Source organism: Lygodium microphyllum, chromosome 23 (assembly GCF_053477565.2).
Source record: "Lygodium microphyllum isolate KBCC chromosome 23, Lygodium_microphyllum_v1.1.10, whole genome shotgun sequence".
NCBI classification, from domain to species: Eukaryota; Viridiplantae; Streptophyta; class Polypodiopsida; order Schizaeales; family Lygodiaceae; genus Lygodium; species Lygodium microphyllum.
The window spans coordinates 95564844-95685589 of NC_141157.1; the positions used below are offsets into that span (position 1 = coordinate 95564844).

The window sequence follows — 120746 nt, forward strand, 5'->3', positions numbered from 1 at the left end:
GAACTACATTCGCTAGCCTGTCACATCAATATTTCCAGGACGGATCTGGCTTGGAAGTGGACCTCTAGCAGGAGGAGAAAGGGCTTGATGTGCCATTGGGACTTCTGTAAAGAGTTTCGCAAGGGCGTCAAAGGCGGCTTCTGCTGCGAGCTCGTTCTCAGCTTTGATTTTTGCTTTCTCTCTTCTCACGTACCTCTGGACTCGTTCTAACGCTTGCCTCTTTATTGCGTCATTCATCAGGGGGTTGGCTCCACTATGTTGTTAGTGCTCCACAGAGGAATAACAGAAGGCTTTAGTCTTTGGAGGACTCTCTTGCCAACATTTCTTCTACTTCTTCCTTTTCAACATCTCTGAATTCTGCTTTCATACCACTGCACAGAGGAAGGTATTCGGTTCTGAAGGTGTCAAAATGCATACGTCTAAGCATTGTGGTGGTGCCATCATCATAGTAATGCCAGCTTCTGATGGTTTCAACAGTGTATATTGTAAAGAACACTCTATCTACCAACTTCCAGTGGGTTGCTAATTGAACAAACAGAAGATTATCAGTACACCAAGCATCCCATGTATCTTGCTGTTGAGCATCCACGAACAAATTCCAACTCTTTTCCTTCTTGTCTTTGTGAACCTCCACAGACCAAGACTCCTGAAGCTTCTTCACAATCTCCCACTTGATTATATCTGGAAACTTCTCAATGAATGCTAAATCTTCCATGTATGGTCATTCTCTCTGTTTCTACTCTTCAGTTTGTTCCCAAACAGTTTGCCACCAAGATACAAGTTTCTGCTACTTCAACAGGAAGAGGAAACTGTCCACCACATAGAGCATGCATCATGATGGTGATGTGTTTCCACCATTGTGGGATGAAATTCTTGTGGAAAGTGGCTTTAATTATGAGAAATTCCAACTCTTCAGTGGAAGAAGGAACTTTACAAACATCCATTGAATTCTCCTCTTCTTGGCAATGCCATTTCCTTCATTTTTAGCCTCTTATAGTGCTTGTTGATGGCAAGGTTCCCCAGCTGCGCACCAAAAACATGGAGCCCCAAGAGGAACACCAAGGAAAAGGGAATTCTCTTCCAAGAAAATCTATCTTGTAACACCAACAAGCTTGTTTATTAGGTTTCATATGATCATAATGAAGAAAAGAACACCAAGCACAACAAATCTTCATGCAGCATCATATAGATCTCCCACGGATTTGATAGAATCAACCATATTCTTCAATATCTTCACAAAATCCATCAATATAACAAAGAAAGCAAAGGAATACACCATCTTTGAATTGAAATACATCACATAGTATTCATCTTCAATATCTTCATAGTCTTCTCTCTCAATCTCTCACATACAATCACTCTGTTTCAATAGAATTGACTATCTCTGACTCTCTCTCTCTCTCTCTCTCTCTCTCTCTCTCTCTCTCTCTCTCTCTCTCTCTCTCTCTCTCTCTCTCTCCATCAATAATACATCATATCCTCACTACAATCTCTCATAATCACTCTTAATAATCCTTCTTAGATCGTGGATATCCCTCCTAAGAGGTATGTCTGATATGAAGAGTCACCAGAGCCACTACAGTGTCCTTTCATAGCTCACTACTGTCACTTCACTTCAGTCTTTACTTGAGTCTTTAGCAGCTACTTCTTTCACTTCTTTCAGCTCTTTTGCACTTGTATTCACCTCTTTCCAAGGCTAGAAAAATTTCCCAAGCTACACTTTCATCCAACAGAACACATACAGAAGCATACAGAACAGTCACAGTACAGTACCAGAACAGCTACAGTACAGAACAAAACAGAGGCAGAAGCTCTACAGAAGACCTACAGAAGGTTACAGAAGGTCATCAAAACCTCATAACTCATACTCAAACCATTCCAAACTCTCAAAAACTATTCAATAAGCTTTCACAATATCTCAATCTTCATCAATCATCAATCCATCCCTCCTTACAGAAGACAATCAGAACAAAACAGAAGCTATACAGAAGGTATACATAACTAATCAGAACATCTCAGAACCTCACATCTCTACTAATAAACATCATGAACTTCCAAAACACAATCAATATCATCCAAAACACTCTCAAACCACTTCCAAACCAACCAATCATCTCATAAAATCAACCATTCAGCTCTCAAAAACAACAAAAATCAGTCAAAAAACAAGTCATTTTAACACTCAACAGACTTCCAACTCTTTGTGAAGCATGTCTTTAAATATGGCGCACATGAGGCGTTGGAAGGTGGCAGGGACATTAGTCAACCCGAATGGCATGACTATGTAAGCAAAGACACCCCACTCAGTGGCGAAGGCAGTCTTATGCCTGTCAGCAGGATGCACTTGCACCTGATTGTATCCCAAGAAGCCGTCCAGAAAACTGTAGGCTTCCTTGCCAACCACTCTTTCAAGCATGTGCTCGGTGTACGACAATGGATAGTTGTCCCTCTTAGTAGCAGTGTTCACATTCTTGTAATTGACGCACACTCTGATTTTTCTGTTCTTCTTCATGACAATGACTATGGGCGATACCCAGTCCGTGTGCTCAATTTCGTAAATGAATCCTGCTCTCATCAACTTGTCAATCTCTTCCTTGACCACATGAGCGTGTTTTGGATTCATAGGGTACGGTCGCTGCTTGACAAGCGTAGCATCTGGCATCATGGGTATGTTATGAGTCACTACACTCGGATCTACCCCTTAAGCTCTTCTAAGGACCAAGTGAATACATCTATGTACTCTCGCAGGAGAGCAACAAGACTCGTTTCCTCTTCCTCAGTCAAGTCATCGGCAATGAAGACTAGTCGGGGTGTCTCCCCTTCCTGGGCTAGGTTCACCTCCTTGACCTTGGCTACTCCCTCGATCGGTTCACTTGTTTGCCCTTGACGTTTTGCACCCAACAGGATCACTACCCTATCCCCTTTCTTGAATTTCGTAAATCTTTTAGGAAGGTCCTACGGTTTTATTTGTTCTTCCATTCGTGTGTCCTTGGGTTGTTTTATCCTTTCCTCTTTCAACTGTCTCTGCCTCAAGTGGACAGGTAGGTCCCCCTTGGTGCGTCTGGTCTTGGCCGGCCTAGGTATCTCTGGGTCGCAATCTGAACTTACCTCCGAGTCAGGGTCAAACTCCCCGTATTCACTAGAAGAGGTGGTCTCCCCTAGTAGTCACAACTCAAACGGTGACTCTGTCTTAAGCACTAGTGTCATACCGGATTGGGCTAGGCCTGCTTGATCGAAATCTATGGCTCCTACGTGTTCCAACCAGGTGTGATCACAATCGATGCGCATGAAGGCACTCTTTTTCTGCAGCTTGGAGTCTGTCTATATTTGTTCTATTTCCCGTCCCTCGATGTCGTATTCTACGGTATCCATCTCACCCTCGCTTTCGTCACTAAAAGATCGACATTCTTTGTATTCATCGTCGGAGTCCTCTTCGTCAAACTGCTCGTCATCTCCTAGGTCTTGGTATATCTCTTGTCTTTGATTGGGGATTAGGGCCCAGTTGTACATGAGATTCAAGTCAGGCACCCTGGTCCATTGCCACTTGGATTCATCTAAGAGATCCTAGAGTGGTTTGAAGTTTGCTACTGGATTGCCAGCTAGCTTGCCTGTTAAATATTCCAGAATCTCCTAGGGTTTCCTCTTGTTATTTGGCACTTGGAAGGTGACAGGTTTAGGTCTCCCCTGAAGGGTTCCTGCCATCATGCAAATTGGTACGGAGGGTGTGTCTTTAGACTTACCAATTGTCTTGATGGCTTGCTCGTATGCCTCATGATCCGAGAATGGCAAGTTGATTGTAGTAAGGACATGCATCCAATCTCGCTCATCCTTTGGGCATGGAATATACTTGGTCAAGGGTTCATAGGACTTCTTGACTTGAGCTGAGCGTTCCCTTTAAGCATTGCGAAGATGGCATCCAAGTCGACTGGTGAGGTCTTCGAGGTGTCCATCTCTACCCTCATGGCATTCGTTCTATTGCCAAGGAAGATTAATCCATTACCCCAATCTTTGATAACTCTGGCATTGCACATCCAAGGTTGGCCTAATAGGACATCGTAGTCCACACCCTTCATGACTATAAAGTCAATCGAGAACTGGACACCTGCGATTTTCATTAGCCAGTTTTTTAGCATCCCGAATGGTTTCACTCTCATACCATTTGCTAGTGTGACATTGAACTTAGCAATCTCAATAGGTGGGTTTCCCCAAGTTTGAAGCACTGCATGGCTAAGCACACTAACCCCAGCTCCTGTGTCTACAATCCCCTTTCTTGTTGTGTCACCTAGGGCTAGGATCGGTAAGACTGCATGCATCTCGGTGCCCTCCTAGAAGGCATTAATGTGCAAGGACTTTGGCATAGAGTGCAGCATCAGAGTCGGTATTTGTGTCTCTACATCATGGTCGTGCAGATTAGCATCTTGCTCTCGTGATCCTTCAACCCACTGTTTTAGGTCTTGCCATAGGGTGGGATGCTGCTTAAGCAGGTCTCCCAGACTTAGCATCACAAGGGTAGTCACCACCGTGGTAAGGAGGTCGTTGGTGGTGGCTGCTCGTCTCTCTCCTAATCCAAATTGTCCTGGCCAATGGCCATGATTGATTTGCGAGCCTGCAGCATCAAGACTTGGCCTAAGCGGTACTGCTTGTGGTGCGGTCGCATCCCACGACTTTGGTCAAGGGGGTGAGACTAACATACTTATGCTAGAGAGATCATTGATCTCGTCCTCTAGGATGGGCTCAGCATCCTTTAGGTGCTCTTAGGCCTCTTTCACCCATTCCTTCACTTTCTCTATGGCCTCTAGTTGGCGCTTCGGATGTGGGTATTCCCCTACCTTAGCACTTCCCTTTTTGGCCGTCTTAGGGGCTGAAGTTTCTGCCTCTACATCAATGACCTTCTTTCCAACAGGCAGAGTAGTAGCACTCTCAGTTTTCAGTGCAACCTTGGCTTCATGCCTCTTCTTTCTCCACCTACGGCTCTTCTTCCCTATCGATGCTCCATCGAGGTTGCTAGGCCCTAGCAGTGATATGCCAATCTACTTTGTCTGGGCACGAGTCATGACCCGCAATGGGATAGGTGTGGCCTCCCCATCGAGGTTCTGGACACCAAACAACCCCAATGGGATAGATGGCACGTTGGCTGAACTCAAAGATGGTTTTCGCTTTGGGCAGTCGATGAAGAGATGAGTGATTCTGCACTCAACACACCTTAGGTCAGCTTTGTCTCTGTTCTGCTGCTTCCTCTCAGGGTAGCATGATGAGACATGCCCTAGGTGACCACAAGTCCAACTGATGATTGGATCCTGTGTTTGCCCTCCTAGGCCTCTACCTCGTCCTCTTCTTAATGCCATCACCGGTACTAGTCGATAGTCCATAAGGACTGTGTTTCCCTCGTCGTCATGCGAGATGTAAGGGTATATGTAAGTCTCTTCCTCATTCGGCTCTTCCACATAGTGGACTGGAGCGTCACTCAATGGATGGGTCACGTAGGGACCAGGTGGTCTAGGTATGCATGTAGGGTTTATGTCCATCCTAAGAACAGCCAGCTTAATGTCATTAGGCACAAGAAGGGCCAATGGGGCTCCCTTCCAAAGAATGGCTACGGCCTGTTTGCTAGGTAGGGTTGGCCGTATGGTTGCGAGTACAGAAGTCTTCTTGGTAATCTACAATGCACGATGTCATGACCGAACCTACTACAGTTAGCGCAAGGTATTGACACTCGTCTGGCAAGTGGTTTCCGCCACAGTACACTCATTGGATGTGTGGGTGCGTTGGCCATTTCAGCATGTCTTGCAGCTTGGCTATCTCCATCTTTACATCAATCAAGTCCTAGTTTGTATCGGTGGCTTTCCCCTTATCTTGGGCGGTTGGGCCTATTCGTTAGCTAGAGGTTGAAACTCTCTCTGAGCTCCGCGAGTTGGTTTCTTCTGAGTTTAAGCTCCTGGAGCTTCTCTCTTTCATATGGTCATCAACTCTGATGGCTTTCTCAAAAACCCTAGCCAACGCGTCTCACTGCAAGCTTGAGTTGCCTATCAAAGCCTTATACAGTTCCTCATTTCGAATTCCACTAATGAATACAATTGACACTACTCTTTCAGTTGGTTGTTCGCTCGTAGGGATTCTCTTGAAGAGACTCCTCACATGGGTCAAGTAATCGCGAATGTCCTCCTTCTCCTTTTTCTTGACATTCATTAGTCGCACTAGCAGATTGTCGGAGTATCCAGGCTCGGAAAATCTCTTGATGAAGAGATTCTTGAGGCCATTGAAGTTGGTTCGCTTTGCGGCATCTAAACTCATATACCAAGTCCTACCCTTGCCACCTAAGCAGAACGCTTGAGAGCACTAAGTCAGGTCGGTGAGGCCATTGGCTTCGCAAACTTGCTCGAATTGCTCTAGAAACTGTATGGATCGTCGTGGCGATAGTACTTGTCGAGCTAGTTTGCAATGATTAGAATTTTGGAGTGGCTCTTGGAGCCTTAGTTTGCTTCTAATCCTGCTAGCAGTGATGTCGCTAGTGTTGCGGCACTTTGCTCTGTTGTTGTGTTGTCTAGCTGTCGCTTCATGGGAAGCTCTCTCAGCATTAAGTCTCCTTCTAGGGCTCTCTCGTGATCAGTTTGGTTTCTACTAGCTAGGTTCAGCACCCGCTGTACCTCACACAATTCTATGCTTTGCCTTTGGCTCCTAGCCTGCTGGTCTCTGTTGTACTCTACTATGCTTTGCAGTGCCTTGTGAGTTAGCTTCCTCTCCTCTTCTAAGTCTGCGATGATGGCATTTATTGTCATGCTACAGTGCTCATACCAGGTGTGTGCATCATAGCTACTAACCAGCTGAATCGCCTCTGGGAAGACTCTTAAGTCGAGTTCCTCATTCGGCGTGCGGTCTAGTTTTCTTCTGCCATCGTCCTGTTCTCATGCTCCACCAAGCTATGGATCAGGTTGAGTAAGTTTTCAAATCCACCTCTTTGGTGTCACTTGCTTGGTCCTACTCCATGTGTCGATAGTCTGTCTATGTCTTTGGGTCTTCTCCTATTGGTGGGTTCCTTGAGTTGTTTATCTAAGTGAGTTTCTTGACTTATTAAATACAATCCTCAATTTTTCTCCTCTGTGTGTGTGTGTGTTCCTTCCCGTGCACTTGTGCTCAATCAGGCTCTCAGTTTTCCTTAAGTATACTTCAAGTGCGGAAATTCAAGGTGAGTGCGGCAAACAATATCTAAGTGTCTTATGCACTCTCGCTTCGTTTTGGGCCTTCTAGGCTTGTCGATCAATTCTCTAGCCATCTTAACAAGGTTTCAGGTTTTCTTGCTACGTTGCCTTGCTCACATTCTTGGTCCGATCAGGGTTTATGGCTCAGCAGGTTGTCTCTAGGACTCTGGGTCTCGCGACAACCTACACAAGTTACTAAGCGGCTGCGCCTTACGATTTTGCCTATTCCTTGCGCCAAAATTGAGTTCTGAGTGTCAGGAGGACTCGTAACAGGTTGTGCAGCTGAGCTCTAGCTGGGTCTGGTCAAATTTTTAGAAAATTTGGAAAAGTCCACACTCGACCCAACTTATCCGAATTGCAGGGGCGACCGAGTGGGTGACTCAGACGGGTCGAGGCGCACGGGCCAAGGGCCAAATGGACAACTCGAACAGGGTGGACTCAGACGGGCCGAAAAGGTCCGCTCGAACGGGGTCACTCAAACGAGCCGAGGGAGTCTACTCAAATGGACCAAGACACATGGACCGAGGGCCGAGTTTTGCACGGGTCGAGGGCCAAATTGGGTCGCTCAGACGGGCTGAGGGCTGAGCGAGATGGTTGACCGAGGGCCGAGTTTGTAAGTAGGGCCGAGTGATGTCACTTGAACGGGCCAAGTAGGGTTTTGGGCCGAGTCAGCCGAAAGACAAAGGGCCGAGGGCCGATTATGGGACTCTACCTAGAAACCGGCCACTCTGACGGGCCAAGTTGCGCATGACGAGGCAGCGCAGAGGCGATTTTGATCGAAAATGACGATTTAGCTAATCATTTCACACACAACCTTCCAGATCACAACTAGGGTGCAAGGGGAAGTGATTGATATACTTGAAGCCATCGATAGGCTCTCCGTTGACAAGATCGAATCGATTCTCCGAGTGCTCTCTCTCTCTCTCTCTCTCTCTCTCTCTCTCTCTCTCTCTCTCTCTCTCTCTCTCTCTCTCTCTCTCTCTCTCTCTCTCTCTCTCTCTCTCTCTCTCTCTCTCTTTGTGTGCAAGGGTTGCAAATGAGCTCTCCCTTGGCCTCTTGGCTCTTAAACCCCTTCTTGGGTAAGGTTTGGACACTCCCAATCACTCACTTGCCTACATTAAGCATCCCAAGCAATCTTTTTGCCATTTTTTGCGTGATTTGTGCCATGTTTTGCAATAGTAAACCCTACCCTTTTTCGATTCGATTTCCTAATCCTAACCTACGCTAAATGCAATAAGAATCGAAAGCAAAAAACTGAAATGATTTCTCCATGTTTTCAAATTATCAAACAAACAAAATAACCCAAAATACTTACTTGCTTCGAAGATCAGAAAGCCCAACTTCCTACCTATCTCAAGCTCCAGTTCAGGGATGAATCCCTTACTTCGATGCTCGATGTGAGGTGCGCAAGTACTCAAGCTTGAATCCATTGGTCCCGACAACAAAACCAAAATGTAGAGGGAGCTCACGCTCAACTGCCAAGACCCACGAACGGCTTATTCTTTCAAGTGTTTCAAGCGAGCTCTAATGGCTATCTCTCACCTAGCCGACGCGCTATCGATCCTACGAGTGTAGTGAGCTTACCTTGATGTTGAAATGAGTTGCCTCCTCTCTTGCACACGCCAGTAGCTCCACGATCCTAGATGCTAGCTCAAGCATCCTCAAGCCTCTTCCATCTCCAAGCTCCATCCACCATAGCTGCACGCATGAGAAAAGAGAAGAGAAGAAGAGAAGAGAAGATGGTGAAGAGCTTCACCCTCTTTATCCCTCACTCCCACATACTCACTCCCTCACACTCTCACACTCCCTCTCTCAAGAGCACACACAAGCAAGGAGAAGAGAAGAAGAGAAGAAGAAGAGAACTCTTGTTAGCCACACACCAAAAGAATGAGCTCTCATTCACTTTTTGAACTTTATATACAAAACCCTAAATTCCCATGGGCACCCATCCCTCTTTACATGACCAGCCATTGTGGCAAGGTCCCTTTTTCTAATTCCCTCTTCTTGCTTCATGGCCTCAACCTATACCCGTCTATTCTTTTACAAATGGTACAGGAGGGAGCCTGGTGCTCTTTTACAAGAGTTTTTCGAGCTTTTTGAGACGCCTTTCATTTAAATTTATGCTTTTTGCCCCAGCTTAGCTTTAGAGGCCGCCTACATGTCTTTGCTCTTTTTCCATCTTTTTTTCTCTTTTTCCTTCATTTCTCTGCCATCTTTCTCTGCCATCTCGACTTGGGGTTAACAATATTGGTTGCAAAAGGATTGTAATATGTTGTATAGAAAATTTTTATGTATGTCCTATTGTGGCTATGAAACCTACAAGTGTAGCCAAAATGGGTATTGTTATGGATATTGTAGTTCTAATTTCACTACAGTAATACTAGAGCACTAGCACCTACTATTGAGTACATTTGTTGAGATGGCAGATATGTAGAGACTCATGTCTTCGTTGTGTTATCGATTGAACATAACATAATCCCACACGTTCACTCATGCAAGATAGCTAGAGAGGCATGGGATACACTTGCATGTTTGTATCAAGGAAGAAATGAGACTCATGTTGCTTATTTTTACAAGCAATTAGAGACTGAGCACATGGATACAAGTGACTCTATGGATATTTTTTTGACAAAGATCAAAGATCTTAAGGATTGACTAATTTTTACATGTGAGATTTTACCAAAGAGCTCACTTGTGTAGTTTGTTATCACTGGTCCTCTTGATTCTTATAAGATTTATGCATCCACACTTCATTTAATGGTGAAGAAAAATCCCAACACCTTGTTATTTGGGGAGTTGGTGTCTATCTTACTACAAGAGTAATAATTTTAGTAAAACATGTTCAGTGTGTGTGTTACAAATCAAGCTCCTGTGGCTAGTCAAAAAGCTAAATAAAAGTTTTTTTTAATAGGTAGAAATTTGCAAATTATATTTAGATTTCAAAAGGCTAACAACAATGAAAAGCTAGAGACCATGTTAACAAGGATTGTCCTAAACTAGCTTGTGAAAGAGAATAAGAAGAAAGAAGCTAGTATGGATGTCGTTCCTCTCCTAATTCAAGGGGAAGGGCAAGAAGCGGAGCTTTTCGAGCGAGCATTTGAGCAAGCTTTTCTGGGCAACCTCCATTTCTTATTCCACCTATTCCACTTATTTCTTTTATTCACTTGTGCACATATCAAGCACCAGTATCACCCCTACTGCAACCACCATCTCCACCACCATCGTTGCCACTACCACCACCACCACCTCTACCGCCACCTCCATTGTCGCTATCACTACCACCTCCACTGCTTACACCACTACCATCCCCTCCCATGTTTCTCCCCCCATGTTAATTAATCTCTCTCTCTCTCTCTCTCTCTCTCTCTCTCTCTCTCTCTCTCTCTCTCTCTCTCTCTCTCTCTCTCTCTCTCTCTCTCTCTCTCTCTCTCTCTCTCTCTCTCTCTCTCTCTCTCTCTCTCTCTCTCTCTCTCTCTCTCTCTCAAATAGCAACCTCTCTTACACACACTCTCTAAATTAGCAACTTCTCTCTCTCCCCCCCCTCTTAATTTTGCAAGGGCCATCCATCCGTTTTTCACAACCCTCTTATTATTACAAGGGTCAAGGGTTTGTATGAGGTAAATTTTCTTAAACACTTTTAGCTATTAATATCATGACGAAAAGAATATCACATTGTTATCCCACATGCATATATATATTCATGTACCTCTCACTTTTATGTACATAATTTGATATTATATCCTGATATATCACTTCCATTGTACACACATAAGCAAAATTACATTACACATGTCTTCACTACTTTCAATCGAGCATTATTGTGTGGACTTACTACAAGAGGATAGGGTATCAAATAGTTTGTTACATTCACTGCAATAACATGTGATATCTATTATTTTTCACTTTATTCGAATAGTTAATATCGAGACAACAATATTACCTCATTGTTACTTAATCCAATATGCACATATAGATTCACATGCATGCATTTTCTACACTCCACCCTTCCCTGGATTTTTTGCATGTGCTCTGTTTACACATCTTGTAGTATTGCAATTGAGCAAATACCTATATACAATCTCCTTCACTTGCACATTCCTCTCTCTTTCTCCTCTTCCCTCTCATCTTCATTTTATTGTGCTTGTAAATAAAAAGAATTTAATAATTCTAAAAGTACATATTCATCATGCACATCAAATATCAATTGAGTTCCATTACTAGGGATGGAATTGGTGATCCCTAACAAAGTCTAGGACTGAACCACAAAAGCACACTAGCTCGGTCAAGTAGGGAAGCATGTGCTCCAGAAGGATAGTGTCCATGGGGTTTCCCTCAAATGGAGGTGAGCATATAAAGGTGTTGGTGGGTTCATCTGCATCTTCTCCATGTTATCATCCACAAATAGTGTTGTTATTAGGCTGAAGTGCGGCCAATCAATGTCATCAAAACATTTAAGGGGCTTTGTGTAACTCCTTCCGGCAGAAGTTGTTGTGGAAGTTGCTCTACACTTTCCTTGTCCATATTGGAATACAAAGGTTGGTGCTTGCTTTGACAACTTCACACATACACTTCTAAACAATTGGAGTAGCTCACTTAAGTTGTCTTCCTTCATGGAGCTCCAAATGGCAATGTCAAACAATGTAGATATTTCCTTCAAAAACTTGGCGAGCTCTGGCTGTAAAATAACCGAATACCTACCCACTTCTAGGGGCTTCACTCTGGTAATGATCCCTTTTGCTTTGGATGCCTATGTAGAAGCACCCCATTCATATCGAACACGATTAATTTTCAGGTTGTGGGAGGTAGCTGTACATGCACACGTGGAAGGGTAAGCACCCATGTATTGGTATGACGAAAAAGAACACTAGATTACAATCAGATATTGTACAAGTTTATGTAAACATGTTACCTTTGCTCTTAGGTATCCTCCATCTTCGGCGAAGTGATACAGACATGCAATCAGTCTATTGGAATTTAGCGCTACCGATGCGAAGTCACCACATCCCACATTGCAATCTAAAATGGTATCCCCTTCTTTTTGTGTACGTTTGCAAGAATGAGCTCCAAAAAGCCCTACCACGTTGCATGCCACCTACAGTATTAGGTAGTCATATAACGGATTAGAAATCTACCAACTATTTACAAAACATCTCTATAGTAGTTTAACAACATTGGATCTCATATTGACCTCTCATTGGGGATCCAAATGTATCTCGCACCCACTCATTTGTAGTAATGTCATCTTTTGTGAACTCCACAGATATTATTCCATTGTAAGCGATATCTGAATGCATGTACGCTAGAATATATAGCACATGTACTTGCATTTAAAGCTTGAAATACTAATTTTAGTAATTGTACACACTAAACAGAGCCAACAAGTGTGATACATAAATAGTATTTAGCGTGAGCATATCATGACTTTAAAACTCTCACCTCACTACCTCCAATGACACATACAAGTGTCTCGCAATAATGAACAACTTGTGCCATGTGTAAGGCCCAACACTTTTGCCCTGACTCCATCCGTCGGTGTCCATCCTCCACAACCTACTCGACAAGCTCTACCATGGCATGTGTTATAGCAAGGAAAAGTAACATCCCTGCGTCCTTGAGAACACAATCAGCCAAATACATGACATCGACTAACTTTGCCTCAATATGGGAGTTCCATGATGGAATTCCATCCCTCAATCCATACACGGCACTATCTTTAGGGAGATGAACCACCGTGATATCGCATGTTGTGTTTGTGGTTTCTTCGTCAACCTTGACCATCTTGTTTTGGTTAACCTCCTCCAATGCCTCTACCAATCGAGAGAATGCCTCACTTGGCTGATCATTTCACAATGCATGTCCATCGAATGGATCACACAGAATAGTATGCCACTCCACCTTCGCTACCATCATAGCGGCATGGGAGATAGCAACTTGCAAGGGGTCTTCCATGGGGCTTTCAATGTTGTGGACCTCTGCATATTGACTCCTCAACTAGTAACATATTCTTCTTATTGAATGTTAACGATAGATAATATTCTCCTTACATGTTTGTTTACATGCATATGTGGTTGGAACATCTTGCTCCATTGTAACTTCATGGGAGATGATGTCTTGCAAGTGGACTTCCGCGTGACTTTTAGTATGGCCGTTTGCATGATAAATTCATAATTAGCAACATATTTTTAATTCAAAATGTTATTGTAGATAGTATTATTGAGACACATTAGTTCACCAATGTCTGTGTGGCTGGCACATCCTCTAGCGTTATAGGTTGAAAATCAAAAATTGTATCCCCCTCTACAAAAATATAGGCCATTCTTATTAACATTGTATTGTGCGGAAAAAAACCACAAGTCATGCTTGTTTATCGGTGGGGCTGCCACGTCTCCTAGCACAGCTAGTATGTGTTCTTGCATTCTTTCCTTCCCTACACAGGGACACACACATCACTATTAAGATCATATGATGATAGAATATTTTAAAGCTCTGACATCATCCAATCATGACGTATGGAATTTACGAGCATTGTTTCGTTACCTCTCTGTGCACGCACCACGTCCAATGTAACCTCAAATCTAAGACACTCAGTTCTTCCACCCTCCTCTGCATGTTAAAAAATATTGTTGATGTTATTTTGGTGATAAACAAGAATTATGTGCCTTCACATCATGAGTTTTGTACAAAAGCAAGCTTGCCATCTTGGTGCTCTATAATACGTGTGTCAATTCAATGTGATGCCTCACTACTTCTCATCATTGTCGTGCATCTCTCTATAGCGGTGTGTAAGCTAACACTCTCCACTACAAGATATGGATGAACTTGTTGCATCCTTCTATCCATGCCAATGTCGCGAACCTCCTCAGTGATGCTTTCCATTGCGATCTGCTATTCAGTGGTATCAACAAAGAGGCCTACATAGTTTGGTGGTTACAATTCATATTCAAGGAAATATTTTCACTGGAGGGACACAAGAGATGTCTTGGCTATAGTACTTCAAAAAAAATTAACCTTTTAGGTGTGGAGAAACCAAATTAATTGGTGATGAGGGCCAATCGCCTCTCTTCAATGATATTGGATGTGCGCTTGCTCTTCTATTTTCTTTTTACAGTAACCGCACTACTAGTATCAGTTTCCTATGAACCCATCATAGCCTCTTCATTAGGAGACAACAAAGTACAATATACTCCTAAGAATGCAACTCATTTCACTTACCATGCCTCTGGATCCTTATGTCTCTTGTGTTTGTTTTTTCCTTGTGTATTTTTTGTACAAACTTTTCTCATTTGAGGGGTATTCACCTTCTGGATAGTCGAGGAAAATAGAGCATTTTCGATATACCTCCTCGTTCCACTCTTGCTCTATTTGGTAATCCTCATACATGCATTGATCCTCCTACACGTTTGCCCAATCCCCTCACACTCTCCTAGCAAAGTTTGTATAGCCCTCCTCACTATCTGCACGTACATGAACCTGACTTGCAACGTCATCATTACAATTTTGGAATGGATTGGTAAGATAGCACCACAAATATACTATTAAAGAAGGATATTATGAACTACCCATACAAAAGCCTCCATGCTACCAACTTCGTTGACTTTTGTGACTCTATATCTTCATCTGGCTTGAAATCATGGAAAACAGTGCGAAACATTTGCTCTCTATGTTTTCTCTTTATCTCCCAACTCAAAAGCAATCTCTTTCTGCGGTCTTGCAACATGGCCCAAAAGGTCTCTTGTCTTACCCAACTTCGAAACGGTGCATTTCCATCTGCTCGAATCAAAGTTATGTCATTTAATACCAATTCGTCAAACTTATGATGCACATAATTTAGATGAACAAGAATAAGATGCGTTCAGGCATGCCCATCAACGTTCGAATTTCCCTGTCACAACTCTCCATGGCCTTTAGTATCCTTACATGATCTGACTCGTATAGTTTGAGGATGCCAATGCGTATACTCTCTCCTTATTCAATACACCCCCATCTTGGAGTCCCACTCCAAGCATGAGATAGTTCTACATTGACAAAAACATTGTTACTTTGGACCAATGTAGTTTGAGTACATATAGATGGCAGGTACAAAGAGGTAGCAACTTACTAATACCATGTCTCTTCCAGGGTAGGGTCTGCAACTCTTAGCAAATGCCGAGTTTTCTTGATGAGCTTTTCATGGACACTATAGTGCGCCTCACCCCACTTGGTTCTAAATTCAAAGTTGGAGAGCTATGTCCATTTCTGTTCGATTAGTCGCACTGCCATATCATACTCGTCCTACACTTGGTAATTAGGGACAACATTATTGCATTAGGAAAAAATGTGTCAAGAAAAACATTGTTAAGATAGCTTGAAGAACTATCTAACTTCCGCATAATGTGGGCAAGTGCAATCAATGGTGCCTTGTACCATGCGGGAATGGGCATAGGCTTTGTGTGCGCTTGCACCCATGCCTTTGCCTCATCAGTTAGCTTGTTAAAAATAGTTGCGTGGTCAGCCTTCCCTAACATCCTTGCTTCACAAACAAGGTCTGGATATGATGTATGGACAATCCCCTTTTGTGCCAGCCTGTGTACATTCTATATAAGAATCTCATGAATATGGTCCATTGCATACCTGTTTGTATGAGAAATAGCTGACAAAATCTCCCCCTCTGCCACACTTGTCACTTTCACAAGGCGACAATCAACGTGCATATGTTGTCTCACATTATCTAGAAAGGCTATTGCAAACAATCAATTATGTTAACAATGACGTAAGAAACAAACACTTTGTAGAATGTTAAGGTCGTTCTATGGTTTAGGGCCACTCACATGTGTGTATCTCATTCATCCATGCTGTGAGCCGATGGTTACCATCCCAAACATAAAACATGCAATTTGACAAAAAAGCCCAATCAGTGCCACTAATTTCTGCCTTGAAGTCCTCATGCTTCTTTAGCCAATGGGGGTCCCACTCATTTCTAATCATATCATCAACCTCTTTGCACTGGTGTCTTGAAGTCTCTAATTATACTATGAATATACCCATCTCTCTAACGTACCCGTTAATAAAAAAAGGTTTCCAAGAGTTGCTTATACCTCGATATTATGACTTGTCTAATTGTAGGCATGGAAACCAAACGACATAATGGGATGGGTGGCAAAGGGGTGGATGTCCGCATTTGAATGAGATGATGAAGTAATTGATGTCCAATCAACGTAAAGAAATAAAAACCGTAATCTAAATCATGATGCCATCTCTTACAAGCACTCACCGTCAACATTTCCAACTGGTCTTCTATGCATGCTTACACAATATGTTTATCGCCAAGTGACTGTGAGAGCGGTCTTGCCAGCAGTCATTTCGCTAGCTTCTATCATGCGCTTCTTTTCAGATCTTTGTGTTGATTCATCTTGGTTTGTGTACAACCACGCCCTTGTTGTGCACTAAAGGACTCAATGCTTTAATGGTCATCTCTTTCCTTGTCAATATTACTCTCCGATAGTACGAGCTTTCTCTTGCCGTTCCTTGCCTTCGTCATCAAAGCATGCCCACCTTCTCCTGATATCACTCCTTTCCCACATGCAATTGCAATGGTTGCATGTAACTCAACGGAAGTCAATGATCGCATGTGTGTTTCTCTTCCTCTTGCTCTTGGAGGGTGACTCCCCCCTTGTGAGTATATGTTGCCGGTGACAATAGCCTGTCGTCCTGCTACTGTAGATCATGGAGGCAAGTTTAGAGTCCTCGTGAGACTCGTCCAGTCATCACTCTCTTTCTTGCAAATAATGATCCGAAATAGGGTAAGAGGGGGAGATAGAGCAGTTAACAAAAATCAAGAGAGGAGCTGCTTACCATCTGTTCAATTGGCCATTGCACAATTGTGTTTTCCTCAACGTCAATCTCAGTATAGTCTTTGCCACCACGGGCCTTCACACCCCTTTGATGCACGATGGTGATAAGAACTCCCACTCATCCAAGAACAAAGCTCGGTGAGGGGAACATTTGTCGTATTAAACCTTTTCCAATCCTTTTATCGCCCTTGTAAAGGGTGACATGATCTTGTCTTTTGGAATCAGATTTGGCCATGATAGAGGGGCTTAGGGTTACTTCTTACAAATATATTACTTCCTCAATTTCCTACCAATGAAATACCAAATGTGTGTGTGAGGGAGGGAGGGAGGGAGAGGAAGAGATGACATTGGGATAAGAGAGTGAGAGATAAAGAGAGAAAGAGTGAAAGGGAGATACAAGGGGAGAAAGTGAGAGCGAGAGCGAGAGGGAGGGAGAGGGAGAGGGAGAGAGACAAAGAGAGGGGGGAGGAAGGAGGAGATAGAGGGAGGGAGGAAGGTGGGGATAGATTAAGAGAGTGAGTGAGTGAGTGAGTGAGGGGAAAAGCCTAGGAGAGAATGGTGAGATAGAGTATGTGTGACTGTGCTAGAGAGAGAGGGGGGGAGAGAGAGATGGAACCATGATAAGTGTAGGGGACATAAAATAAGAACTTGAATTGCAAGGGGAGGGGGATCCTTTTAAAGACAAAGGAGAGAGAGTGAGGGAGGGATAGAGAGAGAGAGAGAGTCACATACCGAGAGTGGAATGATTTACAATGTGAAAAGGGGGGAGGGATGGGTCCTTTTATAGATGAAGGAGAGAGAAAATAGGGGGAGAGAGAAAGAGTGATGAAAGAGAGGGGGAAGAGAGAGAGCATGCGATATGCGTAATTTTTCTCACGAGAAAGGGGTCACCGGCAACCCCTTATCGGGCGAATTTTTTTTCAATGACCCATTCTTGGAGAGTAAATTTTGGCCCAACTAGATTTGTGGTTTTGTTTTGCCTATTAAGGGGTTGTTGGGGTGACCCCCTTTTAGCGAAAAAACAAACCACAAATCCGAGAATATACAGCATGGGGAGAATAGGGACCAATAGGGTACATGTTTTTATCTGCTCTTGGGTGGAAAAAAAAACTATGTTACTCTCTCTTCTTCCCATGTTATCTATTCTCAAAACTGTGGTTTGTTTTTTCGCCAAAAAGAGGTTGCCGGCAGCCCCTTATTAGGCGAAGAAAACCCACAAATCCAGTTGAGCGAAAAGTTACTCTCGCAAGGAATGGATCACCATAAAAAATTTTCATTCGATAAGGGGCTGCCAGCGACCCCTTTCTGGTGAGAAAAAATTACACATATCACATGCCCTCTCTCTCATCTCTCTCTCTCTCTCTCTCTCCCTCTATTTTCTCAACTAATTAACAAATATTTACTTAATTAACTTTACGAGCGAAAGAGAGAGATAATTTTCTAAATAGTAGATCTTTACACTCCTATAAGCATAATATGAGATAGTCATACAAAGTAGAATTTTATACACACTCGTTCAAACATTGCTTTATTGCTTAAAAACACACTCATTCAAACATTGCTTTATTCATGTTGTCTCTCTCTCTCTCTCTCATCCCTCTCCCATCACTCTGTTACTCTTTCTTCCCATGTTGTATATTCTTAGAACTATGGTTTGTTTTTTCGCCAATAAGGGGTTGCCAACAACCCTTTATTGAGCGAAGAAAACCCAAAAATCTAGTTGGGCGAAAAGTTACCCTTACCACGAATTCTTGGCCATCTGAATGGCACTCATAGAATCCAAGTGCACTGTAGGCATAGCATATGTCATACCAAGGTCATAAAAAAAAATCGTCCAATAAGAGGCTATTGGCGACCCCTTTTTTGCTAGAAAAATTCACACATACCACATGTCCTCTGTCTTATCACCCTTTCTCTCTCTCCCCCCATCTTGGGCATCATTCAAAGGGAAAATTGTAATAGCTCTTTAGAAATAGAGTCACCCAGTCTTTTTATTCATGCTAGAAGGTTTGGACAATCTATTTGGCTACAATTTTTTCTAATATAATGACAGTAGGATAAGTAACTGTTAATATAATAGGTAAGATTTCACCTAAGTACCCAAATACTAAGCTATCGTGAGCCTCTTATGAAAAATATTTGCATATCTTGGTCCTTAGGAATCACTAATCTATGATTGAAATCTACAAAAGCTTCTCTTTCTAGGAAGGATATGACCATTGAAGAATAAATAATATTTATTGGTGTAGTTCATCATGCAAGGTAGCCTACCTTACTATGTCTAACATAGGATAATTGGGCATGGAGATTGCATTAACAAAAGCCTTCTAATTCAAGTATCAACCACCACATTATCATTTCTTGGTGGTACTTAATGTTGTCATATTCCTAAAGAATGTCTTCTATCTTTTTTCCTTCATAGTGAGGTTTGGCTAGGTTAAGATCGAATTGATCCTTTTGTGGTCTACCTCACCAATGGAAACTTGTAATCAAGAAGATAATGCTACCATAAGTTAAGGATGTGTGTGGTCTAATATCTCTAACTCATGAATAGCATAATTATCGTTACATCACATGTAAGCTATAGGCCCTTCCTCCTTGGACCTCCTACCACAATTAAGTTCATCAACATAAAAAACAAACCTTTGAACCATCAATAGGTTTTTGTTTTTCTTTTTTGGGGCGAGGGATTCTTAGAAGGCGGCACCGGCGTCCCCTTCCTGGCACCTACTTGACTCTCTCTCTCTCTCTCTCTCTCTCTCTCTCTCTCTCTCTCTCTCTCTCTCTCTCTCTCTCTCTCTCTCTCTCTCCACAACACAAATATATAAACACAAAAATTTAAAAAATATTTATTAATTTCTCCTAAATTGAGAAATTAATTACCTAATTAATAGTAATTAATTAATCACTAATTAATACTAATTATTGTATAATTAATCACTAATCAAGCAATTAATTAATTAATCTAACTAATTAACTTAATTAAAAAATTAACTCACTAATTAATTTATTACTTATACTAAATAACTAATTAGTTTAATAACTATTGAGTCAAATAATAAGCGAATAAAATTAACCATGAACTAATTAATTAATTATTAACAAAATAACTCTTAAGTATTTAATTAATTAGTAATTAGTATTTCACTAATAGTAATTACAAATTACTTAATTACTAATTTTACTAAATTAGCTAATTACTAATTAATATATTTAATTAACTTAATTAGTAAATTAACCTACTAATTAATTATATTAAATAACTAATTAGTTTCACAACTATCGAGTCAAATAATAAGATAATAAAATTAACTATTAACTAAATCAACAAATTAACTATCAAGTAGTTAATTAATTATTAATCAATCTATTGATTAATTAAGTAACTAATAAAAATTAAGTAATAGCTTTTTTTAAATAACTAATTAATTAATAACTTTTTTAATTTAATTATATAATAATTAATTAATTAATTAAGCAACTAATTAACCAATGAATAATTATTTATCTAATTAAAAACCAAGTAACTAATTAAGTAACCATTTAACCAATTAAGAAATTATATTTTTTGAATAACTAATTAATTATTAATTACCAAATAAAATTATATTTTATATTAGTTACTTAGTTAAGTAATTAATTAGTTAAATTTAATAATTAATAGATAACTAATTTGTTTAATAATTATTAAGTTAATTACTTAGCCAAAAAATTATATATTGATTGATTAGTTGAAATTAATAAAACTGAATGCTTAAAATTAAAAATTAATAACTAAATAATAATTAGTAATAGCTAATAACTAGTTACTTAAAATTAATAATTAATTAATAATATTAATTAGCTATAATTTATTTAAATATATTTAATTAGTTATAAATTAGTTTTTAACAACTAATAAATATCTTTTATTCAAGTAGTAATTGCTAATGGTAATATTATGTATTTATTTTATTTGAAAATATTAAATAATTTTATCACATAGTTATTTAGTAATTAAAACTTTTTATTACTCAATTAATTAATATTAATTTATTAATTTAATTATTAATGATTTAATATAAATAAAATAATATTTACTAAGATGGTATCGGTTAGTTCATTGATTAGTTAATTAATGTATTGATCAAATTATATCAATTAAATTATTAATTAATTTTTTACTTGATAATAGTTAACTTGTTTTTTAGTTCATGTATATCAACTAGTTTATTGATTAATTAGTTATTACAGTAATCAATTAGTATGAAGTGAACCATTGGTATATATTAATATTACTTAACTTGTTTATTAATTTATATATTAGTATTAATCATTTCATATAAATTAATGTGTTAGTATAGTAATATTAATTAATCAGTGAATATGATTGTACACTAATTCATTAGTTGTATGGGATTTTTTTTAAGGGAATGAAGAGATAGTGCAAGTGCATATGGATTAGAATCATTCTGTCTACCATGACAAAGGGGTCGCAGGTGCTCGCATCTATCTTAGTTATTTGGGTTTAGGATCCAAGGTATGAGAGAGTGTGCATGTGGGCTAGGATGGCTAATGAGAGAGAGTGCATGTGGGTTGGGATCATTTTGTCGCCAAAGAAGGAGTCACCGGGGGCCCAATATTTGGTGTAGAAAAATATGACTAGCATCGCCCCTCTCACATCTCTCTCTTCGTATGGCACATGTCTCCTAATCTCTCTCTCTCTCTCTCTCTCTCTCTCTCTCTCTCTCTCTCTCTCTCTCTCTCTCTCTCTCTCTCTCTCTCTCTCTCTCTCTCTCTCTATGTGTCTCATGCATTTAATGCCCCACTATCTCAAAGTGGTTATAAAGGCCACACATCCCTTATGACACAACACCTCCCCCTCCCTCAAGTTGTGGAATATTTTCTTAATCTCGCAAGTATATACACATATCTCTCTCTCTCTCTCTCTCTCTCTCTCTCTCTCTCTCTCTCTCTCTCTCTCTCTCTCTCTCTCTCTCTCTCTCTCTCTCTCTCTCTCTCTCTCTCTCTCTCTCGTATATGACATACACCCCGCACTAAGTCTTTCAATGACACCTATATCTGACATGAGTATTCGTACATGTGTAGATAGCTTTGGAAATGGATCCAGCATCCAGTGCTACACCAAATACCAAGGTCCGTATATATGTATCGTCCCTCTTTGCCAAACCTATTATGCATTACACAAGTAGCCAGTTCCTGATGTTGAAGAAGGAATACATTTGCAATGGCAATGGCTACCATGTTCTTGCTATCACCCATGCAAATGGCTAAATACAAAGCACGCTGGTCCATTGTAACAATGACCATGAGGTTGTCCCAGGTATATGTTCTGGACACCTTCGTCTCGCAAGACTATCTTGTCGAACAAGGAAATGGGCCTACATTGCAGCCTTCCCCCACCATAGACCTCACCCAGAGCCCTTGTAGTGTTGAGAAAACAGCAATCACTATGGAAGCCTCACCACCCCCCTTGGACATTGAGAAAAACAAAACCATCCCTATCACGCTTGATATGGAAGAGGAGGGGATGCCATAATCCTCTTATGTTGTAAGTGTGGTTGAGTACATAATGTCTTCGGGGGGTTGACACCTAGTCTTACATCATTTGCTTTAGAATACGAGCACTATAGAGAGAGTGGAGGAGATTCCAATTTTCTATGATGGCAATGTGGCGTACGAGCTTCCACTAATAGCAAACAATATGCGTCCAATGGAGGGTGTGGAGCAAAAGTACGATGGCCATTGCTGGACAAAGACCATGTCAACATCGATGGCATTTCTCGATACTGTTCGCTGAAGCAAATGTATCGGAGAGCTAGAGTGTCCCAATAGAGATTGTACTGACAGGTCGATTTTTGGCTCCCCAAACAAGGTGGCATGGACAGGTGCAAGATTCTTTATTCACTCCACTATCTTTAAAGTGATTGCAGAGTCGCATGACATGGTTCTAGTACCCTATTGCAAGTAAATCGTACTAATCAAGTCCAAATACATGCCATGCAGGTAAACTCAGTACCACCATACCGGTTGTTGGAATGTCAGTTGTTGGTCTTAGAAGCCTTGGATGCTTCTATTGTAAGAACCCGCCCATCCTGCTCTCCAAGTGCGTGTGTAGTGTATTATGTGATGTCAACAAGGCCAATGTCAAGACTATCTATTCATCAAGGCACACATAACCATGAGGTGCAAAGAGGCACATGTAGACCTAATGTCAAAGAGGTGCGAAAGACCGTAGAGGGCATGGTAAGAGACTTTTAGTGCAATTGGACCTCGACACCTGCAAATCACTGTGGCTAGAAGGCTAGTGATGGGTGCCTCCGTTCGTGAGCAAGGTGTCCTCATGTCGGACACTGAACTCTTGACGATGCTCGAGGAACTCCAACCACTCATTCAGAGGAACATGTAACATATTATTCCATTCACAACACATTCCAAAATATCATTAAAAAGCCATGCATATGAAGATCAATATTCTGTGCATGTAGGATCAAACACATGGTCTATGCAGCATGCGCTGAGAGTGATCAAGGAATGGAATCTCATCTTCTAAAGTTAAAGCAACATTGTGCATACTGATTTTTCCATGGTAGCCTATTTCCTAGGCAAGCCATTGACAATGATAATAGGTGCTTTATATTCAAAATGTCAACGACTGGGCCAACCTCAGGGGTTGACTTAGTGAATCGTATGCAAAGGAATGGCACCTGGGACCTATGCAATAGCTGGGTATGCTTCGACCACGTGCATCGCATTAATGATTGGACCACCATGGCAACACATGTGTATGACCCAAGGTAGTTTCTCTTATATGATTCTACCATCACAACACAAACATAAGTAACACAATTCTCCTTACTCTCCCATTCCTTTCTTGTGTTTCTATAATGTAAGAAAGTTGATGACATTGGCAATATGTGAGATGAAGGAAGAGGATACAGATGCACAAGCTCTTTTTTGGACAAAGATGAATGAGGTGATGGAGAAGTGTGGACACCCAAGTGTTGATTTTTGAGGATTCATGGCAAACAAGGCAGCTGCCAATTGGAGGGCCATCTGCACAGTGTTCAATGGTGGTCCAACAACATAATGTAAGGAAGGGAGAGATCTTGCTTATTTCATTGGGAACAAAGTCTCCAAATACACACATCATAGTATGTGCACAAGAGTTTTCAAGATGAGCACAAGTGCTTGTGCCGCATGTGGAGGTGTGCAGTCATGGAAGATGATGCAACAATGCAATATTAATTCATTTGACTCTGGTGGGCCTTAGGGAAAGTTGCGGATTGCAATATACTAGCAATGGATTGTTGGCTTAGTTGGTGGCATATCAAATATCCATGTTGGAGGTGGCACTTTGTTGGGGTAAGACTAGTTTATAATAGTAGGATGTGATGTGTGGTGCATTTGTTTTCTCACGTTCCATGCCTTCTTGTGTTGTATTTTTGTCTAGGTGGTGGAGGACATTGCTCATATCCCAACCACGAACTTGGCAAAGCCAATGCATGCAAGTTGGTCGGTAGGGGAGGGATTCAAGGGATCTATCAACTTGTATGATGCATGTGACAGTGATTTGGCCAATGCTCTACTACAGAGCACAAAATGACATGCATTCATTAGTGGAAAGTTCCATGGTGCAGGACCCAATGCAGAGAAGCTATTAAGTCGACTACAACAAGGAATTAGCCCCACACCTCGAGCAACTGTAGGATGGTTGAGGAGGTGGCAAGAGGAACTGAGTTGAATAAACATCCCGATTTTCGAGGGGACAATGTGATTGTAGTAAGAAAACACAATGTTGATAGGAAAGTGGGGTCGGAGGAAGCCAACACCTCTCACAGGCTTGAGTATGTGACTAAAAACATACCTAGAAGAAAGGGTACAAGAAAACTAAACTTTGAGGACCCTTTGCCTTTCAATCAATCAAGGGAAATATCACCAAATTGTTTGGAGAAAATGGTGGTGGAGACAGTCCTTCATGACACCATTTGGGCTATAAGAAGAATTCCAGCTCGCAGTCGTGTACAATGTCATGGATGGTTGGGAGCTAGAGAGGGAAAATGCAAAAAACCTATTAAAAATACGTCACATGGGATGCTTGAACCTTCATTTTGGGGCATCATGGAGTGGTCTAGCTCAAGAGGAAAAGCTAGCAATCAACATGTAATGCGGCACTAGTCATGTGATTTTATAATGATAGTGTGGACCATACATGGAACATTTGTTCTTCCATTCATCATGCACCGCCAAAGGTTTCACGTATGGCTACAAGGCACTAATTTGATCGTAGAAGAAATCCACATATTGGAGAGTGGTGGGTTTGTTTTACAAAAGGTTGCACAAGAGGTAGATGTTAACGAGGGCTTGTGTAAATATCGAAGAGGTATTTCACAGGCTGCAAGGAAAAGGATAGACTCAACGGTGGCTCTAGATGCAACTGTGAAGGGACACACAGTGGTGAAGCCCTTGAAGCATGAGATTTTTAAACTAGAGACAGCTAACTCAAGTGCCATGCATGAGTGTTATGATGTGCAAATTGCAAAGAATCCAACACATAATTGCCGGGATTTCATGGACTGCGCAGCAGAAGGAAAAGAGTATTTGGCATGCAAGCACCTATACTATGTGTATCTCCCAAGTGTTTGGGATGGATGCAAATGCCAACATGTTTATACACCAACCCACACTCACTGAAGAAAACTTGCACATTGTATTTGGAAGTAGAATAACTTTTCCAACACACCTATATAGTGACCAACAATGCAATGCCAACACTACCTCTTAGCACAACCACATTTTATTTTGCTAAGAAAGTCACCGTTATACAATCTAGTTGGATGGCAAGCCTTTGATGACCTTGTCTCTATTTATTTAACAAGAAAAAACACTTTTTCTAGAGTTAACACAATAGAAATGTACATTTGGATTGCTTGTATGAATTGTCTTGTATCATATTTGTTGGGGAGAGGGGGGGGGAGGGAGAGAGAGGGAGGAGAGGGAGCTATCATGTAAAATATTACACGGCGCAGCGAACAGAATCTGAGAAAGAGATAGAGAGTACACAACAGATAAGAGGAGAATCAGTAAATTATTTAACTCCAAACAACTGATACAAAGATGGCTCTGTCCACCCGTGCGCTTCCACTATGTGAAGCTTAGATGGCGATCTAGACAGAAGATAGGTGAAGAGCTTAAGGCTAGCTAGAACAACAACTCTGACTGGGTGAAAGATGAGTGATCGATGGCTGTGAAGGGGTTTACCTTTTATAGCCCGCGAAAGTCATTAGGTCGGCCTGCTGGCCTGCTGACCAACCTACCATATGAGCCTCCACTAGTTGGCCAGGGAATACGGGCATTATGATACAATGTGGACTGATCACATGCATGAGAGAGAGAAAGTGAGAGAGAGAGGGAGATAAATACGGAGAGTGAGTGAATGACTAAGATTTGTGTGTGTGTGTGTGTGTGTGTGTGTGTGAGAGAGAGAGAGAGAGAGAGAGAGAGAGAGAGAGAGAGAGAGAGAGAGAGAAAATGTAGAGTGAGAGGGAGAAATCACATGTACAACCCTAAACTAAGAGCGAGTAAAGACACAGAGTAATTCGTGAGAGAGAGAGAGAGAGAGAGAGAGAGAGAGAGAGAGGTGTGTGGGTCGTGGTGCTCCATTCTTCCGGGGTGATCGCATGAATGAATCCATGTTACGTGCTAGAGAGAGAGAAATCGTTTACATGAGATGGAGTGCTATTTGATCGAGCGTGCTAGAAAGAGAAAAAGAGAATATACACGTAGAGGGAGAAATTGAGAGAGAGAGAGAGAGAGAGAGAGAGAGAGAGAGAGAGAGAGAGAGTGTGTGTGTGTGTGTGTGTGTGTGTGTGTGTGTGTGAAGGTAGTGGTAGCAATTGTGGAGGTGGTGGGGATAATGATAGTGATGGTGGAGATGGAGGTGGAGGTGGAGGTGGTGATAGTGGTGGTGATGGCAGAGATGGTGGTAATGGTGGTGGAGGTAGCCATTGTGGTGGTGCCGGCAATGGTGGTGGTGGTGGAGGAAGTTGTTGTGGAAGCTGTTGTGGTGGTGGTGGTGGAGGTCAAAAAAATCAAGGGATGGAATAAGTGGACTATGTGGAACAAGAAATGGAGGTTGCCTAGAAAAGCTTGCTCAAAAAGCTCACTTCTCACACGCACTCCTAATTTAAAATCTATAAATATTGTGTAGAATAAAGAGCTTGAATTTAGTGTGTCATGCAATGATGATCCCCTCCTCCCTCCCCTTTCTATACGATGCTTGCATGTCTATTGTGGATTCTGATATGTGGTACTTTGACAATGGTGCCACTAAGCATTTTATTTTGCCATGCAATTTGTTCACCCTCTTGAATTTGCCCTTAAGGGTAATACTATCACATGCACCAATAAAGTCCTCTTATCTTGTTAAAGGAGTTGGTAAATTTTTATTGAACTCAATCTCTTGTTATTCAACTTGCCAAGTTTGCCTTGATTATTAAAATTGTGGATGATTGTTATATAGTTTATGATCTCTCATGTGGTGATACCATTATTGCATCTAGCTTGGCATGTCATGGGTTATACAAGCTTGCTAACTCTAGAAGACTTATAGATTCATGAATGCAATAATATGGACTATTGCAATGCAAAAGTTTGGCATGCATGTTTTAGTCATTTATTTTTTGCGTGTTCGCTATGCCTACAAACACCTACATGGTGTCTTCATTACCTCCTCTTGAGGCATGTGTAAAACACATTTGTGAGTTCTCTAAATAAGCAAGTTAGAGTTCCTTTGCTCAATTTTCAATATTTAGGTTCAATCTTCCAAGAGGAAGAACTACAATAAAAGGCATGGCAACAATTGTAGGGAGAGGATGTTGCTTTCTCTACAAATACAAAGAAATGCAAAAGTAAGGACTCTAGTAATCCCTCCCCATGTTCTTGAAAAGGCAAGAAGAATAAAATTTTGAGGTGCTTCTGCTGTAAGAAGACGTGACAGGTTTTGGATGTAGGAATAAAGTAGCAAACGAGAAGAATAACATTATCAACTTCACAGGACCGGTAAGAAGGAGTCCTACAATAATGCTCATGCAAAGCTTGAATTATGGGTTGTTATTGATATTCCTCACCATGTCTAGTAGGAGATGATATCTTGGTTACTACGAGTAAGGATGCAAAACACCCAACAAAAGGCTCAAGTGTTATTTCTTTTTTGTTACATGATGGAGTTGCTAAAAGGTTGTCAAATGTGTTTTATATTACATGTATAAAGATAAACTTGTTTTTTATTGCAGTACCCACTAATTGTGACACAAAGATCTACTTTGATAAGAATGACACAAAAATCACAAATGTTAACAATGCAGTTGTTGATATTGGAACTCAAAGTAACAACTCGTATTAGTACACAATGTACACTACTAAAGCTAGAATAAATACAAGCAAGACTTGGCATGAGAGTTTTTGTCATCTAAGTATTCCTATTTCAAAAGAAATGTTTAGGTTTGGATTGGTTGTAGATTTGTCCCCAATAATGAAATTGCCAAATGCATATGAGGCTTGTATGATGTGTAAGTAGCATTGACAGCCCTTCCCACATGACCTTCTTAAAGAATGAGACATTATCTTCGTCTCTCAAAGAAAATATATCAATGAGTTTCTTAAAGCTTTTGGTATGGTCAATTGTAAGACAATGGTTTCTCCATTTGACATTAACTTGAAGCTTTTGAATGATGCAAGAGGGTTAGGGGTAGCAACAAGTAGAGCCCTAGGACAATAGCCCATTTGTGGTTTCTCACTTCTTGGATATCCATGGTTTCTTACAACACACTATTTGGTGGGCCTTTATGATTACATCAACTTGTTCTTCCTTTTGATATATCTTCAACTTCTTCTTGATGTTTTATTTAACATTTTTCTTCGCCTTCACTTCTCCTTATCAAAACACTTGTCTAGGATATAATGATATTTTTATAGTAGGGTGTGTTGGAGATTAAAGGTCACCTATATTTACCTTGTACTCAGTGCCCACACACTTGTACACTACAAAAGGTCTTCACCTATCATTGTCATCTTTATTCCTTATTCTTTACTATGATAGAATAATAAAGGAAACATAGGTCACACATTGTGACTGTTGGGGTTCCCACATATTGATCTTGCTCTCTTGAGTTCAAACCTTCATAGCCACTGCTCTTGCTTCCACTTGTACTCTTCTCTCTCACACTTCTGCTCACCCTTTCAACATGTGTCAAAGTGGGCATTTGAGGAGCTTCAACTATTCCACTTCAGCCTAGGAAAGAGAGCTTCAAATTGAGCTTCCATGGCAGCCATATCTTCAACCAACTGAGGTTAACATCTGCTCTCCACCTTCCTGACTTCTTTCCCTACTCTTAGATGACCTCCAACCATTGGCAAGTGACCTAAGAGGGTTAGGGGTAGCAACAAGTAGAGCCCCAGGACAATAGCCCATTTGTGGTGCATTTTTAGGGGGGGACTTGTTCTGCATCGTTTGCACCAACCATTTGCTTCAAACACTCCTCCCACTTCTTGCATAGACATTGGGCATTATTTTCAGTACTTTGGTCTTTGTCTTGGGCACTATCCAAGGAAGAGATGATTAACCATTGACTATCATTTGTGGATAGACTTGCTATTCATAGTTTGGGCTCAGTTTGGGACAGTAAGCATTTGAATGTTATGCTTTATTAATGCTTATTCACATTGAGGTTTTAATGTTGGGATGATATATTGATAGCAAGCATATATTTTGAATATTAGTGTAATCTATGCTTTCATGCTATTCAAGAATGCTCTTGGATCATATGTACAGTTGTCATAGCTAGTCATGTTGAGTATGCTCTTCTTTGAGCTTTGAGCTTTGACCTTTGAGTTTAAGCTCTTTCACATTCATATTTGGCAGAGCTTGCATGGTCAATGATCTACTATTTATGGGCTTGGATGCTTTGTCATTTATATACTCCCAAATATATTACTTGGTATCTTTGAGCTTTCAGATGTTATGACATACATGTATTGAGCTTGCTTTGCTCTTGGATACTTCAGTTTGCTTCTAGTGGGATGTTATGCCTTCTCATCTAGTTGTGCTCATATGTACATATTGTACTTTTTTCTCCTCACTCCAGGCACATTCACCTTTAAGTGGGAGGTTGTTGGAGGTTAAAGGCCGCATGTGCCTACTAGTTGCCTATATTTGCATTGTACTTAGTACCTCCACACACTTGTACACTATAGGTGGTGGCCACTCATCATTACCATCTTTGTTCCTTGTTCTTTACTATGATAGAATAATAAAGGGAAGGTAGGTCACACATTGTGACGATTAGAGTTCCCACACGCCGGTCTTGCTCTATTTTGTTCAAACCTCCAAAGCCATTGCTCTTGCTTTTGCTTGTGCCCTTCTCTCACTCACTCTTGCTCACCCTTTCAAGGTGAGATCTCCTACTTTGTGTTATTCTTATGTAAGCTTCTTGTGCCTAAAGCTCTGTAATGGATGGAGTTGTTTTCTAAAACCATGAAAGAGAGCACAAAACAACACTATCTAACTCTCACTCCAAGATCACAATAAATAAGCAAAGGAACCATTAAGGACATAAGAGATGCAGTAAATGTGCAAGAGGTCCTATAAAAAGACCAAACACAGATGCCCCTCGAGATGGTCAAATGTGCACAAAAGTAGAGTTTGAAATAGAATACACGAGCACTAGTAAAGTAGGGATGCCTAAAATGTGGGTGGACAAACCTTCTCAATTGATGTAGATCTTTTATGCAATTTGACACCTCTTTCTTTGATTGTTGGTTAGATGCTCTCCTAGTTTTCAAGTTTGCACAAGTGATGACACAATCCATCCTACTATTCATGGCATGTTCAACTTTAACTTCAACATCGCATGACTCAAATTGCCTCTTCAAGTGTCCCTTGACCCCTATGCTTTCACACAATCCAAACATAACTGCATAACCCTTATGTATCCTATTGTCTTTTGATTGAACCGTCACTTTTGCCTTTAACAACTAGTTTCTCTATTCTACTAGATTGCACCTCACTTTTAGTGTCTATTTATGAATTACTTCATCATTATAGATTTCATGTACTTGAGAATTCATGTGTTATTTAATAAGTTCATGTTTGATATACTTAATTAGCTCACTTGTTCTCACATTATGGTTTAGCATATTTATTGCATTGGAATTCATAAGATAGATAATGCCTTCTTAATGTTCAAGGAAGCTCTAACTTGTAGGCACATTTTTTAGAGGTTGCTTAACACTTTGAACCACATGATATTAATAAACAAGCTAAAACCACATTTCTAGGAAGTTGTCTTTTATCACTTGTGCATTGATGAAGCAAGGCCTTTAAATCCTCAATTGAGCATGAGTAAATTTACACCTTCATAAGCATATTCCTAATAGGTAAGAACATTAGCCTTCATGTGGTCTTTAGCTATCTTGTATTAGCTTTCCATTAATAAAGCACATACACTATCTTAATTACTTCTTCATTGGCATGTGGATTTGCATATTTTATGAAAAAGAGATCATGGCACATGGCATATAGGGATCAAAGTGGCACATGGCATATAGGGATCTTACTTTGTCTTCTTATGCATCTCTTTTTTAGCAAGTGTTTTTAACTACCTTTACTCCTTTTACTTCTTATACTTATTAAGTATTACTTTTTACTTCCAAATTGAAACGAGCATAGTACTCATTTACATTATTATATTTTGCTTGGACAAGGATAATGCCATGCCCAAAGTCTTGAGTAGACCTTCAAAGTAAAGATAACCATTATTTTTAGTGAGTAAGGAGACTTAAGGCCGGTTACACACCAAATGGCAGATGCCCACTTTGCAAGTATTAACCAATCAAAATACTTCTTTAGGGGTCGGGCATCCGTAGTCCTTTACACATTGGAGAGGACACGACCTGTTGTTTACTCATTAAACAGGTGAACTCCTCACCCACTTTTGGATGGGGAGTCTCCCTCACCCATTTTGTAAAGTGATGGACAAGGGTGCACTTTTTGTATTTGCAACCAATCAAAAAATTTATGAATATAATAATTTTTTAATTTTTTGTAAAATGTGTCCTTTCGGTGTGAAAGGCTTTGTGCCCATGTCTGCGTTTAGTTTCAAAAATTGCACGCCTACACTCTGGGCAGGGGTTGGGCGTTTGCCATTTGGTGTGTAACCAGCCTAAATAACATACCACACCATGTCCAAATTTCCTTGCAAGGCTCCAATTTTCCTTGTGTACAAGCCTGCAATGAAGGACGTGATCTTGAGTTAGGCATGGGGCCAACCTAAAGTTTCCATTTTAGTGGGCTAATAATCTAGCCCTTTGACGTGAGCATATTTTCCTTTGTTATGTGTGGAGTTAAAGTACTATAGCTAGTTTTTTAATTAATGAAATTTAGTGCTAACATGATATGCCAATGTATTGTGCGGTCATGTTTTTTGCTAAGTTGTGGTGGTTTATTTAGTGACACTTGATTTTCACACATTAACTTGATACTGGCTAGTAGGTATTTGTTGTTCAATTGATTTGTTGCACAAGAAGTTTTGGACAAATTCCCACTATAATTCTCACATTGTGAATTATGACAATATCACACTAGGGGTCGACAATCCTCTGGCCCCAACTACACCTAGTTAGGTTGTCCCTTTCTTGCAAGAGCTCGTGATGTCAAACACTATAGGTAAAAACAAGAGAAAAGATCATTTTTGAGGAAACATACGATTTGAATTCATTGTTTTTTTTTTGGAGCCATAAAATCTCAAAAACTTATTGCGATGGTTTTTTTTTTTGGATGGAAATTTGAAAGATGCCTCGAGGGTGTACCCAAGGTTTGAACTCACATGACACACACCTATGTATACACGCGCGCAGGATGGGAAGTTAGATCTTGTGTGAATGAGTTCCTGAGTGTGCTAAGTCAAAGTGAGCTTGCAAAGGGGAGGGCCCACAGGGGCCTGGAGGGGTCAAAGCCATGGGCCATGGTTGACGTCTCTGTGTCAATTCACTTCGAAGGTGAGGGTAACATATACAGGTATCCTGCTGCATATGCATATTACATAAATATACAATTATAATTATAATATAAATTATAAATACACGTATATGAAACTAAATTAAATACATGCGTGTATTTTTGTGTGTGTGTATATAAAGAGAGAGAGAGAGAGAGGGACACATGCACCTGGGGTGTGGGGTTCCTTTTCCGCATATCTTTCTCATCGAGACCGGCAACAACAAAAAGACTCTTCATGGCAGGAGAAAGTGCAACATCCCCCTCTTCCTCTTCTCAACAACACAACCAAGCAGCGGCATCAGCAGCAGGGGGAGGAGGATCTGCATCTCCCCAGCAGCAGCAGCTGCAGCCGCCTCCTTCCATGGCAAACAATCCCTCACAGCCTGCATCAGGCTTCCCTCCACCCCAATCCGTCCAGCAGGCTTCCCCCCAGACCTTGGGAACTGTCTCCATCAGCAGCGGTGCTTCCGCTGGCACCGGCCCCACCATCATGCCGACCCTTTCACAGCAGCCGCCGCAGCCTTCACAGCAGCAGCAGCAGCAGCAGCAACAGCAGGGGCATCAACCCTTAACCAGCCCCTCCGCCTCTGCCCCCCAGCTCCACTCCACCCAATCGCAGGCCTTCGCATCCCCAACCCTCGCGGCGGCCTCCTCACAGATGAATTATCAGCAACCTCAGACTCAGAAGCAAACTCTAGGTGTTCGTGGTCAATTCCCCCCCGGGCAGCTTAATCCTGCCAGTACGCCCCAGCAGGTCCCCTCTCCCCTGGTACAGTCCCCTCCAGGAAATCCGTCAATCCCTCGCGGGGCATCTGCATTGCGACTTCCTGGAATGTCACAGGGCACATCAGGCGGCCGGGCAACACCTGTAGGTGCTCAATATGGATCCACGATGGGTAGCCCTGCTGCATCGTCTGCACATCTAATAGCTGCTCAGAGAGCAGGTCAGGTACAAGGGGCAGCAAGACCCACACAAATGTCTCCAACCATGCAGCAAACTCAACATATGTCGATTCAGCAGCAGCAATTGGCATCAGGCACCCGAGGAGCTTATGCGCAATATCCAGGCCAATTGCCAACACGGCCACCAATGGGTGGGCAAGTAGTCCATCCTCCTCCCTTACAAATACAACAGCACCTGTCTGGTCATCAAACTCAGTATACATCTCAGCAGCAGGTGAGAAATTTATTTAGTGTTTCTTTTGTAAGGTATATGATATGTCTTCTATAAATTAGTAGTTTTTGCACCTCTGATCTGAGAAGGCACAAGCAAGGCAAAAGCAAGGACAATATCCAACAGCCACAAGTGCACCCCAAATGCAAATGGGTATGATGTCGGCGGGAAGTCAGATGATCAGGACACCTACGCCGCAACAGCAGCAGCGTCTGCAGACTGGGCAGGTTAGGCCATCTCAGCAGCAGCAGCAGCAACAGCAACAATCACAACAAATTTCTCAACAGCAACAGCCTTTATCCTCTCCGCAGGTTCTTCCTTTCTATCTATATTCTTTGTCTACTTTGGACGTCTGTTCCCTATATAACTGAAAGAGCTGCTTTTGGCAGAAGTTGCAAGCACAGCAACTTCAGGGGATGCCATCTTCAAGTGCAGGTCTACAGGCATCTGTCCAGTCACCTGGGACAATGTCAAGTCAAGTGCAGCAGCAGTGGATGCAGAAATCCATTCAACAGCAAGCAGCAACAGCAGTATCTTATCAGGGGATGGCACAGCAAAAGCAAACTCATACTCAATACTCCCAGCAGCTACTGCAGCAGCAGCAACAAGCAGGACACCTGTCCCAATCAACTCAGCAGCAACAACTTGCAAGAGTCCAACCTTCGCCTCTCCAGAGGCCACCTACTCCCACTGGCATGCAATCAAGTACATTAGTATCGGGGAGACCTTCAACTTCCGGAGGATCCATAAGTCAGCCACCTGAACACGGGAATCGTATTTTGGGAAAAAGGAGCATTCAGGAGCTTGTTGCACAGGTTTCCTTAACTGCCTTCAAAAATGTTTCTGGTCTTAGATGTATCTATGATTAAGTGTAAGGTTGTTGGAAACAATGTGCGGAGTTTCTCATTTTTGGAAGACAGATTGTATGTGCAGTTTTGGATGATGCCATTTTTATATTTCAGGTGGATCCTAATGAACGTCTTGATCCTGAAGTTGAGGATATCTTGCTGGAGATTGCAGATGATTTCATAGAATCGGTGAGTGAGTCATTTAGAAGAATTTTACTTGGTAGGGATCATTGTGACTCTGTAAATTTCAAACGATATGTGCTTTACTTGGTAATAGTCCTTGTGGTTCCACATGTCTGAAAGATGCGTGTTTTGGATGTGTACGTGTATTGCGTGGAACTTGCTTCTTTCCCTGCAAAACGTAGTAACTCCTGTTTGCACCATCAATATTGATCCCTGAGTTATGCATTTTCTATACCAAGTTTTTAACTTAAGGGTAGTTCTTGATATTAACACATAATGTAAGGTATCTGACCAGATGATGATGATGAACTCAATGAGGAATCCAGTTTTCCATTTGTTAAGACATTGCCTTCAACATCATACTCTAGCCTTGCATAGCTGCATGTGGAAGGCCTATGATATCCTCAACTACCTCATCCTTAGACACCCTTTGTAGATTGTGCATGGATGAGAGGAATTGATACATTTGCACGTTTCCATGAGCTGCGAATAGGTAGTTTTCCTCTCCTGATACCCTTTCACTGTTAGTTGTTTGCACGTTTCCATGAGCTGCGAATAGGTAGTTGTTTCCTCTCCTAATACTATGGATGGAATTCTGATCTCTTTATCTACCTGCTAAGGCGTTCCCAAAGAATGGAAACTCCACATGAGCTTCAAGTTTGCTCTGTAGTACACCTACTTCTCCAACTGAGCAGTACTAAGGTGATGCTGAATCTTGGTGTGTATGAGCCAATATGAGCTCCAATTGTGCTCTCATGGACCAACTGAGCAATCCTGTATGCATCATTATGTAGGGTGTACCCCGGTAAAAACTTAACATTTATGATCAATCGGAAATATTTAGTCATAATGCATATGCCATAGAAAGAAAGTCCTAAGCGAGAATAGACATACTTGACAGAGGATACAAAGAGCCAAGTGGCATAATTTTGGAAGACCTTGCCTTCCATGGTTTTGCCATCAAGACAAAGGGAGCTTGCAAGCCTCAATTCTCAAAGCTACTAGCCTGACTAAGCAGGGAGCCAAATAATTCATACAGTTGCTCATCTTTTGGCCAATCTCCAGCTGCTCGCCCTCGGAGACTTCTTGTTGATGTATGCATTTTTTTTGTCAATCTCCAGCTGCTCAGCCTTGGAGACTTCTTGTAAACTCATACGTAGTCTGATGAAAGAGCTCTACCATCTCCATTTTTTGGTCAATCTCCAGCTGCTCAGCCTTGGCGACTTCTTGTAAACTCAGATGTAGTCTGATGAAAGAGCACTGTAACCATCCTATTGTTACATGAAACAACTATTTTTGGGTCCACTGTGCTCGTTCCCTGTCCCCATTTCTTGTCCTTGTGTTTCCTATCCCATATGAACACGAGCGATCCCATGGAAGTAGGGGGGGGGGGGGGGTTTCCTAAGCTTTATTCAGCATTCATTCACTGCAGATTTGTGTGCCCCCCCCCCCCCCCCCCCCCCCCCCACCACTAAGAGAGTTCGCGTCAATGTAACAATACCCTCCGCTTAATATCCATTGCCTTTCGTAATACAAGGGTGAAGGGTTGTATATTTGATCAATATCCGCATCATCTAGTTTCTCCAGCTAAAGCTAGAGGAGTGCATTGCTAACATAAACATAACTTGGAAATCAAGAATCGTTCCCAAGGTTCGTCTTTCTGCCAGAAATCAAGAACATATATCAACAAGCGAAGACTTCACTGCTTAAGGGAAAATATATTTTATATTGTAAATATAACTAGTTTTATTTACTTGCGTCGTGTTCTGCATCAACGTGTGCTCTAATACCAACTGTAACGTGCCACCGCCTCTCTCTCTTCGGGAGGGTGTGTTCCCTTCTTTCTTTCAATCCGGGCATACACATTCACATTCGTAGCACTTTGACATAGTATCAAGGCAATGTTGAAGGGCTGATTGATCGTAGGTAGACTTGAAGAGGAGATTTCAGCACGATACCAAGGCTGCGTTTTCAATGTTTGAGGCTGAGTGGGAGGGCGATGCATTGACACAAGGCTGAAATGAGCAGAGAAGTGCGGGAAAGAAGCAAAGAAGTTGTTTTTTTGCAGGCTTTTGCTGTTCTGAAGGAGAAAAGACACTTTTTGAGCCTTTTGGTGCAGATTTTGTTTTTTCATTGCCTTTGGTGGTTGAAGAAGGTTCGCGACAAGTAGAGGAAGCGTTAGTAGGTTGTATTTTGGAGTCAAAGGGGGTTGCCCTTGTTTTTGCGTAGGTTATTTGAGTGACAATGTCTTCTAAGGTTGACATGGAGTTCTAGGCTATTATGGACTATAAAATCCCTGTGGTAGTACCAGCTCTTCCACAAGATGAGAAACTCAATGGAGAGAAGTATTGCATTTGGTGGGTAATGATGCTTGCCATCTTGGAGCCCTGTGATATTGGTGGAGCTTGTGATCGAGGCCATAGGCCATCCTTTGGTCCGTGATTTGTCTAAACTTTTTGCAAACGAGAAAGGCGAGTTGGTAAAGGTTGAGGTACATTGGGACAAGCTGAATGCCCATGGAACTGTCAGAAGTGGAGCAGCGGTGGAAGCATAAACATGTGCTGAAATAAACTGCTGAAACACAAGACAAAAAGAGAAAAGAAAGAACACGATACAGATGAGAACTCAGATGTATGCACGGGAAATGGAATCCATATATCTGAACACATGACAGTCGCATACAACAGTGAGTCACTGGCTGCGTGGGCACTTGCACTGGCTCCTCTCTCCACAGAGTCTGCAGATGGTGAAGATGAAGTGACTGACTGAGGAGGAGCCACTGAGTATAAATAGGCTGAAAAAGTGGGGAGCAATAATGCTGGTCGGACAGCATTATAAGCTGGCCGACTGGTGCATAAAATGTCCCACTGGCATAAAATGGCACACCAGAAAAATACCTAAAATACCTAATAAAAATGCCCAGCCTAGATCAAGCTCAGACTCACACATGAGCTGACAAATACTTTGCTAACAGGAACTAGCCTTTCTCCTCGGATAGGGTGGTAAATAACCTGATTAAGCACTATTTATAGCAATTAACAAATTCACAAAATTGAAATGCACACTTTACCATATAATCTTGGACATTGGACACCCTGTTGGCTTCAAAATTGGCGCTTCTTTCGGTATTTATTTAACTTAATCGAAGAAGAAGTTGATGTACAATGGGATTCTCCCAATTCCTTTCGGTATTCCAACTTTCCTTGCTGTCCAAAATGACCAGCAAGTCTTCAATCTGATTTGCCCCTTGATTTAGGCAGTCAATTGGCCTTCATCCGCTTTGATTGGATGAAAAATGCCCCTTTTGCTGCAAATTAAGGTCTACAGTAGAGAAATCTGAAATTTCTCAGCCTTTGGTGATCTCAATGTTGTAATCTTCGGAGCAAGGCTATAGAAAGACCGGGAGATGAGAGAGAATGATAAGGAGAGAAAAAATTCAGATTTTCTTGGCAAAAAACTGAAGAGAATCTATTATTTACTGTTGTTGCCCTATCTCAACAGTTAATAGATACAAAGAATTGAAGAAAATCAGTCATTTACTGTTGCTGCTCTGTCTTAACAGCTTGTAGATGCTATCATTTGCTGCTGTTTGGTCTTCTTTTGCCCCTGATTACCTTAGAAGGTCCTCCAATGGCTGCAAATCAAACCAGCAACATCTGCTCCCTCTCTCTTGCAGATTGAATATATAAAAAATGCCTCTCTCTGGCCTTTAAAGACATTTTTTAGTCTTGCATGGGTATTTTTGACAAGTGGCAGCCTTTCCAAATGGTTTTCCAGCATTATCCATAATTAAATATTAATATTAGTATTTAAATACTGAAAATTAATCTAATAATTATCTTGGTGTCCTGAAAAATAATTTGATTGGCCAATAATTAAATTGGCTAGGCAACTTTCATTCTCGAGTGTCTTTGCACCATCTTTGACCATTAGATTGGCGTTAGGTACCATTAAACGCCACTTCTATATTGTCACATAACTGTCACTTATGGCGAAATGGATGACCTAGGTCAACAATTGGCACCAAATACCACCAAGTACCTGTGCGGCATAACTTATAACAACTTTTGCCTTTGACATCCTGTGATTTCCTTGGGTCTCCGGCTGGTAAATTTACTCTAATCCTAGTTACACCTCACATGTGCAATATTTACTTAACCACGTGATTAAAAATTAATCCACATGTTAAGTGAAGTTCCAAAAATACATGTCCTCATGATAACCCTCCCTGTTAAAATCCTTGCAATCGTCCTCAATTGCACTGCCAGATGCATCAAAAGCAAAATAGTGGATTGGAATTTCCACAAGGCATCATAGTTAACGCAATATTGCATACTATTGCTCAACCATTCCATATGCCCAGCACATGCTGAAAATTACCAACCAATCATAGCATAACATAAGACTCTCTAAGAATCTAAGAAACATTGCCAATTTATCATGTAACATGTCTATTTCTCATGAGCTCAACTCATCTAGCAAAAGCAAACTATAGCATAGCTTAACCAAGCATAAACCATGGCTAAAACATCAATGGCATCATAACATATGCTGTTGTCCATGGAACTAGATGTAAACCATTGAAAACTTAGCATAATCTGATTATAAATTGATCACTTGTTGATCTGAGAACTGATCACAAACTCATTGCAAAAAAACTGACCAGCAATCAACGCAAAAATTGACGCAAAACTAATCCCAAAAGTGACTATAAACGGTTCTCAAGCTGATAAAAAACTGAGCTGAAACTAATCAGAATTTTTGTCTCAAAATTGAGGCAAAATTCATGCCAAATTGATCATAAGCTAATGCAAAAGTATAGTTCCAGTGCTCGGGTAAAACTCATACTCATCTGCATACGTCACTGTGTTCTCCAATACTTGGAAGGGCCCATAGTATCTCATACTCAACTTCAGATACAATCTTTCTTTTCCTTTCATCTTTTTTAGCCTTGCCTTTTCAAAATGCAGCAATACATAATTACTCTTTGCAAACTGCAAAGCACGTTTGTGGTGTCAAAAGATGATGTACCAGCAAGACAGTAGGGTTTGCGGGGAGGAACACTGAGTGAACTCGGGAAACATGGAGAAGAGAAGATAAGAGAAGAGAGAAGAAACTCTGATGAATGGAATGATGAAGTTCTGAATCATGGAGTGAATGTGATACAAGGGAATAAGGGTGCCGTAGCACAAGGAAGATGATGAAGACAGCCACGAACCACGAACCACGAACCGCAATGTCCTCCTGAAGGGGTGTGAGGGCAGTGGAGAGGTTGGAGAGAGGAGGTGACAGATTGAATGAATCAGTCGTGAGAAATGAATGAGAGAGTGGCCTATAAATAGGCATAGCCAGTCTAGGATGGTGCTCCTTTTTGGGGCTGCAAACCCTAAACGCAAAACGCAGAAACACAAAAACGCAAATTGCGGGTGAAGGGTTTCTCAACACCCTCTCTCAAGCCCAAAAAGGGTAACAAGAGAAGAGTGAGATGGAGATGCAATGCGACATGCTGAAGAATGCTCATGCAGTAGGTGCCACTTGGACAGTGTCTCTCATAGGGAAATTGTTCACTTGCCCAAGCGCCCTAGTACAAAGAAGATGAAAATATGCAATGCATAGGAGGAATGTTGGACTTTGTGTGGTGCCGAGAACCATAAGGATACGCCTATACTTTATCTTGGGAGGTGGCTCCATGCTAACCAAGTGACCAAGGCAAGAAGAAAAGAGGAAGAAGATGTAGAGGATTCCTAAGATCCAAGATTTCCACCGGAAAGGGAACCTGTAGTAAAGAACAATAAACAAAGTGAATTGGAGAACCCGAAACTCAAGCGTGGGAGAGAAGCCACTAGCTCCGTGTATCCATGTTGGAAGGAATACCTCTGAGGTCCTGATCTAGGTGGTACCTGAAGATCCTGGGTATCAGTAGAAGAGATGACTTGTCACCAAGTGGTGATACTTTTTACAGTTACTTTTCTTATTTACTTATATAAATATTTTATTTTTCTTTTCTTTTGTTGTTGTTGCTTTTTACCCCTATAGTTCTCTTGGAATAGGCGGGATCTTTGCATGGCCAGAAGAGGCAACTATTGGAACAAATTGGACTAATGGTTTGTCTGAGCCTTAGGACCAGTTCCATATTGAATGGGCACTGAAGAATAGAATGCTAGTGGTTTGGGATTGTGTGCTTAGCCACTAGAGATGGTGCAGGACAATGAGCCTGGCCAAGATAGAAGATGCACATGTGAGAATGCTCACGGAATAAGAGTCACTATGACCGAGCCACATTACACTTTTGATGTGGTCTCAATGATAAAAGTTGCACAGAATAACTTGAGGAATGCAGGGGTCACCATCCCTAAAATTTAGGGAGTTACTATTTTTGGACCCCAAAATCTGTTCGCGTCATTGTCTTCTCTTTTACACGAGGATTAATTCTCTGGTTTGTGCCGAGGTCAAATTTTGCACCGATCATGGAGAATTTTAGACCGGAAGGTTTAAACGGGAAAATTGTTACATGTATGCCATGTGGCACAAATTCCCGAGAGAGAGAGAGAGAGAGAGAGAGAGAGAGAGAGAGAGAGAGAGAGAGAGAGAGAGAGCATTAAAAGAAAGACGTAATAGACATAAGGGGAAGATGGGAGAATGAAGTTTTGAGGAGCTGAGGGCAGATTACTGCAAGAAAACCAGCCATGGAGAGTACTTCTACGTCTCTGACTCAAGCATGGAGGTAGAGCTTGCTCCCTCTGATCATCTCTCTTTCTATTCTTAGAAGAAATGCTTTGCATGATGGATTGATTCCATCGAAGATACAATTCTGTGTTTTTTTCTGCACATGCTGAATTGTAAGAACAGTGAACTCTGCACATGCTGAATCGTAATAACAGTGAACTCTGCTCATACTGAATAAGAACAGTGAACTCTGCACATGCTGAACAGTAAGAACAGTGTACTTGACAGTAAGAACAATAAATTCTGCACATGCTGGACAGTAAGGGATGTTGATCTGGACATGCTGTACTGTTACTATGCAGCTGGGATTTACTTAGAAGAGATGAAAACCAACTGTTCACAGGTTATGTATTTTGGAACATTACCATTTTTTTGTAATTTTCGATCTTTTAATTGATAAATAAATATTGAGAGGGGCGCGGGTCTTCGGGGCCAAATTGGTGGAGCGAGGGAGAGAGGTCTCTGTTTATGTGTGTGTATGTAAAGTCCAGGTGTTAATTGAAGGAACTACTGCTTTAGTGAGTCATAGACCGGTTGCATGGTTCCATCCCCGAGATTTGAATTCTTTTCTTTAAGAATTTAAGCTTGGACAGTTTTGGGTGAAAAGGCCATACACATAGGTTTTACAGAGATTACAGGACTAGAGAGATTGCAGACATGGATAAAGGCAAATGAAAACTCTCCCATGAAGAAGAGAGTTCTTCTTCTGCTCATAGACACCAAAGAGAGAGTATTGGTGCATAGGTGTCAGCGCCTTCTAGAACCGAGATTGAACCACATGATGAGGAGCAAGAATAGGAGGACTTGTTTATGGCACAACTCCTCAGTATGGTTGGCTCTTTCCAACAGCTGGTAAAGAATCCTCGGATGCAAAAATTTTTGAAGTCACATAATGAGGATTCTCAGGTTGAGTCATCAAATCATACCATGGAGCGCTCAAAAAGGCAAACCTCTAATGTGCGTGAGCACGTGGAAAAGACACCAAACATGGAGATAGGTCCAGCGCAACAAGAAGCACAAGCACAGGATTAGGGAGTGAATGGTCAAGGCAGTTATGCACAAGTGGCATAGCAGACTATTCCTCCTCAGTTTGCTACTTATCCTGGTTACTTTGGTGGTGGGTCAATTTTTCAAGCAATGGCTGGATTACCCACGGGTTATCAGGGATACTTGCCTAGAGGGCCACCATGATTAATGCCTATTGAGGCAGTGAACCCACTTTATGCTAATATTGGTCTACGGCCCGATTATCAGACTCTGCAGAGTCCTTATTTGATGCCTGGAGTACAAAATGCAGCTGCTGGTTTTTCTCAGCCTATTGGGCATATGGCAGCTAAGACAGGTGAAATGAATGTTGATAATGCACCTAAGGGACTCCCCTTTTTACAGCCACCTGTCTATGACAACCTGACACCAAAAAGTGCAAAGCCTAAAGACTATAAAGAGGGTGGTCAGGCAATAAAGTTTGAAACCTTCAGTGGTATGCAAGATAAGCTGAAAGCTTTGACATTTATATAGCAGTTTGATGCAGCTTACTCAGGAGGGAATTTTACTGAGACTTCTAAGGTACAGAAGGTTGCAACTTTTTTGAAAGGTAATGCTTTTCAGTGGTGGAATATATTGTTGATGCAAGGATATGCACCTGCCACTTGGGTTCATTTCAAACAATTGTTTGCAGCCTCATGGTTAACTAACACGTTTCAAGTAGATGTCATGACTGCATGGCATAAATTGGACGCGGCAATGTACGGATTTAGAAGAGTACAATAAGAAATTTTGGGAAGCACTTTTGCTCGTGAGTTCTTATTGGACAGTGCCCTTGTCAGAACAAATTGAAAAGTATTGTTGCGGTTTGCCCAAAGCCATTAGGGATTATTGTACCAAGACTAGGGTTACAAATATGGTACAGTTAATTGAAAATGATGGTGTGGCAAATGCATTGTTGAAAGGAAAAGCTGACAGCTTTAAAGGCATTGAAAAGAAGGATTCTCAGTTTAAGCAGGATCCTGGCAAGAAGAAGAAGCAATTTCTAGAAAGGATCAGTTTTACAAAGAAGTATTTTTGGAAGAAAAGATTTCAGCAGCAACCTTAGACTTCTTTTAAATAGGGTAAAGGACAAAAGAGGCCACTTTTTGGCAAAACATTTGAAGAAAGAAAGGCTTTAATGATGGCTGGAAAATGCAATCAATTCAATTGACTTCAAAGAAGTGATGATTCTATCATTTGAACTCTTTTTCTTTTGTTCAACATAGATCAACTATATGTACTCTCAAATCTTCACTAAGTGAATATAGGATAACCCAAAACACTAAGTTGGTAGACATTCCAAGCCACCTAGGACCACCGTTCCTCTTGGAGAACCACTAAGTGCAATACCAAGCGATGAAGGCCTATGTAGTGGAATACCTCACTAGAATGAGACTTCAAAGACTTTCTGAGTAGAAAGGCCATATTGCTTCTAAGTTCCCACAGCAATTTTCTAAAGATGCGGAGGATAAAGATACTCCAAGTAAAAAGAAGCCCAGCATTGGCTTAGTGCCTGATATGGTGGGAGATCAATCAGTTGATGATGCTACAGAATTGTGCAAAGCTTGGGGAAAAATCGGAGATTCCACAGTGCTTATTTTCTTTGATCCTGGAGCTCATGCAAACTTTATCTCACCAGCATTGGCAGCTAAATTGGGTATACGCTCCGAGGAAATGGGACCAGTTGGACAGGCTGATTTGGCATGCCCAAGACATATTGAACTTGTCACCCCCATTCTTGGCAAACTTCGTATGCATATTGAGAGCTATGTGGACGCAGAGGAGTTCCATATTATGCCTCTAGAGGGCTCTGATGTTCTGTTGGGTATCCCATGGTGCCACAGGAAGCATACTATCTTGGATACTTACAATAGAACGATTACTCTTGTACATAGGAGCAAGACTCATGTGTTAGATGTGAAGCTTAAAGGAGAGTCTATCCAAGTTGTTTTTGCTTTTGCAATTACTTCTGTAATGAAAGATCATATTTCTGCGTACTTGGTTTTTGCAAAGCAAGTTAATGAAGTTGACAGTAATGTGTCTGTACTAGATGAAAGTAGAAGGGCTTTCTTGGATAAATTTAGTGACCGTTTCTCATATTCGTTACCAGGAGAGTTACCCCCTGAGAGGCCTAAAGATCATACCATAGATCTTATTCCAGGGACTAGTCTGCCCAATAGACCACCGTACAGGGTCAGTGTGGTGCAGCAGAAAGAGATTGACACAGGTTAATGAGCTTTTAGAGAAAGGACTAATTCAGCCCAGTAGTTCTCCGTTTTGCTCACCTGTGTTGCTAGCTCAGAAAAATGACGGCTCTTGGCGAATGTGTATTGACTACAAAGCCTTGAATAAGAACACGATCAAGAATAGATTTTCGATTCCGAGGATAGATGACATTCTTGATCGATTACAGGGAGCAGGAAAGTTTAGAAAGATAGATTTAAAAAGTGGATACCATCAGATCAGAATCAGGCTAGAGGATATCCATAAGACTGCTTGTAGAATGACATTTGGTCTCTATGAATTTTTAGTCATGCCGTTTGGATTGACTAATGCTCCTGCTACGTTTAACAGGATGATGGATAGAATTTTCCGCCCTTATCGAAGTTTCGTTGGTATATTCTTTGATGATATGATTATCTTTTCAAAGAATGAAGAGGAGCATAGAAGACACCTAGTTGCAGTCTTTAATGAGTTTAAGCGTAACAGATTACTCATTAATGGTAAGAAGAGTGAATTCTTTTTGGAAGACATTCACTTCCTTGGGCACATAGTTTCTAAAGATGGTGTGAAGATGGATCCTGCAAAGATAGAAGCAATTGTCTCTTGGCCAAACTTGAAAACTGTTCATGATGTCCGCAGTTTTCTTGGCCTATGCTCTTACTACAAAAGATTTGTAAGACACTTTGTAGAGATTGCTTCTCCTTTACATACGCTTGAAAAGAAGGATGTCAAATGGCAATGAACTGAGAAAGAGAAATTAGCATTTAGATGTTTGAAGGGGAAAATGACTACAGATCCAGTACTTATTTTGGCAGATGTGTCTAAGCCATTTGTAGTGCAGTGTGATGCATGTGGAAACAACATTGGTGCTGTATTAATGCAAAATGGCCGAGTTGTGGCATACGAGAGTAGAGTACTTTCTATCGCTGAAAGGACTTACCAAATTTATGAGAAAGAATCATTGGTTGTGATCCATGCACTCTCTAGTTGGAAGCACTATTTGCTTGGTGCTGATTTTGTAGTGCAAAGAGATCATCAAACACTTAGATACTTTCTTACACAGGCTAAATTGTCAGAGAAACACATGCGTTGGGCAAATTTCCTATCTATGTTTCATTTTCAGATAGTGCATGTGGAAGGCAAGAAGAATGTAGTTGCAGATGCTTTATCTCGCAAACCACAGGTGCCAGTTGTTTCAATTCCTTATCACCATGAATTGGATGATATGAAAGAGCAGTATGCTGATGATGAAGATTTCTCTGAAATGTATGAACAGTTGATCAATGGCCAATATCATGGCCATTATGTGTTCAAAGAAGGCTTTATCATGATGGATGGAAGACTATGCATTACAAAACAGCTAAGGCCAAAAGTTTTATTAGAAAGTCATGCTCCACCGTATGCAAGACATCGTGGTATTGATGCTACAGTCAAAGCGGTAGAAACTTTCTTCTATTGGCCAGCCTTGAGATTGTCGCGAAGAATTTATGGCATCTTGTCAATGGCACCAAGCGAAGGTCGGCTTCTCCAATACCGGCACCACATCCTGCCTCCACATCTCGAGGTGGCTTTCGTGATACCGAATCATCTTCTTTCACAATGCCTTCCACTTGAGATCAGATTTGATGGGATGTCGGTGACACTCAATTGCATGCCTAATTGCTTTATCCGTGAAGAGAGGCATGATTCCACACATCTGATCATACAAGATAGCTAAGGATTCATGGCATAAGCTTGCATGATTATATCAAATGCGCAATGAAGTGTGCATCACTTACCTACATGAGCAACTAGAAGACATTCTCATGGAAGAGGGAGGTAATATGGATGCCTATCTCTTGAAGAAATACTCTAAACACAAAAAGCACAAAACCAATCGTATGGCAAAGCACAGATTGATAAACTTAGAACACAATCAGGGTTAGGGTAACTTAGAGACAGTGAACACAATGGATAATAAAGTGAATGAATAATGAATATATAGTGCTCATGTAGCAAACACACTATGCAATGAATACTGAACCTCGAACTCGTGTATCTTTGGGATTGAGGCAGAGGTCGTGAGTTGTAGAGTGTGTCGTACTCTGAACGGATCCCGAATCGCAGCAAAGGCAATCCTCGAGTGTTGAATACCAGCAAATGCAGCCAAGGAAGGATGGATCTAATGCAGATGGTAGTGCAGGAGAGAGAAATATTAAAAATGCAGGTACATAAGAAGAGAATTTGAATGATAGTTGTTAGGTGCAAACACAACAAATAAAGGTGAGAGAATGTCAGGGCAGCAGCTAGAATCTGAAAACGCAGCAATCAAATGAAAGAGAAGATCAGGGCAACAATTCTAGGTTGATCGCGATAGTACCAGATGTTGATGTTAACATCAAACACAATAGCAAATTGTAGGCGTAGGCTGCAGAAAGGTGGTGAGGGCTAGAATTAGGTGCTAGATGGTAGCAATTGGTTGGGGGAAGCTCTGATTGTGATGTCCTTCGTGAACGGGGTGTGGGCAGTAGAGATACAACTCTTGAAACGTGCGAAAACGAGATTTTAAGGAGAGTAGTGGGTTGCATACCTGTTTATAGAAAGTTTGGGATAGTCAAATTAGGGTTTTGCATGTGGGACACAATAACTCTCTAGGATCGCGTTTCTTTATGAAAAAGAGGTTTTCTTAATTAATTAAGCGTGTTTTGGGGTTGTTTCAGTTAGGCTAATGCATTTTTAGCTCAATACCCCCTTTCAATCCAAAACCGAGCCATGAGAAATAAGCCCTTAATATATATTTTCTTTTACCCCAAGGTGTCCCACCCCAAAGCAACTAGTGCATTGGGCAAAGGGTATGTCGGTTGCCCAGTGACCTACCAAGACTACAGAGCTGATGGTTGTCTTACCAAGGGAGCCCAAGTGATCACCCTAGAGAGGCTAGTGCATTGGACCAAGGGTGATCGTCGGCTGCCCAATAGTCCACCAAGTCTTGCAAAGGCGGATGGAATTAGCAATGGACTTTTTCATGGTTTTTTTTGGTTTGTTTTTGAGGGCTTTTGGTGTGATTTGGTCAAAAGATTTAGCATTAAGTGATGGTTTTAAATCATTTTTTGTCCCATTGAGTCACTATGCCCCAAAGTACGAGAAAATTATGAAGGGTGTGGGAGGAAGCACTCAAGTAGTGTGCACATCAATCGAGTGTGTTCAATTGTGCAATACAGTGAGAGAGTGGAGAGTCGAGAGATGGATGTGTTCTAGTATGGTACACACAAAGAATAAAATAATGTATTTATACTTAGGGTATGAAACACTTACACCCGCAAGGGTGTGTTCACATGTGTAAATAAATATACACACAGGAGTAGTGTAAGGGCCTTTACACCCAACAACCTCCCACTTAAAGGTCCTAAGCAAACCTTTAACCAACTCCCACTAGCCAAATGCAATGCTCATGTTGAGCCTTTGCAAGACTTAGTGAGAGCATTTGCAGGGTTATCTAGTGTTTTGATCTTAGTCAGTGTGATTAGACCATGATCCAGAACCTGCTTGATAAAGTGATACCACACATCAATATGTTTGGTACATACATGAAACATACATTCTTAGCTAGGCATACAACACTTTGGCTATCACATCCAAGTACAAGTGTTTTGGTGGGCAGCCCAAAATCCTTGATCAAACGAGCAAGCCAAACTTATTCTTTTGAAGCTTCAGTGGCTGAAATATATTCAGCCTTAGTGGTAGAAAGTGCTACTATCTTTTGCAATCTAGAGCACCAAGAAATGGCCCCACTAGTCAAAGTAAATATATACCTACTAGTAGACTTGTGAGTATCCAAGTTACCGGCCATGTCTGCATCACAATATCCGTGTAGATCTAATGTACCCTTTCCTTAGCAAATACATTTTCTTTATGTGCCCTTAAGGTACCGGAAGATGCATTTCACTGCTTCCCAATGTGCTTTGCTAGGATTTGGCGTAAACCTGCTCACAACTCCCACTACATGAGCAATGTCAGGTCTAGTGGCAACCATAGCATGTATGAGTGGCCCACAAGATGAAGCATAAGGAACACCCTTTATAGAGTTAGCTGCCTTATTATCTTTTGGGCAATTTGCTTTGCTAAGCTTGAGGTATAGTGGTAAAGGAACACCAAGTGGCTTAGCATTGGCCATAGAGAAACGATCAAGTACTTTGCTGATGTACTTTTCTTGTGAGAGAAATAAGAGCTTTTGCTCTCTGTCTCTTGTCACATGCATGCCCAAAACGTGTTCAGCTGGACCCAAGTCCTTCATGGAAAAGGCTGAATTCAACTGTCTTTTGAGTGCATTAACTTGGCTTTTATGCTTACTAGTAATAAGCATATCATCCACATAAAGCACAAGTATAATAAGGCTTTCATCATCAGCCTTCTTTACATACAAGCAACGATCTGCATTGCTTCTTTTAAACCCATGTGAGAGCATGAAGGCATCAAACTTTTTATACCACTGTCTTGTAGCCTGTTTTAAACCATACAAGCTTCTCTTAAGCCTACATACCAAGTGCTCCTTTCTTGACATAACAAAGCCTTCTAGTTGTCTCATGTACAATTCTTCTTCTAAATCACCATGCAAAAATGCAGTTCTAGCATCCATTTGATCAAGTTCAAGATCCATAGATGCTACGATAGCTAACAATACCCGAAGTGAAACCAACCTTTCTTCTCGGATAGGGTGGTTTAACCTGATTAAGCACCTAATTACAGCAATTAGCAAATGAACATAAATTGAAATGCTCACTTACCTTCATAAACTTGGATAGTGGACACCTTGTTGGCCCCAAAACTGGTGCCCCTTTCGGTATTTCTTTAATTTCAATTGCTAATGGATAAATTACAAGCCGAGATTTCATGATCTCCTTGGCTGATTCAAAAAGCCCCTTGCTGTTCCAATAATCAGCAAAGCATTCGGGCAAATTGCCCCTTGATTTTTACCCAGGACTTGCTCTAATGGAACCCCAACTGGTCAAATGCTGCCCTAAATTCACAATAGATGGGCTGGCATCTGAAATTCTCACAATTCCACAAATTTCCAATGCTGATTTCAGTGTACAATGCCTTTGACTGATGGCATGGGTCCCAAGGTGGCTACTAAACCCTAATTACTGCTGTAATTTAGGGTTTACAGCAGGAAAGTCTCTGCTGTCCACCAAATTTGGCTGTACTCTACTACCAATGGCTGAGAATTACTAAGAATACTTGAGCATAGACTGGAGGAGATGAGAGAATGTTGTAGAGAGAGAGAAAATCAGCTGAAATGTATCTTTTGATTCGTAGCTCTGATGACAAATCTGATGGCACCAATAGCTTCAAAAGGGGGGTAAAACATTAGCTCGGCTGGCGAGCCCTCCTCTTCTACCGCCGCTCTTTTGAGGCGGAAGAGAAATCCTGCTGCCCCCTGTCCTGTTGCGGCGCGCGATCAGTCGTCGTCGCCTCTCAGAGTCCAATCTGATCACCTCCTCTTCTCTCTACCAAGCTTCGAACGGTTGCAATTCCACTTCCACCACCCTTCAACAGCCTTCTCCCTAGTTGCATGGGAAAGTTTTGCCAAGTGGCAGCCTTCCTAATGCATTTTCAGCCATTAAATTAAATTTTCAGAATTAATTAATTCTGAAAATTAATTTCAGCCGTTTTGACCCTGCCCAAAATTAAACATGCCCATCTGTAATGAAATTGGCTGGGCCATTTGCAACTTGGAGTGGTTCCCAACCTTTGTTGACCCTTAGACTAGCATTAATTAATTAATTAATGCTAGTCCCTAGTGTCACCACTGACACTTAATGGCCAAACAATTGTCCTAGGGTCCAACCTGGCACCAACTGACCACCAAAACCCGGTTGGCATAACTTAATACAACTTTTGCCTTTAACACCCACTGCATCCTCAGGGTCCTTGGCCCGTTATCACAAGACTGTGACAACTATTACCTTTTTGTTGATTTCTTTATTACATATTTTATTTGGGTTTTCTTTTTGGAAGGATCTCTCTTGAAATCTAAATGCCTGAGTTGCATGGCCAGTATGTGAAACAGACAGGAATTTCTAGTGAGTCAAGACTGGACAGTTAAGGTCCAGTATAAGTCTGGAAGAGACTTGTGAAAGTGTATATGGACAAGTGTGTTGAAGAACTAGCCTGGAAGAGACTAGTTCAAAGTGAAGATGGACAAATCTTCAAGAGATTAGTCCATGTGGGGTCATCAGTGGAAATTCACTTTCAGTTGAGCTACATTACAAATTTGGATGTAGCCATAGTTTGCAAAGATGGTCAGAAGACTAGTGGGGATGCAATGGAAGCAACTCCTAAAATTTAGGGAGTTACTATTTTTGGGCCTCAGAATCTGTTCGCGTCATTATCTTCGTTTTTGTACGAGGATTAATCCTCTGGTCTGTGCCGGGGTCAAATTTTGAACAGAGGATGGAGAATTTTAGACCAGAAGGCTAGAACGGGAAACACCTTCCAGTGTTGCCATGTGGCACAAAGTTGTGCACTTACCTCTTTAAAGAGGGGCTGGCGTGCAGTTTTTGGGCTGAAAGGGTCTCATTTGTGATGAACAGCTGCAGATGGAGAGCTCTTGAGAGCTGGCCTACCTTGTCTATGATACGCTGAGGGCTGGGCTTGTTTCCTACTCTCTCTCTCTCTCTCTCTCTCTCTCTCTCTCTCTCTCTCTAACAGTATGGTTATGCTTCAGAATCAAGGGCCTTTCTTCTGATGCATGTACAGTTGTGTGGGAATATGCCGTTTTTGCATGAGGCAAGAGTCTCCTTTCTTCAGGAACAGGAGCAGTTGTTTGCTGTTCCCAAGCGGGAATAGGTGAGGGTGGTAATCTCACCAAGCAGGTGTCTGAAACAGCACTAAATCAATACAGAATTTGGACTGTTCAGAGGTTATTTCAGAGCCCAATTGATGTCAGAGTCAAGGGGCACTTGGCACAGATGATGTAGAACAGTACAGGGAACAATATGAGCTGAAAACATGTTTCAGAATAGGTCTGAATCAGTAATTACAGTGGGCTGAACAGTATAGGGAACAATATGAGTTGAAAACAGGTCTCACAATAGGTCTGAATTAGTAATTACAGCAGACTGAAATGGTCAACTCTGCACTCCAACTAGAAGTTTCAGACTTGGGTAGAGTTTCCCCTCCTGGTCAACTTGATTTGGGTCAGTAATTGTACTGTTATGCTGCCAAATTTCACCCAGAATAGGTGAAAGACAGCCCATTGTACTTTCTCTTTAAAAAAATAAAGAAATACCGCAAGGGACGCCTGACTTAGGGGCCAATAGGGTGTCTGTGTGGCAACAGGAGCATTCTAGCTTCTTGTATTTCTTCTTGATTTTGTGTCTTTAAGTTCAGGTAAAGTGGGCGACTGTAAATTGGGTGAAAGCATTTATATAATTTGGTTGTACACTACCGCCCTTCCCAGCGAACAGGCCGGTCACACCCGTTCCCATGAAATAACTGCCATGTGCATCACATGTGATAAACAACCTTGCACATTTGATTAGTAACTTAATCGAATGTTACTAGCAAGATTAAAGCACCTCAAAATTTCACGTCCCTGTGACACGAAGAGTGGTCATTTTGACAATAGGTGAAAAGACTTCCTGAAAGTCAATCCCCTCTTTCTTTGTACAGCCCTTAGCCACAAGCCTGGCTTTGTATTTGGGTTTGCTGTCCACACACTTGATTTCATAGACCCATTTGTTTGGAATAGCTTTCCTATCTTTGGGCAATGGAACCAAATCCCGAGTATCATTCTGATACAATGACTTCATTTCTTCCTGCACAGCTAGCTCCCACTTTTTCTTTAACTCACATGATAAGGCTTCTTTATATGTGAGAGGCTCACCCTCATCTGTGAGTAAAATGCAGTCCAAAGAGGGATCAAACCTTTGTATAGGTCTCTTGACATGTGTAGACCTTCTCACCGAATGATCTTGCTATCAGGCAATAGATCCACATCCAAAGGAATGTCAATGACCTCATTATTTGGCTGCTGAACTGTATTTTCAGGCTGCTGTAATACATGTTCAGGTTGCTGTAATTCATTTTCAGCATGCAGATTTTGTTGCCCAAGCTGATTTTCAGCATTCCTTTGCTATCCATTTTCATCTGGCTCAATGATGATACTCTGATTATCATAACCAGCATCAAATGGAGCTGAATTTTCAGTGGCTAATGGCTATTCAAGTGGCTGATCATGCTGAAATTTCACTTTCTTTTTGTCCAAATCACTAGGTGTGGTATTTTTCAACAGTTTTGACTCATTAAATACCACATTTGGGTTGTGTAACACATTTTTCATGCTTGGAACCCAAACCTATAGCCCGTTTCACCTTCATCTCCATAACCCATGAAGATGCCTCTGTGGGATTTTATGTCAAAGTTTGGGTTTACTATCAACAGGTACATGTACATAGCATTTGCAGTCAAAGACCCTTAATTGGTCATATGAAGTAGGTTTGCCAGACCAAACCTCTTTAGGGATGTCACTTTCAAGTGTATGATGTGGAGATCGGTTGCAAATATGCACTAAGGTTTTAAGTGCCTCTCCCCAAAACAACTACGGGAGATTAGCTATGGATAACATGCACCAAAGATTAGCTATGGATAGCATGCATCGAATCTTCTCACATAAAGTGCGATTCATTCGCTTGGCCACACCATTAGATGATGGATTATAAGGAGCTATTAGCTCCCGTTTAATCCCATTAGTATCACAAAACTTTTTGAAATCTTTAGATACATATTCTCCCCCATTGTTTGTTTTATGCATTTAATTTTAAGCCCTTTTGAGTACTAACAAATGCATAAAAACTTTTAGAGGCGTCCAATGCCTCGCTTTTGTACTTAAGCAAATAAACCCATAGCTTTCTAGAATGGTCATCAATAAAAGATACAAAATAACGGAAACCACTATGAGTTTTTATTGGCATGGTACATATATCAAAAGGGACTAAATCCAAGATACATGCCTTTCTAGAGGCTCCATGAGAGTATGAATTCATTATATGTTTTCCCAAAACACAGTCATCACAAAAGTCTAGCTTTGAGTTTTTCACATCAACTCTTCCAAGTGAAGAAAGTGCGTGTAAACCCTTTTGGCTCATGTGTCCAAGACGCTTGTACCATAACTCCATGTGTGACTACACTTCAACAACTGTAACTAGCTTTCCAGGAAGTGCCTTGTAGTGAAGATAATATAGAGTACCCTTTTTATCACCTCTAATGACTAGCATAGACCTTTTCTGTATCTCCCACATTCCACCACCGAAGATAGTGAAGTAACCCCTACTATCTAGTTGCCCAATAGAAAGCAAGTTCTTCTTAATGCCAGGTATATACCTAACATCATGAAGAATCAAATTTTGACCATTTTCAAGAGCCAGGTATATGATGCCCATTCCTTCAATATCACATGCATGGTTATTGCCTAGGTAGACTTTTCCAAGGCTACCTTCTGTATAAGAAGAAAAACACTCCACAGATGAAGTTACATGAAATGAACCACCATTGTCAACAATCCACGATTGTAACAAACCATCATGAGCAGACAACAAGACATCTATCACATCCCTTTTAGTGATATACATGTCTTCCACTGTCATAGCATGTGGATTTGAAGATGCAACTAGGAAATCAACATCTTTATCTTCTTCTATCTCCTCAATAACAACATTAGATACCATATTTGCCCTTTTTGTTTCTTTAGGGGTAGAGCTGTCATCCTCATTCTTTTTGCCTTTTGCATTAGCCTGCTTCTTGTGTTCTTGCTTCTTTTTATAGTACTTACAATCGGGCTTTTTAATGCCCTTTGCGTCCACACTGATAGTAAGTGACATCTTGTTGTTTTTCCTTGCTTTTGTTGCAATGTTTGTTTTTATTTATAATGTTTGTCCTCTTTTCAGTTCATCCTCTTACATTGTAGGATGATCCACTGTTTCCCCCACTTACCTTGCATCTAATCTCCTCATTGAGAATAGGACCACACACACCATCAAATGTCAAGTTGGGATTGTTGCTCAATGACACAACCAATGCTTCCCATGAATTTGGCAAAATCATGAGCAAGAAAATAGCCTTAAGCTTAGGATCAAAAACCGGCAAGCTTGCATCCTGTAATTGACTTAAGATACTAGAAGCATTTAAATGCTTTGAGGTGGGCTTAGACTCATCAAGCTTCAAGTTGACCAACTTTCGCATGAGATATACTTGATTGACAGGAGTGGTATTCTCATACGTAGCCTTGAGTTCCTCCCAAATTGCATAAGCAGTGGTGAGTCCCTTGATATCAACCAATATATCATCTGTGGCTGTCATTTTGATGTAAATAATGGCTTTCTTATTCATTTTAGTCTAGTCCTCATGTGACAAAGCAACAGGCTTATGTTCTGCCAAAGCATCATCACAATCCTTTAGAAAAAGTATACCCTGCATATGATCTTTCTAAAGATCAAAGCCATTGCTATCAAATTTATGAATCTCAAAAAGATTCTTTCTGTGAGATGTAGATGCATTACCAACATATTTAAATATGAGATGTAGATGCATTACCAACATTAAATATGAGATGTAGATGCATTAAATGCTGCATACTTTCAGCCAGTAGTAAGGTTGCTGAATATAACAGCAAATACATACACTTGTACTTCCAAAGATGTCCAAGAATAAGATATTTTTGTTGCAAATGTCAGTCCCAAGTGCTGATTATAGCATGTACATGAGTCAAATCTGATACATTTGCAGAAATGACAGCTCCCACTTCAATAATACATCACCATAATGCCCAAATGCAATAACCCAAGTGTTGTATGTACCACTGTTTCACTGCATAATGAGCATTCAGCAATATGTGTACCAAGAGAAGCTGCAATTTACAACATTTAATGCATCCCAAGTCCAAATTTCTCCCACTCAGCAGTAAATCTGTTGTAATATTACTGTCAAAGTACAAATGGGCTCAAAATGCATCACTGATGCAAAATGCCTCAAAATGTTTGCAATAAATCTGCCCCAATTGCATTAATTCTAATTATTGTTGAAAGATAGGGCATGACATCACTGAATGTCGTAAGCACATTGCATTTGAGGAGGGGGAGTCCTGTCTTGCTCTCACACATGAGATCGTGAAGTATTCTCAGTTTAGGAATTACACAGTATAGCCCTTGTATTCATAATGCTTGTTTTTCTATCATTGATGAGGCTTCTACTTGGTATTTCAATAGTGGTGCATCTAAGTATATCACCTCTTGTCGAGCATTATTTTTCTCTCTCTTTGCTGTACTTAAAGGGGGTATAGTCATGTGCTAACAATGCCTCTTATGCAGTTAAAGGCATTGGACATGTGCAAGTTATCTCTGTTTTGGGTACTCCTTTGACATTGCATGATGTTCTCTACGTGCCTGGCATCAAGAAGAATCTTATTTCCATCTCAGCCATTGCAACTTCAGGGTTTTGCTTCATTTTTGATGGTTTTTGATGTGCATTATACGATGATCAAATTTCTTCTACCATTGTCTTGACAAACGCTCTTACTAAAGATCTCTATTGTCTTGATACTTATGATCAACAACTTGCTGAAAATCCTATTGATAGTGCTAGGAATCTTTTCATGATATGCATTTATGGCATTATAGTCTTGGCCACATTAACTATTGAGCATTGATGAAGCTTTAGTTAGAGGATATGGTCAAAGATCCTCCAAAAATTCACTTGCCATCGAATCACATTTGTGAAGGTTGTTTACTTAGTAAGATGCATTGATTCTCTTTTTTGAAGGATTCTTATGTGGATTTGCTATCTATCGTGCATCTCCTTCATAGGGATGTTTGTGGTGCTATGTGGACCGGATCCATTGGTTGATTCCTATATTTTGTCACATTCAACGATGACAAATCCTAATTCACTTGGGTATATGGGTTGAAGTCTAAGTCTTCTCTTGCTTCAAGACTTTTATTGCCATCATAGAGAACCAAAGCAACTTTCGCATTCCGACCCTTTGCTCCAATTGGGGGGGGGGGGGGGATGAATATCTTTCCAAACAATTTTCAGAGTATCTTGCATCTCGAGAGCCTTGGGGTAAAAGAAAGTAAACAAAAGGGCCTATTTCTCATGGCTAAGTTTTGGGCCTAAGAGCGAGTGTTGAGCTAAAACTTCATTAGTTTGACTTAAACAGTCCCAAAACACGCTTAATTAATGAAGAAACCTTATTATTTTCTAAAGAAATGCAATCCTAGAGAGTTACAATGTCTTACATGCCAAACCTTAATTTGGGTGTCCCCAACTTTCTATAAATAGGCATGTAGCCTACCACTCTTCCTCAATCTTGTTTTTGTAGGTTTTAGGAGCTATATCTTTGTTGCCCACACCCCGTTTGTGGAGGACATTACGGTTAGACCTTTTACTTGTTGTATGCTATCATCTGGCACCAGAGTCTAGTCTCCAACTCCACCTGTGAGCTGTCGCTTGCATCTAGGAGTTGCCACTTGGTACCCTGGAGCGGTCCCCTGCACTCAGAACCTTGCGTTTGTTGCTAATGTCATTATCTGGAGGTGTTCCATCCGTCTCACACTCACCATCATCCAATTCCTGCATTTGCTGAGTTTCTCTCTTCTTCAGTTATCGCCTATATTTCCTACACTTCTTGTACGGTTGTCTACTGTATCCAACTGTCGCCTAGTTTTTTTCTCTCCTCAGGTACTTGCGTTTTTGTTCTTTCTCTCTCCTCACTGCTTGTTTGCATCAAATTCAGCCTCTCTGGTTGTGCTTGCAAGTGTTCAACACACAGAGGTTGCCTTGTTGATTTTGGGATCTGTTTTTGAGTATGACACTCTCGCCAGATCATAACCTCTTCCTTGATCCTAGAGATACGAGAGTTCGAGGTTCAAGATTCACTACATAGTGTGTTTGTTTCATGAGTATTGTATATTCAGTAGTCATTCACTTAATTATGCATTTTGTTCACTGGCTTTGAGTCACCCTAACCCTAATTGTATTTTGTGTTATCAGTTTGTGCTTTGTCGTACCATTGGTTTTGTGTTTTCTATATTTAGAGCATTTCTTCACACTTTCATCTACAAAGGTTGAGTACCGAGTGGATTGTTCTACTACTTGTGAGACCATTAGGCTTTGGAGGTTGTTGGAGGAGCTCGGCACATATAGGAGCTACCACACTACTATGCGGCAATGAGAGTTGCATAGCCTTGGCACGGAATCCTGTATTTCATGGGAGGATGAAGTACATTGAGATACAGTATCACTTCATTTGTTAGAAGAAATTGGATGGGACCATTGATGTGGAGTATTGCAAGATAAAGGATAATGTGGCAGATTTGTTAATCAAGGCACTTCCTTAGGTTGTTCTTTAGTAGTATTCTGGGTTTGTGAGCCTTATGCGGCGTCCAAGATCTGAGAGGGGCTGTTAGAGATTTGGCTACCTCCAGGTTGGTACACATGGTTAGGAAGATTAGGGCAGTTTATGCAGCATTGCATTGCATACGAGCAATTTGGGCAGTAGATATGCAGTCACCAGCAGTTTGGGCAGTGATTAGGGCAGGCAGATCAGGGCGGACAGGTCTAACTTCATGCAGGAGTGCCACATGGCAGATGGCAGTTATTTACTGCAGTTGGCAACATTTATTGTGCAGTCTGCCAGTTTTACTGGCCAACCTGATCCATATTTTTGTAGTATTTGCCCTATTTAGGGCAGCTATACAGAATGAGAGAGTGCTCTGGCTGTTCATAGTCTTACAGCCCTCTGTACATACTGCCCTCTTCTGTATTCAGCATACATTCATTGCAGTCTTCAGCATTCTGCTGTCTCTCTGTCTCCCTTTTTTCTCTCCGTGTGTACATTTCCTTGTTCACTGCACTCTGACAGCTTGGGGACTATTGTATGCTTCACATTATAAAGGCAAGGATTGCAATTGAGATTGTTTCAAACAAAAACAATTTGGAGATGTTGAACACCTTGAATTTGCATGAGAGAGAGAGAGAGAGAGAGAGAGAGAGAGAGAGAGAGAGAGATTTCTATGCAACACAGGTCACAACTTTTGCTTGTAAGTTGGCGAAGCATCGAAAATCCAATATTCTGGAAGTGAAAGATGTTCTCTTACATTTAAGTAAGATCCCATTCCTTTTTGCTGTCATATTTGGTTGATTCCTTTCTCATGTTGTAGCATGTTGTTCCTGTGGTTATATTTATGTGATATTGTGGTTTTGCTTCTTATGAAAATGCTGGAGTTTGTTTTTGTTCTTCCAAATGAGTTGTGGTCCTATGTCTCTGTTTTATGTTTTCGGCTTGGTGTGTTACTTTTTTGAACAAGGAACGAGTTTTCTTATGTCCTCGTGACCATGAACGACTGTCTGCTGAGCCCTAGTGTAGGATTTTGTTATGTCTAAGGGGTTTTTGGTGGTAAAAGGCCTTTAATGTATATTATGCAAAGGGAGTGAAATTCTGTGACCATGTTTTGTCTTGCCATTGCAAGATAGCCTTCAAAATTCTATGTAGGTCAATGTCTCTGCAATGAGTTTCCAATTGATTTTCTATTTTCTCATGCAAGGGTTGTGCTGTGATACCTTTATTACAACCATGTGCAGACGTTAGTTTTTTTTGAAAGACTAAATAGGTCTTTTTAGACCAGTTAGTACCAGCTCCAAGTAGCTCTAGAGGACATCAGGTACTGCGTGGAGCCAAATAGTACCTGAGCTGTGCATAGATTGCTGAGCTAGGTTTTCATCAAGGCAGCAACCCCTCAATTCTAACCATATGGGGTCACGGGTGATTAAAATATCTCTTTGGAGAGTCAAGACTTTGATCATATAAAGTATTGTTAAAATCGATTACATTGAAGGCTATGCAGTTTGTGTAGGTGAGACCTCTTCTTTTGAGGATTGTGACTGGACCCCTGTGACTGCCTATGTAGCCATTGAAGGTTGGCTAACCATTTTCTGTGATGATGGGATTGAAATAAAAAATGTGGGGCATGAAGTGTTCTCTTAGTTACCCTGTTGCATGAATCTCGTATTGTTGGTCTATTTTGTGACAGAGAAGAAAAGGAGGGACTCTTAGATCTATTTAAAAAAGATGCATTACAGGAAATAATCTGGAATGTTTTTGCAAGTTCTCTAGCTAGAGCGCCAGTCTTTGTAAGGGAAGAAGACCACAAAAAAATTTGGTTCAGTGGAAGTTTTCTAAACCAACTTGCCTATAGAGTAAGGGCCAATCAACAACAAATCATGAGATGAGTCATGAGCTGTTGTGAAATGACAGGTAACCATTCTGCTCCCCCCTTAATCCAGGATACAAAAAACTTAAAAATTCTGCATAAACTTCAAAGATCATATCGAAATAAATCTCTCTATAATAGACATTGGCAGAAATTGATCAAGACTAAATATCACCCAATCATGGTTGCTGCAAGACAATGGATTTCTATTTTTTATTTCAAAAGAAGGAAAAATGTAAACATTGACTACATTGCAGATAAGTTTGAAGAAATCAAGAGACAAGTCATACATCTATGCATAAAACATTTGCTCTTCCTCAAAGAAATAGTTGTGTGGCGATAAATTGCATCTGCCTTCCAGCAAGCTGTGAAACTGTTTTATCTGAGACTTTGCCATCTTCAAAATGCTTTAGATGAAACTTCAAACAGGAGCATTAGTACAGAAGTTATCGTGAGCAAAAAGGCTGCAATGCACAATGTTGTAACTATATGGCACTCTAATGCCCTAGTCTCCAAAAACACACAACTAAAGAGAGTAGAGAGTCCAAAGATGGAAATGATCCTCCTGTTCATATATTAGAGTAGTAATAATGATGTATACAAGGGTAAAGGCTGCTAGTCTGATATTGTGAGGTCCTAGGTCCCACATTGTGAAATAACTGACCTACATTTCACATGTGCAAGTCATATTTGCACATTTGATCAACTTTTAATCAAATGCTTTGCAAAGCATCAAAATTTCATGTTATTGTGATACTTAGGAGCTCTACGATTGCTCTAAACACAAGGAACTCATAGGTCAACGCAAGTTGTGGACAGCCAACTGTTGAAAGTCTGGCCCATCTAACCCAAAAATCCTCCCACCACAAGGGTGCCCCAATCATGAAGTAGTCCACTTGTGCATCATTACAGGCATAAGAGCCTTGAAACCTCTCGTAGTTAGCAAGCTGATCTTTGATCTTATGCCTAGTATTTGCATTAAGTATTGGGTGCTATAGAAATTATGGCTCACCTTATCATCAATTTCTTGATCCTTATCTTGAAACTTAGGGTCCAAAACAAAGGCTGCTGCATGTAAAGGTGAGCTGCACGCATTCCATCTCTGAACACAAAGATCAAAGATCTCAGTTTTTCATGATTAGGCACTCACTCTTCCAAATTTTCAATCAGCCAATCTACGACCTTATACACTTTTCCAATACATGGTTGCATAGCATTAGGAAGCCTCAATAAGTTTACTATTGGCTGCACCATTGCATAGGTCCTCTTCACCTCTTTCCAAAAGTCACTGTTCTTTGCCCTCCCTTGCATAGTAAACCTATGCAAGTGGCTGCTGATGCAAATGTGGTGAACTTATCACCAGCAAGTAGCTGCCTCATTGCAATATTACATTCTCTAAGTTGCCTCAATATCAAATTATTATGTGCAATAGGGTTTTCATAATACTTACAGCAACATCATCTTAGACATTTTGGACAAACTCATAACGAAGGTATTTAGGATAATGTCACCAGCTGATTTGCATCCTCGATCATTGGATCAACCCATGCTAAGTGACCAATATCCTTTAGTAGATTGTTCGATCATTATACCACACTGCCATGCACCAGGAAACAATTATGTGCTTGTAGAATCCATAAACAATGGCACCTACTTCGTTGTTTATGTTAAAGGATTGCACCTACCAGCCACATCACGGGCAGCAATGGTGGCTCGGGTTGCACACGGGCAGGCAGCAGGCAGCAGAGCAGGTTGGGCTGCCAGATGGCAGCCTTGTTGGCTTGCCCCAGGTGGGCCATTCTGGACAGGCCGACCTGCCCCTTTTTGAGCCCCCAATCCTACCTATTTTAGGCGCTTGCTGGTCACACTCAAGTCAATCTGTTTGAACTTTGTACACAGCTTATGTGGTTTCTGGCTGTCATTATACGTGCACTTCCCTGATTTATTTACCTCCAGCGCTCAACATCCATCATCCATTCCCCCAGCGCGCGCCGCCCCCTGCCCCAAAAAACACACACACACACACACACACACACACACACACACACACACACACAAGAAAAAAGAAAAAGAAAAAAGCCCTGCCCCATGCAGTGCTCAGCATCTACGATTAAACCTAGCATATGTTTTTGCATCACTGCACTCTGATGTGGTATCAAAGCGGTGTTAGGGGCTGATCAAGCATGGGCAAACCTGAGGAGGAGGATTCGGTGTTTTCAGCATATGGGTGTGAGTGGGAAGGCTGCACATCATTACATGGTTGGTGTGAGGAGAGACACATGCTAATGGAGACCTGTTTTCTATTTGTTTATGCAAGAACAACGGTCAAGGCATGATAGAGGCTGTGTTTTTAGCCTTGTTAACAATAAAGTCCTTCACTGTATGGGTGAAGGATGTCCTAATTGGTTGCCTGTTTGAAGCCAGAGGGGGACTACCCAGCACATTGGAAGTTGTGCAAAGTTGGAATGAGATGTCTACTAAGGTGGACATTGAGTTTTAGCGCTTATGGAATGGAAGTTCCTTGTCCTATTAGCTCTTCCTTGGGATCACTCGAAGGAGAAAACTACAATATTTGGTGAGTGATGATAGAGGCCATCTTGGAGTCATATGATTTGTTAGACCTCGTGACCCAGGCCATTGATCGTCCAGTAGACAATGGGTCTTCAACCATTTCTCAACATGAGAAATTGTAGTTGGAGAGGCCTAGGCACATTGGGATAAGTTGAATGCTCACAGTCGCTCGTTCTTATTCATCTTGTGTGCATATGACCGGCACCTGTTAGATTTAGTTGCATCTTGATCAAGTGTATAATAGGATGATGCCTATGAAGAGGGTCTCCATGCAGATACTGATGTGGTCACTCATCACCTGAACAAGTTTGTGCCTATGAGGAATCACATGAACAAACTCTGGCAATTGCAGATGGAGGCACACAATGTTGGCAAGGCGAGCTTCTTTAGGAGAAATGTTGATGACTTTTTGGTCACATTTCCCCCTTGGAATGGTGGTTTTTCCTCCTTTAATCACCATGGGGCATATTGACACCATCAAGTGGGAAGAGCTAGTTCCCATGATTTTGGACTAGGAGGAAGGGTTCAAGACACAAGATTTTTAGAAATCTCATTTAGAGGCTCTTATGAGTCAAAACACAAAAGATAAAAGGGAGGGCAAGGACAAGAAGAAGAAGAAGGATAACAAGCTTAGGAAGAAGGAAGCCACTTGCCATAGTTGTGGCAAGGCCAACCATTGGAGAAAGGATTACCTAGACAAGGACAAAAAAGAAGGCAAGAAGGAGAAGACCAAGGACTTTGAGTCATGAGGAGTAGGTGTTGTTCCATCTTCATGTATGTTTCTTCATTTGGAGGTGATTAAGACACTTCTACCTCTGGAGTGGTGTTGATGGCCATTTAGGCTTAGGAGTCGTGCTTCTTGCCACATGAATCCTTTCAAGAATGTCATTGCTCCTTTGCATTTGATGCAAGGGTACATTTTGATTGGAGACAATTCTTTTGTTCCCATGTACGCATTGGTTAGATGAAGGTTATCCTTGATGGGAAAGGTGGAGCCTTCACATTAGAGGTCTTATATGTCCTAGGCCTTGGCTACCATTTACTATAGGTGAGTAAGATATGTGAACTAGGGCTCATTTTGGAATTTCATGCTGCTTCCTTCAGGATTCTAGATGGCTGGATGCGATAGGTGGTGTCTCAAGGGAAGGAGGACAATGGTGTTTACAAGCTTTGGAGCACAAAAGCGCTCACCTCTTATCTCCTTTCTTCTCAATCATAGATTGAGCTATGGCATGCTAGGTTTGGTCACCTCAACTACTGCGAGTACCTTCGGAAGGCAGCTCGTGATCAAATGGTTCGTGGCTTACCAAATGTTGGGTGAGTCATCCTCCTTATGTGTCTTGCATCCAAGGTAAACAACAATGTGATGCCATTCCAAACAAGGTTTCTCTTGTGGCCATGGCCCCCTTGGAGCTTGTTTACAGATTTATGTAGACGGATGCAGTAGGAGTCCCTAAAGGGAAGTAAGTATTTCCTGCTGATTGTGGATGATTTCGGTTAAGTCACTAGCCTCCTTGGATTTTTGAGACTAACTTATCTTTGAGGAAAATCAGTTTGGGTGGAAACTGAAGACAGGTAGGGCTGACAAAGTCAAGGAATTCACCTCCAATGAAATGGCTTGCTTTTGCATAGGGTCAAGGATTCATAAGGATTTTGTGAACACCAACACCTTGCAGGAGAACAATGTCTTGGAGGGGAAGAACATGACCGTGATTGAGATGGGGAAGACTATGCTAGAGCATTGGACAATACCCGAATTCTATGGGCAAAGGTGGTGACCACAACTACCTGTAGCCTTAACAAATTACATGTGTCAGTAGTTCTAAGAATGACTCGATTTGAGGCATATTTTGGTTAGAAGCTTGACATTTCTTATTTCAAGGTGCTCGGGTGTGACACATATGTGTACATCCTGAAGGAGTGTTTAAGATGGAGCCCAAGTCCTCTAAGCAGGTGTGTTTGTGGGCTACAACTCCTAGTTAGTGGGATATCGGCTTTATGATCTAGATTCCCAGGATGTTTGCACCTGCCATTGTGGATCTCAATTTGTGGAGCTTCTAGCTACAAAGGAAGTTGAGGAACACTCTGCACTTGGAAATCCTAGTGATAGATGGGTACATGAGCAAGCTCATGTGGAGTCAGCAGAGTCTGAGGCGCTTGAGGAGGAAATTGCTCTGCCACTTGATCTGCAGCCAATGGTGATCTTGAGACTTCAGAGACAAAGGAATGGGGGAGTATCCTTCTCCTCCCAGGTGTGTTTGTGACACACTCGGTGATGTAGGGATCCATTTGGAGAGAGGGAGTTTGGAGGTATTACTGGTTACCGCACATGCCATTTGCCTGTGTGGTTTGTATGGTACATCTCTTGTATTGCATTAAGGATTCCATTGCCCATTCGTTGATTGTTTGAGCTCTTGCATTCTATGCAGTGTTCTTCCCTATTCTTTGTGTTCTTGTAGTCCATTACAGCAGTCTCTTGCTTCCATTGTTGCCCCGTATTCTGACATGGTTATGCATGTTTGCGTTGATGCTCTTGGTGCTGTGTGCTGTGGTACGGTCTCAGATCTGCACATTTGAGTGCTGCCCATTTCTGTGTTTGACTGTTGTGAACTGATCCAAGTGTCGGGAGCCTTCCTCCTTGGCTGAGTGACCTGTTTGTGCCATCTTTTCTGCCCTGGAAACCTGTGTTTTCAGCTCCAGCACCTGTGTTTTCAAGCTGTTTTATGTTGGCTGGGCTGGGCGACTTTTCCTTGGGCTGGGCTCTTCCTTCCTAAGCAGGTCGATTGCACAAACCCTGAGTTTGGCATCCTATCCCTGCGTTTTACTATTGGCTTCTCTTGTGTTGGCTGGTTGTCAATATTCTGAGCTGTACATGTCTGGTGGCTGGTGTTTCCTGGCTGTGCATTGACTTTTCAGGTTGTCATTGATGCTCATGATGTTCTTCTTTACTCATGTTGACTTTGCAATTTGATAGCTGGACTTACTTGTGCTTTAATATATGATTTAGAGTGGGTTAGCATGTGACCATTGTCATGTCTTGTACACACTAGTGTTCACTGTTGAGTCACATTTCTAAGTGCTTGCTTGATCTGTTATTGAAGTGGAGAACCTTTTTGATTGTTTGGGCTGGTTGACCATAAGTGGCCTAGTATCTCCTCTCTCTCTCTCTCCCTCCCCTGCCCGCACCCCCCCTCCCCCCCATCTTGCATTCACCCATCTTTCTTCTAACTTTTTTGTTTGGGTTGCTTGAGATTTCTTCATCATTGATACTAGCTTTTCTTTAGGGAATAGGTGGTAAGCACCTGATTTAATTCTAATTACAGCAAGCAAATAAATGCACAAGTGGATGGCCATCGTGGAGTCCGTGATGCTGGCCGTCATCTTGGTGATCGCCTGCCGCCTCATTGGCCGCATCTACAGCAGCGATGGCAATGGCATCTCCCACGTCGCTGCCCTTGTCCCCCTCATTGGCCTGCTTCACCCTCCTCGACGCAATAGCCTGGCCCTTTTGGGCAAGCTAGTGATCCATGTTCTCATACCAGGTGGGCAGACCTGGAAAGTCATTTTGCAGGAGGGTCTCCAGGAGTGCAGACCGAGGCTTGGCGGTGGATGGAGGCCATCCTTGAGATGGATCTTCATGACTGCCCAGATCACGCCACCTAGATCTTCCTTCCTCCACAGCTTACTTTGAGTGTGGCAAGGCCTTCGTAAGGCCCTAGTTCAGAGGCCCCAAGGATGTCAGGAGGAGATAGACCACTAGTCGGTGGTCTGGAACCCTCAGGTCAGAGATTGGGATGGGATATGGATTGGTGAGCGCCCCCACATCCAATGGGCTGGTTGGAAGGTTGGCCCTGCTCGTACTATCAGGACGTGGCGGGAGGTGTACAGGATGGCGGATTAGGAGAGGTGTTGCAACGGGCATTAGGTTGTCAACGAGGAGCTGAGGTGAGGAGGAGGGAAATTGACTCAGTGATCCCTCAGGAGTAGCTAGACCCCCCGATTCGAGAGCCGGTGGAGCCTAGTGAGGTGTGGGTTGCTAGATTCTCACCGGTAGGTATCCCCTCTTACAGGTGGCATGTAGAGTGGGCGGTGCCCCCCTGCGGGACTTTCTTCACCGGGCAAGATGGGGGGTGGTTGGTTCTTGACAGAGGGCAGTAGGATGAGGAGATTGTTGTCCTTCCTTGGAGGAGCATTCGTGTGGTTGGACTCTAGGGGAAGACCTAGCGACTGGACCCTTATGTGCCCTGGGAGGAGTTTCAGGAGTGGTGCCTTTGGATATGGGAGAGCATGCCAGTTGATGAGCTGGAGTGGGACCTTGGAGAGTGGCTATGGCCGGCCACTGCCGTCGCCGAGAAGCCACTGATGTTCTTGGAGTACACAGCCAGGATTGGTAGACATGTACTGATGCAGGAGGACATGGGTTGGGCGTCTTCGTGTAGCAGATATTGGGCGGAGCACAACATTACAGATGCCTTTCATTGGACTTTCTTGCGTCACCTGTGGGATAGCTGGAGGGCGAGGAGGGTGTCGTATTTCCTTTGGCTTTTGGCACATGGGGGTTTGGCTGCTGGGAATTGGTTGGCCCAGATGCAGCAAGATGGAGGTTGCAAGCTGCCCAAAGCAGCACTTGGAAACTCCAAAGCATTGCCTTTGGTCTTGCAAGGCGGCATAGCTCGTGTGGAGAGGAGCCTATCATATTCTCCACTGTGTGGCACCCAGCCTTGGATGTATCTTGTGGGGGGCTTTTTGTTGGTAGGTAGTTAGCCAAGGCCATCACCTTTTGTATGAGGCTGGGATGTAGGACACTATTTTTCTCATCGAGGCTGGGTCTTGTGCAGTGGTTGGCTTGGAGGCTTTACCCGACCGCCAAGTATTAGATCCTATAGTAGAGCGCTTAGAGGTATGGGAGATCGTAGGGAGTCTTACAGGATGGCACATTTGGAAGGCACGCTGTTAAGTGGTTTTTGGCAGGGAGTGCCTTTCAGTATATGCGACTTTGGCAGAGCTTTGGATCTCCATCATCCACTCTCTCTGCGGCCATTGGGACCAGGTGCAAGGCGAGTCTCGAGCTTGTCAGGAGCTCCATCTTCACTTTCTGCTCACTTGGGGCGGCCATGATTTGTTCTTCACGATGCAGGCGGCAGCCCCAGATGGCAATACACTCCCGCTCCATGGCTTCTTGCCCCCATCCCCCCCAAACTGCCTTGAGAGTCTTGTATACATGATGGATATGTGATTTGCATCAGCTCCAGTTAGTCTGTTGAGCATGTGCACTTCGTTGTAATCAGCCTTCTGAGTAATATAATTAGCCACATTTTACTTGCAAAATAAATAAATAAAAATAAATGCACATAAACTGAAATGCAAATGTTGCCACTTAATCTTGGACATTTGACACCCGATCGGCCCCAAAAATTGGTGCCCCTTGTGGTATTTCATTAGCTTGAATTGCAAATGGATGGAGTACACCGAGATTCTTCAACCTCCTCTTTAGTTTGGATTGCAAATGGATGGAGTACACTTAGATTCTTCAACCTCCTTTGCTAATCCAAATTCCTCTTGTTGTCACTGAACTCATTGTGCTCCTTGGGTGATAGGTTCAGCCCCAAATTCAATGTTAGCTGGTCTGCCTCTTGAATCTTTTGAAATTCTTCAATTTCAGTTGCTAAAATTCAAGTCCCAAGCCTGCCAAACTTGAGCACACTTCTCGAGATGGTTGTCAAGCCCTAATCCCTGCTGTAAATTAGGATTTACAGGAGAGATTCTTCAAAATCTCCACTTCCAATGGTTGTAATTGTTGAGGAAATTTGAGATTTGATTGAGAACGAGAGAGAATGCTAAGGAGAGAGAAAGTTCTGAGTTTCTTTGTGAGAAAATGTCAGAAATCAGTTGCTGCCCTACTTGAACAGCTTGTATAGTAGTGACCTACAGCCAGGAGTCCTCAATCTACTGTCGCTTGTGGTTTAACCGGTGTCGTCTAGTTCTTGGGGGCCTCAAACTGTCGTCACATGGTGTAGGGGCTGACCTTGATGGCTGGAAACCTCCGTGATCAGCTGGTGCCTGCTCCAACAGCCTTCTGCTTAGCTGGCAAGAGTCAAGATGCTCTGTGTGTGTGTGTGTGTGTGTGTGTGTGTGTGTGTGTGTGTGTGTGTGCCTCTAACCAACCTCCTGTCACTTGTATGAGCAAGTTTTGGCAAACTGCAGCCATTCTAACTGAATTTCCAATGATTTTCAGTTTTATTAAGTTAATTTTGAGAATATTAATTCTGAAAATTGATTTAATAATTATTTCTTTTCCAAGAAATTAATCCGACCAACCAAAAATTAAATTGGCTCGACCAATTTATCACCCAAGTATTCTTGAGTAGTCATTAGCCCTTTAACTGGCATTAATTAATTAATTGTTGCCAAGTCCCTAGTGTCACCATTGATAGTTAAGGCTAATAAAATGATCTAGGCCAATTTCGAACACTAGGTATCACCTAATGCCTATCATTTATAACTTACTATAGCTTTTGCCTTTGGAATTAACTAATATCTTGGGATCCTTGGCTCGATATTTTGAAATAAATTCTCTGCACATCACATTTGCACAATTGATCGTTAAATTAATGAAATGCCAAGTGAAGCATAAGCAAAGTATCAAAATTTCATGCCTCAACGACAATCATTATCTAACCTTGATCTTTTGAGGCTTTTTTTTGAGCTTGGGGGATACTTGGTTTTTAGTTTGCAATTGCAGGTTCTTCATCTACTGCTTTGATCGTGTCCCAAGCATTGTGGATTTCATCCACATCTTTGGCGCTCCTTGAGTCTTCTTCAGAGGCTGGTGGTTTTGGGTATGCTTCATTGATTTCTTTTGGTGGTCGCTTTGGTGGCCTCCTCTCTATGCTATCCAAATGAGATGCTATCACGCTTCATCCATTGTGATCATGTTGATTGATCACAATGGTGGTGACTGATCCAAAGAGGGTCACTATGTTTTGTGGTGCCTTGGCCGGTTTTGTTTGGCTAATGGACAGATGGTTGCTCCATTGACTCGTGACTCTTTGGATTGACTCGGATGTTGGTCCCTTGTCAAGGAGCGAAGTCGATACTCCTACGGCATCTTTGGGCTTGGACGAGTGCCCTGCAGGATTGCTTGTGTGGGTTCTAAGTTGACTACTCCTATGGCATGGTTGGGTTGGATTCCCAGTGGGTTTGTTTTTATGGGTTCTAGCATTCCCCGAACTCCTCAATAGTGATGCCTATTCTCCTCCGGTGGGCCTTGGCATAGAGGGGGGATCTCCTTGTCCTCTAGTGGTGGGTTGATGCTCCTCATGTACCCCCAAGCCAGAGAGGGATGATTGTGAGAGGGCAATAGTTAGACATGTTGATGCTTGTGATATATCCATGTGCGGTGGATATTGATGGAGGCTTTCTACGTGCATCCATACATTCTAGCGGGCTCAAATCCTAGAGTTGGGATTGACTTCTAGGTTTATGATGGGCTACTTGATGGAGAGGTGTCTTTGCCCCTAGTTTGAGCTCATGTGAGGGGCCACTTTAGGGGTTTCGTTGAGAGGGGATCCATGGTGATGATGTGCTTTCACAGGGTACAAGTGATAGACTATTTCCACTTTTTGTGATCAAGGTTTGAGTACGATCGACATTGGCTTGGTGCTTCTTAGATGTCTTTTGGATTAGGAGTCATGACTTAGAGCTAGAGTCTTGGAGTGTTTCAGGTTGTCATTCGGGTACTTTGAGCATTCTTTGTCATTGTTGTATTTATTATGGTGGTATAGGGCATATCATTGCTATGGGACATGGTGATAGTTCCTAGGGGCTTGTTGTTTCCATCATTGCATATTTTATTGTATTGACCACCCATGGTTTGAGAGAGGGTGTTAGCTATGTACATTTCATGGGTATTTGGGCATTTATTAGGCTTTGTATTGGGTGATTTATGGGTAGTCTTATAGTCTATTTTGGGGCTAGCTCATTTGTGTTGGGGTCTCCCTAGTGTCTATATATACTCCACTCCATTCGTTTAGTATAGAATCACATCCATCTGGAGAGGCTCTTCAGCCTCTTTTACCTGCTGCTTACTCTCTTTAGCTGCTGTTCACTTATCCTACCGCAGATCTACTGCTGTTTACAGCCCCTAGACCCTAAATCCCTCATCCTTTAGCTCCCTAATCTTTTTCATTGTCCACACTTTTTGTATCTGTTTTCCCTTAGATTTACAGCTTTTGTTCACTGTTTCTAGAGCAAGCTATCCCTCTTCTTTCTTTATCCTTAGCTGTCCTCACACATTGGAGCTGGTTTTACCCCCTTTTCTGCTGTTTTTCTCTACTTTGAGCTAGCTACAATCATGGTGGACACATTTTTGGAGCCACACACACACCATCAGCAAGTATGGAGGTGGGGGTGGCTCAAAGCGTTAATGCAACTACTACCATGTCATACACAAGGGGAGTGTTACACAAGTGAAGGATCATCTTGCTTGTGTTAGTGGTAAGGATATTGATAATTGGCCCAAGGTGCCCAATGATGTGTTTGCTAGTTTAGAACAATGGAGGTAGCAACGCCTTGTGGTTAGTGTGACAAGGCCTTGTGGTTTATGATTGTTGACATCATCATTCATAGTAGATTGTAGTCTTTTATATCGAGTTCTAAATCTTGATAATTGAAAGTTTTGGAAGCTAATTTATTGTGGTTGTATAGCCTTTGGTAATTTCATGTACGCTCATCAAATCTCTTCTAATAACAGTATATAGGTTCAAGTACAAATGGTATTACTTCTTCATATATATCTAATATTTAAATATTCCTAGAAATCTATATAGAATTTGTTTCCTTGTTTTGTCGTTTCGGCCACATGCCAAAACTCGATTTCGTGACTCCGAAACACATTTTTGTTTCTCCTTTTATGAAACTCCAAGCAACTATGCATAGGAGATGGTTGGTCTACTAATTGGATGTAAAATCAATGTTTTTGAGACTTGGAGGAGGAAATCTAGGCTGAAGAGCCTTCTAGGGTTATTGTCTTTAGATAGTAAGGTGTATTGGTTGAAGAGGGCTCTGTATGGCCTTAAATAGGCTTCTTGTGCGTGGAGTGGAAAGATTGAAACCTTGCTTTAAGAGAGGTTGGGGTATTGGAGGGGAGACTCTCGAATTTGTGTGTAGTATTAGTGCTATATGTGGACGACTTTATATTGACAAGTGATTGTACACAGATGATCAAGTAGATAAAGGATGCCCTTAATGAGAAGTTTGAGATAATCGACATGGGTCTTTTACATTTCTTCCTAGGTCATGAGATATGGTAGACCAAGAGGGGGATCTCTCTCTTTTTCTCAACATTGATATGTGAAAGAGCTTTTGACTGCCTTTGAAATGATTGCATGTTGTCGCATCTCCACTCCTATGGATCCTAATTGGAAGGCTTCAGCCTATGCAAATTTGCCAGTTGTCGATGCTTTCAACCTACTGATGGCTGATTGGATCCTTGATTTGGTTACTTAACACCAAGATCAATCTTTGTTTTCCAATTGGTTTGCTTATAGTGCTTATGAGTGAGCCCAAGAAAACTCATTGGCAAGCTACCTTGAGGAATCTCTGTTTCCCTAGGGAAATCTAGACCTTGGCATCTTCTATCCCGCAAGTTCAAGAGACACCAATTTGGTGTTTTGGGGATAGATAGATTCTGATTGGGCCGGTGATGGTGATCTTCGCCCATCGACGATGGTAGGTTTTCTCTTTCTAGTTGGTGTAGGTGCTATTTCATGGAGTAGCAAGAAGCAATTGTTCCCATTTTTAATGGAGGTTGACTATTGAGCGGAATTTGATACTGCATACTTAAACTATGTGCCTTTGGTGGATGTTGGGAGAGCTTGGCTATCGTCAGGGACCCAAGCTACCACTTTCCTATGTGAGAATGAGATTTGCATAGCTCATGGTGGAACCCTATGTTTTATGCACGGGCAAAACACATCGAGGTTTAGTACCATTACATCCAAGAGAAGCTCTTGGATGGTACCATTGAGGTGGAATATTACAAGATGAAAAAGACGTGGGGGAAACTTTATGCAACAAAGGGAGATGCTTGTGTTGCCATCATCGTCATCTATATGGATGACTTGAGAGGATTTGGGTGGGCAGGCTAAGATGCTTTCTTAGTATTGACGTGATTAGATGTGTTGTTAGTATTTGGCTGTCCCAAATGTATTTTGGCTTGGATTGGATATGTTGTCTAAGTATGGTATGGCTGCATGCAAGCCTCTTTTAGTGTCATTGGAGTACAATGTAAAATTGAAGGCACTACAATGTATAGGCGGATAGTAGGGAGTTCGATTTATATGACTAACAAAAGGCCATACTTGAACTATGCTGATGGGCTTATGAGTCAATTTATGCACGTACCTAGGAACCCTCATTTGGATGCAATCAAATGTATAGTGGCAGATGTAAAGTCCACCTTGAATCTCTTCATGAAAGCTCTTCCTCAAGCAGTTCTTAGATAACACTCTAGGTCCCTAATCCTTATCTTGTGTCCAAAAATTGAGACGGGGTGCTAGAGGATTGACACCTTTTGGATGGGTGGGCAGCGTGGGCAGGGCCAACACCATCACAGGCTGGGAAGCACCATCGTAGGCAGCAATTGGGGGGTTGGGCAGCGCATGGTCAGGCAGTTTGTAGGCAGGAAACGGGCAGCAAGGGAGGTCTGACGAGGGCAGGTTGGATTGACATATGGCAGCCTGCTTGACCTTCCCTAGTCGCCCCATTTTGGACATGCTCACTTGCCCCTTTTTGAGTCCGTCTGTCAGTTTACCCGCACAACCTTTTGTATTTATTTTGCTTTGACTTATTCACCTTCTGTGTTCAGCATTCTTAGTATTCTTTTGTCTGTCTGTCTGTCTCTCCTCTCTCGGTGTTCAGCATCTACGATCAGTCCATGCATACTCTTCTGTATTGATGCACTCTAATAGTTTGCGGGCTCATCATCTGCCACAAAACCCACCACAAGCTATAGCCCAATAACCTGGATGTACTAATCCACTTTGCTGCAATGCTAGATACTTTCCCAAGCTACTTCATGGAATCACCATTAACTTGAGGATGAGAACCTTTATAGAATGCCACATATGTGCCAAGGCCATAGAATAATGCCTTCTAGCATTGATTTGTAAACAAGGAAGAGAAGACGAGTATGATCAAGATGGGCATAGAATGTGTAACCAACTATTTGTATGTCAACTATTATCAAGATGTATTAGACTAATGATTTATTAATTTGATGCTTATATATCTTGAAAGGTGATTTATATTATTTGAGTGTTCCAAAATATGATTAAATGCTCATCTCTTTATTCAAGGATGACCAATGGATAGCACACCTTGTAATTATACTTGGGTTGTGATCGACTAGATGTCCAAGAGAAATTAAAATTTTAATTAGGTGGTTAGATTGACCAGAAAGCCTAGATGACTAATGTTTTTTTACTCAAGTGATCACATTGACTAGAAGCCCACATAATGAGTGGTTTCAGAAAGCATAACTAGATACTTATTATCAAAGAAACAAACCATGAATTGGTGAATCTATATAATTAAGCTCTCTAGAATCTAAATTTGGGAACTCCTAAAATTTAGGAGATTAGCATTTTTGGAAGTACTCAAATGGAAATTTTGTTCATGTCAAAGGCTCTAGAATTTTGAAAGGAACAATTTTGTCTCAAGTAGCTTATCTCAAACTCTTAATCATTTGAAAGATTTTTAGAGTAGATGATTTGGAAGCTTATTTCTTTAGAAAATTGACATGTCTAGAATAGGACATGTGTCATTTTGAAAGAGAGAAGTGTCTCTTTACTTATAATTGTACTCAACACTTGTCATTGAAAAGCCCTAAATTTTTTTTCATAAATTTTGAGAAATTGCAAAAATTTAGAACTACTTACAGCCAACGATCAATGTCAGTGATGAACCCTGAGATTTCAGTGTCAAAGGGAGTTGATTCTGGCAAAACCCCCAAAATTTTCAAGAGAATTTCAAGAAATTTCAGAAGTAGGGCAAGTTGGCCGAAAACCCCCAAATTTCTTGGTGCCTAGTGTGAAAAATTGAAAATTTCTTTGAAATTTAGGATGAGACAAGCAAGATGGACAAGAAATTACACAAATTTTCAAAACACCCAGACTCTAAAATTAGGGCTTTTGCACTTTTAGTTTTTTAGTATTTTTTGTACTTTGAGGTTTTTGAGTACTTTTGCACAACTGAAAATTTCATCAAAATTCAGGATGAGATAGGCAAGATTTCACACTTTTAGTTTTTTAGTATTTTTTGTACTTTTAGGTTTTTGAGTATTTTTGCACAATTGAAATTTTCATCGGAATTCAAGATGAGATACGCAAGATGAAGGAGAAATTGCACAAATTTCCAAAAATCCCTAGACTCTAAAATTAGGGTTTTGCAATTTTAGGTTTTGAGTATTTTTATATAGCTGAAAATGGCTGAGACAGGCAAGATGGACCAAAAATTACACAAATTTTTGAAAGCCGCAAATTTAATATATTTTGTTTTAAATCTACAAAAAATAGCGGGTAGAGTTGAGAAAATGATGGGAAGGGCTGAGAAAATGATGAGTAGGGCTATGCGCATTGCTACGTGCGTGATTGTGTATGGGATTGCTTGTAGGATTGTGTGCACATTGAAATGGCAACAAATTGTTCTCTTATAAAAATAGCAGCAACTCCTCCCTCCAAAGTATAGGCTCCTCTTTCTTTCTTGGTTGAGTGGACTTCGTGCGGTTGACATTGACTGAGTGGTGGTGAGAGAGAACGTGCATGTCTAGCTCTAATACCATTTGTTGTGAGAGAAAGAAAGAAAGAAAGAAAGATATATTAACGTCTACATAAGGCCAATGTGGCCTATGAGACAAAATCCAGAGTACATCCATGTCTAATGTCATCTCATCAGTAAGGTAAAGATAACATTACAAATAAGTGGGTGCCCTATGAAACAATACTGAAAATAACTATTTGATGGGACTATACTAGGGTTGAGCCATGTGTAGTGTTATTCCATCAATAGAAAAGAAAAGGAAAGTAAAGAAGAACCAGATCTGATAGAACCATGTACAAAAGTGTGGTGGGGACTATGGGATGTAGGTGATCTCAAGATCTGCACATGATCTCAGCTATGATGCAGTCCCTAGCTGCTTCACTGGTATGCCTGGTGGTGAGTCTACGGTGTCTCATGATAATGACTCTAATCCGACTGTGGTGTGGCCTCCTCGGACGTGGTCGTGGTAGACGGGGTCATCGTGCTCGACGAAGGGAAGTGGCTCTATCCAATGTGACACCATGGTGTGGCCTGTAAGGTGTCTGGCGGGTTGGCTTTGTCTCTGCTAGGTTGGTAGTGTCAGTAGGGTCGGCTCTGTAGAAGAAGTTTGTCACTGCTCTCTGTGTGTGTCCCTCTGGGTGAGTTGGTCTCCTGTCTCGTAGTAGTGCAATTCGGCGCCTCTCGAGCTCCAGGAGGAAAAGACCTAGGCATCTCTGGTCCTCATACTCCATGACTCGACGAAGGGGTCCAAATCCATCACGGAAGAGACAGTGGTACCGTCCTCGTATGTCATAGTATACTGTGCATCTGCATATGTAGTGCTCCTCCGTCTCAGGCTCTCGACCACAGAGCTGGCAAGTCCTATCCTCTGCTAGGGTATTTGTCCATCTGTCTGTCTCCATCTGAAGTCTATGTGAGGAGGTGCGAATCTGTCCGATAGGAACCCGTATGCTATGGGAGAGATGAGTGTCCATATATGCTGGCCGAATAGTGAAGCCATCATCAGAGAGACATAAGAAATGACTCCTGTAGAACTCCATCCTTGATCCTAGAGGGAGTGGTGGATGGATCCATGTCCTTGCTGTCTCAATCCTCAGGATATCAGCTCTGATCACCTGGTTCAACTTTGATCGGCTGAGAGAAAGTATAGGGCAGTCAAGGCTATAATCCAAAGGTGGAAGACAGTCAATATCCAAACCATGTAGGCTCATCCAAGTAGTCATCTGTGAAAACCAACAGTTCTTCTCGCCTCCAGTTGCTAGTTGTCTAGATGAGGTTAGTACCAATCTAGAGTATCTATGGCGTGGAAGTTCCCATAGTCTGTGCCAAAAGGTCAATGCCCTGAAGAGTGCCTCCGTAACTATAGGTGTTGCCCCTAGCTCTACTCTGACAATGGGATGTGGAGTGGAGGGCTTACTCTTAATCATACGTGCTATCATCATGATCAATGGCCTTTCCACGCTATCCCAACCATCATAATAATCCCTCTCTATTCCAATCTGATAAGTGAGTGGGCTAAGATGCTTGTGGTACAAGCTGCAACCCCATACCTCTGCTCCATATAGTAATGTAGGTGTGACTAGGGTGTCAAACAACTAGAGTTTGGTGCGGGGTTCCTGGAACTGTATGTGAGCACATTGACTCTCGAGTGCCCCTAGTGCTGCATATCCACGTGCCAAACGTGCCTCTGATGCCCCTCTCAACGAAAAACGTGGGCCAGAGAAGGTGACTCCCAAATAGACATATTCCCTCACATGCTCCAGGATGTCTCCCCCAAATGTGAACTGGTATATAGATCTAGTCACCCATGCTGTTGAGGTATTGAAAACCATGGTTTTGGTCTTTCCAAGGTTCACTGTGATGTCTTTATCTCTACAGAAGATGTGCAAAGCATCTAGATGGCACTGCAATCCCTTTGGTGAATTTGAAATGAGAACAATATCATATGCATAAAGTAATATCGGTATCAGCATCCCTGCCAGATTGGCTCCAACTCCTCCTCCTCAGTCTATGTAATTAGACACTTCATCTATGTATAGACCAAACAATGTGGGTGAAAGTGGGCATCCTTGTTTCACTCCTATGGTACTGTCAATCCTCTCTGATAGCCCCTAGGTGCTCGTACATGACCTGTCACTGCCTCATATAATGCATAGACACCCCATCGTATACCCTCTGGTACTCCAATGTCCTGCAATCTCTGCATGATGCGTGTACGAGGCACTGTAACAAAAGCTTTGCGAAAGTCTACAAAGCAATAATAAATCCTCTTGTCTCGGGTTCGACCCTCCTCAATAATGGCTCTAAGTGTGAGAATATGGTCCAGCGTGGTATATCCTCGTCTGAAACATGCCTGTCCTTGTGCTCTCTTGCCTTGCATTTCAGCCCATTCACTGAGTTTATGCTCCAATATAGATCCATACATCTTGGCCAAAGTATGACCGATCATAATAGTCCTGTAGTTGCTAGGAATCAGGGGATCACCATTTTTAAATAGTGGGATTATAGTATTGTCTGACCAGCTCATAGGGAAACGTTCACATGCTGCTCTATTGAACATATGTGCTAATATGGGTGCTAATATGTCACAAGCATGTGAGAAATGTTCTGCTACTAGTCCATCTTCATCCTCTGCCCTCCCATTTTGTAATCTATAAATTGCATCCCTAACTATTTTCCATGTGAAGAATGACCATTGTGTTGGCCTACAAGCTTATGGGGGCTGCATAGGTGGCTGTCCTGGCAGGTTATACAGCTGTCTCCCATAGTCAAGCCACGCATCTAGTGATGTAATCTGTATGGGGGGTTGTCTTTCATGGAACATCTTCCATGCGCTTTTGCTATCCCGCCCCAAAAATAGCTGATATATCTCTACTTATGCTTTCACTAAGTAGTCTCGTTTCTTCTTTTGCACAAGGCGTTTGAAGAACGCCTTTGCTTGGTGATGTGTCTGAGTGCCTAGCTCCACTTCCCTTTGTAGGCGAGCTCGTGTTACCGGCTATTTTGGGGAGCAGTAGATCGTGTGGGTCTACATCGGAGCAAGGTGTGTGGGAATGCATACATGGCTGATCCATGTATGGCCTTTGCTAAATCCCTTGTACATTCTTCCAACGATCTACTCAAGTCCAATGTATGTAAATTGGTTTGCAGAGAACCATTGTAGACGTGTGAGGTGTCTTCTGTAAAGTAGTACTTGGGATGTTTAGGGAGGCATGGTGTTTCATGTTTCATGTGTACACAAGAGAGCATGAGTGTCAAGATAGTATGATCTGTTGCTAGGCTAATTGGTCTCTTAGATATCTTAAAGTTTTGGATGTCTGGTATCAATGATGGTGAGCCTATCAAGTAGTCCACAATACTTGCCCCTCCTTTGTGTTTCCAACATGTCAAATTGTCAGATCCAGGCCATTGTGGCAGACCATTAAAGATGGCTAGTCTATGTGCACTTCCCAAAGTCAATAGGTGTGTTCCATAGGTACTCACTTTTTTATTCTGGGCTCTCCTGCGTAGGCCTATTTCATCTATGTCGATCTCTTTGAACATGGCATTATCATGCATATAAAGGTCACTCTGTCTATCTCCGGTGCGTGCATTGAAATCTCCTACTAATAATATGTCCCCAATGCTAGCATATCTCATGATATCCTCATAAAGTACATCAAAGGGTAATCCATCTCGTGTGGCATAGGTAGAATTTGCAGGAGGAAAGTAGCATATTGCGATGAATATATCCCGTGGTCTTCCTGCATGTATCCTAATCCATAAATATCGTGCATCATCATCTCTTTTCATTACTTGCACTATCCCTTTGAGGTCTTCCCGGTATAGTATGGCCACACCTCCAGAACCCCTAGTGCTTCCTGGTTTTCTAGTTGCTGGACGAAATGCACTTTCCTAGCTATATCCCCGTACGTCTGGTAGTCGGCTGCCTTTACATTTGTGTGTTTCTGTGTACATTGCTATATCTATGTTTCGGAAGCTATCTTCAAAGTAACCAGCATCCAAGTGTAGGGCTCCATTACAATTCCATATTGATATCCGAAGTGTTTCATAGGCCTCATACCGTCATGAAGTCCTTTTGTCAGTGGTGATGACTCGTCCATCTCTATAGACAGCCCACTTTCCCTCTTTGTGAGCCTCCAATACCTTGGGCATGTGTTCTTTGCGATGCGCTATTTGTGTTGGGGTAAGGTCCTCATCCAAATAAATCTTCTCACCCTTGAGGGCTCTCCTCTTGGAGAGGAAGGCCTTTTTTTCTCTATGTCTCCAAAGCGAAGAATTAGAGCCTTGGACTTAAAGAGTCCTCTTTCCCCACTCTCCAAGCACTGACGATAGGTACGTCAGAAGCCCCAATTTTGTCAGCAAGTGTCTTAGCATCTTCTTGTGGGCTGCTCTTCTCCTCCCATCCTACTACCCGTACATGTAAAACCCTAGCCCGTATCCTAGCCTCTTCTTCCAAGGTAGCATTCATTACTTCAGTTTTGTTCACTGATGTTCCCTTATTCTTTTTTACTACCTCAATCCATGGGCTGGCTTCTTCTATTTGCTTCTGTGTTGTCTTTGCCACTTTTGTCCATGAGTGAACCTCCCTTTCACATGCCTTCAAAGCCTCTTTCTCTTTTTGTAATTCTTCTTGCATGTTCATTTATTTTTTCTTAAATGTATTAAGTTCTTCCCTCAGTTCTAAGATTTCAGATTTGTAGGCATCTACAACATTCAGCATTTCAGTTTTCAGCGTGTGCATCTCGGACAGCATTTGTGCCTGTAGGTCATTCTTAATCTTTATGTGCATGTCTTGCATTTCTGCCCTCTGATTTACCATCAGTTCGGCTTTGATCTGCTCTCGTATTTCTTTCTCTAATTCTTGTCTCATAGTTCGTAGTTCAAAGCAAATCATGAGGTGAATTTCTTCGTATTTCATTCATAGTGCATGAGGTCTTTCCATGCCTGTCAGATGCTGGGGAGATGGTCCAATCACGTACCCTACGGCCATACGTCTTGTACCATGTGTTCTTAGAAGGGGTGTTGAACATTGCTTCCATGGATGGTTGTGTTAGTTCTTGATCAAATTCGTCTCCCAAATATTCATTTTCCACGGTTTGATACTTGCATTTGTCTACATTATCCATCTCTCACCCACTGTGTGCAAAGCCACTCAACTTGTATTTTGTACTGTCAAATGAGAGCAATTTTTGTGATTCATGCAAATTTCCAGGTTTCTCGAACCCCTCACTAAATTTTTGTAAGCCCAGTAATCTTTTACGAGCCCAAATACTTTCGCACTGTTTACAGTCACTTCAGAAATACAGATTGTAGCCCCAGTCAGTGTATTACTGCATACTCCAGGATATGATCAAAATCAAAGTCAATGCATCATTGCCTGGTCCACAAGCTAGTGCATCAGTACATTCACCTAGGTCTAAAGTACGTAAGATCTGTCTCTACCTCAATTGGAGTTAAACTAACTCTAGAAGTAGTTACATAGCTTATTAGCTTGGTTGTGTCCACACCACACACTAAAACATTGGGCACTACCCATAATTGACCAATTATAATACATAGCTAGGCTTGATTTTAGATTCACATAACCCTTTTAAGTGCTTTGAATCAATACTCTTTCCTGTTCTTTTATCAGTGTGCAAGATCCAAATCATGAAATGTTTGATTATCTTAACTTTAGAGAAGGCTCTAGATGTAGACATGCATCTATCAGTATACTTGGTAATGTATTCTCTATTTCTTGTGAGCATAGAGTTAGCATTTTTGTTGCACGCTTCCCTCCCATCTAAAAATTTCCTAAGGATCCAACTTGCACACGAGACATGACACAATCCATATCCACAAATAAAAGAGAGTGGACATTAGACTCACCTCCCATCCATAGAGCGCAATGGGTTCAACTTGGAGCATGGGAGCTAGCAACTCTTTGGGTCATGACCACATCCCAAGCGTTGGTGTTCCATATCACCAACTCACACCATCTCGATGTATGGGTGTGTCAGCCAAGGGGCCAAGAGTCCAAGAGTGGTGATCACACAATGAATGTATACAATGGGGGAGTGAAGTCACTTAATGACCACTGTGACCAATGCTACTAGTGTCCATTCGAATTTCGGATATCGAGGGATGTAACGCTTCTCCCCCTTATAAATTATTGATGTTCTCGGCAATATCCTCGGGGACGAATTGAGAAAAATGACTCTTCAACAAAGGTACCAACTCCCAAGTAGCCTTTGCCTTTGGGCGCTTTTTCAACTTAACCAAATACTCGTGATAAATGGTTTGACAAAATTGCTTGGTCCTAAGGTTAATAATCAATTCGGGTTCAAGTGGAGCCTAGTGAGCAATGTTCTGAAGTTGTAGGACTTCCTCAATCGAAACAATCAGTTGACCTTGTCCCAACCATTCTTTTAAATGGCTCGTGTGGAACACAGAGTGAACTTTGATCTTTGAAAGCAAATCTAGCTCGTAGAATATGCTACTTATCTTCTTGGTAATTTGGAAAGGACCACAATACCTCAAAGACACTTTACAACACTTGTCGATAGTCATTGAATTAGAGTCCTTTAAGACTTTAAGTAAAATCTAGATGCCCTTTTGGAACTCTTGAGCAATACGATGTTGATGAGTGTAAAATGTAGCATGATTTTGGGCCATTTTAATGCTTTCCTAGCAATCGCTAACATCTCTTGCGTATTGTGCAAAAAGTCAACTACGAATTGCATTTTCACCTCTAAGCTTTGTGGCAATTGGTGGTTTCAGCCCATAACCTTACATAAACATAAATGGGCTATAATCAATAGTTGAATGCTTAGCATTGTTATAACAAACTCAATCTGAGGAAGATAATGCTACCAATTAGATTGCCTATGGGTGACATGTGCATACAGCATATCCTTAATGGATTGATTTGTCCTTTTGGTCTGTCCGTCGATTTTTGGATGTAACATTCCCCCCTGTCTGTGTTATTTCACTTTACTAAGTTGACACTGTGGATACTCATGCACTTAAGACTTAACCATAGTCTTAACATGTAGCCAACAAAAGTTGCGAGTGATGAAGGCCAAAGTCCGGTGTATGCTAGGGTGTCTAGCGCTTGGTGGGTCATGACACTCGTATTAACTCTCTTGCGGATATCTTGATCATTAGGCACATACAACCTTTCTTTCCCCGATTGATTCAAAGTGATTCACACTACCAATTGTATTAGTTATGGTCTCATAGGCCATATTGGCCTTCTAGAGATGTTAATAGATCTTTCTTTCTCTCTAACATGAAGGTAATATTAATAGTAAAATTGTTTCTAACATTCAAAATAAGATTAACGCTTAAATTAATAGCAATGTTAAGATAAACATTAAATGTTAAAATGACAATAAAGGTTATTGTTATATCACCAAACATTAAAAGTAATGATAACAATAACATTAAACATTAAAGTGACAAAAATCATTGTCAATGAAAATTTTGATGCATGTACAGGTTGCAAGAATTCAGCTTTCAATGATGGTCTACAATAGGCTTGGAGTGGCAATGCCCTAGACTCTAATCATTAGAACTACTGAAATGTCCTATGCAGAAGCATGACCCTTGTGAAGAAATACCCCAACATAGAAACACAAATAACACCGTACGACAAAGCACAGTCTGATAGAAGAACACAGTTAGGGTTAGGGTAACTCAAAGACAATGAACACAGAGAATGAATGAAATGATATGACTATTGAATATACAATGCTCATGCAGTGAACACACTTTGTAGTGAATGAATACTGTACCTTGAACTAATGTATCTCAAGGATCAAGGTAGGGGTAATGAGCTGGAAAGTGTGTCGTACTCTGAACGGAACTCGAATCGCAGGAAAGCAGCCTCCAGACGTCGAACACCAGCAAACGCAGCCAAGGAAGGCTGGATCTAATGTAGACGGCAGTGCAGGAGAGAAAGAGACTAAAAACGCAGGTGAGGAGAGAGAAATACTAAAAAAGCTGGCTGCAGGAGAGAGAAAACAGTAAACGAAGGCTACAAGAGTGAGAGACTAAAAACGTAGGAAAAACGAGTAGTAGCAGTCAGCATGCTGAAAGCAGCTCCGAACAGTGTGTGGTAGGTTGGAAACAAGTACTAGATTGTTATAGATAGCAATGGTCAGCTTGGACCGCGATGTCCTCCGCGTTCGGGGTGTGGGCAACAAGTTGAAATACTTGAAATCTGCAAAAACGAGATTAAGGCTGAATGGAGGGCAGCATACCTATTCATAGAAAGTTTGGGCCTTTCCAAGTAGGTTTGTGCTTATGAGATACTGATACTCTCTAGGAATACATTTCTTTTTAAATAAACAAGGGTTCTTCCTTAATTAAGCATGTTTTGGGGCTGTTTAAGTGAAGGTAATGCCTTTTTAGCTGAATAACCCCAACACAAAACTCGAGCACGAGTACTAGACAAGAAACATACCTTGTCATCGTACCGACCACCCACAACATGTGCCCCTTGTATACACCTTTTCCGCTAACAATGTCCCATACCACAATTGACAAGATAAAGACGTACTTATCAGGGTTTTGTGGGCAAAAGTGGTTTTGTGCACCTCATCTAATCTTGTGTCCAATTGTAGATTGAAGCTTTGGCACCAATGAAACGTTTCCCAATGATCCAACCTACATGAGACATGACACAAGCCATATCCACAAATAAAAGGGACTAGTCTTTGTCAGGCTCACATGCCAGTCGTCGAGCCAAACGGGCTTACCTCGAGCCATCGTAGAGCCAAGGGTTGGTATCCCATACCACCAGCCCATACTATCTTGGTGTATGGATGTGTCGGCCAATGAGCCGCCAATGAGCCAAGATTCCAAGAGTAGTGATCACACAATGAATGCACACACAAGGGCCTGAGTCTTGTAAGTAAGACACAATTGCCCTAAACTCAAAGTGTCCTTAGTGCATTCTCACTAAGCCACTGTATGACCACTATGACCGATGCTACTAGCGTCCATTTAGATGTCCAAGGATGTGACACCATTCCACCCTCTTCTGGCGATTCTCTCTCATTTGCTTTTAGTAGCTTAGGATTTAATTCCACCACTGCATCAAGTACACTAGGATTTGGAGTATCTATTTCTATTTGAATCACTTCTTTTTTAACACCACATGTTAGCTACCCATAGGTGAATGCTATTCTACACCTTGATACATTGCTAGTAGGAATCCCACCCATTATTTACACTTGCAAAGTGAATACACTTGTCTATTTTGGGATGTTTGCGATGGGTATCCCTTTCACTCCCTTTGGACCTTTACAACCTTTCCATCGGCCTCTTAGACACAAGGATATCCATTCTTTGCTTATGGTGCACTATTACATAGTTTGTGGGTCACTCCCATGCAAGGATTTCCATCCTCTGTCTTCATTTGTCTTCCATTGCATTTACACACTCACTCATTCACACATCTCTTTTCTTCCTTATAGGTTTACTTGTTTTTAAAAAATCTCTTCTTTGAAGCATCTTACTATGAAGCTCTTGCTTTTGTAGATTTCAATCTATGACTAACATGTAGGTTTGCGTCAGCCCTTCTTGGGCTGGCTGCTAGAGACACGGGAAGTTTACCGTTCATTTGTGGTTTCATCTTCCTTGGAGACTTACTTGTTTACTAGCATTGGAGGGAGATATGGTGACATCTCTTGATGCTATCACATCGGTAGCTTCTCCCTAGCTCCTCCAACTTGGGTGCTTCATCCACATCCTTGTTCATGGTTCTTAGCACCACACAAAGACCAACATCAAGTTTCTCTTTCTCCTTGGGTATCGCACATCCATGGTTGAGAGGGAGTTCCCACCCTACTAGGGTATTTTGGTATTCTACAAGTTTTGTTATTTGTCCTTTATATCGGTCTTCCTCCCTCATTGTACCTATCCTTTGCACTACATGATTATCATCATCATCATCTTTGTAAAAGTGCACTTGGGTAAGTAAATAATTTCCCTATGCGGGACATTGTTGAAGTGGTACTTGTTGCATGCACATTCTCATCATGTAGTATCACTTTTATGTATCTCATTGTACAAAGCACCCTTGAGTGGATCTTGAGCTTTGGACTGATAGTTATTATGCCACCTTACCACCACATCTCCATACTTCTTCATTCTCTTCCTTCATCACCAATGGCCTCTCTAGGGTGACCCTTTGGGCTCTTGATGCAAGATAACCATTGCCTTTGTAGTCTATGTAGGCCATGTCAAAAGATGACGTACCAGCGAGACAATAGGGTTTGCGGGAAGGAACACAAACTGAACTCGGCAAACATGGAGAAGAGAAGAGAAGAGAGAAGAAACTGTGATGAATGGAACGATGAAGACCTGAATCATGGAGTGAATGTTATACAAGGGACCAAGGGTGCCGTAGCATAAGGAAGATGATGAAGACAGCCACGAACCACGAACCGCAATGTCCTCCTGAAGGGGTGTGAGGGTAGTGGAGAGGCTGGAGAGAAGAGGTGACGGACTGAATGAATCAGCCATGAGGAATGAATGAGAGAGTGGCCTATAAATAGGCACAGTCAGTCTAGGATGGAGCCCCTTTTTGGGGCTGCAAACCTTAAACGCAAAACACAAAAATGCCAAAACGCAAATTGCGGGTGAAGGGTTTCTCAACACCTCCTCTCAGGCCCAAAAAGGGGAACAAGAGAAGAGTGAGGTGGAGATGCAATGCTACATGCTGAAGAATGCTCATGTAGCAGATGCCACTTCGACAATGTCCCTCATGGGGAAATTATTTACTTGCCCAAGTGCCCTAGTATAAAGATGATGAAATCATGCAATGCATAGGAGGAATGTTGGACTTTGTGTGGTGCCGAGAACCATAAGGATATACCCGTACTCGATCTCAGGAGTTGGCTCCATGCTGACCAAGTGACCACAGAAGAAGAAGAGGAGGAAGAAGATGTAGAGGATCCCTAAGATCCAAGATTTCCACCGGAAAGGGAACTTGTAGCTTAGACTAGTAGACAGGGTGAACTAGAGAACCCGAAACACAACCTCGAGAGAGAAGCCACTAGCTCCATGCATCAATGCTGAAAGGAATACAAAAGCCTTGTCACCAAGTCGTGGTTGAACCTTGGAGGTCTCGATCTAGGTGGTACCTGAAGATCCCAGGTATCAGTAGAAGAGATGATTGGTTAGAGACAGCCACCCCAAGAAAGTAGAGGATGGGTGAAGAACTTCATGTGGAGTAGGTTCCCCCTCTGAGGTGGGAGGTGGAGGGGCCCCTATTGAAGTTGAAGAAGGAGATACCCCCTCTGAGGGCAAAGAAATAAGGGAATTCAAAAACTCATGGATCACGGACTCCGAAATGTTTTATGGCGAAGGAAGTGCCGCCGGTCGTGCCGAAGAAGGTATCTGGCGTACCGAAGAGCTCCTAGAGGTGGCCTCTCGAACCTGAGTAGTCGAGGGTGGGGAAGGGTGGGGCTCAGAATGAGCAAGAGGTGGGCAACAGTCGTCTCTCAATGAAGCAGATTGGGTAGCCGAAGAAGAGGAAGGAGTTGAGCAACCACTGTCTCTCAAAGGAGCAGACTGATGAGGAGATGGTATCAAACAATCAATGTCTCTCCATGGAGCGGATTGTAGATCCGTAGGTCGTGGAAGCCACTGTACCTAAAAATAAGTGGGAGAAGATTGCCTTTGGCATTGCAACAATCTCCAGGAGGTCATAGTGCCAATCGATCCTCCATGTGCTCGAAAGGACCTAGTGCTCATTGGATGCGTCTTATTGCCTTGAGTATAGTACTCTGATAGCCGATGTAGAATGATCTTTGTGACCTAGAAAGGAGAGGTGGCACAAGGAGTGCCTCGTGGAAGACGCATATACTCCGAGAGGGTGGGGAGCAAAGATCGAAGTCGGCAAGCATCGATGGTGTGTTCGGTGATGCCATAGTAGGAACACCCAGTAGTTTGGTCATCTGTTGGTAAAGAAGCCATGGATACTATTGTGCCTTGCTGAAGAAGAAAGAGGTCAGCCACCATGAACCACGAACCGCAATGTCCGCCTCAAGGGGTGTGAGGGCAAGTGTGAAGCACGAACCGCAATGTCCGCCTCAAGGGGTGGGAGGGTAGTGGAAGGGCTGGAAGTGAGCTGCCAATGGGAGGAGGATGAAACCATTAGTAAGAGGTTGCAACCAATAGAAAAATGCAGGTGAGGAGAGAGAAATACTAAAAACACAGGTAGCAGGTGAGATAAAGACTAAAAACGCAAGTAGCAGGTGAGATAAAGACTAAAAACGCAGGTAGGACAGTCTGCAGGAGAGAGAAAGACCAAAAACGTAGGAAAAAAACAGCAGCAGTAGTCAATATGCTGAAATCAGTTCCGAGCAGTGTGATATAGACTGGAAACAGGCGCCAAACTGTTGTAGACAGCAATGGCTAGCTTGGACTGCGATGTCCTCTGTGTTTGGGGTGTAGGTGATAAGCTGAAATACCTGAAATCTGCAAAAACGAGATCATTTTCTGAATGGAGAGTCAACAACAACAGTCATTCTGCTGTAAACACCTACAAACGCGGGTGGAAGGCTGGAAACATGTGCCAGACTGTAAATGACAGCAAGGGGCAGTTGAGACTGCAATGTCCTCTGCGAAAGGGGTGTGGGCAGCAAACTGAAAACACTTGAAACCTGCAAAAACGAGTTTTTGATGCAGCGGAAGAAGAAGAGAAGTGGATGCCGAACACGCCACCGGTCTTTGCTTTCACTGGAGTGGAGGATCTTCGTTGCTAGGTGAGCAAATCCAGCTCTGATACCATGTCAAAAGATGACGTACCAGCGAGACAATAGGGTTTGCGGGGAGGAACACGGAGTGAACTCAACAAACATGGAGAAGAGAAGAGAAGAGAGAAGAAACTCTGATGAATGGAATGATGAAGACCTGAATCATGGAGTGAATGTGATACAATGGACCAAGGGTGCCGTAGCACAAGGAAGATGATGAAGACAGCCACAGACCACGAATCGCAATGTCCTCCTAAAGGGGTGTGAGGATAGTGGAGAGGCTGGAGAGAAGAGGTGACGGACTGAATGAGTCAACCGTGAGGAATGAATGAGAGAGTGGCCTATAAATAGGCACAGTCAGTTCCACATCATCTTTTGAGCTGTTGTCTTTACTAAGCTTAAGATAAGGGGGTAAGGGTATCCCAAAAGGCTTAGCTTCAGCCATGTTAAATCTGTCTAGTACATTTTTTGAGATAAAAACAACAATTTCTGCATTCTATCTCTACGAATCCTCATGCCCAAAATATTCTTTGCATTCCCCAAATCTTTCATGGCGAAGACTGATTTCAGCTGATTTTTGAGAGCATCCAAGCTAGTCTTTCTTTTTCCAGCTAGCAACATATCATGCAAAACAAGTATGATGGGGCTGCCATCTGTAACCTTTTTCATGTACAAGCAATGATTTGCATGGCTGCGTGTAAACCCATGAGATAGCATAAAAGTGTCAAACTTTTTGTACCACTGTTGTGGTGCTTGCTTCAACCCATACAGGTTACGTTTTAGTTTACATACCATCTGTTCTTTTCCAAGAACTACAAAGCCCTCGGGCTGTTTCATGTAAATTTCCTCATCAATGTCACCATGCTGTTTTTATATCCTTTTGGTACAGCTCTAAGTCCAGTACAACAGTAAGAGCAAAAAGCACACGTAGGGTGGTCATCTTTACAATAGGTAAGAAGACCTCTTGGAAGTCAATCCCTTCCTTCTGTGCATACCCTTTGGCAACAAGTCTTGCCTTGTACTTGGGTCTCCCATCAATTGTCTTTACTTTGTATACCCATTTGTTTGGAAGAGGCTTCCTTTCTTTGGGCAACGACACAAGATCCCAAGTATCATTTGCATATATAGATTTAATCTCTTCCTGTATAGTTAACTCCCACTTATTGCTGAATTCGCATGACTTGGCCTCTTTGTATGTAAGAGGCTCACCCTCATCTATAAGCATCGCATAATGCAAGGAGGGGTCAAACCTACGTAGTTGCCTTCTTATGCGTGTAGACCTGTGTACCCAATGATCAACATTTTCGGGAATTGGATCTACATCTGGAGGTATATTATTTTCAACATTTATTGGCTGTTGTAAGTCATTTTCAGCATGTTGTTCGTGCTGTACAGCACCTTCATTTTCATTTCCAGCACCTGCATTTTCCTAATCAGCAAGTCTATCTTGTTGTCCATGACCTCCTTGTGCTCTTATTTGCTGTCCATCATCATTTGGCTCAAAAATAACGGGCTGATTATCATTTCCACCTGTGGTACAGCACCATGAGGCTCATTTTCTGAAGTAATAGGTGGCTGCAAACTCTGAAATTTGATCTTTTTCATATCTTCATTAGAGGCTAAAGTACCTTTCAGCAAATTTGCCTCATTAAACACGTTACACAGCATTACGGCTGCGAATAATTTTCTTGGACTGAGGTAACCACACTCTGTAGCCAAATTCACCTTCATCACCATAGCCCATGAAAATGCCTTTGGTGGATTTTGGGTCAAGTTTGTTCCTCAGCTAATCTCTAACATGCACAATATGAGTAGGGATGTGAACTTCAATGAGGTTCCGGCCTTCAAGGATGCTATTGATGGTTCTATTGCGGGTAATTCTTCCTTATCAATTGACCCTTCCCTACCCCTCAGTTCCTCTCCTCCCTTTTTGGTTGCCTCTAAGCATCCCTTCTTTGTCTTCGACTCCTCCCCCTCCTCCTTCTCCACCTTCTATACTAGCTTTCCTACCACCTTTGATGGATGTGACTACTTCGCCTCCGAGTAAGTACAGGTCAACCTAGATCAGCTCCCTTACAGGCCCCAGAGGGATAGTTCACTATGTGTGAACTATGCTCATATATCATAGATGCTTCATGGTAGAGGGCTTGCTACAATTGAGGAGGCTCTTGCACAGGATGTTTGGTGTTAGACAATGTAGGAGAAGCTCTATTCTATTGAGCAATATCAGAATTGGGAGTTGGTTCCGTGTCCATGGAAGCGAAAGGTGATAGGCGTGAAGTGGTTCTATAAGACCAAGTACCTTGTAGATGGTTCCTTGGACAAGTACAAAGCTAGGCTTGTTGCCAAGGGTTTTGCTCAGAGGGCCAATTTGGACTATTTTGAGATTTTTGTACCTATGGCTCGAATATCTACTATTCAAGTTATCTTGGCTCTTACAGCCCACCACCGTTGGCCTATTTATCAGATGGATATCAAGTTTGCATTTTTATTTCCCAGCATAGGTATATCTTTGAGGTTCTTTCGGAGTTTGTTTTGGCCAATTGTTGGCCTATTTGTTGCCCCATGGATTCAAAGTTCAAGCTTTTGGCAATAGGAAACCCCCTTGCAGATACCACTCGTTAGAGTTATCTTGTTGGCTCCCTTATCTGGCTTATTCACACTCGGCTAGATATCTCTTTTGTTTTGGCTTTGTTGTCTTCTTTCATGAAGACTGCCTCTTAAGAGCATTAGAGAGATGCTTTGCACATTCTTCATTATTTACAGGGAGGTTGATCCTACATGATCATGTATGGAGAGGGGGTTACTCTTTTTGATTGGAGTGACTTTGATTGGGCAGGTGATGTGGATTCACGATGGTCCAATGGCTATGGACACGGTTTGGCTTTGCCGCATGTTGCGGAGATTGGCTTTCCCCAACTTGGACCTACGGAGCTGCATGTGGATAACCAAAGTACTCTAGCTTTGGCAGAGAACCCTGTGTTTCATGCTCACACAAAGCACATTGAGGCTGAGTATCACTATGTTCAAGAGAGGAGCGTGGAGTGGATTCCATGTTAGCAATGGCCTACTATTCCATGGCGGACAATGCAGTGGATCTCTTCACGAAGCCTTTACCCTAGGCTTCTATGCTTCATCACATGAGGTTGTTGGGTCTTTAGACACTTCGAGGATCTAAGAGGGGGTGTTAGCTTACCTTGTTTAGTCATGTCAATCTATCATGTCCTGGTTGTGAACTCCTGTTAGAGTCTGACAAAAACATAGAAGCTTTGGTAGTTTTAGGTGCATTTCTAGGTTAGTTTTTGCCTTTCCCAATTTGCCTCTACCTGTTAAACACTGTCCTTACCATCTATGATTTTTCTATGGCCTCCTAGAATTCTTTTGTGGCATTTTTCCAATGCAACCAGCATTAAATGTTGGTTAGCCAACATTTATTGCACCTACAAGTGTTGGTTGGCTTGTTTTGGGCATTTATGGCTATTTATAGCTAGCCCTTCCCATTTGGCAGTCACTCACTCTCTCCGGTCTTCATTCCTTCATATGTAGATGCACACTCTGGCACTCAAACACTCCATGCTTGGTGCTGCCATCATTACTAGCCTGATCTAGTGCCCTCATTGACGTTGTGGGCTGCATGCAGGGACCAATCAAATCCATTCCCTTTGTATCAGTATTCTTCTTCAATCAGTGTTGTATTCTTCTTGTATCTTCTGCTCTGTGTGTGTGTGTGTGTGTGTGTGTGTGTGTGTGTTCGTGTTTCTCTTCCATTGTGCACTCTCAGAGCGCGTTGGCAAAGCTAGCATGGAGAGCACAGCAGAGGCGGCACAAATAGGTGGAAAATGTTTGTTTGGAGGCGGCAGCTTTGACAAGATCTCAGCTCAGCTAAGGAGCTCGTTGATTCTCCTTCTCTTCCTCGCACAAAGCATGAACAGAAGCTAGTGGCAGAGTAGAACCTTGAGCAAAGCAGCACCATCAGATGGTGGCTGAAGAAGACCCGTGCGAGAATTGTTCTAATACCAAATGTGGGAAAATGCATCAGCTATGGAGGAGAAACAAGAGACAATGATAGTGAGTGAGCTGAAGCAAGAGAGTAGAGTGTACTTGCTGAACTAAAAGATAGAGTGAAAGTATAACACAATGTTAATAGGCCAAGGGTTGACCTAACTAGCCTTTCACCAACTAGCTAGAGTTAGGCTAACTTACTCTAGTCCCTAGTATCACTACTTTAATGTTAAAGGACACTTGGCACACACACACACACACTCTCTCTCTCTTTCTACATTGACACTTATTAAAGTATCCACACAAATTACATGGGCACTATCCAAAATTGACAAATTCTAACTAGTAACATGTATGTCCTTGGAATTAGGAATAATTAGTTTCAAATCTAAACCATTTCACGTGTCGGTTTTATGGTTTGTTTCCATATGGACCAATGTAGTGCACAGTTTGCTATGATGGGGATGATGTTGGTATCACAGGCATATTGTACAATGGTTTCTATAAGCTGGATTCTTATGAGAGGAGAGCATCAGAAGATGCATTAGAAGTTTATGCTAAAATTATTGATGACACTAAGTTGTTTAATTGGAATCAAGAAGATTCAGCTATTGCACATGTTGGTTTGATGATTTGTTTCCAGATGAATGCTACATGATAAGGATGCTTATGCAGTAAGTTGCAACTGGCCACTTGGAAATTGTCCCACCTAGGAAAATTGTCTACTTGTCCAAGTGCCCTTTTACAAAGACGATGATAATCATGCAATGCAAATGTAAGGTGCAACAAGGGAGTCTGAGGTCGAAGAAAAATGCTGAAACTTGTAGGTGCCAAGTGAAGGGTAGGAATCCCCTCTTAATCATGGATGTCAATGTCAAAGGAGGAAGAGGAACCTCATGTCGGTCTTCTTGTGGTGTGAGAACCATGAATGAGGATGATGATGAAGATGAAGCACCCCAATTGGAAGAGCTAGGTAGAAGCTGAGTATTATAGTATCGAGAGATGCTTGAAGATCGGCTTCGGGAGGGAAGCCTCCATGTTGGTAGAAGAGAAAGTCTCTAAAGTAAGATGGAACCATAAATGAACAATGATCATCCCATGTCTCCAACCCAAGAAACACCAGTTCATATGAGCCCAAAACTGAAATACCAAACCCTACAAAAGAGATTAGGATCTGCAAACTAGAGTTTAATAGTGGGATGTATATGTACCAAACAAAACAAAAAACAAAAATGAATAGAAGTAAAGAAATATGTGAATGTGTGGATACAATGGAAGAGAAATGAAGGAAATCCTAGAGCTGAAGTAGCCTATGAGATTGACTCATTAGACCAAGGAACTAAGAGTGCTAAATAATATTGGACTAGCTTAGAGTACTCTTAAGGAACCTAGAAGGTGCTAACCTAAGGTTTTGGCCACCATTGTGCATGTCCATTTGCATGTCTTGGTCGATGAAACTCATGGGGAGAGAGAGAAGTGGACCTTAGGTGGAGTGCAAGAGGAAACCCTAAAATGGTGGTTAGAAGTGCTTGTGGTGAGCCATGTAATGGAGTGCGGTTAGCAAACCACTTCCTTGAACCTTTTGGAGATCTATAACATTGGGGTAGAGGGGGTTGTCCACATGCCACATCTCCAACGGTGTGCCACTGAGATGGCTATGTACCAAAAGGAGCAGGAGCAAGTGGAGCAATAGCTAGGGACTGTCTAGGGGGGATACTGACTATTGATGCAGTCATCGTTTGCTGTGGTTTTTTAGTTGGAAGACCTTCGGTCTGAGCATGACACTTCTCACTCTACATGGTCGGAACGTTGGTAGTGTGTATCAAACCTATTCTTTCTAGGGAGTTGTGAGATGGGTTTAGTATCTTTGGTGCTATCTAAGGTGGGGTTGTCACTCTTGTTTTGGATTGTTTTCTTGTCTTGAGCATTCTTGCCAACTTTGGATTTCCATTTTGAAGGAGTGGTTACCAAAGGCCCCACTGAGAGTGAAAAGAGGTCTTTTTGTGGACTTGATCATGTGATCACACGTACCACAAGAACTGGCATTTGAAGTTTGAACTATGGGTGGAAGTAGCCCTTGCGTCAACTTTGACATTTGTTGTAGCATTGCAAGCTCTCCACCATTGACAAATATGGTCACGGTGAGCTAGTTGAGAGTCTAGCATAGGCTCTAGACCAACTAGTAGGTCCAAGGGCCTTGAGATTGAAGCACTTGTTGCGTAAGGTTAACCATTAGGCCAAGTGGTGAAATTCAACCTATTGAAATGGGTCTTATTTGTAAAGGCATTCTTGGTCGTAGCAATAGGAGTGGTAGTGTTGAGTGAGGAATAGGGCGGGTAGAATGAGAAAAAGGAGTCCACCATGCATGCGGGATGTGTACACAATGGATCCATAGTTGGGTGTGCATTGATTGGGCATGGGCATGGTAACTGCTTGAGTAGCCCAAGGAGAGAAGATAAGCACACACTAGGTAAAGGATGGAAATCCTTGCATTGGAGTGACCTGTGGAGTATGTGACAATGCACCATATGCAGAGAGGATGGAAATGCTTATGTTAGAGGAGCCATGGGTGCTATGGAGAGTGAGGGGATAACTAACAAAGCAGTCCTAAATAGACAAATGTGCACACTTGCAAGCATATGTAAGGTGCACTATTAATGGGTGGTATTCATGATAATGGTGAACAAAGGTGCAAAGTGGCATTCACCTACAAGTAGCTAATATGTAGTACTAAAAAAGATAATATGCTAGGAATGGAAGTAGATGATCCTATTCTGCTCGATGCAGATGTGGAATTTAAACCTAAGCTACTAAAAGCAAACAAAAGAGAATTTTTCAGGACGAGGGTGAGGTGGGAGGGAATTGTGGATCATCAATACCAGCTTTATGCTCAAATGAAACAAAGGGTTCAATGTCGAGTATACTTGTGGATGCATGTTTGCATCTAGAGCCTCCTCTATTGAAGTTTAACATAATCACACCTTTCATTGTCCAAATCTTGCACACTAGCCGAACAAACAGGGAAGAGTTTGTATCATATGACTCAAAAGGGTTATACAAACACGACATCGAGCATGGTTGTGATGAAGAAGTTGGGTCACTAGCAACTAGTTGTCTTGAATGCAGCATGTCTTCCGTGAGTGGAGAGGTGGCTAGCATCACGGACTGATCTTGACTACATCGTAGTAGGAATTCATCGAAATCCCCTTACATCGTGAGCCCTACATCTTACCAAGAAGGTAAAGAAGAAGATGATGCATTGTCCTCCTAGTTGAGTCCATTATGGCTCCTCAAGACCTCCAGTGATGGAGAGGTCTAAAAAGACACTGTAGGATTCCAAGAGGAATGTGTCTCAGCCATTGTGAATTGGCTATGTGCCGTTCATGTATTTTGCACAAATCAAGCCTTCATGATAGCCATAGTATACTCTTTAGAAGGCCACCAGCTCTGATACCATGTGAAGAAACACCAAGGTTTGCCAGAGAAAACACAAATTGTACAAACACGACTAAAACACTAACTTGAACAAAAATGCAACACGCAGAAACATAAATGGAGAAGAAAGACACCTTTGAAGTAGATGAATGAATGCTATAAATGAATGAAAGAGTGTACAAGATGCTCAAAGGTACAGCTTCCAACAACCAGTGACTCTTGTGGGAGCTGGTGGAGGGAGTAGTTGGAGAGTGACATCCATCAAAGAAGGATCCCAAGGGCTGTAACCATCAGTTGGAGTGTGTAATGGCTGATGGAGACCTCCAGAAGTAAAGCAGCAGCAGTGTGATCAGACCTGCAGCAAAGATGCAGCAGAAAACAGGCCAGCCTGGTGGCGACAGCTGGTATCAGGTCATTAGGGGCTGGTGGGCAGGGCAACAATCGGAAGAGCTGAGAATGCTGCAAGGCGAGGAGAGCTGATGACCTTAACATGCAAAAATGGGATGAAACAAGTAGCTGGACAGCCTCCTATTTATAGATGTGGATCCTCCTTAAGTTTGGGTGTTTGCTTATGGGACAGCCTCCTATTTATAGATGTAGATCCTCCTTAAGTTTGGGTGTTTGCTTATCGGACATAGAGACCTTGGTAATTTTTTAGTTTTGGGGCTGTTTTAATGAGCTAATGAAGATTTAATGTGTAATGCATCTTTTTTAGCTTAATATCTATTGGGTCATGTGGGCACTAGAAGCTGGAGGTAGGGTGGGAAGAGGTGACTAGAACAGAACCCCTTCTCATTTTCCTAGGGGATTAGCTTGCCTACCCCTTGGTGTGCTGGAGGTTTCATTAGGAAGGGTATTTTAGTTATTACTTGTTGATTGCCTGGCCTGTATATGACGCTTTTTTCACCATGGCTTGGCTTTTGGTACTGTATAAAATCATTCTTTTTAGTAGGTTATGACAAGACGGTTTTGGGGAGATAGCCTGGCCTCTATATGACATTCTTTGTCACTATGGCTTGGCTTTTGGTAATGTATAAAATCTTTATTTTAAGTAGGTTATGACAAAACGGTTTTGGGGAGATGGGATCATTCAGTAATCCGTAAAATCACTCTCTTTGGGGAGAGAGAGAGAGAGGAGCTTATTTGCAGGTACACAGAGAAGCAGCAATGTCTACTTTAGAGACCCTCCACACAAATTTGGACATAAATCATTCATACCCTGAGAGGCGAATTACAAGATCATTCACATTGCATGAGCAGGAGGCCAGAACCCTTCAAATATACACGGGAGATTGGAATTTGGCACATTCTTTCACTTGGGGATTCCTCACATCTTGTGGCATTATAGAGAGCCAGGATAATTCCTCTACTTGTTTTGTTATTTACTTTTAGAGAGATCTTGTGTGTATTTCTACATTGGTGGTGATTATTACAGAGATGCTTTTAATAGTATTTCTGCTCGCCAACCTCACATGTGATTTCATACCTCAAATGTAGGTCGGAATTGGGACCTAAATATTCCTGGCTTTGGTGGAGAAGAGTACCGAGCATATAAGAAGACGGTAAGGTCATTTTTTCCACATTGTTTCAGCAGTAATTAAGTATGTCTGCCAACAATATTTAGGCATGGACTAGAGTAGGCTGATTGAAGTAACAACATGTAATCCATGTCAAAAGTCTTGGAATAATGTATCTTTATTGTCATTCATTTATTTTGCGCAAGGTTGATCATAGCTAAGCCAAGTCTTAAAATATGACTTGTTTGGGATAGTAGATTTCTGCCAGTTAGTACTCGTCCTTTGCCTAAGAGGCAACATTAGCTCTTGAGTGATCTGCATCTGTGAAGGCCATTTTTACTGATTATATGGCTCTGGTTGCTGATATGGTTATGGTTGTGCAGCCTGTAAATGAAGCTCACAAGCAGCGACTTGCTTTGGTATGTTTGCTGCTTTCTTTTTTAAATGTGGTTAATCACATCTTGATACAGTTCAAGGCCTTTTCTTGTCAATTGCTTATGTCTGAAACATTGTTCTGTTCGCAACTTGTGCCTGCAGATCAAGAAGTCATTGGCAACCCAGCAATCTGTTCAAGAATCGGCCGCTGCTAGGGCTCCTAGTGGGGCTCCTGTGAGTCAACATGCAGGACCTCAAGCACCAGCAGTAGTTTAGATTTCTTCACAACATAAACATGTGCTGTAAAAGAAATGAGAGAGAGAGAGAGAGAGAGAGAGAGAGAGAGAGATCACATTGCCAAACTTTGTGATGATGTTGCCCCTGTCATACTTGAAATCTTTGTAACATATGACATAATAGCATTCAATCATGATGATTTTACTTCTGCTAGAAGTCAAATCAAGTGTTTCTTCACGTTCTAGAAACTCCTTATATACTCTGAAAGAACTGTGATTCCTCGTGTTCTAGAAACTCCTTAAAATGAGTGGGGTCCAATAGAAAGGCATGATTCACCACATGTTAACAAATTAATTCATGGCCAAAACATGGTTTCATAAGGCAGCTATACGAGGGTTCTTGTGTTGCCTCTCCTGAATCTGCTCAGGCTACTCCCCCACATCTTATAGTATTTGTTTGTCTTAGCAACTTTCTCACCCAAGCCTAAGCTAGTAAAGAAGGGATGTAAGGTCTAAATGCATTTCATATAGAATTTCTTTGTCTACACATTGGATTTCTATGGTATCTGATATTGTTAGCAACTTCCTCACCCACGACCATGACTAGTAAACGAAGAACTTACGCACATACCACATGGAAGTGGCTTTGCCATCACCACAAAAGAGTAGGGACCCTTAGTTCTTAGCAATTTTCATTCAATCAACTCTAAAATTCTATAATGAAAGAAAAGTTCCCATTTATAAAACCAAATGTGCTCTCAACTAAAAATGTTGTTTGGACAAACTAGTCATAACCATAGTAAAGCAAAACCTTGATAAAGCAGATTTGCTTTGGCATTCTTTTGTTATGTATGACTAATGTTTTGAAGGGCAAATGATAAATAATTTTTCTATCCATGTTCCAAAGGTGATTGCCTAGCTATTTGCACTCCCAACTCATAATCATGAGGTTGTAGGTTCAAATCTTGTTGCACGCATCACTTGTTTGGTTGTGTTTACTTGGTGGAAGTGTCATGGGCTAGAATCTCATCTCATCATAGTAAAGTTGAAGTGAAGTAACATGAAATAAGTAAATGTATCCTAATATAAGGTTGGGATCTACTAAAATCAAAATGAATCAAAAAACTGAAGACTATATATATATATATATATATATATATATATATATATGAATGATTTCTAGTTAAGAGTGGTCCATCTCATCTCTTAGAATCTCCATCTTGAAATGGTTCGAGGCTACTTCGCTAATATGTCGAGGGGTGAGTCTCATGCGTCTCGCAATGAAAGCTTTGATTTGATTATGGTATTGGCCTCTTAGATGTTGGCCAAGTGGTTGAGGTCATCGTACTCTACAAAGTGCAATGGCCCAATCTAATGCTACTCTGTGAATGTGATTTGAATAGATGGGGTTGGATCTGCTAAGCTAGTGGTACTTGTGGAATATGATCTTTGAAAGAAGTTTGTCACTGGCCTCTACATGGGTCCTTTTGGGTGTGTTGGTCTCCTATCTTGTAATAATGTTGTGCAGCGCCTTTGGAGCTTCAAGAGGAAAAGCCCTTGGCATCTCTGGTCCTCGTACTCCATGACATTTTGAAAATCACCAAAGCTTTCAGAAGAGAGTGGTGTCTCTCTCGTATATCATAGTAGATTGTGCATCTACATATGTAGTGTTCCTCCGTCTCTAGCTCTCCACTATAGGGCTTGCATATCCTCTTCTCTATTGTAACATATATCCATCTACTTGTCTCTAAGTGTACGTGGTGTGGGAGGGGGTACATATCTATCCAATAGCTAGATCCAAGTTCTCTTTGTCAGCTCTAATGACTGAATTCAATCAAATAAGAGGAAGTTTAGGGCAATCCAAACGATAGTCAAATGGGGGGAGTCGATTGATATCTAGCCCATGTCGGCCCATCCATGTTGTCATTTGTGAGTACCAACAATCTTTCTCCCCTTCCTATGCTAACTTTTTGGAAGATGCAAATGCCAATCTAAAGTATCTATGATATGGGAGCTCCCATATCTTGTGTATGAATGTCACTACTCTAAAAAGTGCCTCTACAACCATGGGTGTTGCCCCTAGCTCCGCTCTAATGATAGGGTGTGGTGTAGAGGCCTTACTCCTGATCATATGTGATATCATCATTATCAGTGGTCTCTCTATGTGATCCCAGCCATCATACTGTTCTCTCTTTGGGCCTGCGTGATTTGTTAGCAAGGTCAATCATCTATGGTATAAGTTGCAACCCCATATCTCAACTCCATACAAGAGGGGAGGAGTGACTAAGGTGTCAAACAACCATAATTTGGTGCGGGGCACACAAACAATGAGGTGGATCCAAGAGTGAAACACCACCAAGAGAAAGTGAGCGAGTGTGCTACACAATGTGTGGTGCCAAATAGGGTTACCTTTGTATAGGTTGCAAGTGTGGGACAAGATCAAGAGGACAGACTTGAGAGAATGAGACCTATCTACAAGGTACCAAACATATTTTTGTGTTCGTGTTAGATACTCTTGCCCACTTGAACACTTGGTTGGTCCTCCTTGGTAGGGTCGTCAAGCAGGGTCCCAATGCGATCAAGCCTCAATATTCATTTCACTAGTGAACTATTCTATTCGCATATAGGAAATGCCAAAGTGGCTCTTGCTTGCCTTCTCAAGTGATATTTAGAGGGGAAGCACATGCATGGGTGTTTGGATGTGTGGATCTTAACTTAGATAAAATGAAAATTGCTATCCCTATTTTGTTTTTTTTTAACCACATGGAAAGATTCTCCATATGTATATAATCACTCATTAACAAATTTATTGGCCATATTTTCTTGTTATCAAGTCATTTTTTAATGAGTATATGAAGGGCATGACTTCTAAGACCTAGAAAAAGTATTATTTGTACTTTCATCATGCTATGTGTTTTATGTTAGGCAAAAGGGTGGTTTAGAAGAACAAGCTGACAATGTAGCATTTGTTGCCTACATGTGTGTGGCAAATGTTTGTAGATTTTTCTACATAAATAACCACATAAATAAAAAATACATTAGTCGTAAGTAATAACCATTTTGATTAACCATGAAAAAGGATTAAAAATTCATTGTATGTGAGGATCTAGGTCAATGAGGAATTCATGTGAGCCTTTACCTCTCACATGTGGACCTTTGATGACTCCAATTTGCTTTAGTCGACTCTATAGATGTCATAACCAAAAAAAAAAAAAAAAAAAGGTGGTAGATAAATGCTTGGCACATGCATCTCTATTGTGTAGAACCTTTCTACTCTTGCAGGCCAAGGTGTAGAAATGGATCTACATAGTAAAATCCTACACGTGTTCCTCTTGCTCAAGCTAGACTTACCGAAGGATCATGTGGATAGTGATGAGGACACATTTCCCAAGCCCTTTCCCTCACTTACACTAGAAAAGAGCCTGTGGACAAGAAGTTTATCAACCTAGTAGAAGAGTATGATGTGGTGTGTCAACATATGTTGTCTCTCTCTCTTTGTCATCTTTATCCAAGGACCCAATTCTCAACAAGCCAAAAATTGCTTCGTTGACACCAATCTTGGTAGGTGGAGTTGAGTAATTGGTGCTCTCACACATGCTAAGGTATCTAAACATGATCAAGAAAGAGCTATACTGCAATATCATCAATGACCTTAGAGATTATTACTACATAAATGAGCCTCCATCCATAACCTAGATTGGAAGATATAACGAGACTAGGCTGGACACTAGAGATGCCATTATCATTGCTTAGCACAACATTGTTCCAACTAAGTGTGTATGCAATACCGAAGGCTAAGTTCCAAGAATTACACCACAAATTTTTTGGGCCTAGAGGCCAAGTCTTACTACAGGGGGGGTATTTTCAAATCTAGTGCATAAAACGGTGGTTCTCTATTGAATACAAAGTATCATGAACTTGAGGAGCTGAGTTTTTGAGCTTCCATGCATCCATCCATAATGCATCTTGATAGGCAAGTGCTTTGGTGCCAAGGGAGGGAATTAGTGCCTTTTGGTTTAAAAAAGTGACATGTATGTAAGCCGAGAATCTAGGTCCACTTTTCTTGCAGTCCTTTGGACCTAACTTACTTTCCTATTATGTTCAAGAAAAGTGGAACCAAATATAAGAGCTATCCACATACCACTTTTTCCAACCATGATTTGATGGTGCCCTTCTCTAGCTCTAAAACACTTTCCTATCAAGCTCCATTATGTTCCAATAATACATGTTCTTTGTGTAAGCATATTTTCATTTTTGCGTCATGTTCCAAGGTTTGATGAGTCCTCTTAAATGCAAGGAGGTACATAATACTTACGAATAAACTCCTTTGCAAAGGAGTACATTGTCCAACTCATCAACGACTTTGTTGTTTTCCATAGCAAGTGCTCACTTGGAGGAAATCAGACCATAATGAAGATTAAGCACTAACATGTGTTATGCATTTTTGGGGCATACAAAAAAACTTGAAGGTTGAGAAGATCATGCTTGTGGAGGCAAAAATCTATTGCACCCCTTTGACCAAGCATGTGGTGTGGAGAATTATGTATACTTGCTACCTTCTTCAGCCACCTTGGCAATGTCATCAAACTAGTGTTCCTTAAGGAAGAGTTCAAAGACAAGGAGATGTATTTTTCAAATACAACATTATTATTTTTTTCAAAAACCCACCATCCCCTCTATCCAAAAAGCCAAAGACTTAGTGGTTCTATTGTTGCTTTTGTTATTGTGCTGAATATTGTAGTCTCCTTATGAAAGTCATAGCTCTATTATACTAATGCAATAACTTCAATTTCATGTTAATCTGATATATGCCAACTTTACTAAATCATTTTGTATATGTTAAGTAGACAAATGATGCTACTTATTTGTGTTAGTACATGATGCATGCTTGTTGACCATCATGATATCAAATGCACTTTTTATGTCATCAATAACATGCAACTCATGTTAAATACACTTTATACATCAAGGTTAGTATAAAATAGGTATAAGATATACTTTCTAGACAACATCCTTAAAATAAAACACATGTATAGGCAACATCTCATATATATTTGATTAGATAGCATGTCATTATGTATGTGCGACACAAGTGTTTACATTGTTTGCACAACTTTCTAGTAGGAAGGCTTGGGGTTCATGTACTAGAGGAGCCTCCACCATGTTATCCAGATGGCATCATGTGAACCTTTCTATATAGAAAGCGGCTTTTGGCTTGCTTGCTATGAAGAAATGAGGAGGTAAGACAATGAAGTGAAATTAAGGAAGAGGATGTAAAATTTTCACTTCGAAACCCTTGAGAATTGTTTCACAACCTATCTAAACATTTGCATGAGTAGGATTTTCTACCTATAATGCAATAGAACTTATCTAGAGTACTAGCTCTATCTTGATCTTTGAATTGTGGTTGACATTTTGAAGTTAAGGCACCTTATTATCATTACAATGGCTCAATCACTCAAGGAAGAGGCTTCCATGGATAAGATGCAATAGCTTGATCAATGAAGAGGCTCCATGGGAAAAGATGTATGAGGTTAAGAGGTGAGACTCCATCCTACCTATATGTGCTAGATGAACTATATGCTTGAACTTGTTTTAACTAAGCATCTTATATGAGCTTATATCAAGGAAGAGGCTTCCATGGAAAAAGATTTATGTGCATCATTGCTTGAGGTTAAGAGTTGAGACTCCATCCTATCTATATGTCCTAGATCAGCTATATGGTTGAACTTGTTTTAACTATCCATCTTATATGTAAACTTACATTTATCCACAACACATGATTAAAGTAGCTTACATGACCTCCCACCATGTGGAGGAAGATGGCATTACCTAAATTGTTGAGGAAGGGACTACAGTTTCTTGAACATTTTTTAGAATTCTAGAATAATTCATACCAATAAATGAATGTACTAGTGACAAGCCTTTGTCTATAATCATTTGTAGTTGTCATAGACTAGTTGGGCTAAATTCTTTAGCCATGGCTTCCATTGCCTTTGAGAAGGGGCTACAGTTTCTTGAACATTTTTTAGAATTCTATATCAATGAAGAAGAATTCATACCAATAAATTAATGTAGTAGTGACAAGCCTTTGTCTATAATCATTTGTAGCTGTCATAGACTAGTGAGGCTAAATTCTTTAGCCATGGCTTCCACTGTCTTTTGAAACTCTTTCTTTCAAATGTGTTTTTGCATGCCCATATGGATAGACTCTAATTATCCTAGACCTTGGCACCACATAATATGCTATACATTCACACTTTTAAAAGAAGGTCATGGACCTTTATGATAAAAATATACCAAGCTTCCCAACACAATGGTTTCCCTAACATCGTTGGGAAAGTTATCAATGAGTTCTTTCTATTGGAGCAAAAGAGAGAGCATAAAATACAACATGATCATGTGGATCACAATATAAAAAGCAAGATTGAACTAATCATGGCACTTGGTTTGGTGTTCCACTAATCATGTGCTTGGAACAAAGCATGTTTGGTCCCTCCAATTTTCTCATACCTTTGCCAACTTCAATGCCAAAAATGTCATTGAAGTTTATAAAGATTGTTCCCAACAAACGAATGTTCCTACCCTTTATTTAACTTGTGCTATCTAAAGTGGGGATAGCTCAATGAGATATTTTCATTGTCTATAAGTGGTGTAGATTATCCTTTCACCTGCATTTGACTTTTGGAGTAGTTGATGGAATATTTTAGCTTCACCCTTCTTACATTTGATGGATACCAATTCCCTTTTTTTTCTAATGGGGCCTAGGGGAGTGCTAGAGTGTAGGGGTAAAATGTGGGGGGCAAATAGGTATAGAGAACATTGACTTGAGAGTGTTGGTTTGAGAAGGTAGTAAGTGCTAATAAGACAATGGTATAGAGGTGGAGACTAACAAGTGGATAATGATACATACATTTGATTTGGACAAATTTATTAATTTCATAGTAAATCTTGATGCAGAGAGAGATGGATCGATGATTTTGAGAGAGAGAGAGAGAGAGAGAGAGAGAGAGAGAGAGAGAGAGAGAGAGAGAGAGAGAGAGAGAGAGAGAGAGAGAGAGAGAGAGAGAGAGAGAGAGAGTGTGTGTGTGTGTGTGTGTGTGTGTGTGTGTGTGTGTGTGTGTGTGTGTGTGTGTGTGTGTGTGTGTGTGTGTGTGTGTGTGTGTGTGTGTGTGTGTGTGTGTGTGTGTGTGTGTGTGTGTGTGTGTGTGTGTGTGTGTGTGTGTGTGTGTGTGTGTGTGTGTGTGTGTGTGTGTGTGTGTGTGTGTGTGTGTGTGTGTGTGTGTGTGTGTGTGTGTGTGTGTGTGTGTGTGTGTGTGTGTGTGTGTGTGTGTGTGTGTGTGTGTGTGTGTGTGTGTGTGTGTGTGTGTGTGTGTGTGTGTGTGTGTTGGGGGGGGGGAGATGATTGCGCAAACATTTAGAGAGAGGAAGAGTGGGAGAGATTTGATTGGAGACATTGAATGCTAGAAAGGAGTAATCATCTTTGGGGGAGTGGGATGTTGGTACCTTACCCCAAAACTCAAGGGCACCTCGACATGCTAGGGGGCTTATATGGACGTCTACGAAGAAATTAGTTTTTGAGACAAAAATAGATAAAAGGAAAACTTAAGGAGCTATGATTTTTTTCATAAATTAAAGAACATATATATAAATCTAACATCTATCTAGGAAAATGTAGATGACAAGCATAAATGAACACTAGGGATCTAGTACATTTGCCATATGGCAAATCAATGGAACTAGTATTCCAAGTTGTAGAGAGAGGAAGAGGATCAAAATATTCCCATGATAGGCCTCAAGATTCTATCCAACATAAATAGGTTGGAGCACTAAGGCTTGATGTGTCAATACCATTTCTTACTTTTGGTGGGACCTCAAGTAGAGATGTGGATTTTTGTAGTGGTGCGATTTGTATCTCTCTATGGACCTATTAAATGTAGCTTCCTATTGTGGGATCCATAGGCCTACTTAAGGCATTCTCTAAAGCACCTAATGTGGCTACAAATTTGAATAACTCTATAAGAGTGATTTGCCCTACATCCCCAAGGTTTGTGTCCCTTTGAGACTAGATGAGGTGCTCTTTATATCTATATAGATCCAAATAGAAGAATCCAATGCAGCACTAATCTAGAAATTTGATCACTTAAAATAGTCATCCAAATCTCTTTCAAAAAAGGAAACAGTGGTGCACTTTGGGCTCTTGCACATGTAGTTGTCCTTAGTTTTCAGTTCTAGCTAGCAAATTCAATCTTAATGGTGGAGGGGACCTACTCCATAGTGATGATTCTCTATCTAAATTGGTGTGAGGATATTCCAAGTTGACCAATGGCCCACCATTCTCCATGAGAGAGATGTGTGTCCATTTGCCTCGGGAAAATCATAAACCCATCAAGGAATAGATTGAGAAGGTGCTCTTAGTCAAAATCCATGTTCATTTCTAACAATTTTGCGGGTGTTAGACCCATGCCTTAGCAATGTGTGGCTAAATAGTGCCCATCATCTTATTGAGCTCCTCTTAACAAAGCTCTAGGAAACAGCACTCACAAATACTAAAGAGATGGGAAGTGATCCTTGAGGCCCATGTAGTCGTAGCCATGTGCTCATCTTAGTATATTCAATAATCCATGATTTTCCTATAATACAAGCCTCCAAGCTCTATGCATAAAGGTCACCTCTAGAAAAGGATACAACCATGATAGGTGGTGATTCTATCTTTATTTTGACTACTTGTACGATTGATGACCGACTTTGATCATTCAAGCGATTATCATCACCATTTTCTTCCACTTATCATAAACTTGCCCTCTTTTTAGTAGTTGCTACTCACAATTCAGGCCTGGTCTCGGATCAAAGCTCCATGTGAGAGTGCCAACTTAACCAAACTATTAAAGAGATAGAGCTTCATGTGGGTCTCTTGAAACTGCATGTGTGCACATTGGTTCTCCAAAGCTATTAGTGTGGCATAGCCTTTGGTTAGCTTATGCTTGATTAGTCTCATATTGAATTTGGGCCCAGCAAAGGAACCACTAGATAAACACATATTTGGGCCTACTCCACACACACACACACACACACACACACACTCTCTCTCTCTCTCTCTCTCTCTCTCTCTCTCTCTCTCTCTCTCTCTCTCTCTCTCTCTCTCTCTCTCTCTCTCTCTCTCTCTCTCTCTCTCTCTCTCTCTCTCTCTCTCTCTCTCTCTCTCCACCCCCAATATGCAAATTGACATCAATGCATTATGTAAAGGTATTAAATCCTAGCCTGGATCTCCCTAAGATTCACCATTAGGTCTCTGTCATAGAGAAAAAGACATGCAATGTATCTAGGTGTCATTGCAACTCCTATGTAGTATATGAGATGAGCACAATAGTGTCAACATACACTAGACAAACTATCAATATAGCCCAAGGCTAGCTCCATCTCATCCAACCTATGAATATAATTTCATATATTATCAATGTTGGCCTAAAGATGATGATGAGCGTTAGAAACCCTACTTCACCCTAATGGTGCTAATGATCTCCTCCAACCTCCTAGATCTTGAACTCATCCATTCATAACATCTCAGTGGGGATCATGAGCTTCTACAATCTTTGCATTATCTTTCCCATGTCATCGTATCAAAAGCTTAGTAGACAAAGTAATAATACATCCACCTCCAATGTACTCTAATATCAATCAATGATAGTTTGCCATGTCAAAATGTGGTGGATAGTAGAATATCCTCTCCTAAATCTTACTTGTCAACGTGCCCAATGTTTGTGCATCTTTATCCATTTTCTTCTTCAATGCTCTATTATAGATATATAAAATGGGTTGCCAACAATGATGGTCCTAAAATTACTAGGAACCAAAATATGTCTAGCTTTTAGGATTAATACATTAGCATTTTTCAAGCAACTAATCAAGAAGCTTTCATAGGGCTCTATTGAAGAAGTGAGCTTGGAGAGGTGAGATACATCCCCCCCTTACATGTGAGAGGTGCTTTACTACCATGCCATCAAGGTGTTCTGCCCCCATTCTAGAGTCTATTGATTGCATCCTAGAGCATGCCCATGCTAAAGTGGCTATAGAAGGTGGGTGTCATCTCTAACAGTTGAGAGAAAGGAGGCTATATAGATACCTAGTAAAGTGAAGTAGCATGTATGTGCCATATCTTTATGTTGTAATATTATCCTAAAAATATACTATAAAAATTTGGGTATAACTTGGCCAAGAAAACATAAATTATTTCTTCTTCTTCACAGTAGGTGGTGAAAATTTGTGCATGTTTGGCCATGGGTAAATTTGCATGTCCTTGTTCTTCCTCACACTAGAGGTAAAAACAAGTTTATTGGATCTCTCATTATGCTCTCTTTTATGGGACATTTTTATCTCAGGGTAGGAGAAGGTTGTGTATGAGAAAACTTGCATGGAAAATATGCTACGAAATACAAATTAGGTTTTCCATGAGCTTCTTCAATAATATGTATAAATCCATGTCCTAGAAGGCACAATACTAGTGGTTACAATAGGTAGATGAAATCTCTCTAATAAAGTAGTACCTAGGTTATTTATGGGGGGACAAGAGAGGGAGAGAGAGGAGAGGAGAATAGGCACTATTGGAGAGAAATAGTGTAAGAGAGTGGAGGGACACAATGACTCAAAATAGTACTAAGCTTTTTTTGGGGCACAAGAAACCCATCCCTTGATCAATGTTGAGAGAGATTGGGAGCAAATGAGTAAAAGACACAAACAGGAGACGATCAAAGGGATCAAGTGAATCTTTGGAGAGTGATGATTGTACAAAAAGAGAGACAATATATTCCAATCATGTTCAAGGAACTCTACCCCCAAAATCTCCACTTCTTTCAACTCTCTCTCTCTCTCTCTCTCTCTCTCTCTCTCTCTCTCTCTCTCTCTCTCTCTCTCTCTCTCTCTCTCTCTCTCTCTCTCTCTCTCTCTCTCTCTCTCTCTCTCTCTCTCTCTCTCTCTCTCTCTCTCTCTCTCTCTCATAAACATGCATACATATGAATACATGCATACATTGTAAGTACAATCTCCTAAAATTATTTTAATGGCATAGTATATGATGGTGGAGAACAACAACAATGATGGACAAGGACAACAAGGCAAGAAAACCCTATGAGAAAATTTTTCATTGAGGAAGACAAGGAGAAGGACCCACTTCAACGAAAGGTGGAAGCACGAGTAAAAGCAAGAAGAGAGCATGAGCTATGGAGGTTCAAGCAAGAAGAAAGAGACCAATGTGTGGGAACTCCAATAGTTACAATGTGTGACCTACCTTCCCTTATTCTATTTGTCACTGAATTAATAAAGAATAAAGTATTAGTGATGGGCAGCCACCACCTACAATATACAAGTATGTGGGCCTATATGTAAGTAAATGTAGGCAACTAGGTGCAAGCGGCCTTTAACCCCCAACAACCTCCCACTTAAAAGTGAAGGTGTCCTAGTGAGGAGTAAAAGAAACAAAAGGAAAAGTATAACATGTACATAGATTACACATAATGAGAAAAGACATCATCTCATCCTGCACCCATCAACCTTCCTAAGGAAGGCATATTATTCTATTGGGACACCTTTAGTGAGCATATATGTAGGATTTGTATCTATAGGGATCTTGACAACAAGCTAAATGGACTTGTCCTCCTCTATCACCTCTCCAATGAAGTGATAGCACACCTCAATATGCTTTATCTTCACATGGAAGACCAGATTACATGCCAATTGAATGGCACTCATAAAATTTGAATGCAGTGTAAAATTCATAATCATACCAAGATCTATAACTAGACAACCTAACCATAGGGCCTCCTTGCAAGCCTTAGTATAGCAACAGCCTTGATAGTAGACAAGGTCATGTGTTTCTACATCCTAAACATCCAAGAGATAGCACCTCTAGCGAATGTCAAGATATACCTAGAAGTGGACTTCCTACTATCTACATGTCCTACAAAATTTGAGTTAGTGTAGCCCACAACTCCTATATCTTGGCTACCATTGCAAATGTACATATATGTAGTATCTTTAAGATATCTCCTGATGCTCTTCTTGATGTCCCAATGTCATGTCTCAAGTGTATCCATATAACATGCCATAACTCCCACTCAAAATGCTATGTCAAGACGAATGACTATCGTGGCATGCATCAAATTGTCCACCACTATGCGGATGCATATGGAATCTTGGCCATCTCAGCCCTCTCATCATCTGACTATGGACTTGACTATGGACAATCAGCCTAACAAACCTTCACATGAGAAGATAAAGTATAACCAATAGCTTTACCATCCTGCACATGAAATTGCTCTTGTACACTATGTATGTACTCCTTTTGGGACAAGTAGAGAAGTCCCTTAGAGCCATTGCTTATAATGCACATACCAAGTATGTGTGAGGTTTGTCCCATGTCCTTCATTCAAATCTCTTTTTAAGCTAATCCTTTAAGGCATCCAACTCAATATGAGCATTTCTAACTATAAGCATTCATCAACATAAAGTACAACTAAAATAAGGCTACCATCACAAGCCTTCTTCGTGTATAAATATGGATCCATATCATTGTGTGATTACCCCTACGAATGTATGAAATTATCAAACTTATGGTACCACTCCCTAAGTACCTACTTGAGCCCATAAAGAGTATTCTTCAATTTGCACATTAACTATTTCTTGTCTTTCTCCACAAAGCCCTTAAGCTACTACATATGAATGTCCTCATGCAAGTCCCCATATAAGAATGTTGTCTTAACATCCATGTGATAAAGATCCAAATTCAACTGACCAACCAAGGCTAAGACCATGCATAGGGTAGTCATCTTGACCACATGAGTGAAAATCTCATCAAAATCAACTCCATTTTCCCACTTAAAACCCTTTGCAACCAATCTAGCATTATATACTGACTTAGGAAGACCATGGTAATCTTCAAGTTGTACACCACTTGCATGATAATGCATACTTTCCATCTCAGGAAAGGAAATTAAGTCCCATATATGGTTCTTTTGTAACGAATCAAATTTAGACTGCATATCCCTCTCCCAACAATGAGAATCATCTCTACATATAGCCTCCTCATAGATAAGTGGCTTAATAGAGTCCATTACTATGACATAATCCATAGAGAGCTCATAGTGATCAAAAGGATGTGGAGCTTTAGCAAAGCACCTCAAAAATATTTGGGGGACTTGTACGGCATGCCACTCTCTATCCATCATGATTCTACACAATAAGCAAATCCTAGGGTACTACATCATCAAAAACTATAACAAGTTGTTTCACTATGGATGATTGTACTATGACAAGAGGCTCCTCCTAAAAGTTCACCCTATGTATCTCAATCACCTACTTTGGTCTCATATGCATCTTATCCTTAAAGAAGATAAAATCATGGCTACAAATAATCTTTCAAGCCTACAGATCCCAAGGATGATAGCCCATCTCACTTGCATCTCTATATCCAAGAAAGATGCATTTTACAAAATTTGGATCCAACGTATTACGCTTGTCTTTGCGAATATGGCATAAAGCCTCACATCCAAAGGTTCACCAATGTGCATACAAGGGATATTTTCCAATTGCATGGAGATCTATTAATGAGATACATGGCAATAGTAAATATCACAGTCCAAAAGTATTGTGATAAGCCTGCGTGACTAAGCATACTATGGACTCTTTACTGAATAGTCCTATTCATGTGCTTTACAATACTATTCTAGAGTGGAGTGTATGTTGCAGTCAACTGACACCTAATACCCACTCAAAAGGCCTAGACACATATACACCCCCATTGTTAGAACATAGGCCTTTCAACCTACACCCAAACTAGTTCTCAAGCATGGCAAGAAAGCCCTGAAATGTAGGCAAAATATCTAATTTTCACTTAATGGGATAGTCCCAAACCTTATGCCAAAAATCATTTATAAATATAACAAAATACTTCGTGCCACCCAAGAATTGATAGGGCATGGCACCACAATGCACAAGAGTCAAAGGCTCACCCACACATGTAGATTTAGACTTCTTATGCAAATTACGAGTATGTCTGCCACGATAAAGACAATGATTACATGAATCAAAATAAGAGTAATCCAAGGTTGGGGATAGTACAAACATGCCAATACTTTCATTCCTTTCAAAGACATGTGCCCAAGGCAACAATGCCATAAAGATACATGTGGAAGATCGATCACAGCCAAAACATGGTCAATAGAGTCAGAAACAAGCAAAGAGTAGAGGATAGAATCACCAAAGGATACATAGCATTTGTCATCGTCCAACTGTCAAGCTAAAATAAGGCTTTTTGTCAAAGCCATGACATGGCATACATCATGAAGCACAAAAGGAGCACCAGTACCAAACTACAGTCTAGCATTACCTATGCCAAGGATATCCAATGTAGTGTCATTCCCCACTCTAATAGAATGTGTAATAGTACGGTAGCTGCTATGAAACCAATGGCAATGTAGAGCAACATGAAATGAAGCCCCTAAATCAAGAAGCCAACACTGAGAGTAAGTGGACAATGCATTGGTTAAATGAGTAGCATCAAGAGATGAAGTTGTAAGAATATAACCATCAAAATTGTATTCCAATGCATTTATCTTCTCAATCTTCACAATGGACTTACAGAAAATCTCATTGGACTTTTCATTTTCATGTACTTTCCCCTTTGCCTTTCTCATTGCACCTATCATTGTGCATTTTATAGCATTCAGCCTATTGTGACCCTATTGCCCAAAATAATGACATGTCAAAGAGGACTTATGTCTGCCAACCAATCTCTACCATGGTTATTATTGCCTTTTCCACCATTTCTGCTTCTAACAGTCAATGCATGAGAAGTGCAGATTGCATCAATATTCTTCATGTTTACTTCTTTTATCAATAGAGCACTCTCTACATCACTACATTTCAAACCATCTTCAAGGGGATTAGCACCCATAGCAATACAAAATATATCCCATGACTCTCAAATTGTAACAAGCAATAACAAAGACTTAATACTATCTTCTTTAAACTTAATGTTCTATAAGATAAGTTGGTTGAAAATAGAGTGAAACTTATTCAAATGAGTAGATAGGGGGGTACCCTCCTTCATGTGAATGTCCACAAGCTTCTTCAACGAATACAACTAAGATATAAAACTTTTATTGTCATAAAGATCAAGGATCTTGCATAACTCATATGCACAATCCTCAATAAAGATAACATTAAAATACACATGCTTAAACAAAGATAATAGGATAGTGGACTTTCATAACTCATCAAGCTCATCCCAATTATCTCTATCCCAACCTTCTTGCTTTATGCCCTTTGTCTTCAATGGCCTAACCTACTTATCCTACACCAAGACCTACCATATTTTCATCTTCCAATATTCGAAGTTGTTACTATCAAGCTTTTCAATGTTGAAAATAGAACTATTTTCTAATTCATGAGAAGTATGTACCATAATGCGTGCAAAGGATTGTAAAGTGCAAGAGTATGGGCTGGTGTAATTACAACAAAACAACCCCAAAATTGAGCCAAAAGGACAAGCAAAAGGGCAAGAACATGTGTATGTAGCTATCCACAAACTGTATGCAGTAGAGTGCTCAAACAAGGCATTTATGGTCAAATAAACTTCTCATAAATAGTATTCAACATTTTTATCCATAAAACTATAGTAAATGACCATAAATATGTAGGAAAATGACTAATAGAGTAAGCTTCCATCACCAGGAATATCCAAGTAGCAATCTGGGATATATAAAATCCAACGAGTATTGTAGCAACTAAGTACCAAGAACTATCAAAGCATATGCAATGTTAGATACATAGATGCACACAACTAATGTGTGTCAAGTATCCACCAATGACAACCCATTGACAATGATAGGTAACGAGTATCTAGATACTCAAAAGGAAATCGGCCCACAAGAGTTGATATCTACAAGAATAATATATGAATATATCAACCAAGCATATACATGAGAGCAAGAGACCCACTACCTCTAAAGAACCAAGCTCTGCTAATACAAGTGTCTCCTACTAGAAGCAAATCTAAAATATTCAAGAGCACAACAAGGCTCAATGCATCAAACATATAACATCCGTGAAGCCTAAGCGTATCAATGATACATTGGGAGTATATACATCTAATATGTCTTCAACTTGCAAGTGAAGAATCACTAAAGCAAATGGCTAATATTTAAAAATCCAATGGAGCTCAATTGCAAGCTTCAAAGGTCACCATAAACATATATGGTACCAAGCATCAATATAAACATATGGAAGACCTGAATAGCATGTAAGCATATAATACATAAAACTCTGTAACTTGTAAGCTTGGTGTCCAAACCAAAACTATTTTGTTTTGTGCAAAATATAGAACCAAAATCTATGGAGAATCAAATTTCTGGATTGCATTCTTTGTTTCTAGCTATAGAACACCTCAATCCGATATCGTATGCAAAAGTTAGGGCCAAAATACAAAAGTGCCATCAAGCTACCATAGCCATCCATGACTTCTGCAACATACTACATATCCACTCAAAATGCATAGATTGGTTGCTTCTTAGCTCAATAAACACTCAACAAGGCTTAGTTAAAGCCCTTGGAAGCTCCTCAACCAACTTAGAACAAGTGTTGAAGAAGGTAGAGAAGCTAGTGCATACCTCAAACGGACTGAAATAGCGCTCCCATGAAAGCTATAAGTTAAGCTCTCTTCTCAACCTAAATGCATTGTTGATGAAGTTCCTCAAATATGTGCATTGATACCACTTGAAATGTGAGCAAAAGGTGAAAGCATGAGCAGAAGCAAGAAGAGAGCAAGAGCTATTTAGGTTCAAGAAAGAAGGGAGATATCGGTGTGTATAGTCACAATGTGTGACCTTCCTTCCCTTATTCTACGTATTACTAAAAGAATAAAGAATAAAGTGACAATGACAAGTGCCCACCACCTACAGTGTACAAGTGTGTGGATCTGTATACAAGTAAATGTAGGCTACTAGGCTCATGTGGCCTTTAACCCCCAACATTCAAAACATTTGGGATCACATGAAGTTATACAAAAGAGAGTTGCAGGATTAGCAATAAAGAACCATGAGGAGAATCCTCACCACCACCATAACCATCACCTTGCAGCCATCAAAGCACATGTGTGATAGCACTTGAGTAGTACTAGGGCCATGCTTGTGGGGTTTTCCTCTCATGGATTGGGAGTATTCCTTACATGGACTAGTGGTATGAGTTCCATTAAGTTAATATGTTTCCCCCTTGATAATGTTTTTTTGCTTGTAGATGGTTCTTGTATGCTAGTACACAAGTTGTAACAACAGGGGCAAGAGATAGAGAAAGAAAGCAATAAAGAAATAAAGGAAGTTCTATTAACATCCTTTAAGATGCCTAAAAGCACATAAATAGCCTAGAAACCACATTACAATTCAAATAATCAAACCCCAATAGAAGAGACCCTCTTCTTATTAGCAGTCCTTGAAACTCCCACAAAATGAGAATCTTGCTCCCTGCATGATATGCACTACTTCCCACTTGCTTCCTTTTAGGCCACCTTCATCTTGGCAATCCTTTTTTGTCTTCTAATTGAGCTCATTTGGAGAGAGAGAGAGAGAGAGAGTACTAATAGCTTGAATTGCCTTGACACATGTATCAAATATTGGGGCTTCTATGCTAGTCCTTTGTGGGTATTATTAAGTCAACCATTACAACCTTTTATAAGAGTGTATTTCTTCCCATTGATCATTATTTGAGTAATTTACTTTGAATTCGTGACAAAGAGACAGAGAGAGACAGAAAGAGACAAAGAGAGAGATGTATCACCATCTACTAGAGGCCAAATTGGCTACAAATAATAAAGAACAATTCATATCTCAAGCATCATGAAATGTTAGAAAGAAACTCTAGTGCTTCCCATATCGCACCCTATCTAGCATGGTATAAGTGTATGATCGTGATGAAGAATAAGAATGTGCATGCACACATGCACACGCACACAAAATGGTGGGAAGAATGGTGGTGGCAATGGTGATAGTGATGGTGGTGGCGGCAATGAGAAATTGGGAACAAGTGGAGTAAAAATTTGCAATTTTCCAAAGAAAACTTTCTTGCACCATGCATCCACTTCTTGCCTAACCACTAGTTAGCACAAAGGTTCTTCTAGTAGGTTATCCCCACCCCTTCTCATGGTTCACCCTTAACTTGTATTTTCTTAGCCACTAATCTTCTTTCTTCTCTTTCTTTGAACAAATAGGGCTAGTTGATTGAGAGATTTCTATTGAACTTAAATTTTGGTGTGATAAAAGGTTGCTTCATCAAAGGCCTAGTGATTTGTAAGCTGCTTGTGGAGGTGTGGAATTGATTTGTGGAGTGCAAGGCATAGTGGGTTGGAAGTGTCTTAGAGGAAGACCTCCCAAAAGGAGATCCAAGGATTTCTACTTGCCCACATATCTTGGAGCTCTAGGAGGATTGTGATTCTAAGGTTCTTAGTGTGTGGGATCCTTAGGTCACTTGGTGTTCCTAGATGAAGACTATAAGTATGAGGGTGCCATCATGGAAAACTTGGAGAGTTTTCCTTTATTAACTCTTCTTAAAGAGTTTTTTTGCCAACGAGTGATCCTCTTAGGTTGGTAGACATTAAATATGACCTTATACACTATGTATTATAAATTGCTAGCCATAAATTTTGTGATGGTATACCTTGTTTCTGAGAGCTAGAAGATGTTACGAATTGATTACATGTCTTGAGGATTCACCCTTATTTCAACCTTCTTTTTCTTTTAGCTATTTGAGATTTGTAGTGGGTTGGAGTTCTCATTGAGATTTGGAGTCTTGTGTAGTGCTCTACTCTCTTTTCTCTTTCATCTTTCAAACATAAAGGATATGCTTGTTTCGAAAGATAAAATGCTTTGATATAGTGACCTAGTGGTAAAAATCCCTAACATAGTGATGTAGTGACGTAATGCTCTGACATGGTGAATCTAACTAATGTGACTTTGTGCCTATGACCGAGTGACTAGATGCTTTGACAAGTTTGTGATACAATGATGCGATGCTATAATCCAATGATTTAGTAATGTGATGCTCTTATGACTATGGTTGAGTGATGCTAACTAACATGATTGTGTAACTATGACTGAAGTGATGTAGTGATGTGTTGACTGTGAGTGAGGTGATGCAAAGATGTATTGGCTATGAGACTAATGCAATTAGGAGACCGTATATTGTTGGGAGACCGTACATTGGGTGACTTTGGGAGACCTTCTAATGACCTGCAAATGACCCTACTGAATATGACCTACATGTGATGACCTTAGACATGCTTATGACCTACATATAATGCTACAACTCAACACAATAATAATTTCTATTGGACTACACATTCTACAATAATAGGGGTAGTACATTGTACTCACACTACAATTCAACACAATTAGAGCAGTGTATATGCAGTTGTAATGCAATAATACAATCCAGTTCTAAGTAATGCAGTCATCATGAAGACTCTCCCCCACCCAATAATAGTAAGTGTCTTGAAACTAATCTCATATGGTAAAACTTTGAGAAACTTTATATATATTGATAGCAAAACCACTAGACATGCTTGAGAAGGCAACCACTCTAGTTATGGCCAATGCATACATGGAGGATAATTGATGAGATGAGATAATATATCCGCCAATGGAAGAGATATACCATACTCCACCCAAAAACACAAGTTATAAAACGTATGGCCAAAAAGCCCATGAATGGATAGTCTCATCTAGATCAATAAGACATGGAAAAATGTTTATACCATTAATGAAACCATGTATACAAAGATCCCGATCATGATTCGCACAAAGCTACAAATCATGAGACAAAAACATCTGAGTTGAGTTGTTGGAGGAAATGAAAACAATGCATATTGAAATAAATGCAATTATCAAAAAAGGAATAGAAATGCAAGCATCACTAGAATTGTTTAGTATGAAGGCTGAAATGTAAAATCCCATAGATGCTTGTAAAATTGAACTCTTGGAATTAAAAGAAGAATTAAATGCATATAAGAAACAAGAAGTAATAGTACAAAGGGAACTACCAACCATACATGAGCTTAAAATAGAGATGGAGGGATTGAAAAAGGATATGCATACATGGGCAAATCTGGTAGGAGCAAAGAAAAACAAAGGAAAATGTAGGTGTGATGAAGGAAAATGCCTCATGGATCGAAAGGTTCAAGAAGCACAAAGAAGTACTAGAGAATAACTCAAAAATGGTAAATGACACACTTGAAGAAGAGGCAAAAAGGAAAATGCATGCACTCCAAGTAAGGATTGTAGGATGGGCTAAGAAAGACATCCCAAAATATGCAAAATCTTTAAGCAACAAAATGGGACCAATAGAGGTGCCTATCATGGATGCATGGCATGGTGGTAAAAAAGGAGGTAGTCGAGGAAAGATTCTAGCCCTAAAATTTGCAAATATGGATAAGAAGAAAGCATTCTTGGCACATACGAAAGCACTCAAAGGAGAAAAAAAATTACTTAGGATCTTACTCCTACTCAAGTGCATACAAGAAAGAACACATCATGTGCATTCTTGAAGCAACGAAGGAGGGAAAGTATGCTATATATCATTATGAATAAGTGATTGTTGTGGAGCACCGATCTACATGATGGTGCATAGCTTATGAGACCTTACATATGACAGTTTGGAATTGTAATGGAGCTTTGAGACTTGATGCAGGGTACTTTGAGGCTACATTCAAAAATTTGGACATTGTAATGTCCATAGAGACACATCAGTGCGTAGGTAGTAGCTTACTTGACGTACATGGATATCAATGGAAAAGTACATATCAATCTTAGCCTAGGAGGCTTGGAGGGATGAGGGGATCAATGGTGTAGCAGTTTTGTTTGCAGAAGAGCTCCAAGTTATTGTCCATGTGGTGCATACAAATGTGGAAGCAAGATACATGTGGATTAGAGTGTGTAAAAATAGACCTAGGGACATCTACATTGTAGTATATAAGACCTCTCTCTCACATACTCTAGATTTTCCACTAGGGAGAGGTCTCCATATGCAGCACTATATGAGGACATCATGAGATTCATGAGCATTGGGTATGTCTTACTAGCATGAGATTTCAATGCTCGTGTAGGAAATAGACAATCTACTTTCTATGTGACACGTAATTAAATGTTCTGAGAACTTGCACTGGATGAGGTGGGGTTACTCAGATCAACCTAAGACAAAGAGTTAATAGAATATGGAACACACCTACTGGCATTGGGGAGTGCACATAATCTAGCCATTCTAAATGGACTGTCACAATGGCCAGGATTAGATGGTTTCACATGTTAGAATAGTAAGAAAGGAGTGAGTATCATGGATTACTTGATTGGTTCACTAAGCTTAATATCAAACATCAAGAGTTTTGATATCTCAAACAGAGCAATTGGCTTAGCAATAGATCATGTTATTCTAACCTTCACAATGGCATGTCATCATACACAAACAATACTATCATATGTACCTAGATTTCCACATTATGATTTGTAAATGCAACCTCACATGTACATAATACTACAATTCAAAGTGCATTGATGGAGCTAAATCCACATATTCCACTATGGATGCATTTATGAGGGATCTAGCTGAAATATTAAATAGTTCACTAGCCCATGCATTTCCACACACTATGTTAGAGAATGGTTGGTATAACGATGAATGCAAAAAAAAAAAAAAAAAAAAAAAAAAAAAACATGAGTACAACTCCAACGAGAAATAACACTTAGCGTATGCACACACATGCAAGCTTAGGCACTCTTCAAATGCCTAGTGTGGAAAAAGAAATAGGAATACTTAGCTAAATTGGAAACTAAGAGGTATTCTATGTTCTTGGGACAATATCACAAAAGGACATGGAGAAGACTTCATGAGAGTCGGCCACCAATACATATTACTAGACCTAATGACTAGCATGAATATGCTTAAGGTTGTATGATGTTCCAGATCTAGACCCTATGTCTCTCCCCTCATTTTCTAAATTGCCGCAATGTAATTTTTTCACAAAGAAGAGAGTGAAACATACTATATGGAGGTTAAATAATGGGACAACTCATGATCATGATGGCTTATTGAGGTAGCATATTGTGAAATGCTTGTGACATTCTAGCACTAGTGCTTCCCCATATTTTCAATTGGGCAGTTTGTAAGGGATTTCCAACTAGCTGGTTAAATCAAACAATTATATTGTTATTTAAGAGCAAATATCCTATGATACCTAGTAATTGTTAAACCATTATGATTGACCACATGCTAGCTAAGACATATGGATCTATTGCAAAGCAAACCTTAAGAAATTGAGCTGAGAGGCTTGGCATAAGATCAAGAGGTCAGGTTGGTTTTAGACAAGGATATACCACATTGGACCATATTTTCACACTTAAGGGTGATTATTGAGGAAGGCCGAACATGCAAGAGAAAGATATATTGTTTTTTTGTAGATCTACATAAGCCATTTGATATGGTGCCATCCTGCTGGACT

At 41.1% G+C, this 120746-nt stretch overlaps 2 protein-coding genes and 1 pseudogene across 3 annotated transcripts; 1 reads left to right on the forward strand and 2 right to left on the reverse strand.

Annotated features, from left to right (window-relative positions):
- The first annotated feature begins 33261 nt into the window (after positions 1–33261).
- LOC148016489 (uncharacterized) lies at positions 33262–98432 on the forward strand. Of its 2 annotated transcripts, none has more exons than XM_087664315.1 (8): positions 33262–34260; positions 34347–34568; positions 34647–35072; positions 35220–35294; positions 59323–59401; positions 97585–97649; positions 97988–98023; positions 98142–98432. In XM_087664315.1, exons 1-8 carry the CDS (start codon positions 33319–33321, stop codon positions 98253–98255), a joined length of 1959 nt encoding a protein of 652 aa, XP_087520441.1. In that variant the 5' UTR covers positions 33262–33318; the 3' UTR covers positions 98256–98432. The 2 variants fall into 2 exon arrangements, with proteins under 2 accessions (XP_087520441.1, XP_087520442.1); XM_087664316.1 differs by having other exon boundaries at positions 34650–35072.
- Positions 76375–77871, reverse strand: LOC148016490 (uncharacterized). The gene is made up of 2 exons (XM_087664809.1): positions 77728–77871; positions 76375–77397 (listed from the first exon to the last, which is right to left on the reverse strand). The coding sequence occupies exons 1-2, from the start codon at positions 77869–77871 to the stop codon at positions 76375–76377; spliced, it is 1167 nt and encodes a 388-aa protein (XP_087520935.1).
- On the reverse strand, positions 79964–80537 carry LOC148016491 (uncharacterized; annotated as a pseudogene).
- Positions 98433–120746: the final 22314 nt, after the last annotated feature.

What these genes read in the sequence shown, in the direction of transcription:
- LOC148016489 (XM_087664315.1), top strand. Translation starts at nt 33,319, where the DNA reads ATGGCAGGAGAAAGTGCAACATCCCCCTCTTCCTCTTCTCAACAACAC. An exon ending in TTCAGGAGCTTGTTGCACAG is followed by an intron (nt 35,073 to 35,219) that starts GTTTCCTTAACT and finishes TTTATATTTCAG; the next exon opens with GTGGATCCTAATGAACGTCT. An exon ending in ACCGAGCATATAAGAAGACG is followed by an intron (nt 97,650 to 97,987) that starts GTAAGGTCATTT and finishes ATGGTTGTGCAG; the next exon opens with CCTGTAAATGAAGCTCACAA.
- LOC148016490 (XM_087664809.1), bottom strand. Translation starts at nt 77,871, where the DNA reads ATGCTGATACCGATATTACTTTATGCATATGATATTGTTCTCATTTCA. An exon ending in TTGGAAAGACCAAAACCATG is followed by an intron (nt 77,398 to 77,727) that starts GTTTTCAATACC and finishes CTCACTTATCAG; the next exon opens with ATTGGAATAGAGAGGGATTA.